This window comes from Xenopus laevis, chromosome 2L, assembly GCF_017654675.1.
Source record: "Xenopus laevis strain J_2021 chromosome 2L, Xenopus_laevis_v10.1, whole genome shotgun sequence".
In the NCBI taxonomy this organism is placed as follows: Eukaryota; Metazoa; Chordata; class Amphibia; order Anura; family Pipidae; genus Xenopus; species Xenopus laevis.
In genome coordinates this window covers 144,499,709-144,609,091 of record NC_054373.1, presented here as the reverse complement: position 1 = coordinate 144,609,091, position 109,383 = coordinate 144,499,709, and the positions used below count along the sequence as shown (strand labels likewise).

At 39.3% G+C, this 109,383-nt stretch overlaps 2 protein-coding genes and 1 long non-coding RNA gene across 3 annotated transcripts in view; all 3 read left to right on the top strand.

Moving 5' to 3' along the window:
- The first annotated feature begins 2,688 nt into the window (after positions 1-2,688).
- erbb3.L (erb-b2 receptor tyrosine kinase 3 L homeolog) lies at positions 2,689-67,608 on the top strand. The gene is made up of 28 exons (XM_018247402.2): positions 2,689-3,072; positions 35,473-35,624; positions 39,585-39,771; positions 41,889-42,014; positions 45,360-45,425; positions 47,012-47,130; positions 47,220-47,361; positions 48,769-48,882; positions 48,969-49,089; positions 50,023-50,096; positions 50,228-50,318; positions 50,623-50,825; positions 52,122-52,254; positions 52,889-52,979; positions 53,091-53,245; positions 53,509-53,565; positions 55,491-55,632; positions 56,507-56,626; positions 57,135-57,233; positions 58,287-58,478; positions 59,819-59,974; positions 60,967-61,042; positions 61,165-61,311; positions 61,629-61,726; positions 61,999-62,175; positions 62,407-62,478; positions 62,940-63,207; positions 64,079-67,608. The coding sequence occupies exons 1-28, from the start codon at positions 2,988-2,990 to the stop codon at positions 64,657-64,659; spliced, it is 4,044 nt and encodes a 1,347-aa protein (XP_018102891.1). The 5' UTR covers positions 2,689-2,987; the 3' UTR covers positions 64,660-67,608.
- Positions 67,609-74,481: 6,873 nt separating this feature from the next.
- Positions 74,482-96,301, top strand: pa2g4.L (proliferation-associated 2G4 L homeolog). The gene is made up of 13 exons (NM_001092361.1): positions 74,482-74,594; positions 81,485-81,613; positions 83,165-83,270; positions 85,041-85,110; positions 85,498-85,590; positions 87,063-87,126; positions 88,882-88,960; positions 89,490-89,568; positions 89,657-89,790; positions 90,803-90,897; positions 94,358-94,485; positions 94,879-94,932; positions 96,139-96,301. The coding sequence occupies exons 1-13, from the start codon at positions 74,507-74,509 to the stop codon at positions 96,190-96,192; spliced, it is 1,173 nt and encodes a 390-aa protein (NP_001085830.1). The 5' UTR covers positions 74,482-74,506; the 3' UTR covers positions 96,193-96,301.
- Positions 96,302-108,342: 12,041 nt separating this feature from the next.
- Positions 108,343-109,383, top strand: part of LOC108708564 — a 3,063-nt gene continuing 2,022 nt past the window's right edge. The window contains exons 1-2 of the long non-coding RNA XR_001934493.2: positions 108,343-108,441; positions 108,556-108,582. This is a non-coding gene — a long non-coding RNA (uncharacterized LOC108708564). The remainder of the gene's footprint in view (positions 108,442-108,555; positions 108,583-109,383) is intronic.

The window sequence follows — 109,383 nt, the reverse complement described above, 5'->3', positions numbered from 1 at the left end:
GTCTTTAATTTACTAAGGTTCCTTGGACATTTGTAATATAATTGACAGAAGCGTAAGATCACTAATGGCTTTTCGGTAGGCACAAATGAACGCTAGCGAATCTTTGCTATGAAATGTTCGCACTGAAGAAGTATTGCTAGCAAAAAGTCGCCAGCGTTCTGCACTCAGGATGCAACTTCGCATCTTAGTGTATTAGCGTAGTGGTAATGAATTTGCTCCTGGAGAAGTGGGGGTAAATTTACTAAGCAGACAAAAATTCGCTCAGACAACGCTATTTTACTAAAATGCAATGTTGCATCCAGGGTGCCGAACGCTTGCGAATTTTTGCTAACGTTACTTCAGCTAGTGTTGCCTAATTTGCATACGGCGGGAAATGATAAAGTTACATGGCCGTATATGTTGCAGCAAATACATTACATTACACAAGTCCAGGGAACCTTAATAAATAAAATAGAGTTGTTATATTGCCCTACACATGAGCCCACTGTATAGTTTATGTGCCATATGTAAGGAAATGTAGGGGGGAACCCGGTTACCCAAAAAAAAATTCGAATTACCACTCTGAGAAAAGGAAAAGATGCCAGTGTTTTTTGGGACTTAGAAAAATTTTGCACTAAAAATTGAGGAAGTCCTATGCGCTCCATGTATGCAGCTGCAGTGTTTACCAGAGGCAGGTATATATATATATATATATATATATATATATATATAGGGCAGCCATCAGGGGGGAGAGTTGTAGGGGGCCCAGAGGGTAAGGGGGGCCCGGCCGTGCCACACTTACTTGATTAGCCGGGCCCCCCATCTTTCTGAGAGCTGCTGCATTCGGGAAGGCATGGACATTTAAGGGGCCCTGGCCACCAATTTTCTTATAATGTGGGGGGGGGGCCTGGCCACCAATTTTTTTTTCTCATGTGGGGTTCTATCCACCAGTACTTTTTAATGGGGGGGGCCTGACCACAAATGGTTTTTTTTATGGGGAGCCCTGACCACCAATATCTTTTTATTTTTTATTAACATGTGGGAACCCTAGCCACATATATATATATATATATATATATATATATATATATGTGTTGGAGTTGCTGGGCATGGCGTTGTTGGCATTAAATGTGTTGTCAAATAATTATTGGCACCAACTCCGGCAGATCTTTCTTTTCTATAGATGCAAATAATGTCAATGATGGTGAGTTTCTGTGCGCTATTCCCGGATCTGCCGCTAGGTGTCCCCAACTGACCTGCAGCCTTTGAACATGTTGTGGGCAGCGGTGAAACCTGTTTCTTCCACTTGTTCCTTTTCATGCGATTGTTTTCGCAATTTGTTCATTCTCTCTTAGCATTGTGGAAAGCAGTTTCGGAAAGGTGTGTCTTAAAGGAACAGAGCATGGGCTCTAGGGACCTGCTGCAAAACCAGCCCAAAGTGAAGTCCTGCTTTAATTAGGCTTATGTTACAGACAATAAAAATATGGATAATGTTGGATAATATGGATTATGTTACAGACAAGACAGACGTTTCAGTGCCCAGTCATTGAGACCTAGGACTTCCTATTCATCAAATTTGTACTTTTATGTGTTGGTGCAAAACTTGCCACAGACAGTCCTGAGCTCATTACAAGAATTTATGATAACTCTGTGTCATTCCAAGAAGCTATATAGGAAGTGTTAAGCTGGCCATAGATGTTGAGATTTTTAAAAGGTCAGATCCTGATCATGAGACCACGATCTTCTCAGAACAATCGTACCATCAACTAAAAAGACCAATTTGCCAGGAAAACAAAAGGGAGCTGCCTGCTTGGCCCTGCAAACATAGATAGATTGCACTGGGACCGACAAAGATTTTTTGACCTGGTCGATCAATTTCCCTACAGATGTCGGCCAAAAAATCGTAAGATGTGCGATCGTTCGAATCCCACTAACCACACGATAATTTTGAAGGATTGGTCGGGCTTCCTTAAAATCGGTCGTTCGGCAAGAAGAATCTTCGCGTCTATGGGGAGCTTAAAGGTGGCCATAGACTACAAGATCCGCTCGTTTGGCGACATCGCCAAACGAGCGGATCTTTCCCCGATATGCCACTAAACTGCGTGGCTATATCGGGGGTAATTCGAACGTTCGGCCGTATGTCCGAACGATCGAATTACGATGTGACAAGCGGCTCCGACGGGTCGGTCGGGTAAAAATCCAACCTTCCCGATCGATATCGTGGCCAGATATCGATCGGGAAGACCCGTCGGAAGCCCCCATACACGGGCAGATAAGCTGTCAAATCGGTCCAAACGACCGATATCGGCAGTTTTATCTGCCCGTGTATGGCCACCTTTACCCCAAGTCTTACCTTACAGGGGCCTCAGCAAGTGCTTTCAGGAGCACCTGGAATAGCTAATACCCACTGTCTTCTAGCCCCCCAGATATTCTTCTAGCCCTCCAGACATTCTTCTAGCCCCCCCAGATATTCTTCTAGCCCCCCAGATATGCTTCTAGCCCCCCAGATATTCTTCTAGCCCCCCAGATATTCTTCTAGCCCTCCAGACATGCTTCTAGCCCCCCAGATATTGTTCTAGCCCCTAGATATTCTTCTACCCGCCTGGTGAAGCCAGGCCCATATTTTGGGAACCTTTGCATTTGAGGATTGAAAAAATGGGTTTTTAGAACTGCTTCCCTTCAACTGTGCAAAGCTGTGGGGATTCTGGGACATGTAGTTTAAAAACAGCTGAAGCGCTGTAATGTCACTCATTCCCAGGTCGGCTCTCAACCCATTTACCGGCGCAGGACCAATGAGAGCGCGGGAGGGAGGGGCCTAATACAACTTTCTCCCGTGCGAGGAATGTGTGAGAGACAAGCGCTGTCAGAGAGAGTCCCGGCTGCTTTACCTCAAGTTCTGCCTCCTGAGACCTATCGCACCCAGGATATAGTTATTGGTTTAGTCCTACGTGCCCGGGCCATGTCACAGCTCATTGACTGATATTCAGCAGAAGCCACAACTGCTAAGCATGGGGAAGTCGCTGGGAGGATGGACTGTCCTGCTGCTGCTGCTGCTGCTCTTACTTGTTGTGGAGCCAGTGACAAGCCAGAGTGGTAAGTGTCACACACAGCTCCTCACCTTTACCTGCAGCCGGAGCCTCTCCTTATTCCTTTCCTTATTCTCTTATTCTGCGCTATTCCCGGACCTGTCGCTGCTCATCTGTAACCTCTGAATGGGTTGTGGGCAGCGGTGAAACCTGTTCCTTTTCATGCGATTGTTTTCGCAATTTGTTCATTCTTCCTTAGCATTGTGGAAAGCAGTTTCAGAAAGGTGTGTCTTAAAGGCACAGGTCCCTTTGTCATTGTGTACCTGCTGGGAAATCAGTGCAAAGCGCAGCACTGATTTAATCATGACAGTGCCCGGTTACTTGTGTTCTGCCTATAGTCCTTCAGCTGTCAAATTCAGCTCATGGAACTCAACAGCCTTTGTCTCAGGGAGGTTGCTGGGATTCTTACTAAACACTTAGAGCTGTAGGTACTCTCTACTACTTACTTTACCTACTATTCCACAGTCACAGTTCCTTCCCAGAGACTATTATCCCACTGCTACTATAGGCACCATCTCTTCCTACTATACCTGCTATCCCACAGCCACAGTCCCTTCCCAGAGTTTGTTATCCCTAATGCCACTATAGGCACCATCTCTCCCTACTATACCTGCTATTCCACAGCCACAGTCCCTTCCCAGAGACTATTATCCCACTGCTACTATAGGCACCATCTCTCCCTACTATACCTGCTATCCTACAGTCACAGTCCCTTCCCAGAGACTATTATACCACTGCTACTATAGGCACCATCTCTCCCTACTATACCTGCTATCCTACAGTCACACTCCCTTCCCAGAGACTATTATACCACTGTTACTATAGGCACCATCTCTCCCTACTATACCTGCTATCCTACAGTCACAGTCCCTTCCCAGAGACTATTATACCACTGCTACTATAGGCACCATCTCTCCCTACTATACCTGCTATCCCACAGCCACAGTTCCTTCCCAGAGTCTGTTATCCCTAATGCCACCATAGGCACCATCTCTCCCTACTATACCTGCTATCCCTCAACCACTGTGTATTGTACCTAATGCACCACAAACAAGCCACACTATAAAAGTGCATAAGCATGAATCTGCCATTCGAAATTATAAGCCCCTTTGTAAAGACAGAGAGAAAAAAAGAAAGTAGAAGTGTTTTTGCCAAAGCATTTCTTCAAAAAGGCACAGCAAGTACCCCACGTGTGGTGAGAAATAATGTAAAGCATCAGACCACAGATAGGACTTGATTAAAAATGTAAACAAATACAATTTGGCAATTACAAGCAAAGTAAACGAAAGACTTTCTGGTGTAGTCCAACTTTTAAAATTAATCATGTTCTAGAAAGTCCTAAACTTTTAAATTGGTCGTCATTTTTTCTTTTATATAGTTTTTTAATTATCTGCCATCTTCAACCTCTTTTCAGCTTTCAAATGAGTGGGTCACTTCCCCTAGCAACCAGAAAACGATTGCGCTGTTTAATTGTTGTTGTTACTTTTAATGACTTGTTTTTTTATTTGGCCACTCTTTTATTCATCTTCCATTTTTTATTCATACCACTGGCTGGTTGCTATGGTAAATTGTACCCATATAACTAAGTAGCATGTGAACTACCCCTTTACTTGAGGAATACAGTTTATCAGGATATTTATAACATTTTTTATCAGTCATATTTACACATAATTATGTTTCTGCTCACGGGAAAGATAAAAAATACATTTATTATTTTTGATTAGAAGATGCCAAATAATGATTATTTACCAGATATTACCTTTTAGTTATGAAATTTGTACCACTTGGAAAAATTCTAAAATGTTGCTTTTTCAGTATGGACTTGTATCATGTGAAATGGACAATTCTTGGATTGATTGTTTTCATCACAAGTAAACTATGAATAATCTGTATTGAATTGTAGTAGGTGGTTATTAATGTCCCTAAATAGTCTGTCATTTTTATGGCCTGATGTAAATTTGTAATTTATAGGAAATGTACAATTTATGTATGTATTATGATGCTGTTGAATTATTATTGCTTAAATAATCTATTAGTGATCTGTGTGTTGGCACGAAAAACCTGTGGATCAGCAAGGTACCGGACAACCAATTGCCCCCAGAAATGGGCCATGACTAAATTGTGGGCTTCCCGCCAGCCCCTTTCTGACCTCTCCACGCAGTCCAAGACCCAGTACTGGCAACATGCTTGCCCTGCCCCTCCGGTGATAGGGTGGATCAGGCGCAGATATATAAATCAGTAAAGTAGGCCAGTTTTGGGTTGGGTTATGGTGGGTTAGGGTCAGTGCAGTTTGAAAAATCTTCGACCCAAGGATCACTAGTAACTATATAATGAGATTGCAGCACAGCTGGTGAAGGAGCACGCCTACAAACAGGCCCAGGATTTACAAACTGGGCACCCCTAGGCTGGTTATGCTCGTCCCCCCCCCACATACACACTTCCACCTCCCTGTTCGCATCCCCCTCCACTTCCACGTCCGTGTCCCCCGTCCGAATCCCCCTTCCCCATCCCCTTCATGAGCATCTGCATATGCGTGCATGTTCACATCTTTAACTTTCGGGTCCGACACAGCACTTGAGACTACCATGCATGTCTCTAGTGTTCCTAACCTGAATGTGGCTGGACAGCATGCCGCCCCCGAAATTCTGCCACCCTAGGCCCGGGCCTTAGTGGCCTTGCCACAAATCCAGGCATGCCCACAAACCTATGAGCAGCCAGTTGCCAAGGGCAGCAAAAATCTGCCTTTGGTAAATTTTATGGAAAGCTTTACCCCCCAAATGAATATATAAGCAACAGATAGTTCATATCATATTAAGTGACATATTAAAGATTCTTACCAAACTGGTATATATATCTTTAAGTAAATATTGTCCTTTTACATCTCTTGCCTTGAACCAACATTTGGTGATGGTCTGTGTGCTGCCTCAGAGATCAGCTGACCAGAAATACTACAACTCTAACTGTAACAGGAAGTGAGTAAAAGAACTTTGTCCACTAATTGGCTCATGTGAACTAACATGTATGTGTGCCCTTGGTTTGTGTGCACAGCAATCGTAGGATCCACGGGGGCGGCCCTTATTTCTTAAAATGGCAATTTTCTCTTTAGGATTATCCAATGGCACATACAGCTAAAAAAAAGTATATTTTTATGAAAATGGTTTATTTACATGAAGCAGGGTTTTACATTTGAGCTGTTTTATGCAGTATATTTTTATAGAGACCTACATTGTTCAGGGGGTATAGTTTTCTTGTAAGAGACGAATTTTAGTTTTTTAAGATGGAAATTCAGCTCTGCTAGTGCAGTGAACACAATAGCACTCGCTGCACTATCGACCTGCTCCAGTGCTAAAGAACCTCCTGTCTACCACAACTACACGGACAGGAGCACACATTAGGTGGGGGTGCGTACCGGTAGCAGCTTCTGTGGGTGGCTTAGGAAAGTGGAGTGGGGCCCCAGATATTCCTTTTGGTGCTACGTATGCTGTTGCTCTGACTATCAGCCATAGTTCAAAGAATATCTAGAGCAGAACTTGTTTCCCCTAAATATTACTCCAAATGAGCCTTGAAATGTGCTTCCATGAGCATCTAGAAAAGCAAATAGGCATTCCCCTCAAATGTCACCTTAACTGGTCTTGTGGCTTTTATTCACCTCTCCAGCCACTCTTTCAAAATGTGCAGATCCCTGGAAACGCTGGGAGTTGTAGTTGAGCAGCTGTTGATAAAGTTGCACATTATCACATTCTTTTGGAGGCATGCTTACTCTTGTTACTATGCTGTACTGCCATAGTCTCAATTTTTTGTTCCCAAGGCACAGAGTTTGGTACTTATTTTGGATGACATTTTTAGTCAACATTAAGATTTGGCCCCCAGGTCAAAAATTGGATTAATCTAATTTAGCCCAATATGTTGAGCACAGAGAACTGTGGCTACCTCCATGAATACAACACTACCTGTGTTCTACACACATTACAGGACATTGCACATTAGTCAGAACTAAACGACATTAATCCAGGACACTTCCCAATAGACCCCAGTGTATTCTCGCCCTCACCAAATCACCCATTGACCATACTCTTTCTGTATCTGTGTTTGACCTCACACATCTGCGCACACAAATCATATCCCATCTGATTGGCAGCATTGGGAAGCATTGAAGGTGCAAGCAGTTATATTAAATCATATTGATATTTCATTCATCTCAATGAGATATTCTGCTAATATTTCTGTGAATAGTTGTTTTCCATAGGCACTTTTTTCTATACATATGTATCTTTCTTTGCTCTTAGTCACACCAAATTGTAACCAAGTAACAATACTAGTCAGATTAGATTTTGTGTTATAGTGTGAACACTGTAGCATATAATAAGCAAAGTAGAGCTATGGGGGGATCTGGGCTTTATAGTTCTACAACAGCGGAACCTGTATATGATATGTCTGCAACCCTGTGTCTCTTTATATGATCGTGGAAATCCTGACAGTGACTTCTGATGAGTTTGTATTTTAGAAAAGGGGGTGCATTATTCCCTGCGTGATTGTAATTGTAGACAACAAGGTGTGTGTATAACTATGCAGCAAAACAATAATATGTTGTTCCTCAGTTTAAGCCGCTGTACTTTGACACCAGAGTTACGGAAGGGAGGGGGAGTTAAATATCAATTTGTTAGTTGCCCCAGCCCTGTTAATCATCTAAGTTGATATGTTTACTGACTAAAGTCCTGGCTGAAGGAATAGCCCTCCTGTTGGCAGTTAATGTACATCGGGTAGGCCTAGGTCTTTCCCACCCTCTTTATTTCTGGCCCATTTCTAAATCTGGGTAGAACTTCCAACTTTATCCAGTTGTTCTGTGGAAGGACAGGGTGTAAAGCAGGTGAAACAGGTTTCAGTCCTCTTTCCTGTTCTTGTTCAACTTCACACATACCTTGTTGTCCAGGGTGAATAAAGTATCAGAATATACTTTGTAAGTAGGGTTGGTCTTCCATATATAAACAGAAGATATAAAAGTAAAGCTAAGTGTGTGCAGCCCAACATATAGCCCCTCATTTGAGCAGCACTTTCTATCTTGGTTTCTCCAGTGTGACCCTGCATCATGTTCTTTTGCTCAAACATAATGAGCTCTACTTACTTTGGGTCTTCAGTTGCCTTTTCATTTAAATTATAAACAAAACGAATGTTTAAGTGATTTAATGCAATGTTATATTTTCTGTTACGCATGAGCATTCGGCCATAGAACTTATGGATCTTATTGGAAATCAGTTGTTTGTCACTCTATAACCTTTAGACTGGGGCCGGACAGGTACCTGATGTACCTGAGCTTTTCCGGCTGATATAGATAAGGGAGTCAATTTAAACATGTTGCAGTTGACTTATGTGTTAATTACAATACCACATTTTACATGTTTGGCCAACAAGCAATGTTTCCAGAGGAGGCAGAATGTTACTTGCATGGGCCCAATAATGCGTGTCACAGTTTAGGTTACAAGGACCAATGTGGCATCCAATGTGGCAACCTATCTTGTCAACAGTGTTGTTTAAAGGAACAGTTCAGTCTAAAAGTAAAAACTGGGTAAATAGATAGGCTGTGCAAAATATTTGTTTTTTTCAATATACTGTAGTTAGTTAGCCAAAAATGTAATGTATAAAGACTGCAGTGACTGGATGTCTGACATAACATATCAGAACACTACTTCCTGCTTTTCGGCACTCTTACTCTGAGTTAGTCAGCAAATTTAAGGGGGGCCACATGGGACATAACTGTTCAGTGAGTTTGCAATTGATCCTTAGCATGCAGCTCAGATTCAAAAGCAGATGGTTAGGACTCATGTGGCCCCCAAGTCATTGATTGGTTACTGCCTGGTAACTAATCAGTGGAAACCAAGAGAGCTGAAAAGTAGTTTCATGTTAGACATCCAGTCACTCCAGCCGTTATACGTTACATTTTTGCCTAACTAACTATATTGAAAACATTTTATATCTGTTTACCTAGTTTTTATTTTTACATTGAACAATTCCTTTGAGAGTCACTTTAATGAGCACAGGGCAGTGTCATTCAGCCCAGGGGTCTCTGCAGAGAACTGTGAGTAGTCTGCTGATCACACCAAGTTTTGCCTGTTCAAATCAGTTCTCGGTAAGGTATTTGGCCATAGTTTTGATGGAGGATTTCATATTCTTCAGAGAAACTGTTATCTCCCCATTCGATATATAAACTGGTCAATGTTTCTGGGGCGTTGTGCCCAGTTGTACATGAAAGTTCCATCCACAGCCCAAGATTTGCTGTGGAGTTAATGATGTACAAATTTCCTTTCAGTTACAATTGTCTTCACATTCAATTGATTTTATGTTTGTGGGAGGAAATGGCATTGTCTTAAATGGATTTATAGTGACCTGCGCTAAAAGTCATGGGGGGCCATAATGGGGTTGTAGGTTAAGAATCATTTTCCCACAGGAAATTAGACTATATACAACTGTGTAGGTGTTTCTTTATTACTTGCCTCAGCTAATGGATTTGTAGAGAAAACAATAACACTACCTTTGCCAAGAACATTTGTATACTAATGGAAACTATCTCAGCAGATTATGCAAGCAACATGCCAGCTCCCACATAAGTGTGAATGTTACATGCACAAAAGATTTTTTTTTTTAAACCATACTGTCTGTTGCTTATGAACTGCAACATTTGGCCATAAACGTTATGGTCATATACTTCCTAAAAGACCTCTGTGTGGGTGGTAACTTGGAGTGGGCAGCAATTGTAAAGGCACTTTTCATTATGGCCTAGAATAATTCATGGAAAGTAACCCATAAAGTAGACCTCTTTAAAGGCCACATTGTGTGAAAACAAGAATCTGGCATTGCATTATACTCCTCCAATTATAGAAGGAATGTGCCTAAAAATATTATTGCCTGCAAAATTATTTTTTTTTTACGTATCTATATCCTTACTGTATAGACAGGGGAGAATATATAGCAGCACTTTTTGGGGTGGATAAATCTTCATTATTCTCTGCCTACAAGCATAGACATATCAATATACAAACTCTATCCAAAGCCTGTGTCTTCATTACAGGAGTGATTCAGAAAAAAAAATTAGAATTCTAGTCTGTATTCTTTCCATAATAACCTTTTGTGTATTTGCAGCAGAAAATACAATTGAGTTTAGCACTCAGCATTGTCAGTTGTACGGCCCAGTGATTGTGGTTGGCAGCTCAGCCCTTTACACATTAACAGGAGTGGCATGGTAACAGCTTGTTGCCCAAACAGACTACATGGGTACTATTTGATGACATGTATAGATGAGAAGCAAACAAACAAAAGAAAATCTGAAGGAAACGGTGAGAGCCAGCAGGAGGGTTTGCAAACAACAGGCTGAACAAATGCTAACTAACAAGCGGATGGTTGTTGCTTATGGATAGATCATGGAGCACTCATGTTAATTGTTTAGCACAGGGAGATGGTTGTCTCTGCATGACACATACAGCGGAGCTCTGAAGGGTCACTAGTCTGTAGGCATTGACAAGGATGTATGGGGAGTCATTTATTGTACCCCCCCAACCAGGGCCACTTAGTTGCACTCTCCAGCCCTACAATAAAACTGCCCAGTTACATGCATTAATAATGTGTATTGGTTTTAAGGACTGCAGCTAGAAAAGGGCTATATGAGGTATTAAAGCAATGCACCCACGGGAGAGGTGCAGCACCACTGCACACCTGTTACTATACAGTATGTCTTGCCAAAATAGTTGCACTGCAGCCTTAGAATAACTGCTTTTGTTACAGGTACAAGATTGGAAACTTTTGGGCAGGGGAGGAGGCATACATATTTATTTGAGGAAACTACTAATAAAAGGCTTTACACTTGAGAACTTATAATTATATATGAATAGGTAGCAGCTGATCATTTTTGGGTAGGTATAGCCTCCTCCTAAACCCTAACCTTTAAGCCTACGGTATGCACAAAAGCCCACAGTTAATATGACATTGGTAGGTAACCTGCCCTAAAACTGTGTCAAACCCTACACCTGTGTACACTGTTTTACATCAAGTGCAGGTAAATGACAACATATGACACACATGCACACACATTCATTTTCATAAGTATACAAATACACATGCATGGTGTGTATATTATTGTATCATCTGCCAGAATATAGTAGGGAGAAAACACTAAGGTTGTCCAATCTTTTGAAAGTCCTAGTAATATACACCGATCTACTAAAGCTGAAAGACAGACCAGAGCTAGAGTTTAACATTACTACTGTACACAGAACAAACTTGCTGTCCTTAAGGCAGTGGGACATAACAGCATATTTACTGAAGGAGTGCAGTTGTAGTGATTTACTTGACATTGTAATTTGTTGGATAACCCGTGTGCATTTCTGTAAAATAAAATTATACTCATTTCACTTTTATGTAGGACACATAACCATACTGTAAGGGTACTGGCACACAGGGAGATTTGTCGCTCGTGAAGTCGCGAGGCAATTTCAGTTGGCTTTGGAAAATAAAGCACAGAGTATGTTATCCTAACTGTGATCTACTTTATTGCCAGTGGGAAAGCATTTTGGGGAGATTTGTCACCCACGGTAGATTTAAATGCTGCCAACAAATCTCGCTTTGTGTCAGTACTCCAAAGCTGCAAATGAGCATCATTGTATCACATATTTCAAATGAGAACCTTGCAGCAGAGAGTAGGCCTGTACTTCTTTATACAAAAGGTTAAACCTTAGCAAGGCACTTGCTCCCTCTTTCAACTCCTTTGCATCTATCAAGCTTGGAATCATGATGTGCTACATATCTTCATAACAGCAAATACCACTCATACTGAGTTACCATCGCGGATCCTTTGTTAAGTACTGTAGCCCTCAGATACGTTTCTTTTAGCTGTGGTTACTGTGATCCCAGCGGAGATTCCCATCTTCTCTTACTCAGAGGCTGGATTAAAGAGTTGAAAGGAGACTGAATACATGTTAATTTTCTCTTTAAATCACTGCAAGGATCATACCCCATCCATAACAGGTGCACTAAATAGTAAATATTGAAATATGACTCTGGCAAGGGAAATTCACATTTGACAGGAACAGGGGGTGGCAGAATGGTGTGTTAGGATATGTGAAATGCTCTGTTGCTGGCACCCAACAACTGCATTGACACATTTTCAAATGTGCAATCGAAACCCTCTAAAACCTCATTTAACCTTCTGCAATTCATCCCTGGAAGCTGCGCAGTCATTGAAGTCAGTTCACTTCTATTATTAGCCCCACTTATTCATATTTTTTAATACATAAACTTTTATTTAAGATAAGGAACTGGTGATTTATTTTTTTGGGCAGAGTCTAGGACTTCTCTATATCTGTTCTGACTGGCAAGCTAGGTGTGCTATACTGTTTGAAAGAATCAATATATGCTTCTAACAGATTAACATAGTGTGCGCAATTAATACATGAACCGCATTTTTAGATGTTAGTTCATTCAGGGTTTTGATTCTCCTTCTCCTTTATTCTTTTTACTACTAGCCTAGTGATTCTCATACTGGGCAGACTTTGTGAGGCTTCTTGGCAGTTTTTAAAGAAAAACTATACCCCCACACAATGTTGCTGTCTGTAAAAATATTTTGCATAAAACAGCTCATATGTAAAACCCTGCATCATGTAAATAAACCATTTTCATAATAATATACTTTTTTAGTAGTATGCACTACTGGGTATCATAAATAGAAAATTGCCATTTTAAAAAACAAGGGCTGCCCCTTGGGATCGTATGATTCACGGTGTACACAAGCATACCAAACAAACCATACTTGTTAAGTCACATGAGCCAATTAACAGACTTCTGTCATTTGCTTCCACACTTCTTCCTGTTACAGTTAGAGTTGTAGTATTTCTGGTCAGGTGATCTCTGGGGCAGCACAAAGACCATCACAAAATGGTGGTTCAAGACAAAAGATTTAAAAGGGTAATATTCACTTAAATATGTATAACAGTTAAGTAAAATTCTTTAATATGCCACTTAATATGATGTAAACAATTTGTTGCTTAAGTATTCATTTGGGGGGTATAGTTTTCCTTTAAGGGTGGTGAGTTACCACTTAGCTTCACATGGATGTAAAAATAATTTTATTGTGTTGTTGTTAGGATAAACTATTGCACATCAGCTCTTCTGGTTACTGTATTTTAAAATGCTGAGGATAATAACTCTGAATTCCTTTAGCAACCCACTGAAAATCAGTGGTATGCTGAGCGTTTTAGTTGAAGGAAAACTATACCCCCAAAATGAATACTTAATCAACAGATATATCATATTAGGTGGCACATTACATGATCTTACCAAACTGGTATATATATTTAAGTAAATATTGCCATTTTTTATCTCTTGCCTTGAACAACCATTTTGTAATGGTCTGTGTGCTGCCCCAGAGATCACCTGACCAGAAATAATATAACTCTAACTGTAACAGGAAGAAGTGTGGAAGCAAAAGACAGTACTCTGTCTGTTAATTGGCTCATGTGACCTTACATGTGGTATGTTTGTGTGCACAGTGAATCATATGATCCTAGGGGCGGCCCTTATTTTTTAAAATGGCAATTTTCTATTTAGGATTACCCAATGGCACATACTACTATTATATATTATTTTGACAATGGTTTATTTACATGAAGCAGTGTTTTACACATGAGCTGTTTTATGCAATATCTTTTTATAGAGACCTACATTGTTCGGGGAGTATAGTTTTCCTTTAAGTAATATATGGAGGGCCACAAAAGTATTCCTGTTGGGGTCCCAACCTCCTTGCATTATCATTATCACTTTACTAAATACTCTTTTTGATTCCTCATAAGTTAATATGTTTGTACACATCTTAGCAAACACCTCTTTTAACATGTTTTTTTGGTACAGATTATTAAGGGTAGCAACCCACAGGAGCAGATTCTTACCATGTTAGTAAATAAACCCCAGACTATAGCGGTATACACACTGCTTAAGGGGCTAATGGAAATTGGAGCAGCTGAATGGTAAAGAATATCAATACAAAAGACTTTTGATGTTTAACAAATACAATTTATTAAAATATCTAAGGTATGTAAAAACTCCCCACTCCCCCAATCATAACAACCTTGCACAAATAAGTATGAAAAGGACCAAAATACCAGACTGAAGTATGGGAGCCTAAGCAAATCCCTACGTCTCTTGAGAAATATCACCCTAGAAACCAATGAAACAAAATTTGCGTGTGATGCAAATCAGTACAATCCATGTCCAGCCAATAGTGGCACCCTATTTGCACAACAATTGTAAATAGGAAGATGGGGATCAGAAGCGTCTGAGATTATGTATCTTTCATACAACATAAATCTGCTGTATGAGAGAATTTGTACTGTTGAATAACGTACAAATAACTTATATAATCCTATATCCAATGCACAATGCACTGTACTAACTGCTCTCATGACCTTGATATATTGTGACTATTTGCATAGAATGTGTTCCATTGATTTCAATGTGATGTGCCACACAGTTGATTTGTTGTTTGTCAGCTTATTTCGGAGATAGTCACCCAGAGACGTCTTGTGTGTGGAAAAGTATTTAAAAATGTTTCTACTCATTACAACAAACAAGAAAAGTTGTGTTCAAAGCAAATGCCAGTGTGTTATTTCTCACTTTAGACAAATACGTCTAAGCACAACACAGCTATATTTACTTCATAGACAATGCACAGGCAGGTCATCATATGACTATAAATTACGTCAGTTAGCAGGCCAGGCTTCTCTGAATTCACTCAGGATAATTCAGCAAACAGTGATATAACTGTATAGCACCATTTCAAAACTAGTAAATCTGCTGTCATTAGCAACTCTGTCCCATTTGAGTTGTAATCTGTTTGGTCAAGTTATGATCAGATCAATGCAGTTTAGCCAGAATAGAAATTATCAGTTGGCGCATACACTATCACCATTGGCTGATATTTCACCCTCTTGTGTATTAGTGATTTCATAAATAGTGCTTTTAAATATGGGTCTAGCAGAATACACACAGGCAAATACGTATACTTACTGACAGTATATATACTTAAAAGTTGCCCATCATGCCCATTTGTTTAAAGTTGCCCAATCCTGAATTGTTCCCTATGATATCTTTATATTGAAAAACCAGTCGAAGAAAGAAGTAACACAATAAAAATGTAAAATAATGTGTTCCCTCTGTGTGCTATTGTAGCAGAAGCTCACATTAAATAACTTTTAATTTGTATGCCGTGCATTAACAGTGCTGATGTGCTGCCTGCCCTCAGGCGATTAAGGGTTAAGTCATGTCAGTTAAAGAACACCTGCTGTTTCAATAGTTTCCAGGAGGTCTGTGTTTTTTTGTCTCAAAAGTCAGTTGAAATCAATTGCTTCCTTGTAGCTAATCCAGCCCTTAATAAACATGTTTTTTTACATTCTGAGCCTTGCTTGGTGTAAGCAGCCTTTAGAGTGAGTCTGTGTTCCCACTTCATAAAAGGCCAATAATTCAGAGGCAGTCAAGGGGAGGGAGAACACAGTCTATGCGCAGGGATTCATTGTCAAAGGGTGGGTAAAAATAGACAAGAGGATGGCAGAATTTGTCACTCCTACAAAGTCCTTTTTGAGTAAAAGAGGCCCCCCTTTGGGTGGCTTGAAAGCCTACGGACACTTAGGGGAAAGGGTCTGTCTTATGGAAAACTCCAAAATCCTTTCACTATTGTTCATTCATTCAAGTGGCCATTATCGCCAAGAAATTCCTTTCCATACTGATAATGCATACTGTAGGCAAGATTTTTTTTAGCCAGGGATTTTAAAGGATACGTATAACTCAGTGTGACTTTTTTTATTTTCAATTTCACTCATCTAACATTTATTTTCTCACACACTTAACTATGGCTGGTCTGTAGCTGTGAAACTAGGAATCGTTTGTGGTACATGTTCCTGGTATTTTGTGTGTGGGGGGGACACTTCATGCTCATGATCAGAATCAAGGTTCAGGTTGATGGATGGAGTTATATATTCTGAAACCAACAAACAGATAATGTACATTCTAACAAGTGACTAATCAATACATTTTATGGAGCTGACATATACATATCAGTAAATACTGCCCTTTTAAATTTTTCCCTTGAGCCACCATTTTGTGATTCTCTGTGTCACTCATTGATCACCTGACAGGAAATAAAGCAGCTCTAACTTTATAGGAAAAAATGTGGGAGTAAAAGCCGCAGCTCTGTGCATTCATTGGCTGCTCTATGTATGTGGGAACTTTGTTTTTGTGACATAGCAACTCAGGTTAGCTAGAGGAAAATATGTAGCGCGCATAGCAAGGCAGCAAAAATTTGTGGGCTTTGCTTAGTGGAGGGGTCAGTCTTGGCACTGCACATGCGCACAATCCTGTCCAACATCACTAAACATAAACTCTGTATGCACACTGGCTTGTCTATGGAGCTGAAATCTCTCAGCGCATGCATACTCCAAGTAAGCTGGGGGGCGTGAAAAACCTGGGAGCATGGCATATAGTGACAGGAGTCCAGGGGAGGTAACCTAAAACCTGGAGGGCTGACATCTGTGTTTTATATGATATATTTTTACAATACACAAGAGCAATGAATATCCTGTTAATTATATCCTTATAATACTCAAAAGCCATGAATATCTTGTTAATTATATCCTTATAAACAGTGAGTTCTGATTTCATCAGTTATAAACGGTGAGTTCTGATGTCATTTCTGTCACTTGACTCACTGAAACTTGTGTATTATAAGAAATAAAGTGCCCCTAGTTGCAAAATATGAGGATATAAGAAGTCACCTCCAAGTTCCATTACCTGTTACTTATAATATCCTTATACTTTAGAGGGGTTACTTTATTCACTGAATAAAGACCTGCAATGTTCAGTGGTATGAGTTCTCTTAATGTGAATGGTATGCGTCTAGGATAGACTTCAGATACATTTGCTTTGACAAAGCTAATGTATTTAATGGTCTATTTCACAAAAATATGACATTTCTAGTGAAAGGTGCTAAAGTATTGCTAGCACAATATTTAAAGCATATCTACCAACTACCCCTATTTGCTCTGGACAGTACTGATTTTAACTACAAAACGCACAGTCCTGAATCACATAATAAATATCCAACTTGCCAACCTGCCACTCATAAAGGGGAATATTAAAGATGGCCGTGCACTTGATTTAAGCAGTGATGTTACTGCAATGTCTGGGGTTAATGGAGTGCTCTTTGGCCATTTATGCAATGATCTTACTAGCATGCCAGGGGTTATTAAGGTTTAGATTTTTTCATGTTTCCCCCCTCCATTGTATTTAGGGGGGTTGCCAAAAAGCTGGGCATGGTCAAACTTTTGCAGCCTTGCTACGTGTCGTGGTTAACTATGTCCTTATTCTAGTTGTTCGGAGGTCTGATAAAGTAATGATGTCAGTGTATTGTTCATATTGCTAAAATGTTTACAAAGATAGGAAAACTTAAAAATAGCTTGGGTAACATGTAAGTGCACACCCAAAATTTTGCCAAACAGCTGTAATGGGTAACAATGCTGGCTAATTAATGCCATTAAAACAATAACATATGTGACATGGTGCACAACCTTGGACCTGGCTAAATTACTTTTGATGGTAAGTCAGAACTGGCACAATAACAATAACACAAAAGACCCCACACAAGCACATTTGTGTAGCAGCAATAATGTGTTCCTTTTAGAGGAATACACATTTACCTGTTACAAAACCGAAGTCTGGGATGTGCCTAGATGTTCCCTCAGCAGTAGATGATAGCATGTGAGATCTCATGCTCGGACTGGCAATCTATAGATTATGGCAAATGCCATGTAAAGTAGGTATATCAACCCACTGTTGTCCAATTATTGAACTACAACACCTAAGATACACAGAGAGAATTCTATGTAGGCTGGAATGTATGTTTGAAAACTGTACCCTTTATGTGACGTCTTGCAAGTACCTGCCAATGGATAGTTTTAGTGCACTGGCAGACAACCTGCTAAGAGTGAGAGTAAAGGAAATGCCCCAGGCTTTGGGATAGCATGGGATGTGAGCGGGGAAAGCAGGTCTCCACTTGCCTACCTTACTCGCCTTTATCAGGAAGTTATGTGTACAACAAGCAGTTGTGAGCTTATGGGATCAGGCTGCCCACTCACACTGAAACGCAGGCTGGGACTGGAAATCTGATTCTGGCACATGCCAAAGGGGCTGCTGTAAGATGTTATAGACAGTCACTATTTGTTCGGACCTATGGGGGGCTGTTTGCGCCTCTGTGTTCTTGAAATGCCAGGGCATATATTGAATCCCAGTCCAGAACTGTGGAACAGTGCCATTGTAAAAACCCCTTGTGTGTTTCAAGCATGGGATGGGTAACCAAAAGTTCTGGAGCTGTTGCTGAACTACAGCTCCCAGCATCCCCCTTAAGTTATAAATACTCGAAATGTATTTCAGAAACAATTTGGAAAGCTGCAGTTTGGACATCCCGCATTTTGACCAGTTCCTTTCCTAAACTCATATGTATGTGAATCACGGCAGCCAGAGCTAAACAGCAGAAATACCACCGCTGAACATTTCTATTAGCTTGATTTATCCTTTGAGTATGCTGATAGTTGTAGTTTCTGGTTGTAGTCACTGGGAGAGGCACAGATTGACTTACTTTAGTATGCGCCACTGTTTTTTCTACTTTTAACTCAGGTTATGGTTAACATTCCTTGCTGGAGTATTGACAGAGAGAGAGAGCAGTGACTGGCAAGCCTCAGCACACACCTTCCAAATGGGGCAGAATCACAGGGCTGTGGTTTGCGTTTGTTTCTAATAATGGCACCCACTGTAGTACTGCACTGGTCAGTATGTACTTTGGCATGTACACAGACTCACCCAGAATGATACAATAAGGAAAAGAATGAGGCTAACATTACATTAATGAGTAACTAGCTGTCTGAGATTCATAATAGTGAATATTAGTCTTCAATCCAGTCTCTCCATTCTTTATCTTGATGCTCATTCCTTCCCCATGGATTTTTCTGGATCCGTAAACAAATTTAAAGGGGTTAGTCACCTTTACGTTAATTTTTAGCATGTTATACAGATAAGCCTGCTCATTTTGTTTATAGTTGATTGATTTGCCTTTCTTTTTAAAGTTTTCAAATAGGTAGACCTCAGCAGCCAAAAAACTATTGATCTGTGACGCTACAATTTTATTGTTCATTTTGTTACTTTTCTTTAATCTTCATGCCCCCTCCTATTTATCCTCCATTCTGTCATTCAATCCATTGCCAGGTTGTTAGGGTAAATTGGATATTAGCAACTAGATAGCTGCTGAAGTTCCAAACTGATCTCTCTTCTGGGACAGCACTGTATTCAGTTCAAAACTGGACAGCTGGCAATCCCTTGTTGAGGTTCTGCATATTTAATAGCCCTTGTTTGTAAATAAAGAATAATGTTTCATAGAGGCTGTTTTCCCTGCTTTTTTAATCTCCTCTGCATCTATATGACTTTATTACCTTTATTTCTTGGGCATCTTTTCTACTTGACTGTCTCCCTGAATTCACATCAGTCTTCCCATTTGTGCTGCATGTCTCATGGCTCTCATAGTGATTACTCCCCACAGTCCCCCTGTTTTCCCAAGCTCTCTTCTCACCTCTGCATCCTAACCATGCAAGTGTATATGTCTCTATTGATAAAGTGCTGAGTGGTACATGAAAGGCTGGCATCCCTCTATTAGATTCTCTCAAAGACCTCACATGTGACTGGGATCAACTTTTTCCACTAAGGTAGAACTAATAGTAGAAATGTTGTGTGAGAGTTTATCTCATAAGATAAATGATAACACTGTAAAGTACTGTAGACTATTTTTAGCACACTAGAGGGTATAGATTGGTGACAGTCAGGGTCTGGGAGGAACCAGAATGTGCTTGTCTGCAATTTTTATGCATTGTAGGATTGTCCAACCTGTGGACCTTGGATGTTAATGGGTGCTGAAAGTTGTATTTCACCAGCAAATTAAGGGCCCAAAATTGGTTAATTCTAATATAAAGCTTTACTGTGCTATTGTGTCCTGCTTTACCTACTGTCCCAGTTTGTCTGCCTGAATGTACAGGGGAATACATTTTATAATATAATACACAATTCTTAGCTTTTCACAGACATTTAATATTATGCTTTGTACAGTTAGCTGGTCATACTGCAGAATTTATTGTTTACAGTCCTGGTATGGAGTTGATGGAAAAGTCCTTCAGATACCAAAACTGATTTACACCACAAAACTAAAGCATTTCATCCTGCTTTGCCAGAGCTAGGGTGCAGGTATGTGTTTTTTAAAGGGGTTGTTCTCCTAGTCTGTAGAGGGTGATATTCTGAGACAATTTGCAGTTGGTTTTCATTTTTTATTATTTGTGGTTTTGGTGTTATGTAGCTTTTATTCAGCAGCTTTCCAGTTTGCAATTTCAACATTCTGGTTGCTAGGGTCCAAACTGCCCTAGTAATCATGCAGTGATTGGAATATGAATAGGAGAGGACCTGAATCGAAAGACGAATAATAAAAAGTAGCAATAACAATGCATTTGTAGCCTTACAGAGCATTTGTTTTTAGATTGGGGTAAGTAACACCCACTGGAAATCTAGAAAGTCAGACGGAAAAAGGCAAATAATTAAAAAACTATGAAGACCAGTTGAAAAATTGATTAGAATTTGGCATTCTATAACATACGAAAAGGTAACTGAAAGGTGAACCACCCCAATAAAGAACAACCACAATAAAGATACAATACTCTTTCTTGGTAAAGTTACACTACACTGCATTTCAGATGGAGCGGAAAGAAGTGCAAGTAAAACGATTTCCTGCAACCAGATGAAATACAAAAAAGGCCATATCATTTACACCATTTGTCATGGCATGGAACTGTTTGCTTATAAATGTGTTAACTTAACAACACACCCTTTTCATATTAGTGGCGGCAGTTTGTCTTGGGCTTTTGTTGTCATCAGCAACCTTTACAAGCAGTTACATTATTAACTCTTTATATGTCACCCACCATAGAATCCATGGTGCCAGATACCATAGTCCCTCAATTCTCTTTGGCACCATGTTTCCAGATTAAAGATCTGTGTCACAGAAAGGGTTGAGAGACTCTGAGGAAGTGCAAGTGACACGAAACGCGTCAGACCTCGGACGCTGTTCTTAGTATCAAGATGTATTTAATAAAGAAAATTTTTTACCTAAAGAAAAACCTTTGAATTGAGCGATTCTTTGGACCCTTGAGTGCCCCGTCATGGGAATTGAGGTGTGCAGTTATCCGAAATTTCACCCTATTTAACCTTCTCACTGGGATACCAGGAGTTGTGCAGTGATCAAATAGGCCCTTTTAAGTGGCCTTTAGGTTTGAACCTCTAGTTGCATCAGGATGGATTGCAGTAACGGGAGGGCTGCAATGGACTGGGCCAACTTGGCAGAATACACCGATGGTGGCTAGTGTAAGCCTGCCCCACACACATACTCACTGGCGTATTTAGCCAATCAGATTGACTAGAGGTCACCTGTAACCTGGTTGAATCTGACTTTGACCACCATGAATCTTTGCTTTGGGGTCGTATTCCAAATAGTTAGGCCAAATCAGCCCATGTGTGCCTTGGTAGTTCATTTTATATTGCTGGGCCTAGGAAATTGTGCTTGTTTCCTTTATCCCACCTGATTCATTTCACATATTACTGACTCAGCACAGTGGAAATTAACTTGAAGAAAATCTGATTTAACCTTTGTCAGGTGCCGGGACCCCGTTCTTCTTAAGTATAAACCGCATATTTCCTGATGGTGGTATTTCTCTTCAGATTAATGTATTCAGGAATTCTATAAAGAGAGAGGAAAATTGCCTACAATACCACTGGATTTAATAATCCAGAGCCAGTTGAGGTTTGAAGCACAGAGCTCTGATTTAGGTGCACAAATCTCACAGTGCAGATATAGATATTTAAAGATTATTAACCCTGTCAGAGTTATGTAAATGGCTCTGGGAAAACTTCTATAGGTTGAAAGACGTATTTTACATGTAAATATGAAAGATTAAATAGCTAGTATAGAATTTATTATATGCTCTATGGGATTCAAAAATGTATTTATTTTTTTCTTTAGAAACAGGCTATCTCTATTCTACCCAGGATCTACAAGAGTAAAATGATTTTGTTTTCATGATGGGTTCCTTTTAACTTCTTTCTTTAAGGGGTAGTGGGTTGGGAGCTAAATCAGACAATGGGGCATATTTACTAAAGGGCAAATTGTCACCAGCGACTGCTTCGCACTCTTCGGCAGGCGCAAATTTGTTACCACTAAACTAGTTCACTGAAATGCGAAGTTGCGTCCTGGGTGCCGAACGCGGTGACATTTCGCTAGCAATACTTCTTCAGTGCGAGAATTTCAGGGAAAAGTCGCTAGTGATCTCACACTTAGGTCAATTTGAATAGGGCAGGTACATTAAAGTTGTATGGACGTCTTTATTAGAGATGTTGGTGCAAATGCGTGAAGTGGCCACTTTTTTTTTACAAATGTCCAAGGAACCTTAATAAAGGCAAAATAGATCATATAATGCCATAGCCATGACCCCACTGTAAAATTAATGTTCCATGGGCCTCAAATGTCTGGGGAAAACTGTTAACCCAAAAAAGTTCAAGTTAGGACTTTTGCAGGCAATACCGCTTAAAAAATGTGTGTTTTCAATTTAAATGCATTTTCGGCAGACAGGATATGATGTACGATATGATGTACAATAAGTGACATAAGATTGAGGAAGATCTAGCTTTAATTAGCAGTTTGCCTGGTCTAAGGTGGCGAAGTCAAATCTGGCGAAAGAGGTAAGGTTCAGTAAAATCTGCACTTTGGTAAATTTGCGGAGCAACGACAGTTCGCCTGAGCGAAAAGTCGCCTGGCGATAGAGTGCGAACAAAAGATAGCAATGGTCTCTTTCGCTAGCGAATTGTCATCTGCGCCTGTTAGTGAATTGCCGATATCCCTGCGGATGTGATTTCTGGTGAAAAGTCGCTAGCGTTAGCCACTTCGCCCTTAAGTAAATCTGCCCCAATGTGTTTGTTTATACCTCATACCTATGTCTGGAGCCTCACAATAAACAGTCTAGAATTCGGTGCATACATTCAGTTCCCAGTGCCACTAACTGACAGGTTTTTATAGCTATTCTATCAAGCTCTATGGATATTAGAAAAAAAATGTCGGTGCTGATTGATCCCACATTACTCATAGTTAAACTCTGCATTGTTTACTTATATTTACTTTACATTAGCTTTGTATACATTGTGCACAGCTATGTACAAGTGGGCTGCCTATGAGTTATCCTTTCAATAACCATTCTCTAGTTTAAAACCTTTCAGATTAGGATTACCTCACCAGGATACAAAGAGGTTTCCAGTAGGTCCAGATATCAGTGGGTCTGATTCAGCCCATGCAATTTGCTTTTTTTAAGTCCCCATTCCTATACCTAGAGCCCAGTGAGTCAGTAAACAAAGTACAGCAGGAGATAAGTAGCTGAACTTCTCACACCATCATCTCAGTGCAATTACAACACGCAAATAAGTGTACTGCACTGAGAGGGTGTAAAGCAGAGAGGGCATTTGTCCTGGGCATTATTACATCCTTGCAAAAAGAACCAGAGCTCATGCTCTTACAGGATTATCTTAACAGTCCAATGAGCTGTTGGCTATGAAGGTGATTCTTTTGGGCCTATACAGGGTCTGATTTTACCATGTTCATGCATACCATTTTTGACTTGGGGAATTTAAGGTCACAAGGAGCCTAAATAGAATTTGAACCCACACTTTCCTGAATCTGAGTTTAGTGTTCTGTGACATTCTCTTAGAGACTCTTCTACCTTGTGGGTATTGTAATAGTAATACCTTTATATCATTGCTGTACAATCACATCACCAAAGGCAACCTTCTTTGGTAGGGACTTCCAGTCAAAAGATGCTCAACTTTTTCTCAGCCTAAAACTACCTGTTGTAGTGCTCATTCATTGGTATTAATGTAACTGTACATATACTGCTGAACTAAGATATGTACAAGATATCCAACTGGATAAATAATGAGTACTGTTTTGATACTGCACATGAATATTTATAGCAAGTTATAGGAACAATCATGAAGGTAATGTATAACGTCATAACCTATATAACCTATATCTGCCTTTGGAAGGGGGTAGCTATTTTTTAAAAAGGAAGGAAAGCTAACAAAGCAGTTTTTATCCACAATAGTGCAAGCTATAACACTATATTTATTATGCAGAATGCGTTACCATAAATATTCACTTCAGTGTGGGGGATCTCCGATTGGCTCCGGACGTCACGTGTCACATAATCCGGGTTCCAGGCCAAGGAATCACTTCATACACGATATTACGGATTTCTCAAACACGATTTCCAAGGTATAAAATATTGTACTTTATTTGTTCATTACATATTATAAGCTAAGGTACAGTGCATATGAATTAACACAGACGCGTTTCGTGCCCTAGGGCACTTCCTCAGAGTGTAATATGTAATGAACAAATAAAGTACAATATTTTATACCTTGAAATCTGTACTATCGTGTAGAATTCTTTACCATACCTGAGTAAACATCTCTAGAAGCTCTCTCTGTTTGTTTAGGATAGCCGCTGCCATATTGGCTTGGTGGGACATCACTTCCTGCCTGAGTCTCTCCCTTCTAACTCAAAGCTCTGGGCTCAGATTACAGCAGGGAGGAGGGGAACGGGAGGGGGATAGGGAGAGAGGAGCAAACTGAGCATGCTCAAGCCCTAGCCCTGGAGGTTTAAGCTGAAAACAGGAAGTCTGATACAGAAGCCCATGTGTACACAATAAAAGGAATGAAATGCTGTGTATCTTTTGACAGAGGACTCAGAGAAGCATTACTTTGAGGGTTTACTGCTTTATTTATATAGACTTTTCTGATAAAGCTTACTTAATTTTACCCTTTCCTTCTCCTTTAATGCAGAAAACATATGTATAAATGCAAATATGTGAAAGTTATGTGATCTTGGGTTCTGAAATTCTGTTCTGGAAGATGGATGCTACAGTGTGCTCATCCCTTGGCTATTTAGAACAAGGGTGGGCACCCTATGATCTCAGATGTTCTTGAACTGTTTAACGCTGTCATTGGACAGGTGGTGTTGAAGACCATTTGGAGGGTTTCAGGTACTTCATAAATTGACCATGTTGTAGATAGAATCAAGAGAGGTTATTGATTGCCTTGGAGTTTGCCTTTGTTCCCTAAGCTCCAATGTAGTAAAAGTTGTGTGCTTTAACCACCTCGTAAGAACTTGTGAAGTTGGTGCAAAGCAGACCGGAAACCCTGGCCAGGGGTAACATAGACATCCAGGAAGAAAATACCGCTGCAGCACCTTGTAGTTGCAAAAGTGAAAATGTTAATTTATTAGTTCACACAACCAGGCAACGTTTCAGTTATAGTTATTCTTTGCTTTCTGTTGCTGCCTTGCTGTATAACTGTTGTTTCCTTTGACCAGGGGCCTCACAGTTTTCTGTCCAAAAGTATCAGCAGTAAGCACGTATGTACTTTTCATCTGAGGGTTTAAGGTTTGCATTGGCCTTTGCCTGGGAGACATGTGCTTCGTCTACTATGCGAATGCTGCTGGCACATGGGCATGGCTGGTATGCAACAAGAATCTGACCTGATCCCTTCAGAAGTTCTGTGAATTAATCAGCAGAAAGGGGGGAAGGATATCATTCTTGCCTGGGGACAAGTGGCATTGCTGTCTGCAGTTACCACAAGCCTGATCATCTAGTGGCAGGGAGGGGGAGCCTCTTAACCAAGCAGTGCATTGGCCTGACCCCTCTCTGCACTAAATATCCCCACTGAAGGGAAATGCCTCTCACAACACACTGAATAGAGGCCATTGTCACTGCGTGTTCGTGATCAACAGAGCCATGTAAATGATTTATGAGCAGAGCTCTACTTTGTGACATTTGGAATAGGGAGAAATAAAGGAACACAAAGAATCCACCACAGAAATATTAAGATGTTCAGCAGCGTTCAAGAACAGCAGGTGGATATTAGATCTGGTTATGGGAAAGTAATGGCGCAGATGAAATTGTCAGGAATGATTTATCCTGTAGAGTCTAGTCATTTCTAGGCAAGGCACTGATTTCTGTTGGGGGCCTCATTGTACAAAGCAGAGCAGGAGCATTCAGTTAGGTAGCGTGTAACTAATAGAGTTTTCCAGACTACTGAGTAGCTTTCTTTGTGAGACAGTAAAGCCAGTGGAGAGCTTTATGCTGTAAGACTGCACATCAATAGTACTTTTTTATACTGTACTATATTCCCATGGTTTATGCAGAGCCATCTGCAGGCTATATGGGGGCATCTGAATGTACACAATGGGGCAGATTACTTATGCAGTGTAAAAAAACAACGAAAAAATTAGCCACATATCACCAGGCTTCGTTGTGTAAAAAGCGCCGTAATTTTTTAGTGACCTTTGCCAAAATTTACTTACAAAGGTCTGAAGCAGTGTAAAATAATGGCATAAAATCTGGCATTTGCACTGTGGGAATAAAACATACCTTGATGAATTTGCAATTTATTTTACACAGCTTTTTTCAGTTTTTATCTGCAAATGTTGTTTTACACCACATTATAAACAGGCCCCAAAATATGGAGGGTATATAGTTATACCTGCATCTCTCAATTTAAATATTCAGAAAACTGAAATGTATCTGCTGTTGTACATGCTGATTCTAGGTGCCCACAGCAAATTCCCTTTTTATCCAAGATATAGGGATGGGCGTATTTGACCCGTTTCGTTTTGCCAAAAATTCGCCAGCGGCGAAATGTCGCAGACGCCCACTAAAATCTATGGGCGTCGATTTTTTTGACGCGTGTCTTTTTATTTTGACGCACAAAGCCATACAAGTCTATGGGCGTAATTTTTTCGGCGAAAAAATTTGCCATTCCCTAATCATGTGTTTTTCATATAGCAGACTTTTCTTCCCACTTTCCTATTCCTCCTCAATCTATATCTTTTGCGATACACATACTGTATAACCCAGAGCAGTTTATAAAGGCTCCCCTTTGTTGTGCTAAACCATATTGCTGACCCTGTGTATACAGTATGTAGGTGTTGTACTTGGCTCCTGTAGAGAAAAATGAATTAGATGGCAAACCACATCCCACAGAGCAAATGACTAATACAAATATTCAGGTTTAATCTTCTTGTTAAGTAGGTTTGGAAAGAGCACAAGGTCTGCTCTGTTCTTATGTCACCTCCAGTTTAGGGCAGACAGGGACACTGAACAGAGGCCTTTAGCCTTATCTACTCAAGTACTGGCACCAACTCCCAAACTATGACTATGTTAAAGGGGAACCTTTACAATGGAAAATAATTCAGCGCCTTGCAACCTTAATTATGATGTGCTGCACAATTATCATTTTAATCATTTAAAAACGGTTTTGATGGCAACTGTACCGGGCAGAAATAGTGTTGTAAGAAAAGACATCTCATTTATTGTCTTATCATTCTAATCTATTCTAGTACAGAGGGGACATCACTTGTCACTACTTGAGAAGAACAGAGCTCTTGCTCACTGCATATTCTGATAATATATATCAGTGCCGTCCAACTTCTGTGATACTGAGGGGCAGAATTTTTTTTGACCCATGTGGTGGGGGACCGATAATGGAAGCAAGTATTGGCTACTCCTTGTTTTTAAACCACTTTCACTTTAAACCACGTTACCACAAAAACTTTTAGTACCATATGCACATTAATGGTGGTAACACAAAAAAAACAAATGGTTGGTGCTCTCTGCAGGGACTCATCACACATGTGAAAAAGTTAATTGTCATATTAAATGAGTTTTTCAAATTTTTCAGTTCCCCAGAAATAAAGACTTTTTTCAGTTACTTTCCATTAATTATTTTTTACTGTTTTTCCAAAATCTAAGTTTAAAGTGTTTGAGGGTCATTAATTCAGGCGCAGACTCTAAACTGTTACAATTTTGCTACATTTAGTTAATACATTTCCCAGGAGCATCTCTGGAGTATTAGCAATTATTGTATCAATTCTAACAGCTGCCTGTAATGAAACCCAGAGATTCTGCTCAGCAGGGACAAAGATAAGAAATGTATCAACTAAATGTATCAGTTTTAAAACAGCTTACAGTGTCAGTGACCCCATTCCTAGAGCTGCCTTAAGCTGGCCATAGACGCAAAGATCTGATCGTACGAATCAAGGATTCGTACGATTTTCGAACCGTGTGTGGAGAGTCCCGACATTTTTCATACGGCGGAGATCGGTCGTTTGGTCAATCGGACAGGTTAGAAAATTTCTGTCGGCTGCCGATAATATCTCTGCGTGTATTGCCGATCGTACGATTTTCAGTGGGAGACTGTCACCAGCTTTGGTTGGACATAGATATCGTACGATTGCTGTCAGGGGCAGAACATTGCTGATCTGTTCTTTAACTAATCTGACTGGTAAGACTTTTTTCTGAATGGTTAGTGGCGGGTCGGGAGATGGGAAAGTCCGATCGTACGATGATTCGTACGATCGGATCTTTGCATCTATGGCCAGCTTAAGAAGGTGAAAAATTACACTTTTCACTTCAATATTTGAAAAACGTTGACACTTATAAAATAGAAAGTAATTGGGAAAAGTCATTCTTTCTGGTGATCTATCTGAAAACACTAAGGGTAGGACTAGGTGTTTTCTGTGCGATCCGACGCGCTGCACAAAAACGCAGGCGTCAAATCATATGTGACGGAAATAAGGTAAGTGAATGCATTGTTGGATGGTGTCGCAGCGTTGATCTGACGCGACTGTCTGCTGTGTCTGCATCCGACAGTTAAGCCGCGTTGGATCAACGCTGCGACACCATCTGACATTGCATTCACTTAACTTATTTCTGTCACATGCGATTAACCACCTGCATTTTTGCTCAGCATGTCGGATCGCACAGATAATGCCTGTGTAGTCCTACTAGGGTTGCCACCTTTTATAAAAAAAAATTACCGGCTGCTGGGGGCGGAGCCTCAAAGGGGCGGGACATGACATAAAAAGGGCGGGACGTGACGTCAAAAGGGGTGGGCCACACCACAGACACCACGGACGCTAGAAGAGGCAAAAGAAAAGGTAAGTTGCAGGGGATTGGGGGCAGGCCGAGGGCTCCTTTTGATCGTATTACAAATTTACCGGCAGTTACATTGCCGGTAAATTTGTAATACCGGCCCCAGCCTTGGCAGGTATTTTACCAGCTAGGCCGGTAAAATACCGGCCGGGTGGCAACCCTAAATCCTACCCTTAGGGTTACAGAGGGGCATTACAGGTGTGAACAATGCAGGAGATTATAGACTGAATTTGAGGTGGAACAATGCAAGGGCCAGTTAATCTCAGTACTGATACTGAGGTAAGCAGACACAGCAGGCAGCCTTTAATGTGGGGGGCACACAAGGGGGAGTCGTGGGCCGGGTGCCAGTTGGACAGCACTGGTATAGATGAACAAGTGTTCATATTGACACAGTATCTTCCCACGATGCATTCCTACAGTAAGGCCCTTCAGATGCCATAACTAGGCCTGCTAATATCATTGCATGCAATAATATGTTCTCCATGAAAGGAAGTTTATGGATGAAGTCCACTGGTAGTGCAGTTTCTACACTTATCAGGGAGAAGGAACAACATAGAAGGGGTGAGGAGTTATTGTACAAAGCCATCCTTTAATAACCACATAACTGATTCAGTTCTCAGGCTTCCGTCCTTGCCAGCAGATGCAAATTCCCCTATTGCATTTGTTCCTAAAAATAGCCATTTATTCCATCCATAAGGTTTAAAGTGTGGCCAAGTGCTATAAAAATCCGTGGAGAGATATTATTTTCTTATGTAGCCTGCAACATTTCTTAATGTGATGATATTTTTTTATAGTATTGATTGTAAACATGTAAAGGGGAACTATCGCAAAAATTAAAAATTAATATAAGCTTCAACATACTGAAATAAGAAGTTTTCTAAATCTAATTGATTAAAAATTCTGTACAGTTTCTGAAATAATCAAAATTATCTTCACTATCCCTCTCTCAGCTTCTGTTTCTCTTCATTCTATCTTCATGCAGCAGTTGGGTGTCAGATATTCATTGACAGTTACATCCAATGAATATATTATAGGGGGGCTCCTTTTACCTAGAAGATGTATTAGAGCTCACTCTATTAAATTCACCAGACATCATGGAGCAGATTCCCTAAAGGGCGACGTGACTAACGCTGACTAAACTTCGCCAGCATGACGTAATTTCTGTATTTCGCTAATTCCCTAACGGGTGCAGGCGTAACTTCGCTAGCGAAGGATATAGACTCTAGCGCTACTTCGCAATCTAACGGCAGGCAAATCTTTGCGCTTGCAGAAGATGCGGATTTTACTGAACGTTACCTCTTGCGCCAGACTTGCCTTCGCCGCCTCAGACCAGGCAAAGTGCAATGAAGTGGATAGGACTTCCTCAATTTATTATTGAAATATTTTCTAAGTCCCAAAAAACACTGGCGTCTTTTAATTTTTTCAGGGTGATAGCCTGCAAAAGACCGTAAGTTTAATTTTGGGTACCCGGGTTCCCCCATACATTTCCTAACATATGGCACATAAACTATACACTGGGCTCATGTGTAGGGCATTATAACAACTTTATTTTATTTTATTAAGGTTTCCTGGCCTTGTGTAATTTAATGTATTTGCTGCAACATATACATCCATTCTGCCTTTTTCTGCAAGATTCGGCCAAATCCAAGTGCCTGGCTGAACTGAATCCAAAAAATCATGTGACTTCTCATCACACAAACAAGGAATTAAAAAGTGTTTTACTCTCTTTCCCCCTCGTTTCCGTTATTAACATATTCAAATTAGGGTTCCGATTTGGGCTGAATCTTTCACAAAGGATTCAGGATTCGGTTGAATCCTAAAATAGTAGATTCAATGCATCCCTAAAATATACACACATATATATACATATATAATTTAGCGATAACAAGACTACCACATGAAAATAAATGGACATTTTAAATAAATATGTATGTATATAAATAATAATTAAACCCCATTTATAGCAGCAGAAAGCACATCCCCACCCTGCCAGAATCCCAATTTCCCCCTTCAGCCCTCCCCATTGTAGAACAATCAAAGTCTAAACAAGGAGTGACATACTTTATTAATGTGGAGTCTACTTTTAGTGATGTTGTCCCATTATGATCTACATCCATAAAAGCATTGTTAATTTATGAGAAAATGTATATTGCTATGTTTAACAAACAATTATTTCTTGTGTAACCTTAACATAATAAATATCTGAATGAAAAGCATTAAATAGGAGGAGATTTAGACAAGCTGTTTGTTGACAGTGTCTTGAAATCTACTGCTCACCAGCTAAAGGTCTACTGGTAGATCCCGATCTACCTTTTTGGCACCCCTGGTCTAGAACTAGACTTATATATATATAGGTCTAGCTAACTGGGGATAGAGAACAATGCTGCAGACAGAGGTTCTTTCACTGTAGCCAGTTGAGTTGCTTTGTATTTCAGTATACATGAATGACAGTAAATGGCCAAAGTATCTAAGCTTATAATGTGAACATATCTTAAATCTCATTAGAAAATTTCAAATATGAGATGTCTGGCTAGACTTGCACGTTTATATGGCAAACAAACAGATTTAAGAAGCTGGTTCTTTGGAAAATGGGAAATCTCTCATCGCTTCCTGGAGGAGCCAAGCCTCCTCAATGGCTCAGGTTACCTGCATTTTAATGAGATTAGGTATATGAAAAGCGTTTGCGCGATCCTTGAACTATGTCCTCAGATAACTACTTGTCTCAGTATGTTTCTTAATTATTCAAGTAAAAACTTCATAATGGTCTATGTGGAATCTGCTGTGTGTCAGGAGCTACCTTCTCCCTGCTTCACTCTAGCAATTGTTGCAGCACAATTACAGCTGACAACCTTCAGAGGACAGGGGACCGAAGCTGCAAGTTAAACTCCTGATTTATAACGGAGAGTTTAACTCAATCTCCTCATTATGTTGATCATGTAAAATTATGATTGTCCTCAGGAAAATTTACCTGAGCATCTGACTGGTCTCTTAAAGAACCTCTGCACTTCACAAGTAATCATAGTAATGGCAGGAAATGAAGAAACATGTCGATACCAGGTTGAACCAAGAGTGATACAAAGCTGCATACTATATCCATACTTATTTAACTTGTATGCTGAACATTTAACAAGAGCAGTAAGACTAAAGGAAGGTGATCAAGGATTTAAGAATGGTGGTAGAAACATGAACAACCTGTTAACTTGTCAACATAATACTTGTACCTGAAAATTAAGATTTTTAGACAATTGTAAGAAAAGACTACAGCTGGGGTTACATTGGTTATGGTTCCAGGAGAAGTGATGATGATGAAGACTAGTTGTTGACTACTTTTGCTCTCTTGGATCAATTCTTAACATCAAAGGATGTAGCAGTCAAGAAATACAATGCAGAACAAGAATGAAAGGCCTAGAAAAGATATCTATGAAAATAAACACCAACACTAGAGCCAGCCTTTTCTGCACGAAAAGTATTGATGCCTTTGTACTTTGGATTGGACAGATGTTTATAGATACCATGGAGGGCAAGGATACAAACAAATTGATCTTAGACCAAAGCAAGCAAGACATTTCACTTACTTTTGATACAAGATTTAAGCTGTTTGAAGTAGGACATATAGAGGCAGATTCCATTTAACTGAGAAAAACCTAATTCAATTGACTTCTCCTAAGTCAATCCTAAATTTCCCCATAGACTTAAATTATTTTTCACATGATAAACCATGTCATACGTTTTTATGATCAAATGTAATCTGCCCATTGTAAACAAAAAAAAACAGTATAATGGCAAAGATACTTATATTAGAGAAATTTAAAGGGAAAAGGGGCTGACCAGCAGCAAAATGGATAGACTCCAAAGCAGCAAATGGATAGACTTCAAAGCAGCAATCATGAATTTGAGAATCGTATAGACCAAAACAGGAAAGAGGACATTATGAATAAACACTGTCCATTTGGTCAAAAGGGGTTGAAACGGACTTGACAGTAATACAAATAACAATTGTGCTAATTATTTTAATTTTAAAGTAAAAGATGTCTTTGTAAAGAAAGCAAAATAAATATGTTTCCAAATATTTTTTTAACTTTTGGATCATTGTTTACTAAAGAGTTAACGTTTGTCGAAAGAAAACTTCAGGAAGTCGTGATGATTTAAGGCCCAGCGGGTGTAACTGGAGTGTGGTTTGCATTGCTTTATGCAATACAAATAAAAAGGACTTTATTCTTTTCTTGGGATTTCAACTGAATGTATTGATGCACAGCGTATCAAGGAGAGAAACTTCCTGGCAAGCACTTTGCACAGTTGCTCTACAAATAATGAAGTGTATTGGCGACTTCAGACCAATATTTCACACATTAAATCTTCACAACTTCCAACGTTAACATTTTAAATGGTAACCTTTATAAAAGGAGCTATTCATGGTGCCCTGAAGTCTCAATAGCCCAAATCAAGTGCATTCATTGGCAACGTTCTCATTAAAAGAACGAGAAATAAAGTAGTCCTGATGTGAGGTTGTAGAAATGTCAGCACCCTGCACATGGCTCCTTTATTAAAGGTGTTTCATTTTGAAGGTTTTATGGTAGGAATCTTTAAAGAAAAAAAAAATTCTCAACTGAGACACTCAAAGCTCTTGGTTTACATTATCAAAAGCCATCATGTGAGTCCCAATTCTGGGTGTGGGCCCGTAAGTTATGAATCGCTATTTCAGCCATTAACTTTACATTTTAAAAATAAAGATCACTTTTTTTGGTGGCATTGTCTATTTATTATAAGCTATTAGCATTAAAATGCTCATTTTCCAGGGTCTCCCATTTAAGAGGATACATATGTATACATTTCACAATACTGATTAACATTTGAGGAACAGTGGTCATGCAACTGTTTGATATATCTTTGTATGCACGTGCACACATGCTTTTATATACTAGTAATACATATACCCATGCACAGAGCACAGGCTATGTAAAATACACTGCATTGTTTGTAAAATCTGTTCTGGTCCTTGAGCCCCATCAGATTCCTGCCCTCCTGCATCCTGCCCAGGGCACAATGAACGGCTGTGTCCAGACACAGAGAAGGACACATTGTGTCCTGCACAGAGAACAGTGATTCTTCCTGGGACAAGCAGAGGCGGGGGGCAGTATGGCTTGGAGACTTGTCACTGTTCTCAGATTTGTTTGGATTCTTTCTAAAGTCTGACCTTTCCCAGTTCTTTTTTTGGGGGGGGGGGAATTACCCCTATCTGTCAATTTGTCTAAAGATCTCTTTTATTGCAGTTATTAGCAGGAGGGAGGATATTGGGGAATACAGGGGACTCATTTCCATAATTAGATTGTGTCTCTGTGTATCCAAATGGAAGAATGGGGAGAAAACAGTATCTGGAGAAATGATGAAATAAGTGTTTCTTTTGGAATTTTTAATCAGGAATTATCTATGATGATGTGTATAGGTTTGTTTACATAGTGCTATGGGAAAATATTGAATGCCTGGGGGTATTGTTATAGAAAATGAAATTATATACACGCACCATGTTTAGAGTAGGAACATCACTTGCTGAACGGAGGTGTTGCTGTGATAAATGCTGTCCAGTTTTCCATGTAGGAAAATGTCACATTTTCACAGGCTGAATTATATTACATTTCATGATAAATTAAATCCAGAATTCAGTTGGAAATTCGACTTCAGCCAAATCTTTAGTGTTCACCAGAAGGCAAACTGGACATTTTCTCCATTGGTATATTTCAGACATCAGAGAGGCAATTAAAGCAGCCCTGCTGCTTCCCATTGCCTGCAATGCAAACTGCTCAGAAGCTCTTGTACTGCCAGTTCTTGGGCATTTTATTCTATTAAAATGTTAAAGGGGTTGTTCACCTTTAAATTAACTTTTACTATGTAGAGAGTAATTTGCAATTCATTTTCATTTTTAATTATTTGTGGTTTTTGAGTTATTTAGCTTTTTATTCAGCAGCTCTCCAGTTTCCAATTTCAGCAATCTGGTTGCTATTGTCCAAATTACCCTAGCAACCATGCATTATTTGAATTAGAGACTGGAATATGAATAGGAGAAGGTCTGAATAGAAAGATGAGTAATAAAAAGTAGCAATAACAATACATTTGTAGCCATACAGAGTATTTGTTTCTAGATGGGTCCAGTGACCCCCGCTGCATATCTCTTAGCAATCAGATACCCTGGACATAATGTAAAACAATAGTATTCTCTCGTTGGCTTCACAGCCTTCTAATGAATATGTGTTTCTCTATTGCAGTGTGTTCTGGAACAATGAATGGTCTCAGTGTGTCTGGTGACTCAGACTACCAGCTCTCCACCTTGAAGAACATGTACAGCAATTGCAATATTGTTATGGGCAACTTGGAAATTGTACTAATTGATAACAATGGGGACTTATCCTTTCTAAAGGTAAGGAATAAAGAGACTAATATTAGTCCTTTGGTGTTAACATTGTTTTCCATAAGGATGCCAATGTTTTGTTCATAGTTCATCCTCTGGCCATAGTGATGTAGCCATGTCATGGATTTACAGAGTATATATGGTTCTACATATAGGGCAACATTTAAAAATGTTGTATAAATATTTTGCTGCTCTGTTTCCTACCATATATCCAACATAGGTGCCCAAGTACAGACCAATATCACCAGACATTTCACACATTCTCAACCAAAATAACAGCTCATCAAATTACTATTGCCTACCACAAACTAAAATGTATTAATCTTTGTTGAAGAGAGTTTGTCACTTGAGATATTTAGAAATTTTTAGAGATATTTGTCAATGTAGTAGTATGGGGTCCCATGTTTACTGAGGGTGGACCTGCTGGCAGAAATTGTTTTAAATTAAACTGCAGGACAAACTTGTTTGTGACTTGTGCTCAAAAGAATTCTAGATATATTGATTTCTTGTTTTACTTGTCTTACCAATGAGTTAACAACAGTTTTTACAACCAACATTTTATTTCCGTATTTGGGAGTACAGCTGGCCAAACACACCTAGACTTGATTGGATAGTTTGGCCAACCTTAACCATACTTCCTGGCAGTCAGGGGGGCTATTGAGAACAATCATCCTGCAATCCTGCTATTGTTGCTTGTCAGAATGGAAGTGGAAAGGAGACATCAGCCTGAATGGAATAATAAAAAAGTGGCCATACACGTGGATATTTTCTCGTACTGTATCTGTCAGTTGGTCCCACAGGCCAGTTGGCCAGAATTCCATAGTATGCAGGAAGAAAGGATTCTGGCAATTATCTTTCATGTTGGAACAAATCCTTTCACCATGGAAAAGAAACGTTACATATAAAACGTTTGTTACCTCTTTATGAGATATGTAATCTGCTTCACTGTGAAGTACTCATTTTCTGTGGGCAAGGGCAAGTGCTGGTGAGCTAAGAGTACCATACACAAAACACTTGCACCCTTATACACAACTACACACAACAGGTCACACTGCTGCCAGCAGCAATGATGGGGGTTCTGCAACTTAGGCAGAACCAGCCCCAGTGCTGTCCCCCTCTGCACTAAACTTCTGTTTAAAAAAATGGAAGTTCAGCTCTTAAAGTTACCAATGGCAATTATCTCAGCTCTTAGCTTGTATATGTATGCATGTGGGCTTCCTGCAGATAATGACAGATACTTTATGCACTGCCAAGCACATTAGTCAGTCTATGGTGTGTTGAAGCTTGTGATGCTGGAATGTAGCTCTGGCCTGTCCTGTTTAACCAGCCTCCATGCCTAAGCACTGAACAACTGGTTTTCTCTCCCTACTCTACCCATCATCATTAGCTCTAAATGGGGTGTGTTTTTTTTCTACTGAGAGAGGCTACCTGCCCAGCTTCATTTAAGCAGAATTAACCCTAACTTTTATTTTTTTTAAAAATTGTTTTGTCATCATTTAAAAATAAGCCACACGTCCCCCACTTGGGGTGACCGTATACATATAAGTTGGCATCTCTGGGATCTAATGTATACATGCCAGTATGTGAATGGACAAAACAAATGTTGCCAACTCTGACGTGTGTTATTTTAATTTATTCTGTGATGACTAACATATTTATGGTTTGCCACTCTTACCTCTTGGTTCACATTTAATAAACCTGGGCAAATCTACACCAGTGCAGTAATGTATAACAGCAAGTCAGATGTTTGTTTTTATGATTCTACTTATAACAGACTGATCATGGCAAATTGAAATGTCAAGGAAATTAAATATACCAGTAGGTCAAGGAAGCAAAAAGTTGCTGTTGTGTTCAGTAACCCTTGCAGGATCTATTAGCCTCTTAAAAATGGTATAGTTTTTATTACTAAATGACACTGTGTACATTTTATGTAATTCATTCTACCATTTGAAATAAATGTATTTTTTTAGTTGTAATATTGGTGTGTAGGCAGCTATCTCATGTCATGTGCTTTCAGAAAGAGCCGGCATTTCACAATGGATCTGCTTTCAGATAAACTATTTTTTATTACTACTCAATATAGCTGAAGGAGTCACAGTGGGACTCTGTTGTTCTCATATGTACAAAGGGGCTGTTATCTTATGTCAGGGAGCTTTTCTCTGGTTACCTTCCCATTGTTCTGCTGATGGGCTGTTGGGGGGAAAGTGAAGGCAATTACATCACTCCAACTTGCAGTGCAGCAGTAGAAAGTGACTGAAGTTTATCAGAATACAAGTTACATGACTGAGGGCACCTGAGAAACTCACAACATGTCATGTCTAACAGATTTCAAAATTTATTATAAAAAATCTGTTTGCAGGATTCTGCTGGAGGAGCACTATTAACTGATGCCTTTTGTAAAAATTCATGTTTTCCCATCCCTTTAACCACCCCAAATTCTGAGACTACAAGGCCTTATTTGGATTGTAGGTTTCAAGAATAGGAGCGCTTAATTTCTCAGTGAAAGTATTCTTTGTGACGAGTTTCAATCCACAGTATCCACGTGGTCATCAGGAGTCAACTGACTTAATGAAACCCCACCACTAGTTTTAAACAATTGGTCCCCCCACACATGTCCCTTTTCCTGGCAATTGTCTTTGTTCCTACAGCATACTAGAATGTTCTTCATTGGATGTTGCAGTTGTTGGTTATTGAAGCACAATAAGATAAAAAAAAATGAAAGATGTGGTTTCCACAAGGCCTAAAATTCTGTGAGGACTTATTCAAAAGAAAATAGATATTGCTGTACTTTATTTTGTCTGCTCCCTGCCCCAGTAAATTGTCATAATAGTATAATAATGCTGCCCATTGCTCAAGGCAATTCCTATATTGGTGCAAATGATATTTAGTATATGAATATAAAAAAAGAGTACATGTTGAGCTCTCAAGTGGTCCTGTGCATTAATGATATCCCAGCATTGCCATCTCTCCCAAATGCCTTTCAGTGGCCACTTTATGTTTTATTATTTCCAGCTGAAGATTGATGAGCCTATTTACATGATGACCTCAAGTTACAACTCACTGTGCCTCACAGTTAAACTGGCCATGTAAACACTAAGGGAATTCGTCTATAAAATTAATTAACTGCCCAGGAATGGTAATAAAACCTATAACACTATAAGAATGCAAACGTTCTTTTCACAGACACAGATCTGTCTTAAGAATAAAAAAAATGTCAAAGATCAAATATGGCCTAAGGCTTTCAGCCAGTAAATAGAGGCAGAATAAATTCTCTGTATGGACCCCAGTGATCTCTTACTCATCTTACTCAGTTGGAAATAAGAGAATGCTTCTAGTGGCCAGAACTAGATGATGTTGCGATAATAGAAATAGAATATTCATCCAAGATAGCAATATGGCAACCCCTACTCGTATGCCTTAATGTGCACGTCTTTGCAGAAAGAAATGCTTAGTATACTCAGCGGTTGTACTTTTTATTAATTTAAGGAGGAATGAAAATTAAATCATATTAACATTTTGTGCTGATATCCCTTACAAGACCTATACATGGAATACGCCAAATTGAAATATATTATATAATATTCAGAGAAAGAAAACATTGTAATTTAGGAGTTAAAAAGCAAATCTGTGTCATTGTTTCACAATCTCTATCTCAAGAGAGCTTTTAATCAAGGCAGAGGTCCAAAGAAATGACATGACAATTCTCATCTAGACTTCGTTTGGCGATGTCCACATTGGAGTGGGCGATATCGGGCTGATCCGATCGTGAGCCCTAGGGCCCAACAATAACTGATTCTTGTGGCTTGGCTGGCCTGTATTAATTATACATATCGTTTTATTTTAGCTTTACTAATGGGGGAATTCTAAGGCTCTGAGTGCAGTACAGTGGTCATGCATGGCCAGACCAATTCAGGGTTCTTTTTGCTCTAACACTCTCTCTCTCTCTCTCTCTCTCTCTTTGTCTTTTAGTCCATACGGGAGGTGACCGGATATGTTCTGATTGCTGTCAATATTTTCACATACGTGCCACTCGAAAACCTACGTGTGATCCGAGGGGCCCACCTCTATGACAAAAAGTACGCTCTGTACATGTCGCTCAACAACCAGATTAATGGCTCACTGGGCATCCAAAAACTTGGCTTCCATAAGTTGACAGGTGAGTCTCATTCTTTGGCTGTCAGTGTGTGTGGAAGTGTTTATGTGGACGAGGGGAGACTATTCATACAAATTATAATATATATTATATATATTCCAGCTTTCAAATGGGGGTCACTGACCCCATCTAAAAAACAACTGCTGTTTAAGTCTACGAATGTATTGCTATTGCTACTTTTTATTACTCATCTTTCTATTCAGGGCCTCTCCTATACATTTTCCAGTATCTTATACAAATCAGTGCATGGTTGTTAGGGTAATTTGGACCCTAGCAACTAGTTTGCTGAAAATGCAAACTGGAGAGCCACTGCATAAAAAGCTAAATAACTCAAAAACCACAGATAGTAAAACAATGGAAACCAACTGCAAATTATCTCAGAATATCTCTCTCTATAGCATACTAAAAGTTAACTCAAAGGTGAACAACCCATTTAATTTGCATTTCTCAGTTGCTTAGCATAGATTACATATTATCATTAGTCATCTCTCCACAGCCATCAATAGTGGGGATTAGTGATGATTGCTAGAGAGTACAAGAAGCTGTTCTGCCAGTGCACTCCCTGCTATAGGCAATCTACACCCTCCACACCCTGCACCCGCTGCTGATGCCTTTCATAAACATGTATACAAATGCACAACACCCCAATGAACTTTAGGCCCTTGTTTTTGCTCTTCTTTGTCTGCTAGACCTTTTCCAGCTATAAAGCAGTAAAGAAACAGGTGTGTATATGAACCTGTTTCTATCCAGGGTGTAGAACACAGGTTATACTGGTTCCAAAGTATGGCACTCTCTCACTCATACAAATACATTTAACTTATAACAAACAGTTAAAGGGGAAGTGAATAAGAAGAAAAACAATATATGTTCTGAGAAGAAGAATATATGGCACACAATTTATAAGAGACCATTGACAAAAATATAAATAAATATTTATATGAATAGAGAGTGGCTAAATTTCATTCTGATTGCTGGGTGCAAGTTTTAATATCACTTTCTGATAAAAAAAATTCAACATAAGTGAACCCCAGACTGACAGACCAGTTGAGCATTATGAGGGTATATTAGGACGATTTCAGCCCCTCACTGCTAGCAGAATCCTCTCTGTTTGTGTCCAAAAGCATCGACTCGACTCTAGAGTGAACACACTCCGCAGATATCAGTGAAGAGCTGCAAAACTTCTCAGCCAAAATTCGCAGAGTGTGTTTGTACCAGAGCCGACACAAGGCTTCAGCACACCAACAGAGAAGAGTATTTTAGCAGTCTGATTTCGGCCCTGTCTGACCCTTGAATGTGGTGCTACATGGATTTAGGCATGGCATGGCAGCATCCTCTTATGTTGTCCACATTGTTGTCATCTACTTTTATTTGTAAAAGAGAATAAATGAGCACTAAACAGCAAGGACATACACATGGGCACAGCACAAATAAGAATCCATAGGCCATCCATAGCAAAGCCCACATGCATTAAGCCCTTAACTAAGTTTACAACAGACATACTTCAACTCTGTGGATTTTAAGCAGGTTTGTATTTGTTTTACAATGGTCTATCCATACCCGTCACCTTGATATATACACTATGGAGCGAATTTGTTAACATTTGATTTTGAGTTTTACAGCAAAACTGTTTTTTTGCTAAAATTCACAAATTCAAATAAAGGTTTCCGAAACTCAAACACTCAAGATTTATTAAGCTCTAAAAACTCAAAAAACTTGAATGTACAGGCTTCAGGTGTGCAATGAAATCTTTTGCTCTTATGCCTTAAAACGTGAGCAGCTGGGCTAGAAGGGAGACAAGAACAGGCCATAGCAATATTATAGTGTAGTAATTCCTCGAGGATGAGCAGTGTACCCTTCTACTGTGATATCATGACAACTTCTAGTAGAAGGGTGCGCTGCTCATAATGGAGGAATTACTACAAGATTGAGATTCCTTATCTGGAAACTCATAATCCAGAAAGCTCTGAGTGAAGAGAAAGCCCTCTCATTTTAAGCAAATAATCTCTAATAATATATGAGTAAAATAAATGTATGAAATAGTTGTAAGCACTGCACTTAAAGTTTATGCAGCAATTTCCTGTTGTGTGGTGGTGACCTCTGCAATTCCTTCTGTTTCACAGAAATCCTGGCTGGTGGAGTTCACATAACCAAAAATGATCACCTGTGCTTCATTGACACCATTGACTGGAAAGACATTGTGCAAGATTCTAACGCAACAATTGAGATCAAGGATAATGCAATAGACTGTGAGTAATGTAGTTAGTGAAAAAGTGTTTTACGGTGGGCAAGGGAAGACGGGCTTCCATGCAGACAGCAGATGCAACACTATTGTGGGGCAAATCTTGCACTAGTCTTTCAGTAGCATATTGAGCAGGTGCACTTGTAATATACGCCATCTCAAGATTGGTTGTTTTTCTAGGTCAGACTTCTGCAAATGTTTTCTGTCGACCTGAAGTGTTGATACAAGGGGAATCTTGTGTACTTAGTTACCTGAGTTTGGCTTTCTGCCACATCTTATCATACGATAGCACAGTTGTACGGCTAAAGTTCTCCCTCCCTAACAAATATGTGAACTCGCAGAGCCTCTATCAGTGAGATCAAGATACACCACCCTGTGTCCCTGATTTATACAAAAGGTGTTTTTGATTTCTGCATCATGAGCTTGACAAGTGAATGTGTGTGAAACTCTCTGCCAGACTGTATTTGCACACCCTTGTTTACTGCCACTGTTGTATAATCACGTCTGTCTACACAAAGTCCAAAATACACAAAGTACAGCATTGTATTGTAGTGCTACAGAGATGCAAAGTATTGGTAGACAAGTGGTATCACGAGCAGGGCAGCCATCAGGGTGGGACAGGGGGGAGAGTTGTAGGGGGCCACACTTACTTGATTAGCCGGGCCCCCATCTTTCTGAGAGCGGTTGACTTCGGGAAGGCATGGACGTTTAAGGGGCCCTGGCCACCAATTTTCTTATAATGTGGGGGGGGGGGGCTGGCCACCAATTTTGGCCCCCCCAATGTGTGGTCCTAGCCACCAATATTTTTTAATAGGGGGGACCCTGGCCACAAATGTTTTTTTATGGGGGGCCCTAACCACCAATATCTTTTTATTTTTTATTAACATGTGGGAACCCTAGCCACCTATATTTTTTTTTTTTTTTTTATGGTGTGGTGGGGGAGGACCTGTGGGGTGGGGAGGGCGGACCTGTAGGTGGGGCTTGCAGTGGGCACAGCCCAGGGGGCCCAGGAAATTTTGTCGTATGGGGCCCTGTGATTTCTGATGGTGGTCCTGATCATGAGTAATGTTGTCTTTATTTTAACTGACCCCAGGGATGGGGTAGTTCAACAACAGATGATGGACCACAGATTTGAGATCCCTGACATGAGTACTGCGAGGCATATGTATCAAAACCATTTTTAAAGGATTTTTAGGGGCATGTTTATCAGTGTGCACACTATAGCGTTTGATCTGTTTTCACCCTTTGATAAATACACCCTAAAAATTCTATACATGTAAGAGCTAAACAATATACCCATGATGAAGCGTGGGAGCACTGTATTGACTCCCTTTAGAATGTCAAATGGCTGTAACACATTTTTTGTCAGTGGGGGCATCTCTCAAGCTGTGGGACAATAGTGATGCACTCTCTACCCTGCATTCATACCACAGCATTTTGTAGAAAATCATGCAAGGTATCCCCTGAGGGCCTGTTGAGGTGAGAGGCCCAGTGGCACCCGCTGCCCCCACAGTACTTACACCATGGGTGATCACTTGGGGGTTATTTATCAAGCTTTCAAATATACGAACCTCGAATAATTTGTAGTTTTCGGAGCAAAAAAAACAACTACGAAAAAACTCTGAAATCCGAAACCCCGGCATCTAAAAGCTCTCGGGGTCCTGTATAAGTCAATGGGGAAGGTCCCAATGTCTGCGCTGATGTCTGTACCGATATCTGATGATTTCTGGGATTTGGAGCAAAAAAACCCGAAAACTCCAAAAAAAAACCAAAACATAGTTTTTGCAGGGGAAGCACCGAAGTTTCGGAGTTTTGCCTAAACCTATTTTTTCGGGCTTATTTCTTCATTAATAAGTTCCATTCAGGAATTCGGAGTTGGATATTAGAAATATTGAGATAAATTCGGACCTTGATAAATATGCCCCTTGATCCACCTTTTCATGTTCAGCTGACAAAATATAAATGTGTAAGCAAAATGATGCATGGATCCCCTTACAGTCAAAAAAGTATGTGTGTGTTTTATTTCAAGTAATTTTACATGACAACAAATAAACACCATACACAATGTTTTATAGAGGTGTATAACCCTGTCCTGTCCTCAGGTGTCACCCCCACCCCCCGAAACGTATGGTATGAGGTACCAGAATTCTTACACTTGTGCCCCATCTTTCCTGTTTTGCTATGAAGAATATATATGTGTGTGTTTATAATTATATGTTTTGTAGGTATGTGTGTGTGTGATTCTGCATGTACACCTATGGTCAATACAATAAACTAACTTAAGGAGCCATACACTCCTTACTCTTCAATATTACAAGCCCTTCTAGCAAATATTAGCTCATGCCCAACTTAGTGCCAAAACAAACCCAATCTTGGCAAAACTCATGCCATCTCTTATCCTAGTCTAAGAGTCCAGCAGTGTCTGAAATGTAACGATTGTTACCAGACCCAGAACAGCTTTTTTTCTAATATAAACAAATTACACAGTCTATTATTTTCTTATAAGAGGAGAATAATCAGCTCACTTACAGTGTGTAATATAGTACTTATTATATACCTTCATGATATAGGTTGACTTCCCCCCCTTTTTTTAAAGTATTTATTCTTATGTTTAGCTCTCATTTGACCATTAGCAAGTTTATTTTTATTTGTATTTAAGTTAACAATTTGGAGACTTGTATGTATGCCTACATTATGGGGCAGATTTATCAAGGGTTGAATTGAAAATGTAAATTTTTTTGAGTTTTTTTTTTATGGTCAAAACTGTCCGATTTGACTAGGGAATTATTCAGATTCGATTCAAGTTTTTTCAGGTTTTTTTTCAAGATTTATCATACTTTGGCCCTATAAGAACTCAAATTCGACTATTTGCCACCTAAAACCCAATGGGTCAATGGGAGAGGTCCAGGGATGAATTTTGAGTTGTTTTCAGCCCTCCTGAAATTCAAGCTTTTTTCTAAGAAAAACTCGAATCGAGTTTTTAAAATTCGAATCAAATTCAATTCGAGTTTTCAGGTCAATTCCATAGCAAAATTTAATTTTTTAATAATTTTGGATTGGTCGAATTTCTAATTTATGGGAGTTTAGGGAAGTTTTATAAAAACTCACATGAATTCAAAATGTGACCTTTCATAAATGTGCCTCTACATATATGTATATGTATATAAACCCTGATTCTGCAATAAGCACTTGGAGAATACTGGAATTTATGGATCGTTGGTAGCAAGCAAACAGCAGCAGTATGGGTTTCATAGATCCACAGCCAGCCATGTTACACTTTTGGAAGTTGAAGATTTCTTAGTCTTGAAGTCATTGTCTACTTTATGACTAGTGTTTCTCTCCATTCATGCAGGCAAACCATGTGACCAGGTGTGTGATGGAAAATGTTGGGGACCAGAGATGACAAATTGTCAAACATGTAAGTATACTCAAGTAGAAAAAGCATAGTGCATGTGCTGTGGCACTTGACTTATCCATATGTTTTTACTTTTGTATAATGCCTTTTCCATCTGGTGCATAGCAGCTTTTCTTGATAAATAAAAATGATCAATAACAATACATTTATTGCCTTACAGAGCATTTGTTTTTAGATGGGGTCAGTGACCTCTATTTTAAAGTTAGAAAGAGTCAGAAGAAGGCAAATAATTCCAAAACCATGGCCAATTGAAAGGTTGCTTAAAATGGGCTATAATATAACATGCTAAGGGGCCGATTTATTAAAGGTCGAATTGAAAATTCAAATTTTCAAATATTTTTTATTGTCAAAACTCTCAAATTTGAATTGTGAATTATCCAAACTCGATTAGAGTTTTAATTCGAATTTCAAGATTTATCACACTCTGGCCCTTTAAAAACTCGAATTTGACTATTCGCCACCTAAAACCTGATGAGTTCATGTATAAGTCAATGGTAGAGGTACAGGGACTAATCGTTAGTAGCCTTCCTGACATAAAACTTGAATCGAGTTTAGTCAAATTTGATTCGAGTTTTCGAGTCAATAAAATTTGTGTGATATTTAATTTTTTAATTAAATAACCCCCAATCAAATTTTGAGTATTTTCAAATTTAATAGAGTTCAAAAAAACTCACATGAATTTGAAATTTGACCTTTAATAAATGTGCTTCTGAAAATTAACTTAAAGGTAAACCATACCTTTAAGTGCTGCTTTGTGTTGCTCTGGAACAGTGATCCCCAACCAGTAGCTCGCGAGCAACATGTTGCTCCCCAACCCCTTGAATGTTGCTCCCAGTGGCCTCAGAGCAGGTGTTTATTTTTGTATTCCTGGTTTGAAGCAAAGCTTTAGTTGCATAAAAACCAGGTACACAGCCAAACACAGTCTCCTGTAGTATGTCAGTCCACATGGGAGGCTACCAAATAGCCAATCACAGGCTTTATTTGGCACCCCAGGGACTTTTTTCATGCTTATGTTGCTCCCCAACTCTTCTTACTTTGAATGTGGCTCACAGGTAAAAAAGGTTGGGGACCCCTGCTCTGGAACATCTTAAACACGGGTGGCATGGTTTGGAACTGCTGCCTTGCAGTACTGGAGTTTGATTTGTACTTTGGCACGCCTCTGTAAGGAGTTTGTATGTTCCTTTCGTGTCTGTGTAACATACTGTCAGTGTATAAATAAAGGATAAAATGTGAGCAAAAATATAAGCAATACAAATTATTAAATTATTTGAAAATGACAAATAGTAAGAAACAATTATAATAGTGCTTAGCACACGTACAAAACATAAATAAATTATTCATGAATGTAACAATACTATTTTATGAACTACAACATTATTTGCACATTCTGACTTAGAGTATGGTGGCCAAACATTCCTCCTTAATTCACTGATTAATTTGCTGTTAAAACCACTATCTGCATTTTTAACAGATCCCTCTAACTATGAGGGTCCCTTTTGTTAGAACGCTAGTTAGTAAAAGAATTCCCTATCTGTGTGGGCAAGCATGAGGATTTTATCTGTACGTCGCTGTGACTTTTCTCTTGGCAGTTACAAAGACCATTTGTGCAGAGCAGTGTAACGGACGTTGCTTTGGCAAGAACCCTACTGAGTGCTGTCATGATGAGTGTGCTGGGGGCTGCACAGATTCCTCAAACCTGAATTGCTTTGTAAGTACGCTTTATTGACTCGAAAGCTTGAAGTCCTACTCCACTGTCAATGATTAACTTTGGTTCTGACTGTAAGATTTGTTATTTAGGTATGTCGTCATTTTAATGATAGTGGGGCCTGTGTCCCACACTGTCCTCAGCCACTGATTTACAACAAGCTAACCTTTCAACTTGAACCCAACCCAGATGCCAAGTATCAATATGGAGGCTCATGCGTCAAAAGTTGCCCTCGTAAGTATATGCAAATAAAAGTTGCAAATATGAAATAGCGGTGAAAATATATTAATCAGTAGGCTGTATTGGATGCAAAAGCCCCCTATGTCCTGCCTTAAAGAGAGTTTTTTAGTTACGACATGGGGGTCATGATCATCAGATATGGGGCATAACCATGTGTCTATGCCCATTTTTATATTGGGGTTTTATTTTACTTGTCACAAAGCCCATCACCAGATGGTTGGGGGTCAGCGGGTTAATAATGAGGGCCTCTAGAGGGAGAGCTTGCTATCCTAGTAGTATGGGGCCCCATGATCACTTATTGCAGCCCTGTTTGAACTTGACTTGCTGCTCCTTACTACAACTTTCTTATTGTAGACTCATGCAGATTTCCTTTGTCACCCGCTAGCTGCATAATTACAAAGAGATACATCATCTGTACAACATTTTAAGTACATGTGTCAATCTGACAGCCTGAAAATATACTTATCAGCAGAGTAAGGCTGATGGCACAAAGGACATTTCATCCAAGACCATATTTCAGCCAGAATAGAAGGCCCCTGAATCTGTCCTGCTGTTTCCCTTCAATATGATAGAATATAATATAAATTCCTGACAGTGACAGTATTGGTTCATTTCAGCCCAAAAATATTTACTAGAGCATTTTGAGGGTGAAAAGTGACAATATTGGTGCTATTCTTTGTTTTAAATCCAGTTGAATAGGAGTGGTGACACCAAGTGCTTTTCCTTCAGCTGAAACATATCAGATAAGGAAATGTCCTATATATCATCACCCTAAATTTCATCTGGTTCACTGTCCTATAATCTGTATTTATGATCTTCTCTGTAAAATATGTGTATCAAAACATACCAAAAGTATCATCCCAAGCAACCAATTAGCAGTTTTTACAGGTCTAATGCAGTTAGAGTAATGAAAGCAAATATTAGATTGATTACTGTTGTTACTAGCAAAACTTTGCTGCCTGTGTCTCCTTTCCATTGTTATTCCACGAGTATCAATATTATTATATTCTTTTTTTATAACTTTATTGTACACTAAAGCACAGCAACTGTAAAGCATTAAATGTTACATACATATTATTATTGTCTTGCAGGAGCAAAATGCAAACATCTATGTAGTTGGCCAAGTTTATTTTCACACAAGACAACATTGTTTCCTTCATATACTGAAAAAGGCAAATGTACCACAAAATTTTACACGATTTTTATATCACTGACATTTTGCACCTTCAGACACAAAAATGATTGCACACTTTATGAATGAAACTCATTTTAAAATATGAATTGCATATTTTTTGAGGAGTCAATATATTATTAAAATTTGGAGCCAGGTAAATCATTGTAGCTGTAGATTTGCCTTTCCCTGTAATTTTATGTCTGTGCCGTTTGGTCCCTATCTTCCAGGAAATTTTGTGGTTGATCAAAGCTCCTGTGTACGTGCGTGCCCCAGTAACAAAATGGAAGTTGAAAAAAATGGAGTTAAGATGTGTGAACTATGTTCTGGGCTATGCCCTAAAGGTAATCTGGAATATCAGCGTGTGTGGGATCACCTGAACTGAATTAGTACCTTTCTGTTAATCTGTTTTTGTTTTCTTTCAATCCAGCCTGTGAGGGGACCCTGTATGGAGGTGCATACCAGACGGTGGATTCCAGTAACATTGATAAGTTTGTTAACTGCACTAAAATCCTGGGCAACCTGGACTTCCTCACTATTGGAATTGATGGGTAAGTATTAAATAAACTAATATTCAGAATCATTTCTTTTGGAGGGTTAGTGTAAGCAGCCAGACAGCTGGTTCTTATAAGTATTAAGAACCTGATGTTCTTAATACTTATACTATATTTATAGAGGCCAATGTTTTTCAGCATTGGGGATACTTGGCATGTATTTGACAAGCTGTGTGGGCGGGATGTTTCTTATTTTGTTTATGTGTTGTACTTAGTAAATGTTCCTGACCCCAGTTCATTAAAGTATATATTAAAAAAAAAAAAAAAAAAAAAAAAAAATATATATATATATATACACACACACACACACATATATATATATATATATATATATATATATATATATATATATATATATATATATATATATATATATATATATATATATATATATATATATATATATATTCCAGAAGGGTTGCAGTCACTGGGGCAAATAGGTACAAAAAGGGACCAGTGCATTTGTCCTTTGCCATCTGTTTTCTACAAGACAGAAATAAAAGTATTTTAGAAGGGAATTTATCAATGGAAAAAGTTCACCATTTGATAAATACACTTCTACAAATCTTTTCTGTGGCGAGCTCCCACACTTTGATAAACCTGCCCTAAAGAGTACATTAATTATAACTTTTGTGGCACAACTGTATGTATGACATGTCTGATGTCGTTTCACTAAGATTTTTCTGCAGACCTGTGCTTTCCAAGTTTGCTACTCTCTATAAACCTGCTTCAGGGTAATTTGTAGAGCAATTTTAAATTCTACTCATGAGTTTAGAGAGTTAGCAACTAGCAAGAGTACCACGTAACCTGTGCTCCGCCGGAGTAGCCAGGAGGTGGCCAAATTAGCATTATATATAAATATACTTAGTTTGACGCTGTGTTGATTATAGCCAGGGAAAATCTCAAATAATCTGTACTTTTTTATTCTAGAGATCTGTGGAGAAACATCACAGCTCTAGACCCCAAAAAACTAACTGTCTTCAAGACAGTGAAAGAAATTACAGGTAAGTGTTCTGACTTTATATAGAGAAGGAATTGCTTCCAGTCTTGTGTGACAGGGAAATAGAGATATTTTGCAGGTATAGAAGTTACACACTGACCTTATCACGTGTCCTTCCTGTTTCCTTCACACCAGGGTATCTGAACATCCAGTCTTGGCCAAAGAGCCTGCCAGACTTTGGTGTGTTCTCCAGCCTCAGTACAATTGGTGGCCGGACTCTGCATACGTAAGTGGTTTTATTATTATGTCTATATATGTCTTAATATTCACAGCACAGCTAGCACGCACGGGTAATGTAATAGAACAGCAAACATGTACAGCAAACATATACATATCTTTGCACATAACAGCAGATTTGTAAAACCAGGATTAAAGCTAAAAGACTGCTAGAATCGAGAGCTTACAGCATATGCTTGCATTCTGTACGTAAATTTGATTACCAGCCACTGGGGCACATGGGTAGGTTATGTCTTTCAAATAAAAGTGTATAAAAAACACCATACCTTACATTGACATACCTGTTTGTTCAGCCGGGGCTACTCACTGCTTGTGATGAAAAACAGCAACGTGACCTCATTGGGATTCCGTTCACTTCGGGAAATCAGCGCAGGCAAAGTATATATTGCTGAGAATCAAAATCTCTGCTATTGTGACACTGTGAACTGGAGATCTTTGTTCCCAACAACTCGCCAGACCACTGAAATCAAGGGAAACAAGAAGAAGAACAAGTGTGGTATATAACAGTTTAATGTCTCTTTCTGTTATTTTCTTTCTGTAATTGCACTCTTGTCTCTATAGACAGAGCAGTAACAATATCTGAATCTAAAAATACTTACAATGATGCTAGTCCTTTCTTAGACTTGGATTATACTGGAAAATCTCTGACCTCATATGAGGCTCCGTAGACATGATCTGTATTTTAGCTCTAATTTGGATCTGGCTGAATCAGATTTCAGTTACACTTAATCATGTCCTTGGACTGGCACAGTTAGAGAAAAGTTGCAGCCTTCTGCAATATTGGTTTGACTGTTTCTCGGTTGGATTTGAGTTGAATCTGATCCCATTCTAGTTAAAATACAGATTTCAGTTAGGCATAAATCAAACCACATTAGTCTGTGTCAAACAGCAGTAGCTCCAGTGATTAGGGTGAAAATACATTTTCATTCTATAGTACCACCAACACACTCTCAATCATGGTAAAAAAAATAACCGTGGCAGTACAGCAGTATAGAACGGTTTTGCAGCTGTATTGATATATGATATATTGTCTTGATCTGAACACTGTGTTTCACTAAGGTAGTTTCCCCTTATAGTCTGCTTGTGCTCCATTGTTCAGAGGGGTAAAGGGGTGCTGCTTCATAGCAAGCAGATGCCTATTTATTGTTGACCTCCTGAAGTTCAGCTTCAGCAGCATAATGGAAGAAAGAAGGGACTTGTGGGGTTTTGGTATTTGAATGTAAAACTTGTTAGATGTTTGAGAAGCATCACAAGCTGCGCATTTAGGTTCTGCTGGCAACTCTTCTATAAGAAATATTTAATATTTAAATATATTTGGCAATAATTTATGCCATAATTGCAACAAATACTGTTGATAGTACAGCTTTGATATCATTCTGTTAACATTTCTACAATGGCACTTGGATTAGAATTATGCACAAAACAAACAAAAATTTGCTGCAAATAAATTGCAGCTGCAGATTTGTGCACGGTGATAATATAAATATTTGCAGATGATTGGATCAGTGATTGCTATATCCAATGGGTAATGCAAAAGCAATCACTTTTAACAAATATCCTTTCTACACACTAGAATATCCTGGCTTAGAGTAACTATGTAAGGCAACTTCTGAGCCTCTAGTGAGGATGAGCTGTGACATAAATGCCAGTAGGTCACTACTTTTTGAATAACAAAAGCTGCTTATGTGGGAATGGGTGAAAGAACCAGTGTAAGAATATTCATGTTTGTAGGTATTTTTCATATGTGTCCTTCCACCTGTCTAAAATTTCTATCTGTATTTATCGTATTCAGAGGAGGAAGGAAAGGTATGTGACCCTCTCTGCTCTAACAATGGATGCTGGGGTTCTGGACCGGACCATTGTTTATCGTGCAGAAATTACAGCAGAGATGGAGTGTGTCTTCAATCCTGTAACTTCACTAACGGGTGAGTACAGTGCCAGAGTACTTAGCAGACATTTACTTCTCATAACACTTCTTATTTTTGTTCTCATTTAGTATCACGTCATTTCTAGTTTATACAGTACATCTAGTTCATACAGACATGTAAAGACACATGTTGCTGTGAATGCAGAAACATAGAATAATTGTGCTTTTTGTACTTAGATCAGTAAGGATCAGTGATGTCTAATGTCTTACTGTTGAAAGCAGTTTTTTTGTTATATCCTCTGAACTCCTCCTCTGAACAGAAAGGCAAAAAAATACTGCTTTCAGTTGCAATTAAATATCTGTAACATTTTTTTTTGATTACATTTTTCCATGAATATATATATCGGAATGACATTTTCTGTTATCCTCCAAAACGCAGTTGGTTTTTTTAATACTCTGATCATCATAACATGATGATCAACCAAGATATGTACAGAGAACATAAAGTTATGCTGCAGAGCCATCCATACAATTTTACAACAATACCACAAGATTGAATGCTCCAACATTCAGCCTGGTGATGTGGTGGTGAGCAGTAAAAGAGGGAAATGTTTCATTTCTACTCTATATGTATTTTTTTTTATAAGAAGCATGTGCTTCAAATTGTTTTCTCTTGTTTTTCATTTCTTCAGAGATGAACGAGAATATGCCAAGGCAGGTGAATGCCTTAAGTGCCATGAAGAGTGTCAGAAAATGGAGGGAAGGCTGTCTTGCAATGGATCTGTAAGTCTTGCTCACGATTATTAAAATAATATTTTATTTTATAATTATTTTTATTTCTAACACATTTATTCACTTCGATCTTGTTTATATTATATTCTCTTTCCTCTACAGGGTCCTGATGCTTGTGTGCAATGTGTTAACTATAGGGATGGTCTACACTGTGTGAACCAATGTCCTAATGGGATTTTAGGAAAAGACAGACCAATCTTCAAGTACCCCGATGCCAACAAGAACTGTCAGCCATGCCATGAAAACTGCACTCATGGGTAATTTCCATGTTTTGCCTCTGCACAAAAAGTCTGTTAAAGAGATGGTGTTTCTGTTGTATTTACCAGTCTCCCAGGCTCAATTTTTGGGAGTGTACCATATTCCAGCATTATATTTAGATTATTTTCTGAAACGCATTGCCCTCCTACTTCAGTCGTCTGAAAATTCCACTTGTTTTCTCCTTTTTTAAAAGAGATGAAGCCACAAAGGTTTCTACTATATATATCATTGCAGGCCTTGATAACCCTTTTTTTTTTTACAGTTGCACAGGACCTGAACTTAAACATTGCACTGGAATTACTGACCGTTTGATTTCAAGGTAAATATAGCAATGTGTGGACAAAACATTGTATGCATGGGTATAATCAGTCTATAAACCTTTATATGGACTTGCAGTTCGCCGATAAGCTAATTCCCTATTAGTTGACTAAGTACCACTCTTATTATAAAACTTCAGGTATAAATATAAAAAAACACTTAACAGTATTTTCATAGAACATGAGATGTCTGAACTTGTACAACATGTTTTTAGGAAATATGTTTTTGCATATCTATGTTAAATATGAATGTTATTTATCAACATGATGCAGTGCTGCAGTAATCTGCTCTCATAGCTGCTAAATACATACATCCTCTCCGAACCTCTCCTTCTAATTGGTTCTGCAGGGATGAAGCTCTCCTGGTGCATGTAGGTTCCCCTTTTGCCTGTTCCTTTCTTTAGCTACTTCCTTCAATTATGTAAACTCAGTTTACGCTACCCTGTAATATCTATTGCACTGGTGCCAAGCTGTTATACTTCTTCGTTATTCTATGTTTTACTATAGTTTATTAACAGAATTCACTCTGGAATTTCCCTTAAACGGGAAGCTCGCCACAAGGTTTGCATTTCATAATGATTTTGATAGGATTATTTTCCTATAGTTTTGTTTATTCATTTCTTTTAGTGGCCCTACTCTCAGACAGTTGTCTGACAGACATGGCCAGGCTAGAATGATATGCCTAAGAATAAAACAAATTTAACAGTCAATAAAGATAAATCAGTCTGCTTTTCGATCGCCTGGGTAACTACTGCTGACCAGTAAATATGGCCTGCATTCTTTGCTATGGGTCCCTTACTAGTATTGAAGTTTACATTACCCCCAGTTTCACAAGTGTCTAGAAAGTGTTTCACAGGAAAACCTGTGTGTAGTGTTCCCCCCCCCACAGCCACAGGTGTCCATATTGGCATGAAGGTCCCTGTACCTTCATGCCAGAGGTGTAGCCTGTTGCAGGGCACAGATCCTATAACCTCCTATGGGGTGCCAATGTAGGTTGTAAGTGGGGCATCTATAGTTACACCCCTGCATTTATGCAGCACTTAAAACCTGGTGGAATCATTTGGCCTTGACTGCATAACTTCCGGTGGCCCATTCTCATGGTTACCAGATCACTTGAAAATTCAGGAACAGGTCTAGAAAATCCATCTCAAAGGGCTGCACTGATTGCAATTGAATTTAAGGGCAATTAATGCAGCCCTGCAGCATGCATGTATTAGAGGAGTCACTGAATAAGTGATCTGTTAACCTTACCTCATCTGCAATCCTCTTGAATTCAAAGTGGTCCGTGCTATGTACTCACTTTGATGGCAGCCAAATGGAAAGAGCACGTGCGGCTAGTAAGAGTGGTATCACTGCTAGACCCCATGTGAGCTTGTTTCCAGTTGGCTCCAACTGTAGCCATGTATGTCTTTGAAATGAGAGATCATTGTGCATTGTACATTAGGCCCGACATTGTTGAATTGAAGCATTTTGCTGCATATCTCTGCTGTCCAGTCACATAACTCAATGATATTCTTTAGAACCCATGTTACACGTTTATAGCTGAAAAATCTGAAGCTCAAAAAATACCTGGCACCCGTGTCTTGTTTGCATGCATTGCTTTTAGACTGAAGACTACATTTTACAAATATTTGAGCTATAGAAGTCAGAGGAGCGCCAGTCTGAAAAGGATAACGTTTAGAAAAAGAGCAGAGATTTTTTCTTTAGTCTGAATGCTATCTCTGCAAAAGCAGCCAATTGTGCAAAGGCCACAATTTATGCTCAGGTTGTTAACTTCAGTGAAACACTGCCCCCCAGTGGTGTTACAATAAATTATTTTTGCAACAGGTCAGATGTTCTACCATGCTGCAGCAATCAATAGCAGCACACTTTGCTTGAAGCCTCCATCTATCCATCTCACAAATGTGATTTTTTTTCATGCCCACAGTAACACTCCCACGGTGGTGGTAGCGGCAGTAGTGTCCACCGTCTTTGTCCTGTGCTGCTGTGCCCTGCTTGGTACACTTTACTTTAGAGGACAGAAAATCCGCAAGAAGCGAGCAATGAGGAGATACCTGGAGAGGGGTGAGGTGAGTGGGACACATAGGAATCACAAATAAAAGGATGAGCCATATAGGCAAATGTGGCCCTTTTCAACAAAGTTCATTTTCCTAAAGCCAACACCCTATATCAAATTCACAGAGAAGCCTGTCAGGTAAATGCACCAAAAATTTAAAATTTAGATGGGGTAATATCATGCCATGAAGTATAGAAACATGGTTACGCTGAAAATCTTCTGGCAAAGCTAAAATTTAACACACATTAATTAATCAAGTGAACAGATCCCTAATACGCCATGGGGCAGGAGTATTTGTAGGATCTTCCAAAATCTGATTCCTGCAGCTGTAACATAAGTGTGACCCGATAAAGTCGGATGTTGTGTTTTGTTTATGCATCTTCATCTGACAGTATGAATGAGAAGAAAAAGTCACTCAAACACCATCAAATTTTATCTAATTGGATGAAGAAGCAGCATGCAGCGTTCTGACAGGCGTGTTGTGTTGGATTGCAAAGCTTCCATGTTGTTTTCCTTCTTCCCATTATTTTTTAACCCATGCAAGTACATCTGGCTTTCAGAATGCAGTCTGTTTATCTGACACCATGCTAAAAAAATCTCCTGTGTAGTTTAGATCTAAGTGGTGTTCTGCAATGACAGGTTAACTTCAGATTGTACAAATCTGCTGCATTCCTGAACTGGATTATGGATTTTGTGAATTTGATGTTATTTTAACTGCAGTTTAACTCTGCAGACTCTGCTCTGAAGCTCAACATTTTTTTTAAAACAAGATTACGATTTTGTCTTGACATTGGACACAGTCAGTTGAAAAAGACATACTAATGAGGAAAAGATATGCGGTGCCTATAGTGAAGCAAAATAAAAATGAAAACAAACTCTTTCCACAGTGTTTGGATATGCTGGATCCTTCAGAAAAGGCCAACACGGTGCAGGCACGACTCTTCAAAGATACAGAACTGAAGAAACTGAAGATCTTGGGCTCCGGCGTATTTGGCACAGTGCACAAGGTAAGTAAATATCACTGCATGTAGGAGACAGATACTATACCAATTAAGATAATTGTAATTTTGGCAATATAGATTAGTTCATATGAGGTGCTCCTCACCTTGGGGTGCTTTACATTATCATGTTACATATTTAAACAAGAGAATATGTATTTGACTAGAGCCTGTGCTTTAAGAAAATATGGGCCAAGATCATACAGAACTTAGCAGAAATATGGTTTGTGGCATTGGCAAAGCCTAATTTTTCCTAATACAAGAGGAAACCATTGGGTAACTTAGTCCGTTTTCCTTACCTACAGTTAAGTGCAGGGCTAGAGGCTTTATTTATAGGTGGGGTTTTTCAAACAGACTTATGGAATAATTAGCCAGAAGAACCACATCTTCTGGCTAATTATTCCGTAAGTCTGTTTGAAGCAAAAGGGTGCAAAACATGACCAGCACCTCATACAAAGCTTACTTTTCATTGCGTTATTATTTGTATTACAACTTTCATCTTGATTTCCTCTTGCAGGGTGTCTGGATACCAGATGGCGACTCAGTCAAAATACCCGTCTGTATTAAAGTTATAATGGACCGAACCGGTCGTCAGACCTTCCATGCAGTTACTGATGTGAGTTGCGTCTCAATGGAATATAACATTTTAAACTAGTAGTAATTGTAAGCGAAGGGATTTAAAAGGGTTGTTCACCTTTGAATAAACTTTTAGTATGATGTAGAGAGAGGTATTCTGAGGCATTTTGCAATTAGTCTTAATTTTTTATTATTTGTGGTTTTTGGGTTATTTTGTTTTTTATTCAGCAGCTCTCCAGTTTGCATTTGCACCCTCGCAACCATGCATTGATTTGAATAAGAGGCTAGAATATGAATAGGAGAGGGCCTGAATAGAAACATGAGTAATAAAAAGTAACAATAAATTTGTTGCTTTATAGAGCATTTGTTTTTAGATGGGGTAAGTGACCCCAGTTTGAAAGCTGGAAAGAGAAAAAGACAGCAAGTAACTCAAAAACGATTAAAAAATAATGAAGACCAATTGAAAAGTTGCTTAGCTATGGCCATTATATAACATAATAGAAATTAACTTAAAGGAGAACAAAGCATCTTATAAATGGTAATATCTCCTGACTGACCTCTAACCGCCCCACCTGAACCGCACCAGTTTGCCCTCCTGAATTTGCCCTGTTTTCCTTAAATACCGATAAAACTCAGGGTTAAAAATTGCCATCCCGTAACACATGCAAATGATTGCAGACACAGAGCATGTGCAGTTGAATCCATTCACTTTAACCTCAAATGCTCAGTTTTGGAGATCATTTGCAAGGAACAATTCAGTGACGAAATATGGAACACATTTAACCCAGCTGCAATACTTTGCTTTTTATCAACTTGCAGATTTGTAGGGGCGTACTTGGGTGGTTTGTGTGGGGTGATTTTTTAGGAGATACTACCTTTTAAGTGAGCGTTAAAGTTTTTTGTATCTTTTACTGTTATATTACACTGATTTTTTTTCTGCATGACTGATCTGGGTAGATGATACTCCAGGCACAGAAGTGCAGTTTAACAAGCTTATGAATATGTTTGTAGCACTACTATGCTATTTCTATTGTCATGGTAATGTATGTTATCACTTTTACTGGGTGGTTCTGAGGCTATCCTCTCTCCACAGCACATGCTAGCCATTGGAAGTCTGGACCATACCTACATTGTGCGTTTGTTGGGGATTTGCCCAGGCTCACAGCTCCAGTTGGTCACGGAATACCTGTCTATGGGATCATTGCTTCAACATGTGCGCAAAAACAAGGACTCTGGCACCATTGGCCCTCAGCTCCTTCTTAACTGGTGTGTGCAAATTGCAAAGGTAAATATTCAGAATGAACGTCAATCTATTATACTGGCAGTAGTGTTAGAAAACAAGTACTTTACCTGCTCTACTTAAAGGAACAGTAACATCAAAAAAAATAAAGTGTATCATATTATCAAAATATACAGTATAGGACTGTTGCCCTGCACTGGTAAAACGGGTGTGTATGCTTCAGAAACAATATTATCGTTTATATAAATATGCTGCTGTGTAATTCAATGATGAAAAGGCACAGGTCATATAGCAGATACTAGATAAGCTTAATAAAATACCTTTGTACTCTGTAGAGCTTATCTGTTATCAACTGTTCAACCTGTGTCTTTTCTCCTTTTTTCCAAGCTTGAATGGCTGCCCGCATGGCTTGTTTATATAAACTATAGTAGTCTTTCTGAAGCAAACACACCAGTTTTACCAGTGCAGGGCAACGGTACTATCTATTTTCTATTCTTTGATACACTGACAGGTTATAATACAATATGAATATGAAAAGACACACCAGAGGTCATTGCTGTAGAGCAGTGTTGTCCAACTGGCAACCCACGAGCCACATCCTGTGTTGTTTACACTCTGTTGTACACACCCCTAAAGCCCTGCACTGTTCACATCTCAGACTGAAAGTGCCACATTGTTCACTTCTTCACACCTCTTACAAACTACTGAAGGGGCACCAGTATTGTGTCACTGTATGTAGCACAGTATGAACTGTTCTGATCTTAGAGTGGTCCTGATCGGTTGCCCTGTCTCCTGCTCTATTCTACCTTCCACATGCTCCCTGTGTGTGCCATACTCTGCCTGCCCTATGCTCCCTGTGTGTGCCATACTCTGTATGTCCTACGCTACTTGTGGGACGTGAGCCTGGTAGGGTTTGTTCTGGGGGGTTTGTTAGCATTTGGAAATTGTTGTTAGGGGCCACTAAGGTGTTTAATCGTGCTGGGGGGGATACTGTGTTATCCACAGGGGAGGATGAGGCATATGGATTTAAGGGTATGTTTTAATATGACTTTTTCACATATGAGTGATGAGTGATATCCCTGCAATAATCATCAGTCATTGGGTTTTTGGTGTGCTACCACCATTAATGTGGATATGATCTTAAGTTCTTGTGGTAACATGGGTGTGGTTTAAAAACAGGAGTGGCCAACACTGCCTTCCATTATTGGCCCTCGGTACTACATAGCTGGACAGCACTGCTGTAGAGGATGTTGTATCACAACAACACAAATTCCTTTCTGTATTTGTTTAATGCAGTATCCTATATAATTCATTATACTGATTTATCCCTCTTATCCGGTGTCTTCCAATGATTGCTGTTATTGTTTCCTTCCTCTTTCCTATAGGGTATGTGTTACTTGGAGGAACATCGAATGGTTCACAGGAACCTCTCAGCTCGGAATATCCTCATGAAAAGTGTCAATCAGGTGCAGGTATCAGACTACGGTGTAGCAGACTTGCTGTACCCAGATGACAAGAAGTTTTGCTACAATGAGATCAAGGTACCCTTATTCCTCCTAACACAAAAATAGTTATTAGCACAATATTTGATTAATCTCTAACTTTATGATCCAAGAATATGTTGGATTACAAGGGAGTGCATAATCTGTTAACCTGATGCTGTGAACAGTTTTCCATCAAGTGGGTTAGTTATTAAGCATAACTCATGTTCCCTGATTTACAGTATTATAGTATTTATGCAAAACTTCTGTGGAAATTAAAATCACTTAAAGGGCTTCACATTTAGCACTTGCGGTGTTACACATTAAACCATTCAGCCTTCCACTGTTTCAGTATCTTAAAAATATATTCTGGGGACAATCACTTTCTTCCTTTATCACATATATTCAATACTCATTTCTGTTTTCATGTCTACATTTATATTATTCTGCAAATGCAAGGGTTAGCATCCCACCATGCAGCAGGTGCCCATTAATGCTGTTTTTTATCAACTACCTTTCAACAAACACAATTGTTCTCGGTGCATCCTGAATTATACTGTTTAGCAGTAATCCCCAACCAGTGGCTCACAAGGAACATATTGCTCACCAACCCTTTGGATGTGTCTCCCAGTGACCTCAATTAGGTGATTAATTTTAGATTCCTGGATTTGTGGCAAGTTTTGATGAATAAAAATCAGGTGTACTGCCAACCAGAGCCACTTATAGGCTAACAATCTATACAGAGGGTACTAAATAGCCAATCCCTGCACTTATTTGGCACCCCCAGGAACTTTTATCATGGTTGTGTTGCTCCCCAACTTTTTTATATTTGAATGTAGCTCAGAAGAAATAAAGGTCGGGACCCTTGCGTTACATCATGATGCCTTTGGATGCCATTGGCATTTACTTGAAGCTTTGGTTTGTGTAAATATCCTTGTATCTGTTTACTGTGCTTCAACATACTTGCTTTGTAATCAGAGTATTCACTTCACTCTAAAATCTACCACCATTTGAATTTAATATTGTATTTTTCCCTTTTGTTTGGTATGTAGACTCCTGTAAAATGGATGGCTCTGGAAAGCATCCACTTTGGGAAGTACACTCATCAGAGTGACGTATGGAGCTATGGTACGTGGAACAGATACCTAAGACATTATTGTACTTCACACTGTCATGAACTATATACAATTACCTGCCCTGCCATTACTTTTAACAATAGCAATGCCTTTCATTTTGGATCCTCAAAAAAGGTGTTACTATATGGGAAATGATGACATTCGGCGCAGAGCCATACACAGGGATTCGTTTGTCAGAAGTTCCTGACCTCCTAGAAAAAGGGGAGCGGCTATCCCAACCACAAATATGCACCATTGATGTCTACATGGTAATGGTAAAATGTAAGTAGAAGTATCCATTGCTAACTCTGGCTCTCTTAGACATTAGCAGTACAAGATCATTAATGTTACCTCTCTGAGGGTTTTGTGGGGAGCGCTGGAGACCACATATCCAGGTACTAGTGAAATGATGGCTAATAAAATGGTATATAATTCAGCAATATAAGTCAAAAGATCACACAGGATATTAGGGCAATGTAATTACACATTAAAAAGGGTATTGTATAAACAGAATAACATTGTAAAACATTCTAAATACAAGGGAATAATAATTGGTTAATTAAATAGGCATTAATGCTGTTACATTCTCCATTTTTTAGGCTGGATGATTGATGAAAATATTCGCCCTACATTCAAAGAACTTGGAAACGAATTCACCCGCATGGCTAGGGATCCCCCTCGCTACCTGGTTATTACGGTGAGATTAATCACTGAGTATCCTTTATCATTGCCCCAGGAATGCAACATTCCATTATTGCTTGGTTACAGATGACAATAAAATAGTATAGTTTGCTCTTCATATTTTTGACTCTTATAAAACATGGCAGATACCCAAAGTAATTACTTTTAAAGATCAAACACTTTTTTCCAGTATCCAGTATTATTCTGATACATTTTCTTTAGGTACAAGCAAAAACATGTTATTTTGATAATAGTGCTCCTTGATAACATTATCTTTTCTTCTCACAGCGGAATAGTGATTCATTGCAATCCCCACTCCCAGGGGATCCACCACCTTTGTCTGAGAAACAAGTGAGTGATCTGGAATCTGATGTGGACACTGACCTTGATTCAGAAGACATGGCAATGCAGCCTGTAACTCCAACTACCCTTTATACCTCACGACAAAGAATTGACTACTCTAGGGTAAGGAGGACAGAGGCTTGGGCAAGCATGGATATAGGCATCATACAGTATTTGTATATACTGTAGTTATATAGCACAGTGATAAATAGAGGAAAAATATTTAGACGAATAGCTTTGGTATTGATGTTGAATTGGAATTCAGTACCTTTTTAGAAACTGTTTGATGTTATAAGTAGCTCAGTAGTGTGGTTGCACTTGGGTCTGTGAGTTACATTTTTGCTTTCCTTTCAGAGTCAGAGTGGACTAAGCTCTATCGCTGGGTACCTGCCTATGAACCAGAGCCTTTGCAGCATCTCTCGAAAGGTAATTTTTTTGGCAAAAAGATAGCAATTATCACAAAAAACAGCCTGTAGAATAATGTTACTAAGTTAATTTTCATATATATATATGTTAGGTATATAGCACCCAGCCTGAGGTATTGGCTCCTTTAAATCTCCAGGGTAAGACAGGTTAGGACCCTGGAGCAAGGATATAGTTCAATATGCTGCCCTGTATCTGTATTGTTTCATTGTGTGATCCAGTAATATCTATATCTGAAAGAAGACAATGTTTTGTTCCTCATTGTACCTATATTTGTATATTTTTATAGTATTTGTCAGTACGGCAAAAAGCCCAAAAACAGCCCCTATTAAACTCCAAGAGTACGTAGATTCTAGGAAATAATAATACAAGAAATATATATGAAAAGAATGTCCATTTACACTCAGCCTATTGAGAGTGGAAATGCACATGTGGGTAGATTTAGACATGTGCTCTGTTTACAGGGAACAATGACTTGTGCAGAACCAATCCCAAGACAGGCGACACGCAGAAGAGAAGACTCACTTGGACGAACAGTATCAGAGTCATCAGAAGGCTGTTGTACTTCTTCAGAACTGGACACAATAGAGGACAATTCATATGGCGGAGGGAGTCTGAGCCGCAGTGCCCGCTCCCGCCTTGACAGTGCATACCGCTCCCAAAGAGAGAGCCTCCTTGATGGAACCCCTGACGATGACAGCGAGTATATCATGCCAGGGCTCAGTCAGAGTGGTGAGTACAACACAGAATTCCCCTACTCCATACTCCCATTCAGAAAAGTGGCATGTGCACCAAACATAATAGAAGTGACTAATGGAAGATAACAATGGCGTCAGAAAGTGAAACATTTAATCTTAAATCCTGTGTTCTGTTAGAAATACTGTTGTCTGCCCAGCTTTCTCAATGTGTGAAAACATAAATAAAAAAAGCAACAGGAATGGCAGTAATGAAAGCCATACTGTATATCCATTCAACTAAAAAGCAGAATGAACAGCTTGCCAAAACTGCAACACAGAGAAGGCTTGTTCACATTTAAATTCATTGTAGTATGTAATTGTAATGTCCTTTCCATCTCTTCAAGCCCTCTCCTATTCACTTTCCAGTCTCTCATTGAAACCAAAACATTGTGCTAGGGTAAACTGGTGTAAACAGAAAACTGGTGTAATTGCAGACTGGGGAGCTGCTGGACAAAAAGTAAAAAAAAAAAAAAAAGAACTGTAAATTGCCTTGGCATACCACTACATCTTCACTACATCTACATGATACTAAAAATTAATTTAAAGCTGAACTATAAATGTGTATTAGGTCAGAGAAGAGATTGTATTTGCCATATAAATGGTAAATAGCAACAGTTTGCATGAGGTGGAATAATTATACATTAGCTTAGAAAAAAGTATGCAAGGAAAAATGTCAAAGGCTACTGGAAAGAGAGTTTTCCATTGAGTAACTTGTCATAGGATTTTATGGCTTCTACCCTTCACTGGACAGTATATCGCTGTATGAGACAAACTGGTACAGAATTCCTAGCGGTCTGATTATCTTTATATGACAGCGGTTCTCTATATTAACACTCTTATCATGTCTATGCTTACCTCCCTCCCAGAAATATCACAAGATGGAACACTAACATCCCAAGGATCTAGATCCCTGACTCCACGCCTGGCCAATGCCACTGATGAAGAAGATGAAGAGTATGAATACATGAACAAAAAGAAGCCCAGCTCAAAAGAGAAGCTAGAGTACGAATATATGGATATACGTGGGACAGGAGATACAAGCAATGAATGCTTAGCTTTCTCCCCTGCAGATAGTGACAAAGATGGAGATTATGAGTATGGGAACAAGGAGGAATATGAGTACATGAATGAGAAAGGGAAATGCACAAGCAGGGAAAGCTTAGAAGATGGTGACCTGGAAGACTACACATATATGAACCGAAGTGGGAAAGTGAAGGATGAAACTATAACTGAGGATAAACAGGGCTATGAAGATATGAACTTGGTTGCCAACCTGTCCCAGCAATTGGACATGCCCACAGTAATTCCACAGACCTGCCATAGAGAGGCATTGCAGAAAGGGTACCATCAACCTCTTAGGGCTTTAGAAGCCAAAGACTGTGCATTTGACAATCCAGACTACTGGCACAGCAGGTTGTTTTCTAAGACTGACCTACAGATGACATAAGAACTGTAAATGGAATTGTAAAAAAATCTATTTTACCACTAAGCTCCAGGAGAGACTGAATGACCCCTAAGGTATCTTTTTATGTTCTCAAAAGAGAAGCAACATGGATCCAGTTATTTGGTAGAAAGAACTGATAAACTGAACCCCGTGCAGCGTCACAATGTTAGGTTCTTCAGAATAACAGTGGATTCATTTTATGATCCAGAACGATGGTCAGGCCTGATATAACTTATATACAAATCGATCAAATCTCAACCCAACCCACGTCCTGTGACTTAAAGCACTAAAGCATTTTTTTAGAGGGTGCATTTTTAATGATTGGTTCAAGGGTGAACATGCACATTAGGATTTGGTTTGGTATTTGGCTGAATCTTTGCTGGAAGATTTAGCATTTGGCCGAATCCAATTATTATGGCTTTGGTGCATCCTGCTTCTTTTTACTCCCTATAGGAGCAGTAAGTGGTTGTCATACAACAGCAAGGTATGACAAAACTCTATCACTTGATAAATACTCTAATGACTCCAAGCAAAATGTAGCAATAATACACGTTATGGACAGCGACATGCAGGGTTTTGTCTGTGGTTTTTCCATTTATTACAATGGGAACTAAACTGATACAACCGCTGATTATTTGTCACAGTGGAGAGACCCAGTGTTAGATACGCCATTTCCCAAGTGAATTGGGAATCTTAGAACTGCAGCATGAGGGTCTCTGGGTGTTGCTTTGTTGTGAAGGATTAAAGCATGGATAGTGATAGTCTAATGAAGCTCTGATAGTGGAGAATCCACCAAACTGCACTGATAATATTATGTGTAATATAGCCCAACTTTGTAACACTACATTTTATAAGTACTCTGTTTTTAGAGGGATTCTGTTAAATGGATACTGTCATCAGAAAACATACCTAAATACATATACGATACTTAGGGGGGTTACTCAATAAAATGTGAATTTATCTAATTGTTTATAAAAACAAAGTCGACCTAACTAACATTTATCAAGAAATGAGCTTGAAGAAGTCGCGACAAAACCGTGCGACAATTAGAATCATACGAATTGTCACCCAAATTGAATGATCTTTTCGAGTTGTCTCCCGAAAAGCCAGACTTTATGGGATTATCCAGCGTCGATCACGATGTCAAGAAACAACTTCATTGACTGCTACGTGACTTCAACAGGTTTTAGATGGAGTATTTGGGATTCGGATTTTTAGCAGCTTTGGGGTATAATAAATCTCTAAGAATGTGAGGTTTTTGTTTTCCGTCTAAAAATTCGAGTTTTCGACTAGAAACAATTGAGGCTTCATAAATAGGCTTTATAATATTAGGTAAAATAGTGAACTTCTTGAAGTAGTATGACGAATATACATGTACTGTATATCCTTTTGGTCATGTGACTTTCTCTTTTGATTCTGACAAAAAATAAGCTCTGACTGAGGCAGAACAAATTAAATACATAAAAAATAACATATATTAACAAAGCACTATTAAAGGAGAAGTACAGTTTATCCACCATAATACTAAAACAAAGCACTTCATACTTCTGCTCTGATAGTGTTGTGCTTGTCAGGAACCCGCAAAACCTTAACCCACACTTAAATAGTGCCATTGTAGGACCCATACCTGACCCTAACATACAAAATAGTGCCATTGTAGGACCTGTGCCCTTCCCATCTTCCTGCACCTTATGCTATTTCAGCGCACAATTCTAGTTCCAAGACCAGGAGCAGAGGAGAAGTGTACAGTACTTCCCTAGTCTAACTTGCACCCAACGCAAACAATCAATGGCCATCCAAATTTCAACCTGACCTCAACCAACTCACAGGTCCTGCACATAACTACTGATCATCTAGTATTGCTCCTAGAATTATTCTTTTTAGTCCATACTGAAGGGGCTGCAAAACAAGCAAAGAATGAAAAATATACAAAAGAGAAATAATGAGGTGACGATTATATCCCCATCTTTGTTGTATTTTCTGGTCCACAAGCAAGTTTGCTCATATTGTAGTTTTTGTATGGAAAAATATGCTTACCATTGTCTTTAAAGGGATTCTGTCATTATTTGCAGGGTGTAGTTTTTATCACTAAATTACACTGTGTACATCACAAATAATTCATTCTACCGTTTACAATTTTTTCATGAACAAATAAATTTATTTTTTTAAACTGTAATAATGGTAACATGAGGTAGTGGCTAAAACCCACCAAGTTCTCTTTTGCAATTTAGAAGATATTAAAAGGGAAAAGGTAGAATCGCTGGGCTTGCCAAGTTGTTAGCCCTCTAATGAAAATGCACTGGCTTGGGTTCCTTTTCTTTTCAGCACTGATATCCTCTATGCAGCCCTGGGTTATCACATGCATCATACAGAAATTCTTTGCTGACTCCTGTATTGCACATGAGCAACCACATCCTGGGGCACCGTTAAATATGGTGGCATAGAAAGGAGAAGTACCATTGGCTGGTGCATTTTGGAAAAAGAGGAGACCCAGGGTCTGATAAAGGCAACTAGAATCACAGGGGGCTGTCTAACAACTTGGCACCCCCAGGATGGGGGCTTCAATGGACAATAGCAGTGGATAAGGTCGAAGAGTTGCTTAATTACATTACTAAATGCAGTTCTCTAGTGCATTGAATACGTAACCCTAAAACATAGACAGATACCATGTCCAGGTATCCATCCCTACAGTTCTTCCTACAATCTGTGCTTTTCTAATATTTTGTAAAATATCTTTGATTGTTTCAAGAGTATATTTTTATATGTTATTTTTGTACTGCACAACTGGGCAGTGAAGGATGTGTTGTAGTATGTACAAAGGTGCCTTTTGTTTTCCAAGATGGCTGGAGATACTGGTGGGAGGCATGAACATTGCAGCCGAACTCATCTTCTCTCCAATGTGGCCAATCATGTACAGTGTTTTAAAATTAAACGTTTTATATTTGTTTTTTATTTGTTATTGTCTTTATTATCTCTGTAGTGACTTAACTATGTGCTTGTTGTGTCAGTAGGTAGCTTTTTTTACTCCTCTTCCTATTCAGGCCCTTTGCTATTCATATTCCAGTTTCTCATTCAAATCAATGCATGGTTGCTAGGGTAATTTGGACCCTAGCAACCTGACTGCTGAAATTGCAAACTGGAGAGCTGCTGAATAAAGATGTGGACCGGCAGCCTACAGGAGGTTCTGTTTGGTCATACACCTATTTTTATGCAACCAAAATTTGCCACCAAGCCTGGAATTCAAAAATAAGCACCTGCTTTGAGACCACTGCGAGCAACATCCAAGGGGTTTATAGTTTATGTTCCATATGTTAGAAAATGGAGAGGGGAACCCGGTTATCCAAAAACATTTTTACGGACCTTTGTAGGCTATCACTCTGAAAAAACAAAAAGACACCAGTGTTTTTTGGGATTTAGAATGCACTAAAAATTGAGGAAGTCCTATGCACTCCATTGCACTTCACCTGGTCTGAGCTTGTGAAGGCAAGTCTGGCAAATGAGGTTATGTTCCGTAAAATTTGGGGAGTTATGTCCGTTCGCCAGAGCGAAAATTTGCCTGGCGTTAGAGTGTGAAGCAGCGCTAGCGTCTATCTCCTTCGCTAACGAAGTGACGCCTACGCCCATAAGGAAATCAGTGAAGTTCTGAAAAGACGTCACGCTGGCGAATTTTCACTTCGGCCTTTAGGGAATCTGCCCCAAAACTTAAAGGTGAACAACCACTTTAATGCTAAAAATGCTGTTTAAAGTACAGTGGAGACACCTTGTGGACATGTCAGAGCACACAATGAGACTCCCATTGTTCAATAATGTCAGAATGGCACCATTTATCTTTATACAGCTGAACTGCAAACTGATGATGGTAATGATGAATTAGGAAATCACTCAAATTCCACCATCAAAGTTATATATAATAACAGAATTGTGAACAAACCTAATTCTAATGAAAAAATCATACATATGTCAAATCTGTGAGAACATATTCACATTGATGAGGACGGATCAAAGCTAGCCCTTCAAATTTCTGCAACCTAAGAATCTCAACACAAAATATGTATGTGCCGCTAGTCCTGATGCACCCTTGTGATGTGCAATCTACATATTCTAATCAGAAATTCCTCAGGGGAACAAACATTGCAATAAACATAAACATGCAGAGTAAGAAAGATAAAGTGGTGCATATTAAGAGACACTGGAAGAAGATGAAAGTTTCTTTCCCTTTGAGTTTACAATCTAATAGGCATCCATATGAGGTTAATTAATGCTGCTCTTTTCAATGGCTGAGGTGCTGGTCCATAGGTGCCAAACCTGGACCAGATGCTAATGCAGTAAGAGGCTTAGGGACAATTTGTGAACTAGAAATTCAGCGATGGATTCATTATTATTCCAGGAATGGGACCTGTTATCCAGAATGCTCAGGGCCTGGGCTTTTCCAGATAACAAATCTTTCCATAATTTGGATCGTCATACCTTAAAGAGGTGGTTCACCTTTAAGTAAAATTTTTCAGAATTTATTAAACCCCGAGGATGGGAAAAGTCAGAATCTGAGAATCCGGCGTCTCAGACCTGTCGAGATTGCATATAAGTCAATGGGAGAAGTCCCAATGATTTTTTGATGTGCGCTGGGTTTTTGGCAATACCCCGACGTTTTCTGAGTTATCGGGCAAAATTCTGAGTTTTAATCGTGAAAATCAGATTTTTCGCGATTTTTCCCAGCAAACAAAATTTTTGGGAAAGTGTATTAATAAATAAGCCCAAAAATCCCATGCGGATTTGGTCTGGGTTTTTTTCAGAAAATATTGAGATAAATTCAGACTTTGATAAATAACCCCCTTAGTATGTTATAGAATGGCTAACTCTAAGCAACTTTTCCATTGGTTTTCATTATTTATTTTTTATAGTTCTATAATTATTTGCCTTTTTCGTCTGACTCTCTCCAGCTTTCAAATTGGCTACAAATTTATTGTTATTGCAAATTTGTATTTCTCATCTTTATAGCAAGGTCCTCTCCTATTCATATTCCAGTCTCTTATTCAAAAAAATGCATGGTTGCTAGGGGAATTTGGACCATAGCAAACAGATTGCTGAAATCGCAAATTGGAGAGCTGCTGAATAAAAAGCTAAATAACTCAAAATCCACAAATAATAAAAAAATGAAAACCAATTGCAACTTGTCTCAGAATATAATTCTCTACATCATACTACAAATTAACTCAAAGGTGAACCACCCCTTTAAGTCTACTAGAAAATAATGTAAATATTAATGAAACCCAATAGGCTGGTTTTGCTTCCAGTAAAGATTAATTATATCATAGTTGGGATCAAGTACAAGGTACTGTTTTATTATTACAGAGAAAAAGAAAAAGAAATTTAAAAAATTTGGATTATTTGGATAAAGAGTCTATGGGAGAAGGCCTTCGGATAATGGGTTTCCGTATAATGGATCCAATACCTGTATTTGGAATTCATCAGTTCCTTCGCCCACAGAAGCTTAGAGTCTAGGGACCACATCATATATCCACACACACTAGGGTCAATTTATTGGGAGCCCATTAACCAACCTGCATATTTTTGAATTCTGGGGAAAACTAGAAACCCCCACAGACACAAGGAGAACATACACACTCCTTGCACATAGTTCTTTGGCCAGAAATGAACTTTGGACTCCAGTACTGGAAGGCAAATGTGGTTAACACAGCTATTCCAAAGGTAAACAAATGAGGAAGAATGATGGCAGGGGGTTGGTGATAAAAGAGTGTGGCTTTGAGTGGGGGATATGCCCAGGAATATATAGAGGCACTCAGGACCTCGCAGGACCCCATACGACAAAATTTCCTGGGCCCCCTGGGCTGCGCCCACCGCAAGCCCCGCCTACAGGTCCGCCCTCCCCACCCCACAGGTCCACCCCCACCACACAGTAAAAAAACAAAAAAAAATTGGTTGCTAGGGTTCCCACATGTTAATAAAAAAATATTGGTGGTCAGGGCCCCCCATAAAAAAAACATTTGTGGCCAGAGCCACCCCATTAAAAAATATTGGTGGCTAGGACCCCACATGAGAAAAAAAAATTGGTGGCCAAAATTGGTGGCCAAAATTGGTGGCCAGTGCCTCCCCCTCACATTATAAGAAAATTGGTGGGCAGGGCCCCTTAAACGTCAATGCCTTCCTGATGTCAGCAGCTCTCAGAAACATGGTGGGGCCAGCTAATCAAGTAAGTGTGGCGTGGCCGGGCCCCCCTTACCCTCGGGCCCCCTACAACTCTCCCCCCCTGATGGCTGCCCTGGAGGCACTAGTGCAGAAATGTAGTGAAGTGCTGAATAGTGAAGAGATTTAAAGGGTAGCAGGATATTATAAGTTTCCTTTGCTTGACAGGAAGCCTTAATAAAGATTTTAACAAGGAAGGAGAATCTAAAATTGAACATATTTGGTTGGACATTTTGGCTGATTTGGACTATGCAGCCTGACCAACTAGCCATATATGACAAGTCAGAGGACAATTTCGGCTCATAATCGGCATCCGTAAAAAAGCAGAGCAATGGCTGCATACAGCCAAATAATCAATTCAATTCATGTAGAGCATCCACCTTTTAGCCCATGGGACAATCAGTTGGAGAACTGTAATAAGTCCATGTGTGGGCTTCTGGTACAGCTCTCCAACTGATTACCCAATGGGTTAAAAGGATGGATACTCTACATGAAATGAATTGATTCACCCCCTTTTCTTTTAAAGGGGGTGGTTAATCTTTATGTTAACTTTTAGTATGTTATAGAATGACTAATTCTAAGCAACTTTGCAATTGGTCTTCATTATTTATTTATTTTTACAGTTCTTTAATTATTTGCCTTCTTCTGACTATTTCCAGCTTTCAAACAGAGGTCACTGATTACATCTAAAAAAAAACAAACGCTCTGTAAGGCTACAAATGTATATTTATTGCTACTTTTTTATTACTCATCTTTCTATTCAGGCCTCTCCTATTAAAATCAATACATGGTTGCTAGGATAATTTGTACCCTAGCAACCAGATTGCTGAAATTGCTAACTGGAGAGCTGCTGAATAAAAAGTTAAATAACTCATAAAGTTCAAATAATAAAAAATGAGAAACAATTGCAAATTGTCTCAAATATCATTCTCTACATCATACTAAAAGTTAATTTAAAAGAGAACAATCGAGGACAGGGAAGAGAGGAGTCAGCTTAGTAGTAGGTTGCAGCAGTGTAGGTTGGGGGGTAAGTTAAGGGTATGTTTAAGGGCTACACTCCACGGATGATTCTCGTCGGATCTGTCAAATGCCACAAGTCGCAGGTGCCAAATATTATAGGAGTGATAGAAAAATCGCAGGTACAAACTACATTTATCCGACACAACATGACTGTCGGATGTGAACGCAGAGTACTTCATCTTCATCCGACAGTTGTGTTGAGTGTAGTTTGCACCTATGATTTTTCTATCACTCCCATAATAATTTATCCCATAAAAATTGTCGCGTACGTTTGGTCGCATGCGGATCCAACAAGAATCGTCCGTGGAGTTTAGCCCTTAAGCTCCCCATAGACGCGACAATTCTTCTTGGCGAACGACCGATTTTAGTGAAGCCCGACCAATCCTTCGAAATTATTGTGCGGTTAGTAGGATTTGAACGATCGTACATCTTTCGATTTTTCGGTTGACATCTGTCAGGAAATTGATCGGCCATGTTAAAAAATCTTTGTAGGTCCCAGTGCAATCTATCTATGTTTGCAGGGCCAAGCAGGCAGCTCCCCTTTGTTTACCTGGCAAATTGGTCTTTTTAGTTGATGGTAAATTCGTACGATCGTTCTGAGAAGATCGTGGTCTCACGATCAGGATCTGATCTTTTTAAAATCTCAACATCTATGGCCAGCTTTAGTGTTTTTGTATGTGCTTGAGAAAGAAAGGGGCAGATATTTGCAATGTTATAATGAGAAAAGAGACAGGTTAGAACCTAGAGGCACCCCACACTAGATTGGAGAATAAGATTTGTCAGCATAAAAGTACAGATATTATAGTAAGAAACGACAAGTCAACTTGTTGATCAGGCAGGTTGGAAAATGTAAAGGCGCCCCCACACATTGGCCTGTGTTTACTGCTGAATTGTCAGATACAGGTAGGGTTGCCACTTTTTCTGGAAAAAAATAACATCCTTCCTATATATTTATCTTTTTTCCCTATTAATAACATTGGAATAAATCATCATTTTTACCTGCCAGGCCGGTATAAAACCAGCCAGATGGCAACCCTAGATACAGACAGAATTCTATTGTTTCTACATGTATATCTGACGATTCAGCTTTACACTGAAAACAAACAATGGTCTCAGGAAAGATTGTTATTTTAATGTGTATGGTTAACCTTGAAAATATCTGTTAGAAAGGTAACAACCAGCCTTACCACCCCCTACACACACACACTTTCCAACTGACACAATTTATTGCTGAACTCTGCAACAGTCAAAGGTCTGGTCTGACTAATGTCTTCTCCTGTATTTGCCAGACACATCTCATTGAACTAGTCACAGTTAAAGGGGTGGTTCACCACACTTTTAGTATGATTTAGAATGGCCAATTCTAAGCAACTTATCCATTGGTTTTCAGTGTTTATTTTTTATAGTTTTTAGGGATGCACCGAATCCACTATTTTGGATTCGGCCGGACCCCCGAATCCTTCGCAAAAGATTCGGCCGAAAACCGAACCAAATCCTAATTTGCATATGCAAATTAGGGGTGGGAAGGGGAAAACATTTTTTACTTCCTTGTTTTATGACAAAAAGTCACGTGATTTCCCTCCCCAGGATTCCGCCGGACAGAAGTATACGACCGCATCCGAATCCTGCTGAAAAAGGCCGAATCCCAAACCGAATCCTGGAGTCGGTGCATCACTAATAGTTTTATAATTATTTGCCTTTTTCTCCTGACTCTTTGGAGCCTTCAAATGGGCATCGCTGACCCCTTCTAAAAACAAATGCTCTGAAAGGCTACAAATATATTGTTATTGCTACTTTTTATTACTCATCTTTTTACTCAGGCCTCTCCTATTCATAGTCCAGCCTCTTATTTATAGCAATACATGGTTGCTAGGGGAATTTTGACCATAGCTACCAGATTGCTAAAAATACAAATGTAAAAGCTGCTGAATAAAAAGCGAAATAAATCAGAAACCTTAGATAATAAAAAGTGAAAAGCAATTGCAAGTTGTCTGGGGATATCATTCACTCTCTACAATTATCTCAAGGGTGAACACCCCCTATAATGTAACAACCAGGCACAATGGAACGTCAATAAAAGGGACCAGAATATAATTATAATTTTTTCCATTGATGGTTCTCACTGCCCAACAAACAGGCACTTGTGGTTGTGGTTTGGAAGAAGCAAACTAAGAAGGCCATGTAAAAACGAAAAGTTGATTCCTGAGTCTTTCCTCTCCCTGTGCTGATCACTGTCGCTTCCGTTCGCCCCTGAGGACAAGTGTCCCGGGAGTTGTAGTGCTTGGCTCTGTCACACTCACACCTGCCTCACGCCGGCTACATAGTTCCTACTCAGCTGCCTCGTTTTCAGTACAATTCCCAGCAAGCCCCGGAAACAAATGCAGTGACATGTGCTTCGGCGTCTGAGGTTCATTGCCTTCCACCCTGGCCGACGTTGAGCGGTGTCTGTGAACTACATGTCCCAGAGCGCCTTGCGGTTATCACGCTGCCCGTCCCCTCAGCTCAGGGCTCTGTGCTCCCGCCTCCAGCGCCCTCGCGTTCTCTCTGCCTGTCGCCTCCGCGCGCTGCTGCAGCCTTTGCCACTGCTTGTACTCAGGACTGGGTGAAAGAGCTGTCGGAGGCCACAAACATGTCGGGTGACGAAGAACAGCAGGAGCAGACCATCGCGGAGGATCTGGTGGTCACCAAGTACAAGATGGGGGGCGACATTGCCAACAGTGAGTAGCAGGCAGTGGGGGACCCTGTGAGGGCTCGGAAGTCGGGCTTCAGTATACTCGGATGCCAGGGAAGGGGCACTATTAGTGAACCGGAACGGGTTCCGTAGGCCGTGAACCCAGTCAGTGCCGCCTGGAAGGGTTTATTGTGTGTTAGTGTGTGTGGGGACACTTGACTTTATTGTGCCAGGCACAGTGTCTGAGGTCCCCCCCATGGCAGAGACAATCAAGCCACTGCCCTCTACTATCCCGCTCTGGCCCCTTAAGGCACGTGACTTCAACCTTTTAACTTGTTTAGACTATATTTCCCGGCATTCCCGTGCAGCCGGGGATTGTGCTTTGGAGATATCGGGAATTGAGGGTACGCACGTGTCGTGCCTGCCATGTGTCTCCCCGGCACCCGTCTGTTTCCCAGGCCGGGGAACCCACGTGCTCGCTCTGTCTCTATTTGCCTCATGCACTTGCGCCGCTTTCTTCTCTCTCTCTCTCGCTGTGGGGGCGCGTCAGGGGCGGGTGAACTTGAGCGAAGTTGCTCATACTGAACTCAACACTGCTGCGTTAGTGCCAAGGCAAAGGGAACCCTATAAAGCAGGTCTTGTAGGAAATTAGAAAGCACCAACTACTTACTGGGGGTGTTCAATCATTTTTATTAAACAATACTTCAGTGCAGTTATACGTAGCACATATCTCTTTGCCAGGGGAAACTACACGGGACAGAATCAGAAATCGTGTAGATGGGGGCACTCATTGTGCCATTTTTTTTCCAAAAACGTTTAGTTGGGGGGAGGTGTACCCTTCTTTTCTTCAGATGGATGAAGATGTTGCAGACTGTGCTTTCAGATTAAGGGTTTTTGTTCACCTTTGAAATACTTTTTAGTATAAGGTAGAGAGTGACATTCTGAGACAATTTGCAATTGGTTTTCATTTTTTATTATGTGTGGTTTTTGAGATATTTAAGCAGCTCTTCAATTTGCATTTTGAGCTATCTGGTAGCTAGGGTCCAAATGACCCTAGCAACCATGCATTGATTTGAATAAGAGACTGGAATATGAATAGGAGAGGACCTGAATAGAAAGACAAGTAAAAAATATTAGCCGTAACAATTCATTTGTAACCTTACAGCGCATTTGTTTTTTAGAAGGGAGTCAGTGACGCCCATTTGAAAGCTGCAGAAGAATAGTCAGAAGAAAGAGGCAAATAATTATAAAACTATAAAAAATAATAATGAAAACCAATTGAAAAGTTGCTTAGAATTGGCAATTTTATAACATACTAAAAGTTACCTTAAAGTTGAACCACCCCTTTAAATACACAGACTACATTGTCGCAGCAACTTCTGGTGTCCGTCCTGCGTCACTGTACTGCCGCTCAGTTGCCAACAGGCAGCAAATGAGCCCTAGAAATGACAATGAAATGCTGGAGAATTGCTGCCTCTCCCAAGCTGATTCACTGTCACTTCTAACTTCCTTTCCATCCTGACCCGCAAATGACAAACAACCTACTCTTCCCTTCGAGAACTTCACTTCCGTTTTAGAACAAGTATCTCATTACTATACACACAGGCACACAATTTTGTTACTCAGTTGCAGCGACAAAAGCCAATTATAATGAGGAACTGTAAGCTGCTTGCCACCGAGAATTCTCTATGTACCTGGGAACTTGTAAAGTGAGCTGACACCAAGCTCTCGGATATCAAAGGGGAAGCTAAATCACTAACTTTTAGTCGATTTCAAGTGGAAGTATTCTGTGGCTATTGAAATAAATAATTTTCATGCCTAAAAATCTCTTCATTTTTTTGCGTGCCCTGGCCAAAATAATTCTGTACCGTCTCATTGTTTGTATATGTAAACTGTTCTGTACAAAGTAAGACTTAAATTTTTAGTATCCCTGTTTTTTTCAAATTCTTTAATGCTCTCTGTTTTGCCTATATACATAATTGTACATATAGTTTATATGTCCCAACTAGATTCAACAAAATACAGCATTGGTGCAAACTGGGCCAATTCTGTTTGTCCTTCACATGAAACTGACTGGCTTGTCTTTGGAATAGAGCAGGACAAACCTGTAGCTGTTAGTTGCAGTGCATCTTGCAAAAATACACCCACATTCTACAGTTTGTCTTTAAAGGGGACCCGTCACCAAAAAAAAATATTTTCGAGATACTATTTCATCACATTAGTCAAGCAAAATGAACTTTAATTACATAATATAAATTATTTAAATCTTGTTTTCTTCCGTCTGGGAATTCATAATTATAGCAAGCAGACAGGAGCCATTTTGTGGACACTGTTATTAAGACAAGCCTTGTATCATATCAGAATCTTGTTTGTGCACCAGAATGGGGGACCTGATGTCCATCCCCATGCCTTGATTACACAATTAAATGGTTAAGAGAACAGGGGAATGTGGGGAGAGCAGCGACATCTAGAAGGTGCTGAATGGAAAGTGAAAGTAATTGTCTGCCCCGCCTCTAAGTCTAAGGCATAGAGGAGGGGCAGACACTATTTGATTGACAGCTGCTATTTTTAAACAAGCTCACAACAGCTACGAATGCTTTAATAAAAAAAATTAAATTGGAATTTCATGTTTAATTTGAAAAGGACTTTTATTATACAGATTTTAGTATGTGAGTGACAGGTCCACTTTAAACCACTTCTACTTTTAGGAATTGCACAGAGCGGATGACATTTGGCAAATGTGATTCTCCTGTGATCGATTCTGTGTAGTTTGAAAGTGTCGCTAAAGTCAGATATGGTTTTATTTTTAGTAGCGGAGGATGATATATGTACATGGCACAAAGTACTTTAACTATCTCTGCGAGACTAGCCATGTTCAATAAAAAGTCTCATTTTCTAACAGCAACATCAGAAATAATAAGTCAAATTAATGTGGTTTCTGACATGGACTTTTTTGAAACATTGACATGAATTTTATCGTGATGCTACCTTTTAATAGTTCCATTCCCTCTAGCTTGTGTACCCTGGGGAAATTCTCTTGCACTATTAGCAGTTGTACGCAAAGTAGTAACCAGGGCAGACTGGAGCCAAGTAGAGTGTTTCTGCACACTTTTGTTGTGTTGGTGACTGCCAATTGCAGCCAGTGTTTCATTGAGTTAAAGTGTACAATACAAGGGCTGCAATTAATCTGTGCGTTTTTTACAATATGGGGCAGATCAGCCTGCAGACTATAACATGCTATGTTAATTCAAACAATACAAACCTATAACTGGAAGGAAGCAGACACAGGTGTATTTATTATTATTGCCGTTAATGGCAATACTGCATCGGTATGAAATAAATATATAAGCACCTGGAATAACCCTTTTCAATTGATATCCCATTGAGCCAAACCATTACATTTAAACTTGCGTTATCATCATACAGTAGTGGAAATTAAACTGACATCTGATACATATTGTTTATATATTCCAACTAATGATGGCTTGTTTTTCATTCATTACCTGTGATCACCCAATAGTACCTTTTCTCAAGGTGAAGGCATATGCAATTCTAAACTGATATTTGTACCCACAGTCTTGCCCGCATAAATAATTCACGGTGACCTCTTAACAAATACAATTCGCAGAAATTTTATAAATAACTCCAGTTAGTGGATAGGAAATGTAGTAGCATTCTGAACAGTGATGCACACTGGCTTTATGCTCGTTATACTGTCTTGGGGCTTGTATTCAGTATTTCTAGTAAAACAGATGGTATTGCAGCATTAAAAATGTCAGGACAGTATGTGCTTGTGTTTTAATAAAGAGATTCCCAGTGTCTGATTGGTGACCCAACATGTGAGGGTGACCCATATGTTGTAAAGGACTAGCATTAATGCTAAGGTGACACTATTATGACTTTTTACTGAAAGCTCGTTGTTTTGCATGCAAAGATGGCAGTTTGAATTCTAAAACTTTTTTGCTCCACCACATCTGTAGCTACAGTAGCAAAGGTTTGCTTGACTAATGACCTGGCAAAGCTAGTGTGTTGCTAGCTTCACTACTGACAATTCAAACAGTTCTAGGGCAACTGTGCCATGTGTTAAATGTAGTTGTGTCTTTTTACTGATTATATGATGCACAGGTGTGTGCAGGTTAAAACTGCTTCCCCCTCTAAGAAAAAAATGGTACAGGAACAATTTATGCACATCATGGGAGTAAGTTTCTTTATAAGACTACTGTAACAAGTGTTATATGTGGAACATTCTTGCTGTGTCTCACACTCATTCACACTATGTATGTTGTCCTGAACATAACTGATGGTACAGACAAAGCTCCCAAAGTATATTGCCCTTTAAAGCCTTGCTTCTGTGTTCCTGAATATCGTGTATTTACCAACAAGTTGTGGTTTTAATTCACTTCCACTTAAATTTTGCTCCCTTCCACTGTTGCAGGTAAATCATGATTAGCATGTTGAAATCACCTTAAGGGCAGATACACATTGTCAGATTCGGGGAGATTAGTCGCCCGGCGACAAATCTCCTCTTCAGGGCGACTAATTTCCCCAAACTGCCTTCCCGCCGGCTAGAATGTAAACCGCCAACGGGATGGCACTCGGATCTCTTCATTTTCTGAAGTTGCCTCACGAGGAAACTTCGGGCGACTTTGAAAATTGAAGAGCTCCAAGTGCCATCTTGTCGGCAATTTACATTGTAGCCAGCAGGAGGCAGTTGGGGAGATTAGTTGCCCTAAAGAAGAGATTTGTTGCCAGGCGACTAATCTCCCCGCATCTGACCGTGTGTCTCTGCCCTTAGCATTGAAGAGGTTAAAACATGCCTGTATAGATTTTACTCCCAACTACCAGCTGATTGTACAAGTCCATGGAGTGGGGGTGGGGTTAGTAAATGAGCTATCTGCCAGCTGCCAGGTTTTCATGGCCAATGTGTGAGTGCTCGGTTGCAAATCAAACTCATTTAAAATTCTTTCAGAAAAGGAATGCCTACGTTTCTTGTTCCAACACCTGATGTTCTCATGTTTTGCACTTTTAATATGGTTAAAAACTAGATGCTGCCATATTTTAGGGGGAAATAATTATCTGTGTAATCTGACCTGTAGCATGTAGCATTTTTTTTTTTTTTTTTTTACCATTTCTGCATGTAGCAGTTATCACACCGCACAAACCATTGCCCCTAAGGCATCATTCTACTGTATTCACATTCTATATATACACAGAGGAAAAAGAAAATATTTTTAATAAATTCTAAGCAAAACTCCTTAACTTAAATGGCAATGGTAGGATAGTAAATGTGTTGTTGAAAGAAGGTGAAATCTGTATTTGCATGGCTGCCATTTTTTTCAGTGGTGTTTGTATAATGCTTGTCCCTTGGCCCATTAGATGAGCAGTATACACCACGTTTCAGAATTAGTTGAATGAATAAAGCTTGTAGCAAACATACTGTGAGTACTTTTATTTATGGTTTTTGATATTTCCTGCACCCAGCCAAAATCTGAACTTGGAAATTAAAGTCACTGGGGCTCATTTATCAACACTGGGCAAATTTGCCCATGGGCAGTTACCTATAGCAACCAATCAGTGATAAGCTTTTTGAAGCCAGCAGCAAGTAGAACAATGAATGCAGCAATTTGATTGGTTGCCACGGGTTACTGCCCATGGGCAAATTTGCCCAGCGTTGATAAATGACTTCCTGTTCTTATAAGTACATTCAAAACGAATCACTAGTCCACTGAGAAGCCTACTGCCTTTCCACACTGTTCCCTTGCCTAAACTGAAGCTTTAGATAAGGAGCAGCTCATTAAACAGCTGGTCTGCTCATTTGCTGGAGGGGAGCTGACGGCTTGTACATTGTTTCATTCATCCGAACTAGCTTCCGACCTGGTGCAATCCACAATAAAGTGGTTAAATGCCTTGGTGCTGGTAAAAATTTACATATATTTAGTGAAAAAAGACCGCACTCACAGGACTTTGTATGAAAAAAAGCCACAAGGGCTGTGATTTTATTCCTCAACGTTTCGGCTATCAAACTCTAGCCGTCCTCAGGAGGTGAAGGACGGCTAGAGTTTGATAGCCGAAACGTTGAGGAATAAAATCACAGCCCTTGTGGCTTTTTTTCATACAAAGTCCTGTGAGTGCGGTGTTTTCCACAGGTTGCCGGCATGATGGATATGCCTGGGTGCAGAGTCAACAAATAGTCTCTATTCACTGCAAAAAGATTCAGCACTCTCAGGACTTATAATTATTTAAAAATTATTTTATTGCAAAGGAATAACGTTTTGGCCTGTTCCCTCACTTTGAGAACGGATATATATATATAATCATTAAATATGACTGAATATTGGAAAACTGCTTAGACATCTTTCAGTAGAAAATAATGTACTTTGGGGTTTATATCCCCTTATCCCCTTTAAAGGAAATGACATATAAACCCTAAAAAAACTAATTTAAAATAGCTAAGAATGATTCTTGTGAGACATTTTGCAATTCACTATTTTTTAAAAATAGGATTGCAAGATATTTGCAACTGTTAATAATAATCATGAAATTGCAGCTTGCTGGTCAGTTCTGCCAACTGCCTTGTAGTCTGCAGCAATTTTCAGCCTAAGAAACTCTTTTGTTGTTGCTCTTCTTAGTAAAAGTGCAGAAATTACTTTTCTCAAGTCTTCCCTAAGCAGAGCATCATCACAGGAGTTTCCTCTCTTCAGAACTTTTCAGAATTGTTGGCTCCTAATTTTAAACTCCTGAATATGTGTTTTACCCAAAAGTTGATGAAGCTGCTTATAACAATAATGAAATGCCTGCATTGTAAGGACAAACGCCTTAGAATAATCTCCCACATAACAAAACACGATTTAGTGCACAGTTATCTGCCTACTCAAATGTGCCAATGCACTTGCAAATGAAAGTGTTCATGAATACTGACCTTGCTTTCTTTTTTAGGGGTCCTGCGCACTCTGTTGGATACAGCAACAGCTGGGGCATCACTCCTTAATTTGTGTGAGAAGGGTGATGCAATGATTATGGAGGAAACGGGCAAAATCTTCAAAAAGGAGAAGGAAATGAAAAAAGGTATTGATTACTTAGCTGTATAATCAAACAGACCATACAATGATAAGCAGCCAAGATAGACATTTCCCTAAAGCTAAAGGGCACACCGGACCTGTTTTTGTCCACTAATAAATGCCACTGGACAAATGCATTTCCTTTGTTCTTAAGTTCCGGGACACACTGGATAATCATACAGCCATAGCAAAAACAAATGGTGTTGCCTATAACAGACCGTTATGCAATAGTAGGCTCACATACACCTGTATGGCCACCACTAAGTCTCCCAAAATTCACCCTGATCTGCAAAGATTCCAACCTTGACAGGAAAGACTATTGTTAGCAGTCTGGGCTACCCCATGTTGGCTGAGCCCCTGACATGCTTGTGTGGTTTTAATGGCTGAAATCTGCTTTATCTGCACAGTGATGGGCAGATGCAATTCATATCACTGCCTGCTAGAACAAGGCTGTAACGGGACACACATGGGTTTTCTCTACCGATGGAGAAAATGCTTGCGGGACATTAGCCTTATAGTTAAAATGTTTGCTGAGATATGCCATCTGGCCTCAGTATTCATAATAGATAAATAACAACTTTAAAGGGGAACTCCACACAAACATAACTTAAGCTTTTTGAAAAGTAAACATTATTTCAAGCAACTTTGCAATATACATCAAAAAAAAAAATGCAGACTTTTCATGATTTTTAATGCTTTGGAACAGTTGCCTAGGCCCTGCTCTCCTGCTGATCTGTCTGACTACTTTGCTGAGCTTGCTGACTACTGTTACTTTGTATCAGCAGCCATCTGTCCTCAGCCTGAATCCTCCAAACCCCACAATTCCCTGCACATGTGATCTCAATAAGGAACAGAACATCACAGTGCAATGCATTTGGCCAAACCCCCGAATTCTTCGCAAACAATTTGGCGGAATACCAAATCCTAATTTGCATATACATATAGGGGTGGGAAGGGGAAACATTTTTTACCTCCTTGTTTTGTGATCCTACAGGATAGTCACGCAATTTCCCTCCCCGGCCCTAATTTGCATATGCAAATTAGGATTTAGTTCAGCCAGGCATAAGGATTAGACCGAATCCTGCTGACAAAGGACGAATCCCAAACTGATTCCTGGATTCGGTTCATCCCTAGTTAAAACTGCTATGCTCCTATTAGGAGGAAATTTGAAATCTTCCCTTTTAGCCAAATCCAAACATTTTAACGGTTCCATATGTTCTCATGTGCTTAGCATAACATTTCAATACACTACAAAATGTAATGTACAACATCTCTTTTCTAAATCCACTATTGGTTAATAGAATTTCTCAAACCCATACTCATTCAGTCTTTGCAGCCAATTTTATATTGAATTAAGCAATTTGTCTGTTTGCTTTAATAAATCAATATCGTCTAGCATACTAGAGTCTTACCAGGGTATCTTCGTCAGCATTTCATTCAAGATGTTTGATCAATTTCAGTGATTGGCATGAACTTGCAGGGATTGCAACAGTTTCCTGTTGCAATGTATTTTGCTCATGATTTCTGATCCAGCTCTATACCTCTCTTTATGTTGCAGGAATTGCTTTCCCAACGAGTATATCTGTAAATAATTGTGTGTGTCATTTCTCACCTCTGAAAAGTGACCAAGATTATCTGCTCAAGGATGGTGATCTGGTGAAAATGTAAGAACTTTTTTCTGTAACCCGTAAACTGCCATAATAAGCCAATCCTTTCTCTCTAACCTGAAATGTGTGTTTGCTTTAAGTATATTGGACTCTCCAGGTAATTAATGCATTAAAGGAAATACAGAAAGTCATGGTAATCCTCAAACCTTATGCAGAGTCTGATTTCATCTCGGTGTTGCAAACCTGTAGTTGAAGGCAGAAAGAAAGAGCTTGCGTGTCCACAGAGTTTTTTTTTTTTCTTTTCTAAAAGCACCTGTTAATAGTGCCGCTCCAGCAGAATTCTGCACTGAAACCCATTACTCAAAAGGGCAAACAGATTTTTTTTATATTTAATTTTGAAATCTGACATGGGGCTAGACATATTGTCAGTGTCTCAGCTGTTCCCAGTCACATGACTTGTGCTCTGATAAACTTCAGTCACTCTTTACTGCTGTACTGCAAGTTGGAGTGATTTCACCTCCAGCAGCCTAACAGAACAATGGGAAGGTAACCATATAGCAGCTCCCTGACATAAGATACAGCTGCCTGGTAGATCTAAGAACGACACTCAATAGTAAAATCTAGGTCCCACTGCGACACATTCAGTTACATTGAGTAGGAGAAACAATACCCTGCCAGAAAGCAGTTCCATCCTAAAGTGCTGGCTCTTTCTGAAAGCACAGGACCAGGCAAAATTACCTGAAATGGCTGCCTACACACCAATATTACAACTAAAAAAAAATACACTTGCTGGTTCAGGAATAAAATTTTATATTGTAGAGTGAATTATTTGCAGTGTAAAACAGTGAAATTTAGAAAAAAAAAAACCATCATAAAAATCATGACAGAATCCCTTTAACATTCAATGTTTCATTTGTAACCTGTATGTAATATGCATCTGTTAACACAAACTGAATGTAGATGTGCTACGATTCTGTGTATTCAAAGTGCAGTTTTACATAGGCGTCAAATAAGTAATCAATTTGCACAAAATGTTTAGGTCAGGATGTGTAGTAACTGCCTATCTGCTTTTCATGCTGTTACACAGATAATTTATCTGCTAAAAGTGCAAGTATGAATGCAACAAAGTTTTTACTCCCCCATGCATATTATTTGCAATATAACTCTTGCCTGTGACACTAGGTTCTAGAACATGTGGCTTAGTGGCGCTGGCGTGGGCAAAAAAACTTCTGCAATACAATTTTAGATGGATGTACCATTTGTCTTGGGTCTTTTACTGTTTATTCAATATTTCCAAAAACAAAAATATGAACCCAGCCATCCATAAAGCAGATTTCATTGTGCATCTTTCCTAGTAAGACTTAATTCTGACATTCAAACCAAAATTCATGGTTGTTGGTGTCGTGTTCCTGTCTGATAGTCCAAATTCCATAGAGTTTCAGAACAGAGTTGTATAAAAAAAAAAAAAAAAATGGAATGTCACACGGAGTATAATTTGGCATGGAAACTCTTATTAGTAAGCACCGTTGCACTGAAATATTCTGTGTGTTCTTATGGACTGATGAATCCTTCCATACATATTCTGGTAGCAAACTGCAGTGAAACAGCTTCTCTCAATAGGCGTCTGTGAGACACAGGAACATGGGGTATAGCATTCCCCACTAGGAGGCAGGACACAGAAGGAAGAGGACTCATTTTTACAGCTGCTATTCCCCTTACTACTTCCTAATCTAGTCATTTTCAAATGATCTATTACAGAATTTCACTTCAGCATTAAACACACTCCCATTATCTTATTTTCTTACAATCTTTATTTTTTGTTTACAGCGATCTAGGTGTTCATGTGGATGGCTTCATTGCTAATGTTGCCCACAGCTTTGTTGTTGGAGCCTCAAAGGTACCCATTTTAACGAAGTTATTAAAGTGGAACAACTACATTGGTTGTAAGTTTTATGTCAGGGAAGTTTGTCCCTTTTAAAAAGAGAGAATTGTGCTTCACTCAGCCCAGCTTTCAGAATAATGCAGCCCTGCTCCTGCAGTGTACTGTGTGCATTATGATTGCTAGGCTGGGGCTGGCTCAGGCTCAGGCTCAGTTCTCTACAGACAGAAAGGACTTGCACTTTGTTTTTTTAGTAATACATATTCCTGTTAGTTTTCATAGAAACCTGTCCGTCACTTTAATTGCCCCCTTATTGAGATGTATTGAATTGCATAAAAACAATCAGTTGTAGTTGTTCTGTGCTCTCTTTGGAAGCTTTAACCCACTGGAGACTATTCTGTTTAGGAGTGTCCGGTGACTGGGCGTAAAGCCGATGTCATCAAAGCAGCGCATCTTTGTGGAGAAGCCGCTCTGCGTCTTGTTAAACCAGGAAATCAGGTGAGAACTTTCAAATTAACGCTATTCATAACCCATAAGATTTTCCATACCTTTTACCAGCTTAGTTGCCCTTCTCTGTACCCTCTCTAATACAATAATGTCCTGTTTGAGTGATGGAGGCCAAAACTGTACGACATATTCTAGATGGGGCCTTACAAGTGCTCTATACAGTGGAAGAATGACCCCCTCCTCCCGTGACTCCATGCCCCTTTTAATATAGCTCAAGACCTTATTTGCACTTGATGCTGCTGACTGGCATTGCTTGCTACAGCCAAGTTTATCCTCTACAAGGACTCCAAGGTCCTTTTCCATAATGGATTTGCCTAGTGCAGTCCCATTAAGGGTATAAGGAGCTTGGATATTTTTACATTTATCAACATTGAATCTCATTTGCCACTTAGCTGCCCAGATTGCCAGTTTGTCAAGATCATGTTGCAAGGATGCCACATCCTGGATGGAATTTATTGGGCTGGATAGTTTTGTGTCATCTGCAAACACGGATACATTACTTACAACACCCTCCCCTAAGTCATTAATGAACAAGATAAATAAAAGTGGACCCAATACCGAGCCCTGAGGGACCCCACTAAGAACCTTACTCCAAGTAGAGAATGTCCCATTAACAACCACCCTCTGTACACGATCCTGTAGCCAGTTTCCTATCCATGCGCAAACGTCTTCATTAAACACAACAGACCTTAGTTTAGAAAGCAGTCGTTTCTGGGGCACAGTATCAAACGCTTTGGCAAAATCCAAATAGATCACATCTACTGCCCCCCCCACACTGTCCAGCATCTTACTTACCTTATCATAAAAGCAGTCAAATTTGTCTGACATGACCTATCCTTCATAAAGCCATGCTGATTGTTGCTCATAATGCCATTCACTAGGACAAAATTTTGAATGTGATCCCTTAACAAGCCTTCAAATTTGCCCACCACAGATGTCAATCTTACTGGCCTATAATTGCCAGGCTGAGATCGTAATCCCTTTTTAAATATTGGAATAACATCATCTTTTCTCCAATCCATAGGCACCATACCAGATGAAAATGAATCTGAGAAAATCAGAAATAGGGGCTGGTCTAAAACTGAACTAAGCTCTCTTAGAACCCGGGGGTGTATGCCATCAGGCCCGGGAGCCTTGTTTACATTAGCTTTTTCTTTGCTTGTGTATATTAAAAATTAATCAGCAGCTTTCTGCTCCCTGCCTGGGTATGAGATGTCGGCAAATCAGTGGACACACAAAGCCATTTTTGGCACAGAAATGCTCCACACAACTCACTCCACACAAAAAAAATAAAATACCAATCCATTCTTCTTTATGTCAAAGGACAGTGCTTTGACCTTTTAGCCCTCATAACTGCTGCCATCTTTGTGATGTTCAAAGGAAAGTCGGTCAAGTTAGGCTACCACATTGATTCTGCAGAGTAGACAAATCACTTAGAACTGTTATTTCTCCTTCATCTTTAGAACACACAAGTGACTGAAGCATGGAATAAAATTTCTCCAGAATTTAAATGTACTCCAATAGAAGGTAATCCCTTTTCTTTTAAGGAATTTCTTGATGCTATTTTTACATTTTTGTATAATAAAGATCTTCATTCCACATTATTCCATAACCTGATAATACCCCAGTTGGTATAATGAGCTATAAGATTCAGTTTTTGTTTAAATGTTCTCGTATGTAAATACAACATAAATGAAACAACAATTCTTAAATTACATTCTTCATTTTTTTTACTGACTGCTTTACATAAAAGTGAACCTTCTATTCTCCTTTTCTAATGCAGTCCTTTAGCATTAAAGGGGCGGTTCACCTTCAAACAACTAGTTGGTTTCAGATAGATCGCAAGAAATAACAACTTTATCCAATAACTTTCTATCTTCTATGTGTGACCATTTTTCACCTTCTAAAGCAGCTCTGGGGGGGGGTCGCTGACCCTGTAAACTGTTCTAAATTGACACATTTAGTTGATACATTTCTTATCTTTGTCCCTGATGAGCAGAATCTCTGGGTTACATTAAAGGCAGCTGTTAGAATTGATACAATAGTTGCTAATACTCCAGAGATACTGTTGAGAAATGTATTAACTAAATGTTGCAAAATTGTAACTGTTTAGAGTCTGCGCCTGAATTACTGAGCTGCCAGACTCAAACACCAGACAGGAACGTTCAACTTTAAGCTTACCGTATATACTCGAGTATAAGCTGAGTTTTTCAGCATCCAAAATGTGCTGAAAAAGTCTACCTCGGCTTATACTCGGGTCAGCGGGCAGTATCTGAGATTGCGGTCACTTTTAATCATTCCTATACCAACAGTTCACTTGGGGAGAGACTGCAATATCAAACAGCGCCCTCTGTTGGTTATACGAAAGATTAACAGTGATGGCAATATCACACAGCATCCCTCTGCACATGGTAGTGGGACAATGCACACAGTAATCCGTTTGGCAATTCTCTGTTACCATCAACTTTGCAAAGAAGTCCGGTTGATCGCTGGGGGATAGCTTTGGCAGAATGTGCGCTGCTGGGAGACAGGGCTGTAGTTGTGTCTAGGCTTATACTAGAAACAATAAGTTTTCCCAGTTTTCGTAGGTAAAATTAGGTACCTCGGCTTATACTCGGGTCGGCTTATACTCGAGTATATACGGTAGATTTTGGAAAAACTGTTAAAAATAAATAATTGAAAGTAATTGAAAAAAATCTTTATTTCTGGGGAACTATCTTAAAACTGAATTGAAAAAAAGTGTTTGAAATGTGAACAACCCCTTTAACAGCGCTTGTTCCTCTTAACGTGTATAATGATGTGTCCATTCCTCCATAAATGGAGAACAACTCTGCAGAGGATGCGTTTAGAGTATCATATCTGAAAACCTTTAAGAAAAACCTCTGGTATAATTCGAATGTCTAAGAAGTTTTCTCTCACACTAGGATACCCATCCTATAGGGACCCAGCTGCTTGTATGTTGTAGTTTAAGAGCAACTGAAGGGTTACAGTTAAGGCATCCCTGTACTACAGTATAGAATGAGTGCATGAAACCCATTTATTATCAGCCACAGTTTGTGACATACAATTTGGACATTTTATCCCTGTGCTTTATCACTTTTTGGCCAGGATAGAGTTTAATTTTTGTATTATTTTATTTCCTGAACTAAACAGGGCATACAGATACTGAAACTACTGAACTATGTCCTGATATTTTGGGTCTATGTGTTGGAAAATAAGGATTATGCAGCGTAATTGCTTTAGTCATATTTATTGTATGCACAACACCTTATGTTTTTGCAGGAATGCTTTCTCACCAGCTAAAGCAGCATGTCATTGATGGAGAGAAGACTATCATTCAGAACCCCACTGACCAGCAAAAGTGAGTGTTGTCCATCTCTAATTTTGCTTTCTTACTTTTGTTTCAGAGCTTCTTAACTGTTCCACAGACTGATGAGCATGTAAAGGCAGACATTTAGCACTTTGATGTTGCAAAATGAGCATGTTTTCCATTCTACCAAATGGGAAATGGCTCTGAAGGACATTTTGTTGTCATATTAACGGAGGGAAAATACTGAAAAGAGCATATCATTTGTATCCCTGTAGGCTTTAAAGCAATACTTGAGGTACAGCATATTAGGCTAGTTCTAGCAAACTTCTATAAAGTGACCTGGTCCTTTAAAAAATGTTTCAGTATTACTTTACTTAATACATATACTTTAAACCTGGAAATTATTTATTACCCCCCCCAGCAGACTTGCATTTTACACTACATTTATTTGCTAGTGAGAGAAATGAGTAACATACTTTTTTACAGCTTCACTTGAACCTATCAGATGATGTGAAAGAAGATGGGTCTAGGAATGTTTGTGATATCCAGCAAATATTAAAACAAATCTCTACTTTTGTAGGAAAGACCATGAAAAAGCAGAATTTGAGGTCCATGAAGTTTATGCTGTCGATGTTCTTATTAGCACTGGAGAGGGAAAGGTAGGTTACTCCCCAGATTCCGTGAAACATGTACAAGTGTTCTTCTCTTCCTCAAGACTTGCAATAATAATGCCCTTTTCTGCTTTAGGCAAAGGATGCGGGACAGCGCACAACAATTTACAAAAGGGACCCCACTAAGCAGTATGGCCTGAAAATGAAAACCTCCCGTGCCTTTTTCAGTGAAGTAGAGAGGCGCTTTGATGCAATGCCATTCACTCTCAGGTACTGCTGTCCTTGCGGTTTACCTGATCTGTTGCTGCATAATCTTGAATAGACATCATACTAAATATGGATTTTTGTATTGTGCTAGATAGTGTAGAATAACAAATAAGTGTAAATTTGGGTAATAGTGAGTGGAAGTGTAAGAATGATGAGTACTCTCAAGCTGTACGACATACTAGTATTTAGTTTAAATGGTCTTAACAGGTGTGTCTGATGTGATAGCAGACATTAAGGTGGGTGGGAGATCTGATTCTGTGACTGTGGTGCGAATACATCATCATCTTTAATAAAGGTTTGGAATGATTCCAGTTTACCTAAGTTGTACATTTTTTTTTAATTGATTGACACAGATTTATGGTGCACATAGAAAGTAAAGGGAACAAATAAACTTTTTGTAGTCAGCACTCACCCACTTATCCACCTCTTAATTATTTAGGTGGTGCACATGTCCAGTGGCCCACAGTCCAGCCAGTTTTACAAGTATTCTCATATATGGCTCCATTCAAGATGATAATTTAAAAAGCCTTTATTAGCATATGGCTTTTAGATCTGCAACAAACATGACGTTTCGGGCTCACCTGCAGTCCTTTTTCAAATTACTGATACATCTGTGAAGTTACAATTTATACTCATTATCACAGCGCCATCTCTTGGCTACACTGTCTCATGGCTCCAACAAAAATTACAATTTCAACATAGTATCACTTATCTTTCTTACTTTTAGCTTTATCTCTCTGACTCAGTTTCAAAGTCTTTATACATCTGGTTATACTGATGATCCATAGAAAAGTAAAGGGAACAAACAGATGATTTGTAATGTGCTGTAACCTGGAGGGCTGCTGTAAGGGATATTACATTTGTTAGAAACAAACTTAAGGGCTGGTGTTGCTGAAAAAAACAATGCTAAACAGAACAACCACACATAAGCACATATTGTGTTTGTTTCTCAAACTACTAATTGTCATATAATAAAGTTTATTTGCTCATGACCCTACCTTATTATACTATGCAGGGCATTTGAGGATGAAAAGAAGGCGAGAATGGGAGTTGTGGAATGCGCCAAACATGAGCTTCTCCAACCTTTCAATGTTCTTTATGAAAAGGAGGGTAAGGATGGACATCTTTGTCTACATCTAACCAGTTTTTGCTATCTTTATTGTGAATAGGTAATGTCTGGATGTACAGTACTCGTTTAACAAGTTATCTTAAAGGAGAAGGAAAGGCAAAAAACATCACCTATCTACCTCTAATGTACTCCTCAATATCTCCTAAATCGCTAAAGTTTTAACTCACCCAGGCCAATCCTATCGTTTGAAATCCGTCTTGTTGTTCTGGTCGCATTTGTAATAACACAGGCGCCATGTTTGTAAAGTACAGGAAGCTTCCCTCTGCCTCATTCTCCTTGTTGCGCATGTGCGGGAAATAAAAGCCTTGACCCCAGGAGCGAATATTTTCCCAGCGCTGCGCACCACAAGCTTTTTATTATATATATTGTCCCCTCGCTGCGCACCGAAAATCATTGCTTGCTGTCCCCAGTATACTGCAATAATTTATGCCTCTGCGTCTACTTAGTACTGAGACGCTAATGATCTGATGGGCTGGGGGGCGTGGTGTTTGGGGTCAATGATGACACACGCATAGCTGAATTTGCATGCGCGTCATCAACATAGGGAAAAAACAGAGCCCTAAGACATGCGCAAAGAACAGAAATTTTGCTCTACGCGCCTCAAGGCTGCCTCTGGCAGCAGGGAGGAAGACACCTGCAGATTCAGTGACGTCACCCGAGTCACACACGCCAGGCTACGCAGAGCGCTCATGCTTCCACATACCAGCAGGCAGACAACTTTCGAAACCTGCAGTGAGTTATCTGTACACCAGTCTTAAGGTAGAAAAGCATTTATGTTTTGCCTTTCCTTCTCCTTTAAAAAAAATGTTATTGCAAAAAGATTCATACTTTCTTTCAGACAGCTATTATTCTGTTGCTCAAATATTTTGTCTGTTTGGTAAATTATCTATTAAGCGGGAGGTTGAGAACAGATTATAAAAAAATGTTCCTTCCTTCAACATATGGTACTATGTCCCAAAGGCACATGGTAGATCATTTACAATAAAGAATTATTGTAATAATTGTTACCCCCCCACACACGCACACCAAAAGAATAGAATGAGGATGGTAACATGGGCTTCCTGACATATGCTCTGAGAGCTGTAAGGTTTTCACCCTGCCCTGCTTTCCTTATCAGTTTAGCATTGTTGTAATTATGCATCTTCCTTGCTACATTTTCTTTCAGTGCCACTAGTTGCTGGTCATTAGGATAATGGCACATGGTATGTTTTGCCAACTTATTGTTATCAGACAAAGAACAACGCTTCTGGCCCAAAACGGCCTTTATTCAATACATCCAATCACTCCAGCCTTTATAGATTACATTTTTGGCTAACTATATTGAAAACATTTTCTATCAATTTACCCAGTTTTTATTTTTACACAACTTTTCCTTTAAGCAGGAAGTGTTTATAATTATAGATCAAATAAATAAGTGGCTCTGATTATACTACGAGGGGCTGAAGTTGCAGTCATGTTTAAATACTTTTTTGACTTTCAAAACCATTGTTCCCCTCCGTTTTTACATTAGCATGGACAGCTTCATAGAAGCTTGGTCTGAACAAGGAATCCATGATTTTGAATTGAAGGTCATGCCAAGGTAGACCAAATACAAGCTTATGTAGTAGTCAATAAATGGTAACAAAACCGTTTTTTGGAGCATTATAGTTAAAAGCTTCTTTGTTACCATTCCTCTCACCCGCACAGAGCTAGGAATGAAAGTGAGTCAGGTTTCCGCTCTGACCAAGATAGAGCTTGGTCAGAGAGGAAAACCAGTTGTAAACTCCTTCAGGGCCGTGACTGGTTAGAGCTAGGAAAAATGTTTTGGACTGCATAATAGAGACAGTCTTGATATTAAAATATGGCTTATTTCATAATCCATTCAGGGCTGACACAGCAGTAAAGGGAAAAACATATTCCACCAAGCAATGTTATTTATACTGTATACTGACACATTCTACAATGTTTAACTGCGCAGAATGAATAAACCTAAATGGGGACCTTGTTAATGCTATGCTTAAAGTATTGCATTTTATTATATATGCTTAGTTGATGTGACAGACAGTGTCCCCTTGTCAGCTTCTTGTTAGAATATTACTATAGAGAAGGGTTATTGTAACTGTAATTTACTGTGTAGATAATGTGTTTCTGGATAGGAGATCACATATCTGTATTTATATATTCCTAAATAATGAAAAAACAATGCAACTAAGGGAAAACTATATAACTCCATATCATGAAATACTGCACATAAAAACCATGGAGTGGGCTCCACTTTAAAGTGTAGGTACAAAATGTCAATTTTTTCTTCCGCTAAACTTTTATCCTTCTTATGTATAGATCAAGATTAAGAGGTGCTCAAATGTTAGCTCTGCTGCAATTAAAAGAGCTTTCATCACATATCCACAAAAATAGTAACAAATGGCACACTCACTTCAATGCTTCTGCTTCAATTCAAATCGTGTTCTTTTTATTTCGGTGAGATCAATAAGCAAACGTTTCGGGGTCAAGCCCCTTCATCAAGTGCTACTTACAAACAGTGTGATTGAAAACATTTAAAGGGTAGGGTCTTGTGTGACCACACCCCTTCGTGATTAGATAACATTGGTTACACCTTTGATGTCCATTAACATTGTGTTTGTGTATTCTTTGTTACATTTTCCACCATCAAAAGGATACAAAGTGCCTCTGCAATAAATAAATCCATAAATAGTGTAAAAAACTTCATACCGCAATCCTTCTTGTAGTGTTCAATATATCGATATTTATCAAGACTGTGGGATAAAATTTATAATATAAAATAAAACTTTCATATTATAAAAACATAAACTAAGAACACGTGATTTTATGTTTTTATAATATGAAAGTTTTATTTTATATTATAAATTTTATCCCACAGTCTTGATAAATATCGATATATTGAACACTACAAGAAGGATTGCGGTATGAAGTTTTTTACACTATTTATGGATTTATTTATTGCAGAGGCACTTTGTATCCTTTTGATGGTGGAAAATGTAACAAAGAATACACAAACACAATGTTAATGGACATCAAAGGTGTAACCAATGTTATCTAATCACGAAGGGGTGTGGTCACACAAGACCCTACCCTTTAAATGTTTTCAATCACACTGTTTGTAAGTAGCACTTGATGAAGGGGCTTGACCCCGAAACGTTTGCTTATTGATCTCACCGAAATAAAAAGAACACGATTTGAATTGAAGCAGAAGCATTGAAGTGAGTGTGCCATTTGTTACTATTTTTGTGGATATCCACTTTAAAGTGCCTGTATTTTTTTTTTAAATCTTGTATGTTTTTAATGTCTACACTGTAGCACTGATGCCTCTATTTCATTTTATTTGCATTAGCTCTGCTATAAATAGATAGCATTTCTAGGCAAGGCAGGATATGCCACTGTCTGTTTTAACTTGCAAAATGTGTTTTTTGGGTTCTATTCTAGGTGAATTTGTAGCTCAGTTCAAGTTCACTGTTCTCTTAATGCCCAATGGTCCTATGAGGATAACTAGCGGCCCCTTTGAACCTGATTTGTACAAATCTGAGCTTGAGGTGCAAGATTCTGAGTTGAAGGTGGGTGAGACTTTACTACTATATATCAAGTTACGTTTGAATAGAGATTCTCTAGAGATTCTCTTGCTGTAAAATTTTGGGAAAAGGATAAAAGTATGCATATTTCAGTTCAATTTACAGTAATTTGTGTATTCAATCGAGGTTATTCGGCATCCTTTTCCCCCTTTGTATAAAATACATCCACAAAACTAGTGGAGTAACGATAGAGGAAGCAGACTGCTTACTATAGCACTAAAATCCCTGCGTGAGCATGAGGGGGGGGTTGCAGGTGGAGTAGCCATGCACTCCTGGCCCCTCTGAAGATTTATTTTGGTGGGAGCCCCAGTGCTCTCTCTTTACGCCACTTCACAAAACTAATTTTATCTAATATAAAAATTCTGCCTTTGTTTACAGGCACTTCTGCAAAGTTCAGCAAGTCGTAAAACCCAGAAGAAGAAGAAAAAGAAGGTATTGTATTGTCTCTACACTGCACTTCCTTTCATTGGATTATACAAGCACAGGAGACTAAAGCTCCATAAGCATGTAAACAGTTTAACCTTAAAGGGATACTGTCATGGGAAAAAAAAAGTTTCAAAATGAATCAGTTATTAGTGCTGCTCCAGCAGAATTCTGCACTGAAATCCATTTCTCAAAAGAGCAAACAGATTTTTTTTATATTCAATTTTGAAATCTGACATGGGGCTAGACATATTGTCAATTTCCCAGCTGCCCCAAGTCATGTGACTTGTGCTCTGATAAACGTCAATCACTCTTTACTGCTGTGCTGCAAGTTGGAGTGATATCACCCCCTCCCTTTCCCCCCAGCAGCCAAACAAAAGAACAATGGGAAGGTAACCAGATAACAGCTCCCTAACACAAGATAACAGCTGCCTGGTAGATCTAAGAACAACACTCGATCGTAAAAACCCATGTCCCACTGAGACACATTCAGTTACATTGAGAAGGAAAAACAGCTTGCCAGAAAGCATTTCTCTCCTAAAGTGCAGGCACAAGTCACATGATCAGGGGTAGCTGGGAAATTGACAAAATGTCTAGCCCCATGTCAGATTTCAAAATTGAATATAAAAAAAAACCTGTTTTTCTCTTTTGAGAAATGGATTTCAGTGCAGAATTCTGCTGGAGTAGCTCTATTAACTGATGTGTTTTGGAAAAAAATGTTTTCCGATGACAGTAACCCTTTAACAAGACTAGGCAGATGTATGCCTAATAGTAACTCATTGGCTGGCTAGTTGCTTCTACATAGGAATTGATTATTTGTTATTTTAGACAAGATTCTTGTGTTGTAAGCATTCTCCATGTTGGGTTGTTTTGTGAGAAAATTGGAATGTATGGTCTTCATTCAGGATGAGCGCTTCCAAATCAGAATGGGTAATCTGTACAATGCAGGTAACTGTTCCATTAAATGAGGATAATGTGTTGGGCAGCCATGCATAGGAAAATTGTGATGCTATCTGAATGGTTTGACCATCCACTAGAATGACTAAATAACACCAGTAAGTAGATTTTGACAATCCAGTTTCTGAATCTAAGTGAGTGCATGCTTGACCAAATTCTTCCATCGCCTACCTTGTATTGAATGTTTGTCTTCTCACTAGGAATGACATTTTTGCACTAAAAGTACAGTTTTGTTTGATTAACATTTGTATATTGCAGGCATCAAAAACTGCTGAAAATGCCACTGCTGAAGAAAATGAAGGCACAGAGTGAAAGGAGGCTTTTCTCTGAGGTGTCTGACTTTGACCTGCCAGTTAATATTTTTAGTACTTGCGTTTTTTTTTTTTGCCTCTCCCTTCTTTATCCTGACAATTGAAACAAAGAAAAAAAAAATAATAAAATGTAAAAAAGCCTCTCTACCTGTTCAGTCCGGGCAGCCGAGTGTGCGGTTGGATGTGGGATCCCTACTTTCCCTTTGGATGCAAACTTGGACATTCAAAGACATATTTTGGAATTCTCTCCAGACTAAACCAAAAGTATATATATATAAATAAAACTATAAAATAAAAGCAGGCATCAAAGCAGTCTTTTAGCCCTCTTTCTATACAGATATTGTTACATCGAAAAGGAACACACCACCTTCCAGGTTACTCTTCTTCTGTCGACAATGATGATTATACGGCAGGTTTTGCCACTTGTTAAACGTGAAGTAGAGCAATTATTCCTGTACTGTGTGCACTAACTTACCCATGTGAGTTGTTCTGGAGCCATTGCTTCTGCAGCGGTACAGGGATCTTAAGCTACAGCATGTCAGACACATTTTTTAGATAATGGCCGTTTATGTGAATTTGTAACAATTTTTATATAGCTATTTACATATTTGTGAGCTAATTAGCGGAACAAATCTATATCACGGATTGCCGGTCATTTTTCGTCTAACTGCCTCTGCATTCGACAACTAAAGTGGAGCACATTTAATAGATGGACCTTGCACACATGCAAAACACAAATGGCAGTTTGCAGAAAGATGTTGAAAGACCCATGAAGTCAACCTTGGGAATAGTCATCAATTTTGTGAATTGCTGAAAACCTTTTAGTTATACAGTTAAAGTGACTGTCTGATAAATATCAAAACTACAAAAAAGGACAATGAAGTACCATCAAGGTTTTTCAGTATGATGAGGGAAATATGCCTAACTTGCAATACTGAATTAAGTCTTTTGTACATTAGCATTCACAATTCATTACATATATGTTTCCTTGTTTGTGTGTTCAGGGGCATCTTATCATCATACTTGGTGCACTTTCCTGTTCTATTCATCCTATGGCTAATTATACAAAGCATTTGTTCAGCCACTGGCCATTTACAGTTTTTTGTAATTCCCTCTGTTTCATCTGCTTTTGCTCCTATTTGCCCACAAGCAAAAGTAATTAATTTACTGTATTCTGGCATTCCTATAGAACAGTGTATTTAGACTTGGATCCAACATAGCTTACCCTTGAAGAGGTTGAAAAACTAGTTAGTTAATTAAACATGCAACCATTTTTTATGATTATTATGGCTTTCCTGGCAAGATCTACAGATGCAAATGGTAATTTGTAACCTACTGTGATCATCTTCGTGATTATATATCCATGTAAAACTATGGAGACCGGTGATTTTCTTTGGCCAATCACGGATCCAACCAAGCCGCTTCATTCATTGATTCTGGTTTATCTTCTCTGATATAGAGAACCTTTAACTGAACACATATAATTCAAGTATTTAAATGGTTTTCAAGGAGAATAGGAATTTTGTTTTGAGACTAAATACTTGTCTGTTCTGTATATTCTTTAATGTAATATCTATTTTAAACGCTACCTTTTTCTAGGTTTACAGAAGTTTGGTGCTCTTTTCTAGGGATGCACCGAATCCACTATTTTGGATTCGGACGAATCCGAACCCTAATTTGCAAATATGTATATGGAGATTAGGGGTGGGAAGGGGGAAAACATTTCTACTTCCTTGTTTTGTGACAAAAAGTCATGAGATTTCCCTCCCTGCCCCTAATTTGCATATGCAAATTATGATTCGGTTCGTCTGGCCAAATCCTGGATTCGGTGCATCCCTACTCTTTTATATAATTTAAAGTCACAGGACCTCCAAAGAATGAAGTACTTATTCATGCAATGAGAAAGTGGCTTTCAGAATGAAATCCCTATTGATAGTCTATATGCCATATCATAACATGGTTTTCATTTTTGACTAAAGGTGGCCATACACGGATAGATCCGCTCGTTTGGCGATGTCGCCAAACGAGCGGATCTCCCTCCGATATGCCCACCTTGAGGTGGGCAATATCGGGCTGATCCGATCGTGGGCCCTGGGGCCCAACGATCGGATCCTAGCGTTCGCCAAACGGGCGGTCGGATCGCGGGACCGCATCAACGAACAGATGCGGCCGCGATCCGACGGGATTTTTAACCCCATCCGATCGAGATCTGGCCGACTTTCGGCCAGATCTCGATCGGGGAAGCCCGTCGGGGGCCCCCATACACGGGCCAATAAGCTGCCGACTTGGTCTGTCGGCAGCTTTTATCGGCCCGTGTATGGCCACCTTAAGTTTCTACATTTAGATACTGTCTAAGCATAAAAACAATCACTCAATATATAAGCTTATAATACGCATTTGGTCTCTTAAATGTAATTTAAAGTAGCCTTTCTTTTCTCTCTTCCATCATGTAAGCAAAAATGATATGGGGTTTTCAGGACTAAGAAAATAGTAATTGACGCCTGACTGCTAGACCTAAGTTCTATTGCTGTTTTTTTCCCCTCCTATTCGTCTGCCTTTCTAAAGCATAAATTCCAAGCCTAAGAACTGCAGAACAAAGAATACAAATAATTCAGAAACCGTAAGCAAGGCTGATTGATTTGTTCAAAAACTATGAATAAATGCCATTTCTATGCTGAAATCCAGCTGTTTAACAGTTCTTCTCTTTCTGCATCATTTGAAATCATGGCAGGGAAGGAGGGATTAAACACTGATGTTACAAATTGTAACAACTTCTCCACAGCTTACAGACAGAATGCAGGAACTACATAACCCACAATGCATTGCACTGGGATGTTCTGTTCCTTATTGAAATCACGTGTGCAGGGAATTGTGGGGTTTGGAGGATGCAGGCTAAGGACAGGTGGCTGCTGATACAAAGTAACAGTAGTCAGCCAGCTCAGCAAAGTAGTCCGACAGATCAGCAGGGGTTTAGGGAACTGTTCCAAACCATTAAAATATATCATGAAAAGTCCACATATATTTTAATTGATGTATATTGCAAAGTTGCTTGAAATTACGTTTACTTTTCAAAAAGCTTGTTATGTTTTTGTGGAGTTCCCCCTTTACTGTCTCTGGTGTTTGTCTGGCAGCTCATTAATTCAGATGTAGATTCTAAACTGTTACAATTTGCTACGTTAGTTGATACATTTCTCAGCAACACCTCTGGAGTATTAGCAACTATTGTATCAATTCTAACAGCTGCCTGTAATGAAAACCAGGGATTCTGCTCAGCAGGGACAAAGAGAAGAAATGTTTCAACTAAATGTATCAATTAAGATCAGTTTACAGGGCTGCTATAGAATCTGAAAAATGAAACTACACTTTAATTAGAAAAACAGTCACACATAGAAAGTGATTGGAAAAAGTCTTTATTTCTGGTGATCGATCTGAAACCAACTGAACTGAAAAGTATTGGAAGGTGAACAACCCCTTTAGGCTAGGGCCACACGGCGCGATTTTGCCGCGATTCTGCGCTGGGCGAGTTGCGAGTCGCTGCGGTTTTTAAGCCGAAATAGCTTTGTTAACTTTGGCGCTGGCGTCAATGCAAATCGCGGCGAAATCGCTGCGCTAATTCACACGCGGCGATTCGTTTTCTATTGTCGCCCGAAGTTGCCTCGCTGGGCGTTTCCGGGAGACAGTAGAAAAAGAATCGCCGCGTGTGAATTAGCGCAGCGATTTCGCCGCGATTTGCATTGACGCCAGCGCCAAAGTTAACAAAGCTATTTCGTCTTAAAAACCGCAGCGACTCGCAACTCGCCCAGCGCAGAATCGCGGCAAAATCGCGCCGTGTGGCCCTAGCCTTAAGGGTATTAGGGCAAATTTAAATGAGAACTAAAGGTTAAAATACTGGGGGGGGGGTAGTTTGTTGTGCAGTATGATTGGCAGGCTTAAATACACATACTTCAGGTTCCCACTAGTCAGAAATTAAATAAAAGGGAGTGTAGGTAGAAGGCTTTTGTTATAATGATTTGTGAATCGCCAATGTCATTGCTTATAAGGTTGTAGCAAATTTTTAAAATGGTTTTTAGTATATTATGACCTCGATTTAACACCGATGAGATTGAAGAGATATATATGTTTGTCGTTACACTTTTTTTTGTTTTAAATATCCTACAAGTAGTGCTTTGCAAGGAATGGGTGATGGTGATTTTGCTCCTAACGACCAACTTTTATTGTGTTTCTACCACTATCGCACTTCTTTTACTTTGTTCGAAATGACCAGGGAAAGGAGGTGTTTTTCAGTTTTGTAAATTGGCTGTTGGAGCAATTAGCATTCTGGAATCTGGGTATGTGAAATCACTGACTCCAAATTCATTTTTTGAATACACTGTTCTTTGTAAGGATTCCCTGAAGCATATGTCAGACATATGTTTGCTAAATGTATACCCCCTTTACATCTCCTGAAATAAAATGGCTGTCTGGTATCATATGATTTGCAAACTTTATTTTTGTGATTCTTTTCTCTGGGCAAACATAGTTCTAAATTTGCCAGTTCAGGGCAGTGGCATAGGCCAATATTAGACACTTTGTCCTGTGCATTTCTTAGTAGCCCAAACTTGAGGTGACCAAAAACTCTATATTGCTCTCTGAGTCACCTGAAATGCTCCTCAATTTATTTGCAGACCAACATGCCCACCATATACAAATGTGCTTTTAATTTATGTGGTGAAGGCTGGCCTAACCCCATTTTTATAGATCTAGATCACATGTAACTGGCCACAGCAGCTCTATTTTTCTCTTAAATGCAGATATTTCTCAAAATATCTGCATAAAAGTCAACTTGTGTTCCTGATTGGTTTGTGATTTATATCCCATTGAATATATGAGGCAGTGACGCTAATGTGATTTGTTCAGGCAAGGCATGCGGAGTGTTTGAACAAGTGCTTTCATGCCATAGAAAGGTAATGGGGGGGATTGATCTGGGGTGTTTTTGTTCCAGGTGTTTGGACTACTAAAGTGATGTTCACAGGATAGAGAAGAGAGAAAGTATTAAACATGTCTTTGATAATGTTGCCAAGCGATTTGCAAAACCCTTGTGCTTGCTTGGGGGTTTTTTAAAATTTGTCAAGTCTTTTCTTTCTTGGTCTCTTTGGAACACTAATTTTCCACGAAATTATACGAAATTAAACAGTACAGTTTGGTATAATTTTTATATCCTTTTCCTGATTTATGAAGTTGAACTTTTTGCAGATTCTTTGACAGTTCTTTTGCTTTTCCCATGCTCGGCCAGCAAAGTCAGTGCAGCCTTGTGTGAAATGAACAAGAGTAAAGAAACTTATTGACTATTTATACCTACACTAATTAAAATCAAACCTGACACAGGTGTGGATTATGGTTGGCCCAGCCACAAAATCAACAGCTAGGGCCGGACTTCTGAATTCACTGCAGATTCCCTGACCCAAAGGCTGGTTTTAATCAAGGTGGCAACCCTAGTTTCGATACTTAAACCTTCATTTCCACCTCAACCTAAATGTGCCAGCCTGAGGGTATATTATCAACCCAAATATCAATTTAGAATTTTGATTACTGAGGGAACACAATTCTGTGATGATAAATAGCATCATTTGACAAAAATAAAAGAATTGGATTTTTGCAAGATCACTAATTTTCCAAAAAGGCTTCACATTTTACAAATTCTGCCTGGGGGCATGTAGCTTGTCTGCACTGATCTGGAATACTTCGAGATGCACTTGATCTTTGGGGGGAGCACTTCTGTGTGGGAGACCATGAGTGAAGACTTGTTCTTTCTCATAGACTTTCATAGGAATACAGATCATTTTGTGTGTGTAGCATTACAGAATTGCTGACTTGGCAAACATTCTCCCGCTAAAGGTGGCCATAGACGCACAGATAATATTGTACGAAACTAATTATCTTACGATATTCGGTGCGCTTGGTGGGAAAAGAGCCGACCGAAATCGGCAAAAACTTGAATATCGGTTGACTCGTCGATCAGGCTGGACGGAAAATTTTGATCAGTTGCTTTTGAAGGCTCCCAAACATCGGCCATTGTTAGTGCTGAATCGTCACATACAGGTAGAATTCTATTGTTTCTATCTGTATATCTGACGATTCAGCTCTACACATGTGTATTGAAACGAACGATCTTTCTTGGAAAGATCTTTTCCAAGAAAGATCGTAATTGTTATGTCTATGGCCAACTTTAGTCAGTTCTCCTGTCTTTATCTTTTAAAGGTGGACTTCTATGAACTTTGAGTTTCAAGGAACCTCCCTTGTTCATCAGTTAGTAGGGAAGCACCTAATCTAGGACTGTTAGGGATTCATTCAAATCCGAGCCTTTTTCAAGATTTAACGCCGCTGTTTTCTGGATGGCACTTTTGGTCCCGTCCTATTAATGAAACTAGTTAATTCCACAGAGTTTTAAACATAACTTGTGTGTGGCTAGATGGGCAACCAAGAGACAGTTGTCAACTATATATCCATCATTCAATTGAAATGGGTGACATTTAGGAGGTTATTTACCAAAGGATGAGTTTTAGAGGTTTGTGAGGTTTTTATAACTCGAACTCACAACTGAAATGTTTTCTAATTTAAGATAAAACTTGAATCTGTGAAATTAAAAACATGGATTATCAACACAGTCAATCTCTGCCATAGAAGCCGATACAGCAAGACTGATTAATAATCAGAATATACAGACTGCACTGGGTCTGTGGATACAAATCTCTACACGGTCGCTGGCTGCTCTACATGGAAACAAACAAAGCAGCTTGAGTTCTGGGAAGTAAGGGGGGGTTCCACACTGCTGTTTGAAAGTATGATCCTGCAGAGCAGTTAGGGACCATCTGAAGTTTCCTATCTTCAGCTGTCAGAGCAAGTAAAACTAAGGGGGAATTTCACTGCATACAGTCAGGTTTATTATTAAAACAGTACACCTTTTTTTTTAAGTACAGTATATTGGTTAGATTTCTTTTTCATTAAAGAATTTAAAAATGGGCTTTTATTTTTTTCCTTTACATCCCCATTAAGGTAAGCATTCCTCAATGCTTCCCAATTATGATTTCAGGTGCTGCACTAAGTGATCAGTATGTGTAGAAAAAGGTCACTGTTGCAGTGTGAGGAAAAATGGACCTATTAATTTGATATGGTTCTCTCAATGAAAGCACAGAATATAGTCGTTTTCTATAGGATTATTGGTAGTCTACATTTAGATAAGGGACTGCAGAATAGCTTATGATTGTGTCTGCCCATAATGGAGATCCTAGATTGGGCTGAGCCCTCAAAAGAATCCTGTTTATTTGCACCACCCCACTTTCTAGATGTTGGGGTTCTTAAATCAATATGTAATTAAAACTTAACTTTTAATAATACAAAGAATAAAACAAGTATGCAGCAGGGAAAATAAGTATTGAGCACCTCAACGGTTTTCTCAGTAAATATATTTTTAGTGGTGCTATTGACATGAAATGTACCCCAAATATCGATAACCCAAGTAATCCACACATACAAAGAAATCAAATAAGTCCATAAATAAAGTTGTGTGTATTAAAGTTGAATAACACAAGGAATAAGCATTGAATATGCCAACTGAAATGTATTTAATACTTAATAGAAAAGCCTTTGTTCTAATGACAGCTTCAAGACGCCTCCTGTATGGAGAAACTAGTCGCATGTATTTTGGCCCATTCTTCCACACAAACTGTATTCAAGGGGGCTCTCCTATGAACTCTGATCTTCAGTTATTTCCATAGATCTGCAGTTGGATTCAAGTAGTGTGATTGACCATTCTAGCAGCTTTATTATTTTCTTTCTATGAATCCAGTTGAGAGTTTCCTTGGCTGCATGTTTGGGATCATTGCCTTGCTGAAATGTCCACCCTCGTGTCATTTTCAGCATCCTGGTAGATGGCAGCAGTTTCTTATCAATAATGATCCGGTACATTTCTCCATTCATCCTTCCCTCAATTATATTAAGTTTGCCAGTATCGTATGCTGAAAAACAGTCCCATACCATGATGGCTCCAAACTTCATTGTTGGTAGGACGTTTTTGGGGTGATGTGCAGTGCCATTTCTCCTCCAAACATGGCGTGTGCAATGCAGTGACATCCAATGAGTTCAATTATGGTCTCATCTGACCAGGCTATAGTCTACCAGAATTTCATTGGATTGTCCAAATGTTATGCAGCAAAACAAGCTTCAACATGCTTTTTCTTCAGCAGTGGACTCTTGCACGGTGGCATAGAGGCCATGTAAGTTGAGTGCATTACTTTCTGAAGCTCTCCATGACTGATCCTTGGCTCTTGGACAACTCTTCTGATTATTCTTTTGACTCGTCTGTTAGATCTCTTGCAAGGAGCACCTAGTTATGGCTGATCCACTTCCGGATTATGGCCGTTTTAATTGTTCTATGAGTCTCTCAGAAATAATCAAAACACACCGGCTACGTATAAGCAAAGGTTTTTATTACATACATAGAATGAAAAAGATATACATTACCGAGTGAGCAAAGTATGCAAGCAACTACCCTCTGCCTTCAAGACTGGGAGATCCACAAAACAGTCCGCAGATCGAGGCTCAAACGGTTCCAAAGATCCTATGGCTATTCCACAGGCCTAGTGGTTGTCACGTATAAACCCCACAAGCCAATCTCAACTGACCGAATGGAGACCCCCAGTTTATATAGGCTTAACTCATATAATGATTTTGTTAATAACAGATTTTGCTTCCCATGCGCTTATCAGGATCTGGCCAGACTCCCAACAAGCACATCTGAAACAGAGATCTTATCTTAGCTAACTGGTAGCTGAATAGTATATTGTGCCCCTAGCTATAATAAAGAAGAGTCTGATAAGGGCTTCAGAAATCATACACATATTAGAATACATATGATTTATTACAGGCCCCAACTGTGCTCACTGGAACATTCAGAAGCTTAGAAATTCACCTGTAATCAATGCCATCAGTATGTTTTGCAACAATAAGCTTGTGAGTCTTGAGAGAGCTCTTTCCCTGTGTTCCACTTTATTCCACATAACTTTATTTATGGACTTATTTGTTTTGATTTCTTTGTGTGGATTACTTGGTTGTTACTGACATCTGGTGTTAATTTCATATATATACAAATATATTTACTGAGAAAAACGTTGACATTTCCAATACTTATTTTGCCTGCTGTATACAGATAAACACACCACCTAGGTTTATTGGTAATGTATTACCAGAGTCGAAGGCAGTATTGTGAAAGACTGGTAAGTATTTATAGCCATATGCATCTATAGAAGAATAAACATCAATCACTAATAAATGTGTGGACTATAATCAGCAACGTCTAAGGGCAGAGAAACACGGCAATTCGGGAGATTAGCCGCCCGGCGACAAATCTCCACTTCTTGGGGGCGACTAATCTCCCCAAACTGCCTTCCTGCCAGCTAGAATGAAAATCGCCGGTGGGATGGCACTCGGAGAACTTCGTTTTACGAAGTCGCCCCAAGGTCACTTCAGGTGACTTCTGAAAACGATCCCGCCAGCAATTTTCATTCTAGCCAGCGTGAAAGCAGGGGAGGCAGTTTGGGGAGATTAGTCATCCTGAAGAAGAGGAGATTTGTTGCCAGGAGACTAATTGCCGCATGTCTCTGCCCTAAACGCAGGCACGTACGTAAATCTGCCCCATAGAGTGGACTTTGTAGCCGAAATCCTCTCTAAATGAAGGTCTTGATGTAGTATCATCTGAAGGGGCTTTATCATTTCTATCAGAGAAAGTTACTACATGGCAATACCCACACATCCCACCCACCGCCTCAATACACACGCACATCTCCTTTAACAGTAGTGGGGCCCATACATCAATTGGTTGGTAAATAAAATCCAGAGACAACTTTGTTTTAGGCTACCTCTGCACTTTCTCGACTTCCTGCCTACTTCTAAATATACTGCTAAAGCTGTTTAAAATAATTCCTTGAAAGTTATAGTTTAGAGACGCTGCATAGGGACTATTTGTTGACCAAATTTTTCAGCAATCTGGTTTCTAGGGCCAAAATCACCTTGGCAACCATGCACTGATTTCAATAAGAGACTGGAATATGAATAGGAGAGGTCCTGAATAGAAAAATGAGTAATAAAAAGTAGTGCTAACAATACCTTTGTAGACTTATAGAGCATTTGAATTCCATTTGAAAGCTGGAAAGCATTAGAAGAGGAAGACAAATAAAAAATGAAGGCCAACTGAAAAGTTGCTAAGAGTTAGCTATATAACATACTAAAAGTTAAAGGTGAACCACCCGTTAATATTCATTAGACCAATGGATAGCTAATGCAAACTGGGTCACCCTCTACTTTCTAGTTTTCCTTAATCATTCTTCCTCTCGCTCAAATACCAAATATACAGATTCTCACACTGTCTCTATATTGGTATGAACACGTTTTCTATTGTTTTACTGTAGCACTCATACTGAAAATTGTCAATCGTTTATAAACCTAGTTAAAGAATTTATTTAAAAAACAATCCTTATAAACTGGGGGATATGTTAATACAGATATGGGACCTGTTATCCAGAATGCTCAGGACCTGGGGGTTTTATAGATAACAGATCTTTCTGTAATTTGGATCTTCATACCATAAAATAATAGCCAAAAAATATAATTAAAAGTTCAAACCATTTATTAGGACATACAGGTGAAGGCCTGATGCGTTTCATGCCTATTGGGTCACTTACTCATAGGCTAATGAGCACACCCCTAAACATTTCTTTTAAAGGGGTTGTGACCAATCAGAGCTGTGTATACATCAACCAATTACAAATGTGAAGACAATTAATTTTAAACACACAGCCTTTCTGTAATTCGGAGCTTTCTGGATAACGGGTTTCCGGATAATGGATCCTATACCTGTACTATTAAATTGCTAACTTTGTAAACTTGCCCCTGTGTAGTATACTAAACATATGTTATATAAGCAACAATGGCTTTAAATTAGGTGGGATTCAGTATGATTCAGACGACCAGACTTTTCTGTTTTTTTGCATCTACTAGTGCAGGTGTCCCCACAGGTGAGCAACACAAGCATGAATAAAGTTCCTAGGGATGGCAAATAAGGCATGTGATTGTCTATTTTATAGCCCTATGTGTATTGGCAGCCTACAAGAGGCTCTGTTTGGCAGTACACCTGTTTTATGCAACCAAAACTTGCCTCCAAACCAGGAATTAAAAAAATAAGCACCTGCCACTGGGAGCAACATCCAAGAGGTTGGAGAGCAACATGTTACTCACGAGCTACTGGTTGGGGATCACTGCACTAAGGCCTCTCACTGTGTTCTGATCCATGTAATTGGCTAAGTCTGCCCTCCAGTCATTTCTGCAGACAGCGAGGGTCATTTATCAACACTGGGCAAATTTGCCCATGGGCAGTAACCCATTGCAACCAATCAGATTGCTGCTTTCATTGTTCTACTTGCAGCTGTCACAGATTGGTTGCTATAGGTAACTGCCCATGGGCAAATTTGCCCAGTGTTGATAAATGAGCCCCAGTTGCGTTTGCAATATGGGGAGCTCAACCCACTTGAAATTCACCTGTGAAGGTGCCAGGTGTTAATACTGGAGAACCTCACCTGCTTTGGATCTACGGATACATAGGAAAAAATCCAGTAGCATACTGCAATACGTGAAAAAGTCTTGATAAAGAGGTCAGGTGCCCCCAAAAACATTGCCCTTTTCCTGTATGTACATGGGCTAAATAAAACGCAAAACTGTCCAATTGCCCCCAGCCTGTTATTTTCTTCCTGTAGACTCTGGCACTTCACCCCTCACTCATCTTCCTTTATTCTCTGTTGATCCACAAACGCACCCAGTCACCCCGACATTTCCCTACAGCATATTACTAGTTGCTCCATCTACCTTGTGGTACTGGCCAGCTTAACAGTAGCAGTTGTACTAAAAGTTAGAATTGTGATAGAATTGCAATTAACAACAACAAAAAAAGAACCACCTGATGTGGAGCTGCACTTCATAAACACGTACTATCGATATGCTAACAAAGTACAGGCACTTAGACGCCTCACATAATATTAATAGTAACAAAAATCGTTTACACAAAATGGAACCTGACGCGAATTAAAAAAAAAAAAGGAACTACATTTCCCACAGTACATCTGCGAAGCTGCAGATTTGGGCGGAACTTGCGTCACGTTCAAGGGTTTAAATACTACCCCTCGGCTTCAATACTTCCTCTTGTCATTGGTGCCATCTTAGGAAGGTGTGTAATGTTTGCTGGAGCTGACTTGGTGGCCTAGAAGTAATCCGTTTCCATCCAGGTACCGGAGCCGGGATATTATAATACCACTAACCCCTCTATCTTGTGTTTTTGCAGGCTTTTCTTCTCAAGATGAGAGCCAAGGTAAGAACCTGTACATTACTGATTTGCCTTAGTTTCTTTCTCTCGGCAAAGAGGGTCCAGTGAGCCCTTCGTTCTTTTCTTCTACAATGTTGTATAACGATGGTTAGCGTTAGTAGCGGGCTGCTTAGAATAGAGGTTTGGAACTATGGGCGCAGCTTGTATTCCCTACTTGTTGTGTGCGGAGGAACTCGTGTTTTCCATTGTGCTGCCATCTTGTATTGCTACAGGCGGGATCACTTCTCTTCCCACAGTGTGTGCTCCTCCTCCTCTACCAAACCGCCTTTATTTACACTTTGGCGATATGTTACAGCACACTTGCTTTGTTGTTAATGAGGCGCATAAACACTTTTGCTTTTTGCCTAATTTCATTATGTAAAGACCATGGGATATGAACTCCATAGTTCAGGGTTAGGCAATGCTTTGAAATCGGTTTTGCTGATCCTCCATTTTAAATCATGAAGGTTTGACCTGAGACTCAAAACAAGGCCTGGTATTTTATGCACACAAAGGCCAGAAATAGTGTCGGTCTAATGTATCTCAAACAGCCCCTCTTGATATGTTCATGCTTTATATAACATATTTTAATTTCATCAGAAGTACTGATTTTTCTTTTTAATGCTATTTACTTTCCCTCTGCAAATTACCTAGCTGCAGTAAAGTATTTGTCCTTTGAGTGCTTGGCCTGCATCTAGAATCCCATCCATAAAGCTGTCCATGCACTTTACAATTTAAATTGCCAAATAAGCTGATCTATGTGATGTGGCTGCCCATGCCATGGGTTAAATAAGCTGCAGTCCCTTT

Excerpts from the sequence above, each read along its gene's own strand:
- erbb3.L (XM_018247402.2), top strand. The coding sequence starts at position 2,988 with ATGGGGAAGTCGCTGGGAGGATGGACTGTCCTGCTGCTGCTGCTGCTG. Across the intron at positions 62,176-62,406 it reads AAAGAATTGACTACTCTAGG|AGTCAGAGTGGACTAAGCTC; the intron begins GTAAGGAGGACA and ends CTTTCCTTTCAG. Across the intron at positions 62,479-62,939 it reads TTTGCAGCATCTCTCGAAAG|GGAACAATGACTTGTGCAGA; the intron begins GTAATTTTTTTG and ends CTCTGTTTACAG.
- pa2g4.L (NM_001092361.1), top strand. The coding sequence starts at position 74,507 with ATGTCGGGTGACGAAGAACAGCAGGAGCAGACCATCGCGGAGGATCTG. Across the intron at positions 85,111-85,497 it reads TTGTTGTTGGAGCCTCAAAG|GAGTGTCCGGTGACTGGGCG; the intron begins GTACCCATTTTA and ends TATTCTGTTTAG. Across the intron at positions 89,791-90,802 it reads GCAATGCCATTCACTCTCAG|GGCATTTGAGGATGAAAAGA; the intron begins GTACTGCTGTCC and ends TATACTATGCAG.